We start from the raw sequence: 123,171 nt of genomic DNA on the forward strand, positions 1-123,171 counted from the left end.
AGACAATGGTTGCTTGCTCAGCTATGGCTATGGCTAAAAGCGTGGCAGAGATGGGTCATGAAAGCCCTACAAAGGAGAGTCACTGGGCTAAGTGGAAACGTGGTGGTATTATTGGTGCAGCTGCATTAACTGGAGGGACCTTGATGGCAATTACGGGAGGTACATGGTCTCTGAATTTCAGTATTCTATCATGTATAAGAACTACCAAAGATTCTAGGAAAATATGTTCTAGTTTAATGTTTTCTATTATTAGTAAGGAGATTTTATTTTTGTTTTCAGGATTAGCTGCACCAGCAATTGCTGCAGGTTTTGGCGCCTTAGCTCCAACATTGGGTACCATCATCCCCGTCATTGGTGCAAGCGGATTCGCTGCAGCTGCCAGTGCTGCCGGGACTGTTGCTGGATCCGTGGCTGTTGCTGCATCCTTTGGTGGTAAGATAATACATAAAAAGTTGGAAGTAATTACATCATATAGAGTGGAAGTGGGAGTTTAGATTTACTTAAACAAATTTCTATTCATTCTATTGTTAACCTTCGTCTTTGTTTTCCGTATTCCAACGTAATGACTATGGTAGCGATGCCAAACATCATTCCAGGGCTCCTGCTTGTTGTTATTCTGGCTAGTTCTATGCTGGAATTAAATTCATTATTCACATAACCTTATCAGACTGAAAATAATTAAAGGATTTTTAGGCAAGCTTGATGTTTTGAAAATAATCTATTGAGAACTATGCTAATACCTCTGTCTAAATATTGTTCCAACTCAGCTGCTGGAGCAGGACTTACAGGAACCAAAATGGCTAGGAGAATTGGGAGCATTGATGAGTTTGAATTTAAACCAATTGGAGAAAATCATAACAAAGGCGTGAGTATCTTGCTTGTTGCTTGGTGCATTTCGGATCTATATTAGACACATCTGTGCGATTTGTTTAATTCTTTCACAAATTCATATCACTTGTTTTCCGACATGGAAATTGATAACATCTACTTATTTCAGAGATTGGCAGTTGAGATAACTGTGTCAGGTTTTGCCTTCGATGAGAAAGATTTCATAAGGCCATGGGAAGGACTAAATAACAACTTGGAAAGGTACACCATGGTCTTAAACATACTCAATTAGGTTATCTCGAATGTGTGAGGATGTAGTTGAAGCATATTTTGGATTTTTACTCGGATCTTTTCTTGCTTGCCCTTTAACCTGACCCTACGGTGGCACTTAATTTAAAAACTATATATTTTAATATTGTTTTATTGGGATGAACGAGCTTATTTTCTTTCCTTTGCTAATGTTTAGGTATGCACTGCAGTGGGAATCTAAAAATATAATTGCAGTGAGCACTGCAATTCAGGATTGGCTTACTTCAAGTAATTTATCTTTGAATTCCTATGCTGTTGTGACTATTAGTCAATAAAAAATTCTTCCTGCCTAAATGATGATTTTCTTTTGCTTGATAATAGGACTTGCAATGGAGTTGATGACGCGTGGTGCAATGATGACTGTTTTGAGCTCTCTTTTAGTAGCACTGGCTTGGCCAGCTACCTTACTTTCGGCTACTGATTTCATAGACAGCAAGTGGACAATTGCCGTTGACAGGTTATGATTCCTTCGATTGAAGGAGCTACCTTCAGGTTCTAAACAAGTTTTGAGCGCCAGGTGTTTTTAGAAAATATAGTAGGCGTGCAAGTTGTTCATCAATCTGGTTTCTGAAATATTTAACGCTTCAAGTTTTTGCTCAAGTACATATTCTTTGTTGCTATTAGCCAATACTGAAATTTCTAGTTAGGACTGGAAACATTTGTGATGGAGCTAGTTACTAGTTGGTGGTAGTAGTTTATAAAGGAATGACGGCAAGATGGAAATGAGGAAAGTCTTCTGTTATTTCATGAGTGGAACCCCTCTTCGTAACTATAACCTGCAATATAAATCAAATAAAAAATCCAGCCAACACAATAAACAGAGCAACAATATGGTATCTGATTGCTAGCTTAATCCAAGAGTTAAAGAGAAAGAAGAAGAAAACACATAGATGCCTTGAGAGAGCTGCTGGTTCTCCCTCATCCTGATGGTTCCTCCAATTCTAGTACAAAAAATCACTACGCAAATCCCTTCACCTTATAACAACTTTCTCTGACTTCGGTACTCTTGCTTTCTCAACCTTTCGAACTGTCAGCTTCTCCCTTTCCCTTTTTACCCCTCCTGCAGTTATTTTTTACCTGTTGGGGCCTAACAATGCCCTCGGGGACTCTAGCACCTTGTTTTTCAGCGTGCCCCTTCCACTTGATAAGCCACTCCTCTTGGGTAGCACTAGGAGGCCAACCGATCCCAACACTTCACCGAGTCTCCCACCACTTGGAAAACTAACTCCCTCCATGGCTTATCAGCAAATTTCTTGGCCCGTTCTTGTGTTTGGCTCAAATGGTTCTTTAGGGCTTGTAATGTCTGATCTCTCTCAACAAACTGCACCCCCATAGGGGGGCTGCCGATCATAAACAATATGGAATGGGGTTGTATGAATGGAGTTGTGGTATGTCGTGTTATACTAGCATTCTGTCCATGGATACAATACATCTTGAGGTACCTGTTTACAAACTCGGATTGCCCATCTGATTGGGGATGAAAATTTGTCCTCCTCAGTTGGGTTCCTAAATGGTCGTACTTACGTAATCAATCAACCACGATCATAATCACATCATATTCTTGTGATTTCGACGGTCCCTTGTTGAAGTAGACTCTTAGGTAACACAACCTCTATTTTAGTCCTCTGGAAAATCCAACACTTCCTCCACATATCATTTAACTTTGGCCTTCATCCTTCACCTTAATATTTCACATGTCAAGCGTTTATAAGTACAAAAGAACCAAAGTGCTCCTCTAAGATTGAGTCATGAAACATATAAAGAATTGAGGGAAGGAGGCTTGAGGTCTTAGATATCACCAACCATCCTTTGTAGAGCAAGTTTCCCTGTTGCAAAGTTTATCGTATTTCTTTCAGAATCTTTGCAAACTCAAAGTTTACATGTTTGATCTCTTTCTGTACCTTGGCTAAATAAATGATGAAAAGAATAGAGAAGTTTGTTAGCTAAGCTATTTATGAATGTCTGGACAATGCATCAGCTACCTAATTCTCGAGTCCAGTTCGATGCACAATTCCAAAGTCATACCCAAGTGTTCCGTAACCCACTTTTTGAATTACGCCTGAATCTCTTTCTAGCTGAGCTGACCGTAATGCTTGTTGCTCAATTTTTACTTTGATAACACTGTTGCCATCAACTCTCATTCATAAACGGATTTAGTTTGGGCCCTCACTAACAATGTATGGCTAGAGAAAGCAACATGCCTCTCATCTTACAATTAACACAATCCCTAACCTCGTGCCTGAATCATTAGTCTTAATCACAAAAGGCAACTTGATGTCCGACGATGCTAACATAGGGATGTCACCATAGCTCTATTAAGTCTTTTGAAGGTTGCGATAACCTCATCCATCCACTGAAAGCCTTTTTTTTTTTTTTTTTTTTTTTTTTTTGCAGTAACTGGGTGAGAGGGGATGCCATTGATCCATAATTTTTGAAAAATCTGCAATAAAACGAAGTTAAACGTAGTATTTCTTCTGAATCACATACAAACTATTGTCCTTGAGAGTATTGAACACAACACGCAGATGCTTTTATGCAGTTCCCAATCTGGGCTATACACCAAGATGTCATAAAAAAATTGAGCAATCAATGGGGCCTAACAGATTGCTTTCATTGCCTTTCGTAACTACAGGGACTATCACAAAATTGTAGCAATAAGATTGCCTTATTTCATGAGTTTTAGTGCAGCATTGCAATAATTAGAAGATTGAGAACAATCTAATCAAATTCTAGTATAAAGAAAAGAAAAAGAACCGTATAGCTTGCTCCTACATGATCATGCAACTCTAGCATGAGTATCAGTCATGGGAGATGAGCTCTGCCCAGGATGGTGAAAGTGATAAAAGAGTAGACTAGTCTTATTCCCTTCATTTCTTAGTCTAGGCTATTTATCGAGATTACATGCATGCCAGAGTCTCCCATTCCTTTCAATTAACTGCTCTGTCTTCGTGTTATGGCCTAGCTTATTAACAGGTTTTGTGTCAGACACGTATGTATTTCCTTTCTTATATTCATCTAGAATCTGCTACATATATATGAGAAGCTTACTAGGATATCAGCTCATCGGATCTCACTGTTCTGACATTTTATTCTCACTCTAATATCTAAATTATGCTCGGACAATTTCTGAATTGTATTTTTCAAAGAAATCTTTTGCCTTTGATTTTCTGTATAGATCAGACAAAGCTGGTCGAATGCTGGCAGATGTGTTGTTGAAAGGTTTACAAGGGAACAGGTGCAACACTCTTACCTTAAAGTTAGAAGTTTGTTCTATTTTTCAGAAAATGATGATAGCTTCTCCCACGATAATTCTAGGCCTGTGACACTTGTGGGGTACTCACTGGGTGCACGTGTAATATTCAAGTGTCTCCAATATTTGGCTGAGACTGAAAAAAGCGGTAATCATCATTTCCCAATATTCTTCTCTTTTATGAATTATTTTACCATATTTAAATGTAATCAGCCGAGCTTGTGGAAAGAGTGGTTCTTCTTGGAGCACCCATATCAATTAAAGATCAGAACTGGGAAGCTGCTAGAAAGGTGACCATATGTTCTACACTACAAAGCACTTTCCTCAACTTGTTTTTTTCTATTCCTATGTGCAAGTATTTTACTAATAACTACACATTTCATATCCTTTAACTGCTACTGTTTCACAGATGGTAGCTGGAAGGTTTGTGAACGTATACTCCACAAATGATTGGATGCTTGGAATTGCCTTCCGTGCCAGGTACTGATAGAGAATTTGAAGCTGACTTGAATTCAAGTCAGCTTCTATCATCATATATTAGATCGGAGCATTTCTCAATGGGGTTTTATACAATTGTAAGGTAGTTTTTTTGGGGGGAAATAAATTCTGGAAAAGCAGTGAGTTTCAAAATAATATCAATTTAGTGTGAATTCTGTTTTAGACATCTTTAAAAGATGAGAAACCCCAACTCACCAGATTCTATATGTTCAAGAAAATATGATATGCAAGTTTCTCTCCTGTGCATTTGCGAAGCATTCCAACTCACTTTTGTTTCCTCTACAGTCTTCTTACTCAAGGGTTAGCTGGAATTCAACCTATCGACGTCCCTGGCATTGAGAATGTAATATAACTATCTATTCTAGTTTCCTCATTGTTCACCTGTTCTTTAGAATTTTCTGATGATCATAGAATCTATAGTTTATGTTTACATTTGGTAAAATTGCAAAATTTACATTAGAAATGGTTACATTGCGTCTTCTTACTTTCAGTTTTAAGTAATTCTCATCGATTGGTGCCGTTTTTGATCTTCAACTATTGAGCTACAAAGATAGGATTTAGATGCAATGATTTTCCAAGTTAGATAATTGTTCAGATTGAAAGTTCAGCTATGTATTAATGATCTTCTTTGTCTAGGGGAAATTTTGCATGTCCTTTTATATTTCCAGGACCCAAACTCCCAGTTCTTTTATAAAACTGCTGTTAGGGGACCGTAATGGTTATTCACTGGATTTGCAGGTTGATGTGACAGGTGTGATTGAAGGTCACTCCTCCTATCTATGGGCTACTCGCCAAATCTTGGAGCAGCTTGAACTGGAAACCTATTATCCAGTTTTTAGTAGTTCTGGTAAGCAATAGGGGGAGGTGATATGCATGTTCTATTCTGCGTTTGATGCTTTATAGGAGTGTTACTCTGTGTTCCCGGTGGTCGTAGTCGCTGCCGAGGTCTGTGTCGAGTTTCGCAGGATGATGGAAAGGCAGCTGCATTCTTAATGTTCTATGTCTGAAAAAACCAAATGGAAAAAATGAAGGTTGCTGATTGATTTGTGATGAAGAAAACTGTTTAAGAGTCATGTAACCATTGGTTACATTAGGAGCCAGGCTTGGTCCCCTTTTATTATCATTGTAAGAAAGGAAACTTTATAAGATGACAAATCACTCTTGACAAGATACTCTTTTCTATATAAAGACTATCTATGCCGTTGGTTCTGCCCGAACTAAAAAATGTTTCGATCTAATGGAAATATTGTTCTTATTTACATATTTATGATAGTTCTCATTTTGAATTGACGTAAGAATATATTTTTGATAGTTCTTGTTTCGCGTACTAAATTACTTTTTATATATTTATATAGTTATGATTAAATTACTTTTTATATATTTATATAGTTATGATTAAGAAATTATATTGAATGTATTCCTTATTGATTTTTCTTAAAGTCAAAATGGACGTATGAAAAGGTTTGTGACTTGTTTCATTGTCTAAATTCTTGAGTCATATTCCAAATATAGACCCGATTCTAAACAATTTGACTAATTTCAACTTTAGTTTGTTAGGTCAACTCGACCCACCTAAAAATAAAGTTGAGTTGAATTTTTTTGAAAACTTTAAAATTTAGGTTAGATTCAAAAGTTGACACTTTTAAGTCAACTTAACGAACCAAAAAACAGGGTTACAATCCGGTTACAATCCAACCCAATCATAATTGTAAGATTATTAAGAAGATTAAACATTGTTGGATGATGAAAGTCTCGGAACGATTGTGGAGTCATGTTCGTCTAACAAAGTTGTTAATTTTATTTTGAAATAAAATTTTAACGTTTCTATTCAAAACTAGCTATTTTTTAAAAATTTTAAAAATATATGAATATTTTTTAAATAAGGTACAAAATTTGGTGGGTATTTCTTTTTATTTTTATTTGAGCATATTAACATTTGATAAACTAAGAAGAAATTATTTTGCAATACCTAAGAAATTTAAATTTTCCATGTGAAAGGTGATTGGAAGCTTTGCGTCTTTGAACCGTCCGTTTTTTTGTTCATCACAGGAAAAAAGAAAAAGCTTAAGAATTTGAGGCGTCTTCTTCATTCCAATTCCTCCGAAATTGATCGACCCTCGAAGTTCTTTGTTTGCTCGCGAAGCTACCGCGGGATTTCCACGCCCTTGCTCCCTTTTGACTATTTGTTGCCTGTGATAATCTTCATCTTCATCTTTATTGGCTCTCTTCCCTACAAAAAAGGGGGTTTTCGCTCTATATTCTTTTTGTTTTTCCGTTTCGAACTTTGAAGATCTTGTTTCTTGCTTCGATCTTGTACCGTACAGAGGTCAGTTTAATGGCTAAATTCTTTCTTTCCTTACTTTTCTTTTTGTTCTTTGTGGATAAGGGGAAAAAATGGTCCAGCGAAATGGTAGTTATCTAGTTCTTTTGCTTGTGTTTTTTTGGGTCGTAGGTTTCGGAGTGAAATTGATGAACCTAGAAAGGGTTGATGATTGAGCGATTGTGTTATTAGGTTTTTTTTTTTTTTTTTTTTTTTTTTTTTTTTTTTTTTTGTAGTTTTGTTGGTTTCTTGAATTGGTGGGACTCTGTGGCAGGATTGTAATGAATGTTCCCCTGTTTTTTCAACTAAAATTTCTGAACTACGATGAAATTTCTAGGGTTTCGTGAATCGAGTTTTGTGAAAAAACGTTCGCAATGTTGCTGCAGAGTCGAATGGCCGCTGGTGCGGCTTGTAAACGGGTGGGGCAATCGTTAGCCAATTCAGGTTTGCAAAGGTTTGGAGTCCCGAAGGCGTCTTCGTTTGAAAGCGCAATTTCCGACCATTCTGCAAATAGTTCATTGGCGGCATCCATCTCCTTGATTTCTCGGTACAGACACTGTGAACGTAGGCAGATCTCTCAGCTTGCGAAATCTAACGGGAAGCGATTGTTTCTAGTCGACACTTTAGCCCTAGTAATTTCGCTTTCTTTATTCTTTGCTTTTTTTCTCGGTTTTGTTACAACGTTCTTCGATTTTTATCAATCGCTTGCAGTATAATCCACCATGGGGATGGAATGAGGAGTTAAGAATTTATGCACTCTCATGATATGATTCCTTTTCTTTCAGGTTAGGAAATTGGAGGGTCAAGGGGTGCCCTCAAATCAAGCTGAGGCAATAACAGCTGCCATTACTGAAGTGTTGAATGATAGCTTGGAAAACATATCTCATTCATTTGTTTCAAAGGGGGAGATGCAGAAAGTGAGTGTTTAAGTACTTTACTTTTACATGTTTTCTATTCAGCTAATGTCGGTGTAGTTCAATGATGACGAAAAGATAAAGTTTTTGGTGATACGAGCGTGTATAACATCTATCATTTTACCTTCTTTTGTATTGTTTGTGTCCTACCGACCTTTAAATGGATATCTTTATTATATGTTTGTAGGTTGAAATGATCCAGGATTCAAATTTGTCAAAATTCAAATCTGAAGTTCAAAGTTCACAGGTACCAAAATTTGTAGAGATTTGAATTTCACATCTTGCTGTATTTTGCAGACTTGCCCTATCCTAGTTTACTTTCTTGGTCTGGTTAGATGATGGTATCTATGTATAATACTCTCTAATTTGTTTGGTTTAGCAACAAACTAAAGATGGAAACCTTAAATAAAAATGAGTATTTAGTTTCCATTGGAGTCCTGTATCATAATATACTCAAGAATGTTGTTTCACTTCTTGAGCAGAATAGAAATATTCCAGACCGATGTGATGATCTACACTCCGAATTCCTGCTTTTTTGCAATACGTGAAATAATTAAGTTTGATTAGCGCTTGAACTACCATGAGTTGGTTCTGTAGTCAAAGCGACAATGATAAACTTATATGTTTTTTAGGTTACGGGATCAATTCTTAGTGGCAGTCTATTCAAGATGCCAAATGGCTTACTAATATCATGGGTCGTGACCAAATGTTGCGTGTTTCGGATAATGTGGGTGGGAGTACCAAGGCGTCTTGGGGCATGAGAGTTTTATACAGTATCTGACCAAATGTTGGATTGTTTGTTTATGTCTCTGACCATTGGATTGAACACATGGTATGTAGGGGCACCATTTTTCTTTATTGGGACATGAGACAGAAAAACTCCGTAATGATATCGAGAAGATGCGTAGTGAGTTGAGGTTTGTGTTCCGTACCTCAGTTTTTATGAAATGTATACTAGCTTCATATTTCGACATTAACTTGTTCTCTCTTGAATTAATCTTATTTGTGCAAAGACCTTTAACTATGGTGCAGGTATGAAATCGACAAAGTCACAGCTGGACAGCGATTGGATTTGAATCTCGAAAGAGGGTAAGTATACTTTTTCACGTAAAAGAAAGAGTACATTTTGGTTTGATTTGAGCTTTGCTTACAAATTCTATTGTTCACAAGTGCAGGAGGATACGGGATGAGCTAGCTAATCAGAATGCTGAAACAACTAACCTGACTAATAAACTCGACCGGGTAAGACCAACTGCCTGAAGAGAATTTTGGACAATTTTAGATAAAGTTTGGTGTTGACTGTGTGTGAATGAAATAATTTGTTTTTGAGCTAAGAACAAGTGATAAAAATACGTCAGTAAAACATCCTCTTAGTTTAGATAAGCAAATTAACATACAAATTATAGACTTAAAAAGACTTTTGAAGTCCTATTAACACTAGCCAAGTTACATCAGACTATCTTTTGAGCTGCCAATTCATTGAAACTTTGTTCTACTTGTTCTAGATAGAAAAACAATAGTCTTGGGCTGTGTTAGAAGAACAATTCTGTGAGTCTTTTCTGCTGTGTGAGTTGGGGTAGGCTGCAAAAAACCCGAGTGCAGCTCGGGATGCTCCCAAATATCGCTCTTTTGGGTTTTAACTCATCTTCCTAAAAATTTTCAGGAAATTCATGGTCTGAGGGCACAGCTGGAAGCTGCCAAATACGATGTAATAAAATACTGCATTGGAACCCTTGTTTCCATTTCTGCTGTTGGTCTAGCTGTGTTGCGCATCTTAATGTAAACAGTTCAAAATCATGAACTGGTTTAGGGGATTGATCAAGAATTTGACAAGATTATTGTGTACTTTCAGTTTTTTTTTTTTTTTTTTTTTTTTGTTCTTTAACCTTCTTTTAGAGAGGATTCTGGGAAGTTGAGCTATTTCCATGTTTTATTTGTTTTGTCATGGAAATGGACCTCGTTTTAGCCATTTGAATTGTTCTCATTTGAGAATATGATTATAGATAGTCATAATAAACATTGTTGTAATTTTATGCGATCAGGGGATGTTCATTCAACACATTAGTATCCTTGTTCTTGTGCCTTTTCTCTAATTTGTCTTACCATTTTGTAATTTGTCAAAATTTAAATCCCACGAATTCACATCAAATATACTATAAACCTCGTGAACTCGTTCAAACTAACTCTTAAAAGTCGAACACGGGCTTACTTACCAAAACAAACTTCAAATCTCACAAACTCACCCGAACACACATATAATCTCATGAACTCCTCCAAATCTCGTAAGTTAACCCAATTAAACCCTTAAAAGCTTAAGAATATACTCAACTTATTGAAGTTGTTTGATCGGTTGAACTCGACCTTAAACCCTAAACTATGGCCACATTTGAATAAGCTCACCGAATCGAACAATGCTTTAGATTCATTGGGATTAGGCATGGGTAGAGCTTCCACCTTCACTTTTAATGATGAGAATGATTCTAATGAATAGCCACCAAATCAACTTCAGTTTGAATTACAACCTAATCATACTTTAATCAAACTGAAACAGGGACAAGTCGACTTGCTCTCAGCACAGTGATTCAAAAACAAGTTCGAGCGCGTCTTGGTGGGAATGTAAATCTTTTATCTTAATCAATCGAATTATCCTCTTCATTATTTTAACTTTTGTACTCAAACTCAATATAAAAATAAAATAAGCGAACAAAAAAAAAAAACGCACGGTTAAACTAAAAAAAAGTAAAAATTAAATTAAATTAAAATCAATTAAACGATATGTGATAATTATCGAAATATTAACGATAATTGGGCCATCAATGTGGGCTTCCATCTAGCAGAGATTTATGGGCCTTCAATATGGGCCTCCATCTAGTAGAGATTCATGGGCCTTCAATGTGGGCTTCCATCTAGTAGAGACTTATGGGCCTTCAATGTGGGCCTCAATTAAAAAGTGAGAAGCCCAGACCCAATAAAGTGGCAGATTTTATTTATTTTTCATTTATCAGGGAAAAAAATTGATAATAATTTTATCTTAAAAAAATTCAAAATTTAAAGACGAGAAAATAACCATAAAAGTTGAAACTAGACATATTAATTAGACTTAAATATTAATTCTTCACATTTTTCATTTTTTTAATTTAAATATTTTGTTTTCACTAAAATTAAATATAAAAAAACTAATTTTTACCATTAGAAGTTGAGAATTTAATTTGAAGGTGTTAATGGATGGGTAATTTGGAACCTAATTGACTTCCCATTAATATTTAATTTCCCAATTGCCACTTACTTTAATTAATATAATTTAATTTTGTCTTTGCACTCTTCCAATTTGTCCGTCAATTTAAATTTACATAACTCAACTGGTAAAGATATATATCTCTAATAACAACGAGGTCAAACATTCAAATTTTAATTTTCGGTATTATTGAATTTTGACCTAAAACGGTCAATGATTCATGATGTGCACACTCTACCCAATGCGTGTAAAAGAAAGCCTTTACTTTATTATCAACAAAACCATTGACGATTTTAACATACCATAATTATGATTTTCTCCACTATTTGAGCAACTAAATATTCATTTATGATATCTTTCATAAAAACAACACAAACCCATAAAAACCCGAGAATTATTTTTGTATTTTATAAGGATTTGACTTATTTGAATTTTTTTTCAATAATTCCCGAACCTATTAGACACACATTTTAACTATTCCTCGCCACTAAAGTTAACAAAATTGTCATGGTCACTGTTGACTTCAACGACTGTTAGAACCTAGATCTTCCTTACGTTTATCGTCGTGGGTGTGAGAAACCCTTTTAACAATGACTAAAACATAAACTTTAACGAGATCGTATAGTTATAATAAACGGATGAAAATGAAAATTTTAAGGTTAAAGATTTTGAGGGATGATTTTACTAAATTGCCCTTGGAGGGATGGGAGTAATGAATGTTTTGTCCCATAAGGAAGAGGGAATCATTGGAGTTTGGTGGGTCGGCGACAAAAGCTGGGCCATTGTCATTTGTCATTGCCTTTCTACCACTTTTTTTCTTCACTTTCCTTCCAAGCCATGTCTTGTCCCCTCCACTCTTTTTCAACCCTTCCCCCCTCCACAAAAGGGTATTTTTGGAAATTCATCTTTCTTCCGTTAATGACTCGAACAACCTGAACATAGTACAATCCAACCTAACTTTATATTTCCACAATATGTTAAATTAATAACTAAAATCTCGTAAAACTTATCAAATATTCTTAATTTTCATAATAATTTTGAAAACAGAATAGAGTTGGATTAGGTTATAACCATATTTTCGAGTTAGCCAAAGTTCACTCGACAAAAAATAAAACAACTCACGAACCCATTTGCCAACCCAAATAAAAAAAAAAATCTAACCCAACTCGATTAAGTTTGACTAGTTTGAATTGGTCAAGTTATCAGGTCATATAAATACCCATACGAGTCATTTTTTAAATTACATTTATTAATTTTAATATATTTAACTAAACTTATTATTTAACTTTTTAAAATTCTTTTTATTTCCATACCACTTTTTTGCATTCCAATCAACCCAACAACCCAAAAGAGGAAAAAGAAAAAGAAAAAGAAAAAGAAAAAAGAAAAAAGAAAAAAAGAAAAGGGTAAATTAGGAATATGATAATTATTTATTAACTTTATTGTCAGCCGTAATTAGTCGGTGTTTTTGGGAGGCGGGTTTAGGGTTAATCACGCCATTTAAATTTAGAAATTAGAATACGACGAGCGGGAAAAATATTCCTCTCAACGGCCGCCGATTAATCGCCATGCACGTGACCTTCTTTCCTTTATTTATTTATTTATTTATTTATTTTCAATTACTTCACTCATTTATTAAATTGTAGCGTACGCGTATGCCTCTTTACTATAATAATTCTAATATTTAAAAATTTGCCTGACTCTCATACATTTTTTAATATTAAATTATTTACTAAAAATCTAACAATTTTTTTTTTTCGCTTTTTTTTTTTAATTATTTAAAAAAATACATCATTATTCGAACAATTCAGACAATACATCATTAATATCAGTTACTCGAGTTAATCTAACCGAACCTAATTTTTACGGTTTCAGTTGGATAGTCTGAATTAATTGAATTCTCGGATCATATGAATACTCGTGACATTACTGATATGAACTAGTAACCTTTTTGTTATGAATTGGAACGGAAGATATGTTACATTTTTTTAAATAATTTTTAAAAAATATTAAAATAATAATAATAAATAAATAAATAAATAAAGGGGCAGTTTTAGCATAGGGGGGCACGGACGCTTTCAGGCCTCATTCAATGCTCCTTACAGAACTCACCATCCATTTTTGTTCCCAAACAAACTCCATTTTCATCCTTCTCTCTCTCTCCTCTTCTCTGCAACCTGAGCTCTCTCTCTCTTCACCGGCTTATCGGACCATGGAATGTGTTGATGGAGCTCTCGAGATTCTTCAATTGAGCCCACAGCTCTGTTTTCGCGATAATGGCTGTTTTAATCACCAGAATCTTCCCACCTCCGATGATTTCTTTGTCGACCAACTCCTCGATTTCTCCAATGATGATCAATTTGTTCAAGACCAGACCCCCGACGAGGACGAACACGACCACGACGACTCTGTTTCTCTTTCCGGTCGAGAAATTCATCAGAACTCCATTGTTTCCGATCATCCTTCTTTACCCTCCGGCGAACTTACCGTTCCGGTGTTGTTTTTGTTTCCTTTCCCCTGTTTTTTGAACAGAGTTGCGGGGGTTGTTTTTTTAATTTCTGTAATATTGATGAAGGTTTTGCTGTTTTTAACAGGTGGATGATTTAGCAGACCTCGAATGGTTATCTCATTTCGTTGAGGATTCTTTCTCTGGATTCTCGGCTTCCTTCCCCTCCGCCGGAATTTCTTCCTTGGTGAAATCGTCAAAGGACTCCGCCGCCGTAGACAACCAACCGAGCAACGGTGGTTCCATTTCGCCGCCGGAGAACTGTTTCAAAACCCCCATTCCGGTTAAGGCTAGAACCAAACGGACGAGAACTGGCGGTCGAGTTTGGTGCCTCGCCTCACCGTCGTTGACCGAGTCATCCTCCAGTTCCACAACGTCGTCGTCCTCCTCCTCGTCGCCGGCTAGTCCCTGGCTTATACTTCCCGACCGTTTGGAACCGGAAATTCCAAAGAAGAAACCAAGGAGAAAATCGTTATCAGAAAAGCCCAAAAACAACGTCGGAGCTCAGCCTCCTCGGCGGTGCAGCCATTGCGGAGTCCAGAAAACCCCCCAATGGAGAACCGGCCCCCTCGGAGCCAAAACTGTCTGCAACGCTTGCGGCGTCCGATTCAAATCGGGTCGACTATTACCCGAATACCGACCCGCCTGTAGTCCAACTTTCTCCAGCGAATTGCACTCCAACCACCACCGGAAAGTCCTCGAGATGCGCCGTAAAAAGGAAATCGCCGCCCCGGCCGAGTTATTAACCTTAGAACAGAAATAGCATACCATAGTTGTAAGAGGAGGAAGAGAAGAGTAAAGTTTAGGTAAGGAACCGGATTTATCGAACCCGGTTCAATTAATCCGAGTTAGTATACATTTTCCCCCTCCTCGGTTCGCCGTAGGTTTGTAGCAATGTACGTACGTAACCGTCTAGAGAAAAAAAAAAAAAAAATTATTATGTATTTCTAAATTTGAATTTCTTTTATTATTAAAATTTTAGATTAAATCACATTTAACTGCAAAATGTATTTTTCACAATAAGTTCCGTATTTTATAACGTAATTTATTTTATTATAGAAGAATAATACACGTAATAAATAATAATATAATATTTAATTCGACAGTTACTTTAAAAAATAATAATAAATAAAATATTAAATTGTCGGAGGGAGAGGAATTTGGGTGAGTTTTAAACGGCTTTAGTGGCCGTTGGAAGGCGTAAAAATTATGAAGGACGAGGCGGGGCGACAAATGTAATTTAACATATTAATTAACTTTAATTTCTAATTATGGCGTAATAATTAGGTCTGTTTAAAACTGTTGGGCCGTTTTGGTTTCATAAAAAAGTCAAGGCCCATTAATTAATTTACTATTTTTAAAAAATATAGTAATTCAAGTAAAACGGATTTTGTGTAATTTTTGTAAAGAATAAAAATTAGAGAAATAAAAATAGGGGCCACGTGGTTTGGTGTGACGTGGAAAATATCAGAAAAGATCAAAGGTGAAAAGACTAAAATGCCCTTGAGTGAGTTTTGTAAATTATTACATGGCATTCATAAGTTGGTTTTATTCTTTTTATTTTTATTTTTGGAAATTATTCACATGCAGCAATTATGGGTGTGGATGGAGGTGGGAAATGGAATAATTATAGCAATAAATAAATAAAAATAAATAAAAAAGGAAAAAAAATGCATTTTTTATTTTTATTTTTTATTTTTCCAAAAGGCAAATTTTTGGGGGTTTCTTTTTACCTGAATTCGAGCTTATACTTATGCCTATCATTGTCATACCCCACTAATATTTCTTTTTAGGAAAATTAAATTAATTAATTAATTAAAAGAAATTAAAATTCCTTTTGTGCAGTGCCCATATTTTGCAAGAATATATTCAGTTTTATTTATTTATTTATTTATTTTTCCAAAAGGAAATATCCTTATAGACACCCGTACCAATAGCATGGTGCCCACGTGTAATGTGTATTTGGAATAACTTTTTTTTTTTAATTAAAAAATTAAAAAATATATTTTTCGATTTAAATTAAGAAGTTAAATTACAAGTTTAGTCTATATATATATATATATATTTTAATGAAGTAAATAAATTAGTCGGTTTCCTGAAAAGATAATATAAACGAGAAAGTATTCGAAACCCGGAAGGATTAATAGAGAAATGCGGTACTTGTGTGTTAAATTGGGATGGTTGCGTTCGAAAGAAGTGATCTTGGAATCGATTTTTAATGTAGAAAAGTAATTTGATTCAACGATAATTTGGTCCTTCCCCATATCCCTTCCAAAAATTATGCAAGAGGTTGTCCATATCTATCATGAATTACTTCCTTTATACCTTAACGAGATTCGAGTAACTGATGAACTCGGAGTACTTTCTAATTATATACACGTTTTTGGTTTGATATAGTAATTCTAGTTGTGTGGGTGATATAGTGTGAGATCTCAGATCGGTTGGAGAGAGAACGAAGTATTATTTATAAGGGTGTGAAAAGACACGTTTAAAACCTTGAGGGGAAGCTCTGAGAGAAAAGCCAAAAGTAGGCAATATTTGTTAGTGGTGGACTTGGACTGTTATAAATGGTTTTAGAACCTGAAATTAGGCGGTCTGCTAGTGAGGACATTGGACACCAAGGGGTTGATTGTGGGTGTCAGTGCTAGATGTCACAATCGTACTTTGATGGCAGCGGACTTGTGATTGTGCAGCACTCACTCCCTAACAACAAGTGAGTTAAGCCTATTCGTTCTTGCGTCGCTTACGGCCAAGCGATGTATGCTCGAGCCTCTGGCCCCGGTTCAAGAAGAATATTTTAGAAAACGGGGACAGAGAGTTTTGAAAGCAAGATTTGAGAAATTGGAAATTGTGTTATATGGGAATGTAAGTAAAAAGTCAACAACAACGGCTTACTACATATAACTATTAGGTAGGAAGAATTTGAAAACTAGTCATATCCCCTTATGCTACATTTTGGGGGATTTTAGCCCTTGCAAGTGTAGACACGATTTTGGTGAAAGATCATATACCCTCGTACTGACCCAATATGGAATGGTAAAAACCTATCTAGGATTAAAGCATGTAAAAGGGGTTTGGAACGAGCATGCAGCCATGGACAACACGTCCTAGACAAGCAAGACCAGGATATATGTCATGCGGTCATTGACAACACGCCTTGGACATGCATAACCATGATACTAGACACCAGGCAGTGTGCCAGCATGGACAATGGGCCCCAGGATCAGAATCAGACATCATACCATATGCCAACAAAGACGTTAGGCCCCAAAGGGAGTGAATTGTGAGATCCCATCTTGATTGGAGGGGATTTGTGGATTGTGAAATCTCATCTTAATTGGAGTGGGAAACGAAATATTTCTTATAAAGGTGTGGAAACTTATTCGGTTACACAAAGAACTGAGACAATATATTTTTGCAACTTGGGTCGATGAAAATTTTATTTTTGATGGGCGGTTATTTTTCTCTAATTTTGAAATTCTCGACATGAAATTATAACCTATGAGACGAGGTGGGCGGACCGATTGCGATGTGTGGTGGATTTCTAACCTAACTAGATGAGGTTAGGCATAAGGTAAGTGGGTTGGGCAATGGGTGGTCTAGTCCACCAAAAGATAGTAAAGGACAAGTCCGAGAGCCCACTCATTTCTACGGTAAACAACTTCGAGATTCAATTAAAATTTTGTAAAGTTCTAATATTAACATTTATAAGTCACAACACATCACTAACCCTTAAGATTATAACTGAGATTAATTGACTTCCTAAATATTCCACCTAATAAGGCCAAAATAGGTGGGGCAAATTGAGGCCCAATAAGCACAAAATGGATGTGACCCAAATTATGCCCAATAGGCTTCCTAATCTTCCATTTCTAATGTGATATTTATATAACAATTTGTGTGGAGCTCGAGCGCTCCAAACTCAAAATTTCGGATTGATTGGACTCGTGATCCGAACAAGTCAAATAGAATTCACAGCTCAACTCTCTATTTTTTAGTTAGATTAGGTCGTTGTGTACACATTACATTAATAATTAAATCTCATAAAACTCTAAGATCCCAACAAAACATTCCTTATAAGGGTATGAAAACTTCTTCCTATCAGTGGATAACAACGGGCTTGGACCGTTACAGTTACTATCTATCTTACAAGTAAGGTTTACAACAAAACATTCCTTATAAAGGTATGAAAACCTCTCCCTAGCAGCGGACAACAACGGGCTTGGACCATCTATCTTACAAGTAAGGTAGGATAGGGTTGAGTTGTAAATTAGCCGATGTGGGACTTTTATTTCTTAATCAAGGCTCGACTCCTTTTTCTTTTGAAGTTCTTTGTTCGATATTTGAAGATTTACCAATCTATTGGCATGACTAAGTTTAGGGCATAACTCTGATACCAAGTTAGAAATCACGAATTTACCAATCTATGGGAACGACTAAGTTTAGGGCATAACTTTGATACCAAGTTAGAAATCACGGATTTCTACAATGGTCTGATATTGTACACTTTGAGCATAAGCTCTCGTGGCGTATGAGGCTCGATTATAGTCTAGTTTTCGAGAAATAAATGAGTTTGGATATGAGGTGGCGTGAAGAAATAGAGAGATATCCATCAACGGTTAGGAAGGAAGTGAAACACACCCACATGCCGTCTAGAACACATATGTCAGAATCACATAATAAGAATAAAATAAAAAAATAAAAACTCCCAATTCCCAATCAATTATTTATCAACATTCATCATTACAAACTCTCCAATTAATCTTAATCCAAAAAAAAAACATGTCTAAATCAATCAACCTTAGCATCCTAAACAACACACTCTGTTTTTTTTTTTATGGGATTACCGGCCCGGCGCTCCGGCATTCGGCGGAGGATTTCTGCTCGCCTCCTTGGCAGAAGAACAAGAATGTCGGGCATCGGAACAGGCAGTTCCCGGCGAGTGTCACGGTGGCCGAGTCCGGTTTCATCAGCCGTAGCGGCTCTGGGATTGGACCGAATAGATAGTTTCCGCCCAATAATAGTCTTACTAACGGTGACATTCCGGGCTCTGGTTTGGCGGTTTTGAAGGCGTAGAGAACCGGAATCATTCCGGTGAAGTTGTTGTTCTCCAGTGACAAAGCAGAGAGCTTCGGCATTAACGCTAGGAACGGCGGCAGAAATCCAGTGATTTCGTTGTCGCTTAAATCGACGGCGATGAGACTACTCCGACCACCGCTGGAATTTGGTGTTTCCACGGCGGAGAATTGGTTGAAAGAGAGTGTAAGTTGTTCCAAAGACGGATGTTCAAACAGAGCCGCCGGAACAGAGCCACTGAATCGATTATGACTCAGATCCACAACTTGAAGATTACCCAAATCGCCAATACGACTCGGAATCATTCCTTCAAAGCTATTATTCCTCATCGATAATTGAACCAACGACGCCGGAAAACCCGCCGGAAGCTCCCCAGAAAACCCATTATCACTTCCATCCAAATAATACAAATTCTTCAAAACACCCAAATCAGGAAACGCACCGGTGAACCCATTAGACTGCAATTCCAGCCGCTTCAAACTAACAAGCCCCACAAAACTCGCCGGAACAGAGCCATTAAACCCATTTCCATTCAAATAAAGCTCCTCGAGCGCAGAGAAAGAGCCGATTGAGGGCGGAACCTCGCCGGAAAACGAGTTGGAAGAGAGAGTAAGTGAACGCAACCGAGTCAAATTGGAGAACGAGTCGGGAATCGGACCATAGAAGAAATTATTGGAGAAATCGAGCGATTGCAGATAAGGGAGGTTCCAGAAAACAGAGGAAATGGAGCCGGAGTAGCCAGCGTGGTCGAGGGTGAGGTCGGTGACACGGGAGACGCCGGAGACGACGTCGTCGCAGCGGAAACCGCAGGTGAACTTGTGGCCGAAGAGATTATCACATGGGTCGAGAGAGAAATCCCAGGATTCGAGACAGGAACCGGAGGGGATAGAGGTCGGGTCGAGAGCGTTCTTGAGCTGTTTGAGAACCTGGGTGTCTTCCCAGTGGGTCTTGGCTTGAAGGGGAAGGAGGAGCGCCATTAAAAGGGGAAAGAGGAGAAGAAGGAGAGAAGCCATTAACAGAGACAAAGAGAGAGAGAGGCAGGGGAAGATGGTGGTGATATGATTTGGGGGAGTGGGGGTTTTAAAACAGAGGAGGTGTCAGAGCAATCAACGATGGTATTGGAACTTTGTATTTAAAGTTTGGAAGTGATGTCGTGGGTTTTGGGGGAAACGAAAGGCACACACCCAAACGGGGGCCTTTTGCCAAAAAAAAAAAAAAAACTAAATCATGTCTTTTTTTTTTTCTTTTTTTTTTTTTTTTTTTTTTTTTTAAATAAAAATAATATATATATATATATATATTAAAAACTAAATATTTTTTAAATATATATTAAAAACTAAAGTATAAAATATATATATGTATTTTGAAAAGTGTTATTAATATTTTTTTAACTTTTTCAAAAAAATTAGAAAAGTACTTAGACCAATATAAATTAATGAAAATTTGAAAGTATTAAAATCTTTAATATTTATAAAAAAGTGAAAGAAATATTTTTATTCATAATATATGAACGAAAATTATTTATCTATAATTCATTGATCATCTCTAAACTTTTTAATTACGGTTCCATTTATTCATATAATAACTGTGTATATTTTTTTAATATTTTAAAATGAGCCGTATTTTTTAAGTTTTTAAAAATATTTAGAGGTGATTTTTAAAAAAAAATTATCAAAAAATAGAAAAGAAAATTATGTGCAAAACTAAAATATATATTTTTTTAATTATTTTTAAAGTATTTTTTATTTTTTATTTTTAAATTTAAGGATATTTTTTATAAAAAGTATTAATTGGGGATTTTTTTAATTATTTTTTTATATAAAAATTTGAAGTTTATAAAGATATATTTTTTTTTATTTTTTAATTTAAATGTATGATTGAAACTTTTTTAAAATATATATATTTTTAGACAAAATGTATACCTTTAGTATATATTAAAAAAATAAAATAAATATTTTTTTTAGGAAGATTTAAATACTATTTAATTAGTTAATAAACTATCAGACTGACTGGTGACATTTTTTTATTGGATGACGTGGTCACTTAAACGGCCAAAAAAGCCAAGTTGAATAGGATTGGATTCAATCCCTATATTTAATATTAAATATGCAATAATTCATCCTTAAATTTTATAATAATTTAATAATAATATTTATATTAAAACATTAAAATATTTAAAATATAAATATACTTGGACTTAAGTTCATTAATTTTTGAAGTTCATAAAAGAACTAAAAATATTTTTAAAATAAAGTTTATATTCCATTAATGAATTTTTAAAAATATATTTTGATATTTATTTTATTTAAAGTTCAACGTTCTCAAATATAGACTACTAATTAAGATGATTTGACGAGTTTTACATTTCTCTCATTATTATTACCCGTCCCTTTAATAAGTTAATCATTTTAACGAAATAACATCATAATTAAGAATATTATAAGATAACTTGTTAATAGATATAGGTGAAAAAAGTAGTCCCCAATAAGATGAATGTGATACATCAGTCTACGTGGTCCATGACAAAGACATGTCGGGCTTGAGTTTGATCATGTGATCCATGATTTATGGGACGTCATAAGAGTACATAATATAGGTAGTGTTATAAGTAATTTTAGATTAAATATTATCAAACTCAAAGGCGAGCATCCCATTACATACTGAGTGTAGTCCAAATGAGCAAGGACTAATCTTGATAAGGTTAGATAGTTTAGAGGTAATCAAGTTAAGGAAAAAATAGAAACCGACTTAAGGCAACATGGCGAGCCTGTTTAGGAGTTTGGCCCAAATTTGATCATACCCTCTGCCCAAATGAGCCCGAGGGGAAATATACCTTAGGTCAATGCCCAAGTTGTTGAGTCAAATTAAGGTCGAGGCTAACCCTAGCCTCAACATGGTTGGCCAACTTTGGAACAACCCAAATAGTTTTATTCTCATTGCTTACGCTAAACTCACCATATTAAGCTAATAATTAATATTTTTATCCACTAAATTATGCTCGGATTGACTTCAATGATATTAAGCCGACCTAGATTGTTATATTAATGCTTGGTTTGTAAGAGTAGTTGGTGTTGTGTTCTATCGGTTAGTACCTAATTTTAACCATTTTTTTAAAATTTTTCAAATCATAATTTTCTTGTTTGTTTCTTTTTTTTCCACCAAACAAAAGACTTTTTTTTTTCTTTTAATATATTCTTTTTTTAATTATTGTTAAATAAATTATTGTCCTTGGGTAGAACCACCAAAACTTTAATTTATTTAATCATGATTAAATATAGTTAGACTATTTTACAATTTTTTTTAATCTTTTTTTCCATTAAATTTGCATTTTAGTTTCGTTAAACTAGAGGTCCTTGCTATAAAAATAAATAAATAAATAAATAGCTCAAGCGTTATTTATTTATATATTCGGACCTTTTTTTTTAATTAATAAATAAATAGCTCAACCTTATCCTTATTGCTACAACCACCGAGTCTTCGTGAGCACCAACGGCGCGATGCGTTCATCTATGGTGAAACCACTCGGCAACTAGAGTTCCTTCCTCCAACATTTCAAATCTACCCGACCCACTAACATAATCGATTCATTCTCCATTGAAAACGCTAAGGATGCGAGCCCAGCTCTTGGTTCAAGTGATTTTTGGTGTGGTTTGGTTTTTGAAAAACTGAGACAGTTAAGGCGTTGACATTTTTCGTGTGCCTTACCTTATTTTTTTAAATTATTATGAAAAGCAAGAATATTTAACATTTATAATAGATGCTAGTGATGAGCGAACTGTTTGAATGTTTAATATTTAAATTTTATGAGATTTTAGTTATTAATGTAATACGTATATAACGGAGGCCTTAGTCCAAAAAGATTTTCTACATTTCGTTGGGTTGTCACACAAGGCCTTAGCTCAACAATTAATGTGGAAATGTGGAACCAAAAAAGTCAATCGATCCGAAAGGCCCAATTTTCCAAAATTTACCGCTCCAACAATTAGATTGAGTCTGAAAAATATTTGAACTCAACTCCAAACCATACATGAATTTAATGCAATAAACTAATTTTATCACGATCTATATAAAGAAATAATGTATTAGCAATATTTAGAATTATTTTCTATATTATTGATTGCACGCTCATTTATTATCATATCTACTATTATCGGGTCAATTGTTGTTATTAAGTCTATCTATTGTAGATAGTATGTTTTATTTGCTTTTGTGTGATATTAATAGATATTAATATAGACAATATTTGCCTTCTTACTGTGGGTATGGGATTATGCAAACATTTTCATGGTATAAGAGCTTTTTCTGTTTAGCAACCCTGATCCTTTTTTTTTCAATGGCTTCTGAATCCTCTATTGTTATTCCTCACCACCCCTAGTGACTTTGACGCTGCAGGGGCAGTCTCCATGGCTGCCGCAAGCGGAGCCGATTGATTACTCTTCGGCTCCACCCTTTTGACCTTTAAATCACCTTTCGTCATATTATGTACATACAACCTCACTTTCTCCAACACAATCAGTTTCCCCTTAGCCAACGTAGCTCTCTCATTCCCTTTCCAATCTTCCCTTCATCCTTCACTTAAACTCTAACCTAAACCTATCGACCTTCTGTAGAGATTTACCTTTGGAATCTGGGCGTTGCACTGGCGCTTCGCCAACCAAGTCGCCGCTTCCCTTCTCGTCAAAATTGGCTTCTTCGCCCACTGTGGCGACTCTACCGGCTTCAACATTGTCTTTGTCCCTTGCTCTAGGTTTTCCCTTCTACTTCTTGGGTTGACATATTCTCACTTGAGCCAAGGTAGCATCGTCGTTGAGCGACGATCCCTCTTCATGGGCTAGACATATTCTCACCGAAGCCAAGGCAGCATCGTCGCTGAGCGACGATCCCTCTTCATGGGCTAGACATATTCTCGCCGAAGCCAAGGCAGCATCGTCGCTGAGCGACGATCCCTCTTCATGGGTTAGACATATTCTCGCTGAAGCCAAGGCAGCATCATCGCTGAGCGACGATCCCTCTGTAGTTTTCGATGGCCAAGAAAGTGTTCCTCTACGCCTCCTCCAAACCAGGTTGTCGACATCTTCACGAAAAGTGTTTTTCGACCTCTCTTTAAATTTTTCAGATCCAAGCATCACGTTCGTTGAAATCCGACGCTCAACTTGCGCGGGTGTTAAGGATATTTAGTGTTAAATTATTGTTTACCGTATATATCATATTTGATATTATTTGCCCATTTATTGTTATTTCCATCTATTAGTTTTTCCATATCCTTGTCATTTATTTGATTATAAATAATATAACTTTCACGCCATTTAGGTGTGATAGATTATGCAAACATTCTCACAAACGTATACGTCATATATGACTTTATTTTCTACCCAAAATAATTATTAGGTTTATATATCGAGAAATTTTCTGTCAAAATTATTATCTGTTTTAGCTCATTACATATCGTCGTTAACCTCGTGATTTTAAAACACGACGGTTAGGAAGATGTTTCTACACTAAGAGTGTTTCGTTCCCTCTCCAACCGATATGGGATCTCTCAAACTATTGCCATTCGTCATCAGTATCGCCCACCGTCACCCATTTTTTTAGATCCTTTCATCAATGTTTTTTTTTTCTTTCTCCGTCTTCCTCCTTTCTCTATTCTTCCTAAACTTAAAATTTCTCGTCGATTCCAGTGTTAGGTATTGAAGAACGGTATTGATAACCCATGACGACGACGTGTTTGCTACCCATACTTAAGTATTGATGTAACTCATGAGATTATGATTAAAAACCTCCCAATATTGATCTCATGAAGTTAAAACATGATCTAACAGTCCAGCCCCACTGCAGATATTGTCCTTTTGGGCTCTTCTTTTCGAGCTTCCTCTCAAAGCTTTTAAAACGCGTATTTCAGGGTTACACAGCGGAACCAGTGCTTATCTAGATACTGTTCTATTGGGTTTTCTCTTTCGAGCTTCTCCCTTACGGGTTTGATAGGGAAAGGTTTCTACACACTTTTAAAACCATCCAAACCGGAAAAAAGAGGTTGGTAGTTGAAGGTGGCTTTTATGAAGGGCATGGAACATTAATTACTAACCCCAACAATTTCTGTAACATCATAAGCTTTGTCCACTTGGTAAAGCAATGTCATGACTCCAAAGTCATCCCAAAGATCAAAGATCAGATCAAAGCAAGTTCTTGAGTTGAAAATGGATACCCATTTGGAGGAGCTAAGGCAAAGCTTCAGAAATGGAAGAACAAGGAGCTTAGAATGGAGGAAAGAACAGCTGATTTCATTAATTCACTTCATTCAAGACAAAGAAAACGCCATTTTTGAAGCTCTCTTCCAAGATCTTGGGAAGCATCCTGTCGAAATTTATCGAGATGAGGTGAATTTTCAATCCAAATCACCAATTTGGCAATGTCTTTATATGGAAACAGAGCCTAATTTTACTTGTTCTTTAAGGTTGGAATCGTTCTAAAATCTGCAACCAACGCTCTGTCCTGTTTACACAAATGGATCGCTCCTAAAAAGGTTCGTTTTTTTCTTGTTCTTGTTCGTGTTCTTCGTGTTCTTGTTCGTGTTCTTATATGGTTGATTTATTGGGAGGTAGAAATACGTGCCATTACTGTTCTTCCCAGCAAAAGGGGAAGTTTTGCCTGAGCCATATGGTCTAGTCCTCATAATTTCATCATGGAATTTCCCCCTTTGTGAGTATATTCCTTCTTTACCTCAAATTAAACCGACCCATCATTTGTTCTTCTAATGCTTCTACTTGTCTTTGCAGCTTTGGCATTGGATCCGTTAATCGGAGCGATATCAGCAGGCAACACGGCGGTTCTAAAACCGTCGGAGTACGCTCCGGCGTGCTCGTCTCTTCTCGCTGCGACGCTTCCTCTTTACCTCGACGATAAAGCCATCAAGGTCGTGGAGGGTGGAGCTGATATCAGTGAACAGCTTCTGCAGCAGAAGTGGGATAAGATCTTCTTCACTGGTAGTCCAAGTGTAGCCAAGATTGTGATGTCTGAAGCTGCAAAGCATCTAACTCCTGTAACATTGGAGCTTGGGGGAAAGTGTCCTGCAATCTTTGATTACTCCTCTGTTCATTCCAATATGAAGGTTGTTTAATTTGGGAGCTGAAATGTGATGTCTTTAATGTATTGAAGTTCATGATGTTTTGTTTTTCGGTCTCCAATTCATAGGTAGCTGCTAAGAGAATCGTCGGAGGAAAATGGGGTCCGTGCTCGGGTCAGGCGTGTATCGGGATCGATTACTTGCTTGTCGAGGATAAGTTTGCTTCAGAATTGGTAAGAACAAGTTCACTCTCGGGCTCTTACTGTTTTTCTAGCTCATGTTTGTGATCTTTCTCTTTCAGATCGAGTCGTTAAAGCGAGTGTTGAAGAAATTTTACGGTGAAAACTCGAGAAATTCGACGAGTATAGCTCGGATTGTTAACGAGAAACATGTTGAAAGGATCAGTAATATGCTTAATGACCCTAAGGTTGTTGGTTGTATTGTCCATGGTGGTTTAATAGACAAACAAAAATGGTAAGCTAAGTTCTCGAGTGAGGATTTTTTTTTTTTTTTTTTGGTTGACCGTTCTATTGAATACTTGTTATTGATTTGTAGCTTCATTGAGCCGACAATATTGTTGAATCCTCCGATCGATGCTGATATCATGATCGAAGAAATCTTCGGTCCCGTGCTACCGATAATAACAGTAAGCAAAGCAATAGTATGCAACTTTCAATGATTTCACAGAACCATAAATTTTTCTGATCATCTATGTTCTTGAAATAGCTGGATAGAATTGAAGAAAGCATTGAGTTTATCAATACAAGACCGAAACCTCTAGCTATCTATGCCTTCACGGAAGACGAAACGCTAAAGAAACGGATTATATCCGAAACATCATCAGGAAGTGTCACGTTCAATGATACCATGGTTCAGGTATCGTTGTTCTACCTACTCTCTCAAAGCAAGCTTTGCACTAAGCTGAAGAAATGAGATGCATTTTCTCTTGCAGTTTGTATGTGATTCGCTACCATTTGGTGGTGTCGGCCAGAGCGGTTTCGGGAGTTACCATGGCAAGTATTCTTTTGATGCATTCAGCCATGACAAAGCAGTGTTGCAGAGAAGCTTTTTGATAGAACTCGAGCCACGATATCCGCCATGGAACGATTTCAAGCTCAAGTTCATTAGATTGGCATATCGATTCGACTATTTCAGGCTAGTACTACTCCTTTTGGGGTTAAAGAAGTAAAAATTTTAGATGTACTGTAATCGATATCTACTCATAAACTTGATATCATATCATGAACTGTAATCGATATCTACTCGTAAACTTGATATCATATCATGAACTATAATCGATATCTACTCGTAAACTTGATATCATATCACGAACAATAATAAATATCGGTTGATTTTATATCCCATTTTAGTTTACTTTGATTATTAAAAAGTTAATAGCAAGAAATAAAACAATTTCTTTTTTATATTTATTTATGGAAATTTATGAATTAATAAAAAATAATTAAAAATTTCATTTATGAGCCCTTTTTTTATAATGAAAATTATCTCAACATTGAATTGAAAGAGGACAAATAGGCAGTTGGTTGATAGGGATTTCATAAATACAATTTTAATTTTTCATGCTTAAATTTATTTATTAAATTTTATCATATTTTTATTTCGATAAATTAAATTAAATTATTTCGAGTTTCATAAACGCTAGTAATCATCTGGCTGTTCTATTTTGATCCTTAAACTTATTTAAATTTAAAAAATAAAATTACGGGTCGTTTGGATATCCATCCATCATCTAATGATTCACTAGAGCTTCTTTCCTCCTTTTTTTACCCGAGCTTTTCGACCAACCAATTTTAAGTTACGAAACTAGTTCGTTAAGAATTTTTTAGATCTTATTATTCCCTCTCGCTCTCTCTTTTTTAAAGAAATTCTGATATAAAAAAGAAGTTGGCTGCTCGGAAATCACTAAGAGCTACTTCAAGTAGAGTTAGTGAGCCCTACTCGCAATAAATTTAACGACCATACTCACAATAATATGATGTAGGACCTAAAGTCGAAGCTGAAGGATACCCTAGAATTCACGAGCATATCAAAGTTTACTTATAAATGAATCTGAAGAAATGATTCGAATAACTCAAATTTTTTGGGTTGAATTGAAAAATTTACTACCCGAACAATTATTTAAGAAGTCTAGAGGAATATAATTATGGGCTTAATAGCTAAGCCCAATAAGAAATAATATCTACCGAGAAAAAATGAAACCGATAACAATCAATAATTTATTTAACAAAAAAAAAAAACTCAAATTGATAACAAAATTTAAAAACACGTTAAATATGCATACGATTATAATCAAATTCAATACGATGATTCTTTTTTACCATTTACACATCCACGACCTGACGATAAGAGACCTCTCACGTAAGTAGAACAGTAACTCAACATGTCGTTTACCGACTTGGAACCCTTGAATTTATACTTTATCAATTTGAGTATAGCTCAATTAGTAAACGCATATTATCACCGACCCACCGAGATCGGTTCACAAAAAGTATAATTATTTTTCAAAGAGAAAAGAAATTTTTTTATTTTTTATTTTTTATTTTTTGTGGTTAAAAATAAGTGCACGTTTTTACATTGTATAGAGCAAAAATAATTAAAAAGTTTGTGTAGAAGAATAAATAGAAAAGGAAAAAGAAAATATATAATTATAATATATAAAATGTTTGAAGTCCATGTGCTTAAGGGCTAAGGTTCGAGACGTGGTGGGGGAGATAGAAGCTTGAAGCACACAAAAGAACACAAAGGAAAGAAAGAAAAATAAAAGGTTTGAGATTCCAAATTTGTATAATTGATCCAACAACATCACTTTGCTAACTTCATTTAATTTTTTTTAGGCACCATCGTCATCATCATCGGTATCTTCTCTATCCGACGAATATCTTTTTTTTTAAATTAAAAATCGGAGATTTAAAGCTCTAATCTTTTGATCGATGATACGATATATGAACCAATTGACCTGTTTTCGTAGGTTTTTATGGGCTAAATTATTGCCTATTTGTTCATTCGATGTGTCGGGTTATTGCTTATTTGTTCATTCGATGTGTCGGGTCAATATTTAAGTAGTGGTAAAGATGTTCTGAGCTGAAATGGTTTGAGTCGTGTTCTTAAATGATGGCTTCAAAATCTTCTAAATATGGATTGAGTTGGACTGATTAATTTTTTTATTATTTTAATACTAAAATTTCATAAAATTCAAATATTAAATATTTTAAATATTTATAACCATCTATATAATTGCACTCCAACTAAATAAATTTTTTTATTTTTTAAAAATACAACAAAAAAAAATAATAATAAATATTATTTTTCCTTGTAATTTTGTATTTTACCATTTAAAACCATATATATAATTATTTCTAGATGAAAACTTTAATGCAAAGGAAGGAGGATTCATTGCATCCACGTCAATTTAAGAAATATTGATAATATTCATTATTTCCTTAAAATGGTAAAAAAAAAAAGTTATTTAGATTATTTGGGTGTTCTTATCAAAATTATAATTATTTTGGGATCACTTTATAAATATTCTTTGGATCAATATTTTTTTTTCCCAAACTAAGTTATAGTATTCATAATTTGAAGATTAAATTACAAAAACTTCTATCTTTTGTATAAAAAAAATATTTTTATTCCTTAAAAAATTACGATATCACTTTCCATTGACATCGATTCATTAGAATTTTAAATGGTTGGTACAGTAATGACTTGAAACCTTTACGAAAGTTCATAAGTAAAATTACAACTTTGAAATAATTTAATTTATTTAAATTTTTTATATTTATAAGAGATAGTAAGATAATAATTTAATTGTTTATATCTATCTGAAGTTCTTTCGTATATAGACAGATCAAGCTAAATTTAATCGAAATCTATTCAAATCAACTCTTTTTTAGTTTTGATTTTCTACGTGGGAATCATTTCAATCGATGTCTGAAAATTAGCTTTATATAAAGTATTGCTTTTTAGAAAGATGGAAAGTGCTTTACGATCGATTAAAAGTAATCGTTTGATTGTACAGTAAAAAGAGATTTTGAAAATTCTATAAAATAAATAAAAAATAAAAAAAATAAAATAAAACTTTACATTACTTTGAAAAAAAGTTTTTAAATAGGACAGATGACTAAGTCAACTTGTGATTAATTATTTATTTATATATATATATATATATTATTTTATCTGTAATTAATTTTTTATTTTTTGGAATTAAAAATTATTTAAACATAAGGTAAAAAAGTATCCAAAAAGTGATAGATTCAGAACATTTTTTTTTTTTTTACAACAGTTAAAGAAGAAAGGTAAATATAACATTGGGAAAATTAAATTCTAAATAAAAAGAAGATAAATTACAATTTAGTCCCCACCCCATTTATATAATTTCAAAATTTTAAAAATTTTGAGTTATGTTCTTGAATTTGAATTGTAATTTCACTCCTCATGATTTGAGCTCAACTTCTTAACAGTTAACACCTCCACGCGGACGTGGCGACCAGAGGTCTCTCATGCCAGCACAGCACCAGCTCAGCATGCCGTTTGCCAACTTGGAACCCTCGGACCTGTACTTTGCCAAGTAAGCACTCCGCTTGAAAATCGGCAAACTGACTCAGCGCCACCGGCCTCATTCCGACCGAGTGGAACACCTCCCTCCACGGCGGCACCGCCATTCTCCCCGCTCCTTCGACCGCCGCCAAAATCTTCGGCCGAAGAACAAACGTCTCAATCCGCCGCACCCACTCGCCGTCGGCCCCTGCCGCATCCAGCGACTCGAGCATCATGGCGTAAAACTCCAGACTATCCAATAAATTCCTCTTGAACGACGCCTTGCCGGAATCCGACCACCCTTCGAAATCGACGAACACGACGATGCACGGAGACACTAATCGCACGTCGGCGAGAAAAGAGGCTATGCCATTAGAACTCCCGAGACGGCGGAAGATGGTCGGAGTTAACAGAATCGCCACCTTCTCCCCTTCCATGAATTTCACCGATTTGAACGACAACGTCTTGAAAGTCTGAAGCGGCACAAGATCAATATGAAATCGGAGCTTCAAATCTTGAGCAAACTGGCAGAGATTCTCTCTAGTCAACCGACTCTCCACCGCAAATTCCTCAAACACGACGGCGGTAATTCGAATCACCGGCGGAACGACGTTTCTGGATTCTGCTTTATCAGCTAACTCCTTCATAAAAGAGGCGTACTGCCCACCAAACCCGATGTCGAAATCAATTATATGAATGAAAGAGGAAGCGTTGAGAGCTTCGAGAAGGATTTGATTGGTGGTGAAGTGGGAAAACAGGGGAATCGGAGAAATTGCAGAGAAGGCCTTATGGGCCTTAATAGTATGGACGATGTCGGGCCAGGAAGAGGAGGAGTTATGGCGGTTGGCGGCGGCGGAGAGGAGAGATTGAAGAGCTTCTTTGAAGAAGAAGGCAGCCCGGTGAAGGGGTTTGGCGGAGGAGGCGGATTGAAGGCGGTGATTGAGCCGTTCTAATATGACATGAGCGAGATGGAAATCATTGGAATCGAAGCAATCGGCGGCGTCGACGAGATCTTCGAGGAAATGGAGAGATGGGTCGTTGGAATTGGGGGCGAAATCGAAGGTGTGGTGGAGCATAGCGGCGGAATGATTGGAATATGGTTCGGAGAGGAAGAAATCAGAGGGGAGGAGGTGGGCGGTTTGATCGAACGGCTGGGAGTGAAGGAATTCGGAAAATTGAGGAACATGATCGTGGGTATTATCGTCGGTGGTGGTGGTGGCGGCGGTGGTGTTCTTGAGAGCAGAATTGGAGTCATCGTTTACGCCCAAATCGCCCATGATGGATTCCCAGTCAAGGTTCTGGAGAGTGCGTTCATCCCAGTCCAGAGGATGGCTGTTGTTGTGACGATCGTCAGCGGAGGAGAGGGGGTTATCTGGCGCCACGGGGCTGGGGCTGCGGCGGAGATCGAGGACGGAGGTGGGTTCGTAACCGGGGGTGGCGGCGGTGGCGGTGGTGGTGGGGGGGCGGAAGGCGGTGGGGGAGGGGGAGGAGTCGAGCTTAGGATTTGGGGCAGGAGCAGAGGAGGGGGGTTTGGATGAGTGGTGATTGGAAACAGGAACTCTCATTCTAATTAACTAAGAACAAGAAGAAGAATTTGTTCTGTTTTTTTTTCTTTTTTTTCCGATGACTGAGTGAGTTTGTGAATGCCCTTTTATCTTCGAATTGCACGGATTCATTTGGATAAATTTATTAATTATTATTTTTAATTCTCACAAAAATATTTACCTTTTTTTTTATCCCTTAAATTAATAAAAATATTTTCTACTCTCTCTTAAAAATACAATTTTTTAATAATTTTTTTTTTTTTAGATTAAAATTTTAAAAATTAAAATAAATATCTTCCAACTTTTAAAATTTTTAATAACACATTTAAATTTTTTTAAACTTTATTGTCATACTTTAAAAATACTCATAATATTTTAAAATATTTACTTGATTAAATAATATATATATATATATATACTCACACAAACTTAAATCTTAAATAATGACATATAAAAATTGATTAGTTCAATTAATCTAAAAATAGAGTTATAACCTAATCTAACTTTACTCTACTGGTAAGATTACCGTAAATATTAAGAATATTTGACGTTTTTAATAGTAATGTGTTGATTCTGATAGCATGGTAAAAAAAATAACGAAAATTAAATTCTAGTAAAAAAAAAATATATGATTTTTACCTTTCAAAATTTTTAATAATACATTTAAATTTCTTTTTTAAAAAAATTAAAATATTGTGATAGAAAAATTGTTATCGTATTTAAAAAATACTCACAAATTTTTTAAGGTATAATTCTTTTTATTATATTCTTTGACACGAAACTTAAATAATGATATAGAAAAATTGATATTCTTAATCCATTAATCATTACAAAAAAAATAATACTTTTTTTTTTTTTCGAGAATTTCATCCATATAATTAAATTTTACTATTATAATTTTATTCGTGGCTGTTCACAAGTATCGTCTCGTAAGTTTAGAAGCACAATTATAATAGTTTAAAAGATATGAACCAAACCTAAAACGGTTCGATATCGATATTTGTTAAAAACTAAAAGTATGTGAATGAAGCTATTGAAGAATTTAAAAAGGAATCGAGAGGAGAAAAGGAAGGTCGGGATTGACATAGAAGAAGGACAAAGTAATATGGTAAGGAAGGGAGCATGATCGACACTACACATACGCCTGCCTCCCTCTTTCTTTTTCATCTCTTACACCCTTCTCTTTCAAGCCTAATCTTGCTTTTCTTTTATTCTCGGCTTATTCGGCTTTGCCCGAGCCGAAGCTAGCCGAAGCTGTTCCCCTATTCTTTTGTTCGTGTATGAACCATAGTCGAGTACGTGTCGAGCCTCGAAGCCGAGCAAGAGAGGTTAGAGAGAAACTTTTAGTTTAAGAAGAAAAAAAAACATTTTGGATTTTGGATTTTTTAGGCTACGTGAAAATTAAATATCATAGGATAATTTAGTCTAAAATTAAACTTTTAATTTTTTTATAAATATAATTTTATATGTAAGAAATTTAGGTAGGTGTGAACGTAAATGTTGGTGACCCGAACAATCCGAATAGAGTTCACAATCTAATTCAGCACTATTTTTTCGGGTTGGGTTGTGGGTTGTTCTTTTTTTTTTTTTAATTATTTAAAAAACTCTACTTATCCACCGTACATGTTATATTAATAATTAAAATCTCATAAGCTCAAATATTAAATATTTACACGTCACAATTCATGACTAACATCAATTACAAGCGTTAAGGGTTGAGTCGGGTTGAGTTGTAACCCTCCTCAACCCAAAATATGTCAAATTGCAAACCAAACCAAATTTTTAGTTTTTAAAAAATTCAATCCAACCTAAATCGAAAAGGTATAACCCAAACCTAACATTTATGGTATAGATTGATTAATTCGAGCTGGTCGAGTTATCGGATCATAACACCTCTAAATACAGGCAAATTGTAACTCAAATGTAGTTCTATCGTGAATTCAAAACACAATAAAGTTAGTTTTAAAAAAAAAAATTACAGTTTAAATTAAAAAAAAAAATGAATAATAAAGAATCAATATAATTATCTTAATTTTTAGAAATGGTTGTTTCTAAGAAATAAATAGAAAATACTTGAAGAAAGTTTGTAAAGATTATTTTAGTAAAAAAAGAGAGAATAAATTCCTAAAATTATCGAAGATAAGTTCGACATTTTAAGGGTCCATTGGCAGATAATAACTATATCACGTAACATCAACACGCAACCTAATGTTTTCTGATACATTATTATAAGTAACAAAATTCTCACTTCATTGCTTCCGGTGAGTATTAGCACTAAAATTAGTCTTATTATCAGCTCTAATTATCAAGTTAGAAACATTCTAAAACTAAGATATTTTATTGGGAGTAAGTCAAATACAAATAGTTTCTACTGGGAAAATTATTGATGTTCAACTAAGATTTATACGGCATAAAACTTACTAGTCAAAACTGGCTTGAGGTGCTCCGTCTCTGTAACCCTTATTACTAACGAGTTTAGAAAGCTCTTGAAGATTCGACCCACGAGATCCCTGGATGTTGTAGGCATTGGAGGGACTAAAAAATATCATTTAACACCTCGTGATCGTGGTATTAAATGAGTAATTGTCATAATCTACTTTCATGATAACATGACATGCAGAGTCATAAATATGCATGAAATCTCGTAACTGACTTACTAATGTATGTAATACGTGCATGCATGGACATCACATTCATCATAATTTTTGTTTTTTTTTCTCTAATTTATTTCAAAAACTATAAGATATTTTTTTATTAAATCTTAATTAAAACATATGTTATGGATCGAGGTAAAAAGTTTGAACTTTCTTACTCCACCTTTTTCACACTCAATAAAAAAATAGTTACGTACAAAAATAACCAACGTTAAATATTAATAAATTAAAAATATATGAAAAGAACCAACGTGGTTTTGCTTATATAAATTTTTTAAAATAAACACTTTTTCTATTGAGCACCTTTGACAAAAAAAAAAAAAAAAAAAAAAAAAAAAAAAAAAAAAAAAAAAAAAAAAAAAAAATCTAATTAAAAAATGTGTTTAGGGTTAAGTTGAATTAGTGACTTGAGCAACTCGATTAAAGTTTACCACCCAATCAACCTCTGTTTTTGGGTTGAGTTTTCCGGTCATTGTTGTTCTTCTTTTTAATTATTTAAAGATCCTACTTATCCACAAAACATATTATATTAATAAATAAAATATCATAAAGTTTAAATATTAAATATTTATAAGTCACAACACATTATCAATATTGGTTACAAATGTCAAATATTCTTAATCTTCATAATAATAGTACGGTAGGATTGAGTTGAGCTGTAACTCTATTTTCAGATTGGTTTGGTTAACGTGATCAAAAAGATGTCAATTCGCGAACTGACTCGAATTTTTTGTTTTTCAAATATTCAACTCGAACCCAAACCGAAAAAAAATCTAATTCATGGGTTGAATAGTCTAGGTTGGTCGAGTTCTCGAATCATATGAACACTCCTGATCTCAGTTAATTCTTGTCAAATCCTCCAATTTAGGTGATCATTTCAATGGCTAAATTAACAAAATTGCATTCATGCAAATACTATTTTCTCCTTGGTTGAGTAAAAATCGACCTGTAGAAATGTGAGATCCCACGTCGGTTGGAGGGGGAACTAAATATTCATTATGAGGATGATCGGAATAGGACAATATCTGGTAGCAGCGGGCTGAGCTATTACATAATGATATCAGAGCCAGTCAGTGAACAGTATGTGGCATGATCGGAATAGGACTAGAGCCTAAAAATTACTTTGGGTCAAAACAAACAATATCTATTAGAAATTACTTTGGGTCGAAGAAACCGAACGAAAATGAAAAGCAGCACAACTCTTAGCATTACTACAGCTATTTCAATCGATATGTAAAGATGAATTCGATATAACTTTTTGAGAAGGATGGAAGGTGCTTTAAGACTAATTAAAAGCACTTTTTTCATTTATTTTTATAATATATTTAAGATTTAAAAATTTCAAAAAAAAAAAAAAAAAACTTATACATTACTTTCAATTAAATAATATGTATTTTAAATAAAATAAAATAAATGTTTCACCAAAGTCATCTCAAGTTCACTCTAATTAATTAATTACATATTTAAATCAACAAATATATTAAACATAATTACTATTGTAACTGAATTGGTGATTAATTATTTTTAATATATATATATATATATATATATATATATATATATATATATATATATATTTAATTACTTCCTTTACAACTGTAATTAATTTATATTTTTTTAAAAGTCATATGCTCAGTTTTTCTTCTTAAAAAAACTAATCAAATTTATTTAAAAAGACATTTGATTTGGTGTAATATTCTTTCTTTTTTATTTATTTATTTATTTATTTATATATTATATAATTTACCATTTCAAATGGCCCCTAAAATTAAACCTTTATTTCCATGAGACATGATTGACGGGGAAAACCAGTAGAGATAACTTTTGAAATTAAAAAGTATTTAAGCCACACAATAATCAAATACATATTTTATTTTTATAAAAAAGGTTACTAAAATAATAATAAATACATAAATATAATGCTACAAAATTAAATTATAATTTTGTCTGAATTTTTGTGTATATTGGACAAATTTTAGTTGATTTAGTATAATGTGATTATTTGACAAACCATTAGAAAAAAGAAAAAAAAACAAAATAAAATTTTTAATGGAAGTTTGTTATCTTATCTTTAAAAAAAATTAATTAAATTTAATATGAAGTGACCTAAATAAAGCGATTTGGATTACAAACGTGATTTAATATATTGTTTTTTAAAAAGTATATTTGTACTGAATTATTTGGCCTTATCTAGTAGCCCACCGAGGGTTGTTGGGAGACGGGGAGTGGAGTTCCACAGTGGATTTATAAGGAATATTATCTCTATTGGTATGAGACTTTTTGGGAAAGCAAAAGCAAATCTACGAGACTTTATACTTAAAGTATACTATATCATACCATTGTAAAGGTTCGTGATTCTTAACACCATCATTTGTATGTAATATCAGGTTAAATTAGCTACAGTTTGTCCACCGTTTAATTAACTTAATTCAAGTTTTAGGACGTAATTAACGTTTTTTTTTTAACGCATCATCATTGAATTAAGTCATTTACGTGTTAAGTCAATCCATAGGTATATTGAAATTGGTCGGTGGATCTATTTACACCTAGCTTAGCATAATACTCGTTTTCGTCAACGATCTCTTTTTTTTTTTTTTTTTTTTAATTAATTCAAATTATTCCTTCTGCATATCTATATGGTTACTTTTTCCTGTTTGACAAGTTGAAATGAGACATTCTGGGATTGAGTGAAGGTATTTGATTTGTTTTTCTTTTTGGGGTTTTTGGTACCCACTTGTATAACTGACAGCCCCAATTGACACCCTCCACTTGCTACAACAATTTCTTTCCATACACAACAAATGGTAGATGGTCTCTACTCGACTCAACTTTTGTAGATCCACTTCGATGGTCTCTACTCGACTCAACTTTTGTAGATCCACTTCTCTTCTCCTTCACCTCGAATTCCTTTCGATCCTTTTGATTGTGCTCTTAAACAGGATGGAAGGATAGGAGATCCTGTGTGACCATTAAAATCGTCGATGTCACAAATAGAAATAAAAAAAACCAGGGGTAGGGTCGACGATCACTAATCCTATGAGTATCAATATAACTCATAAGTAATTTATATGTTTTTGGTTCCTTAATGTTTGAGGATCAAATTTCTATACCACACATTTGTTGTACTAAAAAAAAGCTGGACTTCGAATAACATCAAGCTGAAATGACAAAAAAACCGACCAAAATAAGATCATAAAGACAAACGATCGGGCAAAAAGTTGAAGGATACCATGGTGAGAACTCATTGTCCTTGAAGACTAAAACGAATAATAGATAGGACAGGATATTATTATCACATCAAAAAACAATGACTTAATCGAGTCTGTTCACTAGAAGCAAGAACATGAAGAGATTGCAGAAATCAGTGGACTGCTTCTGCTGTTTTCGTTACTCGAAAATCTCGAGTAATATCTATCGTTTGCCTAAATGCTGTTCCTAAAACAGGAGACGATGTGATAGGAGTTTGGAAACGCCGGGACCAAAGATTTTCAATCCTCATAATCACCATTGACACTAAAATACACTTGAATCAGGCTCAAGTGTAGAAACAGGAGTATCTGTGGAACTTGTTATATACGACACAACAACAGTGATATCATCCAGCTTACCACCATAGTAGCGATAACCAGCCTCTTGAGCAGCAGCAGAAAACGGGGTCTGCCGGTTCCTATCCAGGGCTCTTTTGCGTGCCAAAGCAGCTATATTTTGTGCAGTTACTCCGGGTTCCAACCCAGCTCTAACTGCATTAACTACAACAGCTGAAATCTCATTGCTGTATAGGTTGTCGAATAATCCATCCGTTCCAGCAACTATAATATCCCCCGGTGTGACGGGTATCATGAAAACCTGACCAGAAGGATCAAAGAAAAGATTCTTCAGTGCGTTACATAAACAGAGATAATGTATACCATCATTTAACCAAGGGGAAATAGTGGTCCATACGTCTATAATATCACAATTTTATTGCTCAAGGACTTCATGCCATTTTGAGTTTGAAAATTAGTAATATTGTTCAAAATGGGATAAACTGTTGGATCTAACGGTCTGTTCACATTCGTAATGAATTTCCATGACTCGGCCCCTCGCCTGGTCGCAGGAAGATGAGGATTATTTTACCTTTTTAAAGACTAAGTATAAGATAATCTCAGTTTAAAGTATCCTAGAACCTCCATCCCTCCTAAAGATATTGATGTTTTAAGCAACATAAAAGTGCAGAAAAAGAGAACTCAACAAAAAATTTAACAGACCTCTCCGGAGCTCGGTAAATCAGCACCATTGCCGCTCTCCAACTGATAAGGAAAATTGAAGCCATACTGCTGAGCGGGAGATCTGAAAATAGTGCTTCCATCTCTTATAACTATGAATCCACTATCCCCCAGATTAATAGCATGGAGTCCCTGTAGAGATATTAAAACAAAACTTTTCATTAATACATCTATTATAGTTCTTCATTGCATGTAAACCACGTATAGCTGTTCATGTTTCGGGGCCATCTGGGATTTAAAGTATAACACTAATTTTTTTTTATAAAAAACAAAAGAATGAAATAGGTGGAGTACTTCTGAAACTACAAAATTAAAGTGTAAACAAATTTCACTAAAAATATACTATGATAATTCCATCGTCCAAGAGAGTAAGAAGAGTTAACTTGAGTAATCCTAAGCATCAAGGCACAACAAAGGAGATACCTTCAAAATTGGATGATAGCATACTTTTGGTTTGCTAATTTTACACAAATTTGCAGTTAGAAGATATGGGATAAATCATGTCATTGACACACACAATTTATATGACTTCAAGTTGAATGAGGACATACTTCTGGAGTGACATTTATACACAATTTCATTTCACAGCATTAAGTAATTTATAGGCCAAAAGTAAAGCAAATTAATTTCAAACTTGGAAAGCGATCTTATGATAAATTCCTTGACCACATAATATTAGAAAGCATGGGACACGAATACCTTGGAAGTTATGGAACTTGCAGTAAAGGTTACCTTTTCAGAAAGAGAAATGATGCAGGCTGTTGAAGAACCCTTAGCTGTAGTGTCTGAGTGAGCTTTCTCTAACACCTTGGCAGGGTCAACAGAGTCTCCAGGCTGCTCCTGTATTGCACTTATTGAATTTGACATAAGTTCACGAGCAAACTCCCCAGCATCAATACCAACATCAGCCCAACCACCTACACCATCCGCAACACCAACCACGTGTTCATCCACACAAATAAAATGAGCATCCTCTCCTCCTGTCTCTTCTTTCGCTGGATGGGGAAGATAGCATGATCCTGAAAGCAGCTTCAAAGTTCTTTCACCTAATAAACCTCTAGAGATCAAAACAAGTCGTGTCAAGGTACATTAGTGTGGAAGATCAAATGGCTTCATAAGTAAAGGTTTACTATGCAGGACACAGGAGAAAGAATGATAACGAGATGGAAGAGGAAAAACAAAAGAAGAAAGAAGAAAACTCAACACCAATATCAATAATAGTCAAGAACAAAAAAAGTAGCACGTAAATAGGCAAAATCCTTTTTGTCACAGAATTGTTAGTTTCTTAAGACAATATTCAACTTTTGTTTAAAAAATGCTAATGAACTTAAAAGTAAATTTTAATCAGACAAAACAAGAAAATAAATTCCAATGACGACAATATAACATAAGATAGATAATGACGTAGTACAGAGGGGATACATGAACATGGGCTCAACAAACACTCTCAAGTATGCAATTCAACCATGGCTCATTAGGAGTAACGCTCTCCAGCATAAGACAGTAATTATCAGGGTATAGAACCATGACTAAGTCCACTGATGCATCAGAAAATGATATTACCAAGATAGTCCAAAGGATTTCAACATTACTAGCTAAATAGTCCTACTCGAACTATGACTACTAGATTGAAAGAAGATATACCAATATACAACTAAAAGGTCTTATAATATACATTAATCAAACTAAGAACAAAAATAGAAGACATACTTGCTTGACAAAATGGTTGAATTTGTGAACGGTTCATCACTAGAATTGCTGTCAAAAGCTGGAGAATTAGCAGTCCCAGCAACATAGCATGCATAAGATAAGGCATGAAGATTGGTTAACCCAACTTGCAGAAAGCAGGTGCCTTTCACATGCATTACATCAATTGAACTGCTCCGAGCGATTCGACAATTATTGGATGCTTGTTTCCTTCTCAAACTCATACGAGCATTCTGAAAATTCCTATGATTTCTATGGTTGAACACTCCCACAGGTGTTGCAAGCTCTAAAGCATTTCCACGGTTTGTGATTAAATTTTCAACAGAGACATCTCCAAAAACAGATTTAGCACAATAAGCAGCCATGGATTTTCTTTTGGACTGGAATCTTGGTGAAAAACTAAAGGTGTTTGATATCGCGAACGTGGAATATGGCAAGGAATGAGACAACCCGCAATCCTTGGTCAATAATTCCCCTCGTCCAAGCAGCAAATTGTTTATATAGCACAGACCACTTTGATGTCCAGCAGCTGTGGCTTTCTGAACACCAGAGTATATAATAGTATTAAGCCTCAAAACAGATCCTGTTGGCATCTTAGTCCTTTTTAGAAAATTCCTTTGATTCAGAAACTCTCTCAATCAACGTAGAACCTATAATACCATACAGATTGTAAAGTTTCATCACTCCGAATTCATCTACAACCAACCAAACTAACAAACTCTCAATCTGAGATTCGTCCACAGAATGCAGCTGAAACAAACCTGATTTGGAAAATAGAATCAATTAGTCATACCAAAAGCATACCTGCAACAAGTGAGATGAAGTGAGCTACGCAATATGGTTAATATTTGTAGGTTGACTGAAAAATTAATCCAATGCTAATCAGTATCAGCATCGCCATAAAACAACAACAAGAAATTATCCCTGGTGTAGCATATTATGTTCTTATCTAACGATTGACGCCACAAATTCATCAATTCGCTTGAATATGGTTTATAACAGTAAACAGAAAAACAATCAGAGATTTCAACTGTGACTATCTCCTGGGTATCTCTCGACCACAGCACACAATTTCGAGAAAGTGCATAAATTTACACCATGAAAATAGGAGGGAAAACAATGATCTAAAGAAAAAATGTACCGGTTTACGTAAACAATCGATGAGACAGCGAGTTAATGGTTGAAGTTAATATGAAGTGCGGGGCGAAGATGTAGGAAAATGCATCAACTGGAGGTTAGCAAAATTAGCGCCTAATAAGGAAAATCCGTCGCCTGAGAAGAAAATTCTGCACGTAATTGAACGAGAATAAACCCTAGGAACTCGAAATGGATGACGAGCGCCAATTCAAAACCTCCACCGGTTTTATGTGTAGGGTTCACATATAATTTCGAAAAATGAAATAAAATAAATAAATAAATAAATGCAATTGATGATTTTAAATTTAAATTAATACTTCATTTTCGTGCTCCTAAATTATTTTTTTAAGGCCAACTCGAGATATTTAATAATAATAATAATAATAATTTTGCAAAGGTTTTTTTTTTTTTTTTTAAACACAAATGACAATGATTGCATATTTATTTAGTGGGTGATACTTATGATGATGATTTAGAATTTACTACAATTATATATTTATTATTATAGTAAAGATTGTTTGACGGACACGACTCTCAACCATGGTATGATATCGTCCAGTTTAGATTCATTCCTAGTCGATGTGGGACTTTCATCATCCAACACCTCTCCTCGAACAAAATACGCCTCCCCTTAATCGAGGCTCGACTCCTTGTCTTCTCTTATACCATGTTAGACGAACACGACTCTCCACAATGGTATGATATTGTCCACTTTGAGCATAAGCTCTACCATGTTAATTCCTAGCCGATGTGGGACGTTCATCATATAATACCTCTCATCGAACAAAGTACGCCTCCCCTTAATCGAGGCTCGACTCCTTGTCTTCTGATACCATATTAAACGAACACAACTTTCCACAATGGTATGATATTGTCCACTTTGAACATAAGCTCTACCGTGTTAGACGAACACGACTCTCCACAATGGTATGATGTTGTCAACTTTGAGCATAAGCTCTCACGACTTTGCTTTAGGCTTTCCAAAAGGTCTCACGACAATGGAGATAGTATTTTTTTTATTATAAATCCATGATCATTCTATAAATTAGGGGAGGTGGAAAAAAATTATATAAATTTGAAAATATATAAACTTATTAAAAACTTGAAATGGTAGACTATGAGAGCTTAAATTGAAACCAAGAACAGATAAAATTCAATTCTGTAACAGATCTGATTTCGTAGTTGTTTTACAATCTGACGCCGCATTTGGCCCACCACTGCCACCGGCGCGGCGGAGGGTTGCCTTTTCCGTCCACTAATTATAAACTCCCCTGTTGTGCAGAAGAAGAGGAAGACGACAAACCAAATCCACGAAACACTGATGTGCTGGCCGCTGCAGCAGCACCCATTTGAGCGGCCTTCTGCAGGAGCCCAGTGGCGGACATGGCCGGTGGCGTTGGCGGCACGTATGGGCGACTTTCTTGGATTCCGGCTCCGAAAAGCGACCATTCGCTGTGGTTCGACAGGCATAGAGAAAGTGGTTCAAAAACCAACGGCGGTGTTATTTCGGCCTCCCGATCGGGTCGCGCCATGGCTCGTAATAAGTCGCAAAATCCGGGCTGCTGCGGTGGCTGTAAGCTCAGTGATGCGGCGGATGAAGCAAACAAGCTAGCCAATACTGTCGCGTTGCTGCTGCTGGAGGTGCTAGGTACGGTCGTTTTACCTGGTGCCTCTTCTAGCGGCGGCGGAGGATTTCCCGGCGAGGCTGAAATGGATTAAAAATGGAGTTTTAAACCAAAATGGTCACTGAATTTCTTTTCCAAAATAAAAAATCCCTTTCAATTATGAAAATATTATTTTTAAAAATGTTTTATGAAATTATTTATTATTATCTTTACCATTTATTTCATTTCATGTTAAAATATTTACATTCATTTTTTATCCACTAATTATCATACTAATTAATTTTTTTATTTATTTTAATGAAAAAACTTCAATAGTAAGTAAATTTAAATTAAAATTCATGATTTAAACCTAATTGTATTTACCTTTTTTCTGAATGGACGAGATTGAAGATATCGCTTCAGTGGATGATGGAGGAGCGACTGGGGCGGCGGCGGCGGCGGAAGTGGCGGAAAGAGAAGCAGCAGTAGGCGGCGGAGACGAACAACTCGGTGGCTGAACTTGGGGATCGGACTCCAAATTAGGAATCTCCGCCGTCGCCGGAGACAGAGTTACGGCGGCTTCCTTCGTCAACGCATCACAGAAAGCTCTGTGAGTGATGAAACTATCTCGTCTACAAAAGTACAAAAAAAAGAAAATCGAAATCGAAATTCAAAAGACCCATTAAAGGAATTGACCAAACAAACAAAACCCATAAATTAATTTTGAAATTTGACCTTGAAAACACAGTTTCACAGTCACATCTGTACTCTCTGGTGCCACAAATTTTGGAATGGGCTTTCCAATCCGACTTGACTGCGTATTTCTTGGAGCACCGGTCGCACTTCCACTTCTTCTCGCTGTGTTTCCGGCAGAAATGCTTCTTTATTCCGGTGAGATCGCCGAGGGCTCTCGACGGATGGTGGTGGACGCACGACGGCTCTGGGCAGACATACACTTTCTTTTTCACTTCTTTGCTCGTTCGTTGCCGGAGTTTCCATGGAAGATTATGACCTCGCCGGTGTAGTTGCAGATTCTGATCTCTTTGAAACCCTTTGTTGCAGATTTCACACACAAATCGATTTGTGGCCAAAAGGGTTTCCGGTGACAGAGCAATTACCTCTGCTTCCGGATCTGTTTCACAAAATCATTCAAATTTAAATGGAAAAAAAAAAAAAAAAAAAATCCAAATTTCACGACGAAATTAGCGGTTTTCACCTGGCATTCCTGGTAAATTACGCTTCTTTTTCACGGCGGATTTGGGCGGCGGAGGCTGATTTCCAGTGGAGGAGATACTGGCTTCACCGGAAGTTTCTAAATCCGTCGGCATCTCGAGTATCTGAAACGCCTTTTGCCGGCGGCGGGATTGTTTTTCTAGGTTTTTATCGATCTTTTCTGCCTCATCTACCAGTCAACCTTCTTTATTTCATACCCATAAACTCAAACCCCATTAAAATGAAAGGGGAAAAAAGATCAAATCTAATGGGAGACGGCGGAAGACGAAGGAGCCACTGATACCACGGCGGCCGGAAAACCAGTCTCCGGCGAGTAAACTCAAACTAAATGATCAAAAGGTCTTTGCAAGTTGTAAATGAAATATACCATCTGGGGTTCTCTAAAACTTATCTCCATAAACGTATAACTTATAATACAGAGCAAAACCAGAAGATCAGAGGTAGAAGACGATAAAAATGAAAATAAAAATAAAATAAAATATTAGTTTGTACTGAGAATATGGAGAAAGCTTGATTTGAAGTCCTTTGTGTTGACTTTTGGGTAAAAAAAGACAAAGAGAGAGACCAAATTTTCGAAAAAAACATAATTTAAATGCTAAATTGTCTAATCATAGGATAATGTTTTAATTATATACGGATTAAAAACACATTTTTTACCCTAAAAACTATTTAACTATTAAGTTTATTTTTATAATAATTTAATTTATGTAATAAAAAACAGTGTAACGTGGATCTTAGATCGAAGGAGAACAAATCATTGTTGTGGAAACCTCTCTCTAACAGGGGAAAGGAGATTTCGAAAGAGAGTTTTGAAAGCAAGATTTGAGAAATTGAAACAACAACGACGTACTGCATCTAACTATTGGGTAGGGAGAAGTTGACAACTAATCATATCCCCTATAGTACATTTCGGGGCATTTTAATCCTTACCGGTGTAGACATGATTTTGGTGAACGGTCATACACCCTCATACTGACCCAATATGAAATGGTAAAAACCTATCTAGGATGAAAGCATGTACAAAGGATTTGGAACGGGCATACAACTATAGACAACACGTCATGAATAAGCAAGATCGGGATATCTGTCATGCGGCCATTGACAACACGTCTTGGACATGCACAATCGTGACAAACACGTTTTAAAAACTTTAAACAGAAGCTTGAAAAGGTATAATTAGTAATAAAGTCTAAAAAGAACAATATCGGCTAGATAATATATGTCTATAAAATATGAAAATTAAATTATTTATGGTTGATTGATTAAATTCTTATAAATTAAATATTCCTCAACTATTTTTATATTATAGATTTTAATTTATTTATTTATTTATTTATTTAATAGATTATCAAATCCTACACGTAAATCTACAAAAGGGGAAAAAAAGAAGTTAAAAATGAAATTATTTAACTATAAATACATAATAAAATTTAGGAATTATCTGATAATTTAACCGAATTTAAAATTGTGATGTCGAAAGGTTAGCAAGGGTTATACGACACTGAGTTAGGTCTGAGGAATTACCGCGTAAGTTGCCGGTTGCCGGTACTTGGTTGTCGTTGTCGTTTAGTGCCGTGTCGTATTTTGATTTTGGAATTGTCCAAACGGACAGCTCACCGGTTTGGGACTCTGGACCGGCTGCTTTGCTTTTCTTTAACCTTTAAAAGTCAAACTGCTTTTGTATTGACTTGGGATTTTCGCCTACCCTACTTTTGTATGCACGCCTCTCTACTGTTTCCTGTACACTCGGCTGCATGGGATTGCTACCCCCATTTGAAGTGACTTTGTAATTATTCACTTTTAAAATAATAATAATTGATGTATTATTATTATTCGTTGAATTACATTCATATATTAAAATGTTTAATATTTTTGTTATTTTAAACGTATGTCTATTTTATTTTAATTATGGACTTTTAAATTTTTAAACTTATGAAATTTTTTAATAATGTGGACTCTAAAATGGTATATTTTAAAATTTTATTGTGCTCGACCTTAAGTCATAGAACAAATCAAGTACAGTGAGAGGTACACAGTGTGGAATAATCAAGCACGTGTCCATATAATTTTGCTAGTTTACCACCGCTATAATCAGATCTTAAAACTTTTGTATAAACTGAAATCTATAAACGAGACGTGAACACACTGATTTAAACGAAAATGTCACAGATAAAAGATAGAGGGCGAGTGACTCAAACGAAAAATACTACAAATTCACGCTTAAAGCTGCAACATATAATACTTTAAGTTCACTCGAAACATAAAATTCCTTTGTGTACAACATTTTCCAATTATCTTATGTGAGATCTCATATCGGTTAGAGAGACGAACAAATCATTCTTTATGAGCGTGTGGAAACCTCTCCCTACTAGATGCTTTTTAAAAATGTGAGACTAACGACGATATGTAACGGGCTAAAGTGACAAATATCTGTTAACAGTGAGCTTGGGTTGTTATAAATGGTATCAGATCTGTCATGGGATGGTGCGAGACATCAGTCGAAGTAGGGCTAGATCCTAGACACATTTTAAAAGAGGTTGATGATAATATGTAATGGGCCAAATAGAACAATATCTGCTAGCAGTGGGCTTGGGTTGTTACACCTTTAGATATTGTTATCGTTGGTCTGGTATAAAATAAGTGACGAGATTTAAAGTAAGACTAGTAACGTAATAAATATTAGATGGAACGATGGAACCAACATCTACTAATGGCACATGAGTACCATCATCAGTCACAATTATATAAAAACGAGGCGACAATGAAACGGAGGAGGACAAACGAAGAGACAAATGACGATAAGTCGCCTAAATCCAAAAACCATAAAGAAAAATATATACACGAGTTACAAGACGAAGAAACGCCTTTATTAAATGAGGCCGACATAACTTGAGATGGCATCCACGAGGTACTAGACGAAGAAAACCCTCTACAGAAAAAAACCCGATAAATTGTTGTTTGTAATTTTGAACTAATTTTTTAATGAAATTAAGTAAAAATACGTAAGAAATTAATCATTCATGTTTAGAATCGTAATTAAGTGGATGATTCTATATTTAAACGAGTATCACTTTTTGGGTGTCTTGGGACCCAATGTCTATCGATTGATATCTCCTCCTACACATATATAGCATGAATCAACGTGATTTCTTGTTGATCCTTCCTTTGCTAATATTGGAAAAGGATAAGAAGGCCAAATGCAAAGTGTTCCTTTAATTCAAATGAATTGCATTCAATTTTGAAAACGACACAAAGGGAAAAAGGAAATAATCTTTGATTTTGAGTGTTCTCGACGTGGGTCGGGTCTTGCTTTACTTCTCTTTTTTCCCCTCTCTCGTCCGACCGTTCAGTTCCAGAACCTCATACATGTTTAATGAAAAAACAGACTGGTTCTAACTACCCTTCAGAGCAAACAAAAGATCCTCGAATCATGTTGTATGCATAAACACGCCGTGTTGGAACTTTTTTTATTTTTTATTTTGATTCATATATTTATGAACAATTTGTTTTTAACTGTATAAAGGAAAAACTAACATAAATGTTAAAATTAATTTAATTTCTCGAAGATTTTACCGTTCTTTTTAGTTAAAATTAGTGAGAACGAACTAACGTAAAAAAATCAAAATTATAAAAAATACTTTTTAGTAAATAAAAAAATTAATGCTTATATATTTTTTAAATTTGAAATATATTATATTATGTTTTTAAATTATCTAACTTATATAATTTTAAATTGGGAATGTTTAAATCGTGTCCAATTTAATGTTTACCTAAAATAGTATGTCATAATTTGAAAAAGATATCTCAATAAATATATTATATTTTTTTATTCTAAAATTATTATTATTATTATTATTATTTACCATATTTGAAATAGAAAATTATCTCTATATCGATAACACATATTTCACGTCAGTTTAGTCGTAGATAAAAAAAAAATATATATATATATATAAATATTATAATTATATCTTATCTTTAATATATATATAGATGAATTTTTATAATAATGTTTTTAATTAATTCGAACGTAACAATTTACTTAATCTCTATATTTATTATAAGACGATTTAAATAATATTAGTCTGTAAATTTAAATACGATATGAATTTGAAAATTTATTTTATTAATAAAGTTAAAAAAATTAATATGTATGAAATAAATAAAAAAATTAAAAACAAATTTTATTGTTAATTTTTTAAGAAATACATTAAAAAAACTGAAATAAACCTAAAAGAGTTTAGGGAAAAATTAGGGGGTAGAAGACGAAGTTATTGTTCTTCGCCGGAGCAGTTGCTGGAGAATCTGATTGATTGCATAATAGAAGAAAAAACCCGACCTTCATCGGTTTTTTTCGAGTTCGAGAACTTCAACAGTTGCAGAAGCTTCTCGCTGTTCATTCACCCAGAGAGAGGAACGCGCCGAAACCTTCAGGATGGACCTGGACGACCTAGACGAACCGAGCCAGGTACCATCACGAACCTCCAGATTTGCACCGAAGACTTCTAAATTCAAGCCGAAGCCGAAATCGGAAGTAGTTCCGAAACCGGAGCCCCAACAGCCGACAACGAAGTTGGAACCTGAACCTCACGTTTCGAAGCCGGAAGTTGCAGAGCCAGATGCTCTAATTGGGGAGAAGAAGGAAGAAGGCGAAGAAGTTGAAGTAAAACCTAAAGTCGAAGCTTCACTTCCTAATGGAGTTGATAAAATGGATGTTGAAACTAAGTTGGAAGTTGAAGAGGAGACAATGGTGGAGGATGATGATCCAATGGAAGAAGATGCTTCTGAAGATATGGTGGTTCGTGAAATCGACGTTCTGTTTACTCCTTCTGTTGATATCAATACGAAAGTTAGTCTTCGTTTCTTGCTTATTCATACTATGTACCATTGTTTTTTTCCCTCTTTAAATTTAATTAGTTTTGAAATTTGAACTCGACTGTCATCTATTTCCAGTTATATGTGTTGCAATATCCTCTTAGACCACGCTGGAGGCCCTATGAATTTGAGGGGCGATGTGACGAGGTGAGCATTTTCTTTGATTCCTTTTTGTTCTTGAAGAATTTGAACCATACCCTTTTAATTTCAATAGGTAAGAGTTAAACCCACCACTGGGGAAGTGGAAGTTGATTTGAATGTGGATATTGAATCCAATAACTATGACAGTAAAGCCGATGCCAATTTGCAAATGAAGAAGCAGGTATCTTCTCTTATGGTTCTATTGATACTGGTAGTTCACTTTTATCAGATTTAACTTGAAAAAGAATGCTAGATTCGTAGGATTTTCCAAAAGGTGAAAAGCTGCAAGTTTTATTAAACCGAATTCGGCAACAGTTTCTAGCTGCATCTTAGTTCATTTCGTTCTTTCTTTCCCCCTGTCGTATTAGTCTCGAGTTTCATCTCACTTGATGAACTGTTTTTCTTATCACATGATGTACTACGTTTCATCTGGTAATAGAGTTATTTCTTTCGTGTACTATATACAAATGAGGATTGAGTTATTGGTGCTGTATTTTAGTGGATACCAACAAAAGCTTGTTTCTGGTTCAGACTTTGAAATCTTCATGGCAACCGCCTATGGCTACTTCCTATGCTGTTGGGCTGCTTATGGGTGATAAGGTTGTTTCCCTATCTCGCACCTTCTGAACTTTATTCTTTTCTTATCATTGATTGTAGTTGATGGGCCCTTTTTTTTTATTTGTTTTTCTGGTACTTGGTTCATCTTTTAATTTCGAAACAACAAAGGTTGACCAAGTGGTTAGTAAGAGTTAAAGGGCTTAGAGAATAGATTTGAGCTATGGCAGTCCTACCTAGAATTTAATATTCTATGAGTCTTATTGGTAACAAAATATAGTAGGATTTGGCACGTGTCATGTGAGAATAGATGAGGTGCGCAAATTGGCCTAGAACGGTACTTGAAAGTTACATAGCCATAACTCCATCAATAAACTAAACCACCCAAAGTAACAAAATTAATATTGTAAGAGGAATAGTTACAAAACACTTATACGCAGTACAATAAGAAGCCACATTTAGCTCAACAATATCAGTTTTATCTTCCAAGGGAGCTCGTTTGCTTAAAAAAATGTCCCCACAAAATTGGCTTGACCATATATATCCTTAAATTTTTTGTCTTCTCTTAAAACTATGATTGTAAAGGAGTTGGAAAAGATATAAATCTTGGGTTCTGTTGCCATTTTTTAGATAGGGAAACAACAAATATTTTGGTCCTGTTCCTGCTGCGAGGTTTTCTTTCAAATCCTTTTTTTGTTGTTTAGTGGACCCTTTCCTTTCCTTTCCCGTCCCAGCTGCCTCACTTTTTTTGTTGCTATGGAAGACTAAAATTTCCAAGAAGGTCAATTTTTTTTTGTTTGGCAAGTGCTTCACAGTAGAGTTTGCACATTAGATTGCATTATGAGGAAACATCCTTTAGTTAGGCTACTGTTTTATTCTTTGAAGAAAAGCAGCAGAAAGTATCGATCACCTCATTTGAAGTTGTCTGTTTGCTTCCTTGGCTGGGGACTATTTTTTTTATAAATATTTTTGGAGATTGTTTAGCTCGATCTATTGTGGAGGAGGTGATTCGATAACCACCCTTTGTGGAAATGGTTGTTTTCTTTTGTTGGCCAACTTTTGTACAATTGTATTAGAGTTTTTGGTGCTTAAGAGAAACAATAGAATTTTTAGAGGGCTTAGAGTTTTTGGGAGGGGTCTCTGGGCCTTGGTATATAAGAACTTTTGTAATTACTTTTTAAGTCTTATTTTGTTTCATTGGAGCTTTTTTTTAGTCGACTCCTCTTCTTTGTGGGTTGTTTTTGTGTATTTTCTTTTATTCTTTCTTTCTTACTCAATAATAGTTGTATTCTTTCATGATGCCTTACATTGATATCTATACCTTTGATGAACATCACACCATTTTTTGAGTCTAACGTTGTATTAAAAATGGAAAGTTATGCTTGGATGTGACTTGGGTCTGTTCCTATGATAGTATCCTGTGGGCTGAGAACACAAACTAAACTTTTATTTTGTATGGGTGAATTAAGAATGTTGCACCCTGCAGGATCTTATACTATTGCATCCGTAATTGATTGAATGGGAAACCTAAACTAAATTTTGTACTTTGTAAAATTGATTTTTTTTTTTTTCTTTTCTAACTAATTAGAATGAATGCAAGAATATTATAGGTTCCTATGTATTCCCCTAATTTATATTATGATGGTTGCCAATACATTTTTCAAATTCTAGCATAAGGACTTGTTTGTTTCTATTTCCTTTAAAAAATAAATAACTATTGCTAGTGTTTCCATGGGTTATATTGCAGCTACACCTGAATCCCGTACATACAGTAGTGCAACTTCGACCATCATTTGAACACCTTAATTCTGGTGGCCCAAAAAGGAAAATTAATGTTAGAGCCGATCCAAATGTTAAGTCAGAAGAGCATACAGATGTTAACTCTGCAGGTGGATCAAGGAAGCAGGTTATTTTCTATTTTTTCTATTCTATACTAAATTACTACTGAAATATTCTCAACACAGATTTTATATTTATTTTGGTTACTGTAAAGTTATCAGTCTTTTTCTTTATAGGAAACAATTTCATTTTATTGATAAAATAAAATCATGAAATGATGAAATCCCATCCATTGGATTATAAAAAACTATTCCAATGGGCCACAAGGGTAGATAAATTATACTACAAAGGGAGCTCAATTTACAGCATGAAAGAAATAGATAAGTAATTATGAGAGATGTGATTGGGGATCTCGTTCCTTGGCTGAGAAGATGCGAGAGTTATTCTATAACCAAACAGACAGACAAAAAAACTTGGATAAAGTTGAGCCATTTTCTTTCATGAAGGAATGCCCAGTGAATATGAGAGAAGGGAGGACCCAAATATCATAAGGAAAGGCAATCTGCCACCCAAATGCCTCTAGGTTGTGATCTCAAACAAATCTAGCCAGTTTGCTCCAAATGAAAAGGCAACTGTGTCATTCCTCTTCATTTTTGCACAATATGCAGCAGCTATGAGTGATGTCAATCCTAGGAGATATTCTTTGCAGCTTTTCGTGAGTATTGAGGCATGAATGACTAAGTTCTCATATAAAAAAACTTAACCTGTTTAGGATATTTTCCATTCCAAATGGAAAGGTAAAGATCTCTTTTAAACTGCATCAATACTCATGACAGATTACTGAGAATTTGCAATGGCTGGCTCTTTCCCCCTCTATGTTTAGTTTGTGTATGGAAAGAGAGGAGAGTATAGACCATCTTTTCTTCCATTATTTCCCTAAAAAGGCTGGAATTTTCTGTTTCGTACTTTTGGGCTTTATGCATGTCTCCCAAATCAGATTGATGACTAGTGGTTGAAGTGCTCAATGGTTGGAAGATGGAAAGAAAAGCTAGAATCCTTTGGGACTATGCTGTTAGGGCTTTCCTTTGGGTTTGTTGACGTGAAAGGAACAAAAGACTTTCAGAATATAAGTTTACTGATTTCATATCTTTTTGGGGCAACCTTCAACTTTTAGCCTCCGGTGGTGCACATTTACAATCAATTCTTTTTTAATTACCCAATTGCGTTTATTTTCAACATTTTTTTTCAATTAGCTCCTTGGGCGGGGGTTCTCTCTTCCCCTGCCCCTAAGTTGTTCTTCTACTGTTTTGTCTAATACATATGTTTCTTATAAAAAGAAGATAAAGATCTCTCTTACGATGCTTGCTGGCTGAGGATAAGAACTTGTCAGAGATATTGTAGAGAAAACCTTATCCTTTAGACATTATCCATGGGATGGGCATATTGCACTAGCAAATATATTTGGGTAGAAAGAGATACTTCAGCGCTATGCAATATTATTATGATCGTTGATCAAGAGCTCTTAAGTACCAATTCAAATGTGCGCTGCTGTAGGTAATATATATATATAGACATATATATTATTCTCCACATTTTACATCCCTTAGCAGCTGTTTAGCAATTTGAGCCCAGACATGGTAGTTTGTTGCTTCGCCAGTCAGAAGTAGCAGAAAGGGAGAAGGCTATTTGGCAGAGATAACCGTATTGGAGGACTATTTATTTATTTGCAGCATACCTTATTTCTTTGAATACCACGTTTCTTAACTTTTTTTTCATAAGCTAACTTGCTGACCCTATCATTATATTGCTTTAGTTCACATCTGAGGTTTCATATGTGTTCTGGTATTTATGGACTTCTCTCTTGTTTTCTTGAAACAGAAGAAGCAAACAGGACCTTCAACGGAACCTAAAACTGTAGATGAAGAGGTAACACCATTGAACTTGAGTGCTCAATTACTACTAGTGGGTTTAAGATAGTTTTTGAGAAAAGTATTTTTATTGAGTATTTTTCCTCTTGAACTTTTGGAAGAACCACTTAACTAAGTGATGCTTCTAGAAGCAGTTTAGTGCTATAAATGTTCTTAGGATTTTCAAAATCATTTTTTAAATGTGTTTGGATTAACAAAAAGCATTTCACCTCTACATAAGTCACCTCAACCTTAGCATAGAAGTGCCTTACTATTGAATCCATCATTTATAGTTGTCTAATTGTTTGGTTCACTTATTTTCTCTAGTGCTGGATTCCACTTAAGTACTATGGTCTCGAGAGTGATCTATCAACCAGACATCTGCGAAGCATGGTGGCACAAAAAAATTCCCCCATGCAATTTTCAATGAGCCCGTATGTGTTTTTTGCTCGTTGATGCATAAAATCTTTAATACGGTAAATTCATCGATTTAATAATATTTATTTTGAGCATTTGATTTGGTTCTACTTATTTCAGGCATGACTATGTGGACTCCTTGTGTCCTGGTGCGAGCTCAAGTCGCAATAAGCCCAAAGGTCCATCTAAAAGGTAAACACATTTGCACGCTCCGGCTGTTTAATATATGTTACTGAACATTTAACTAGTCAGGCAAGTAATCTGGGAGACTTCAAATATTTACTGATGTCTTAATCCTACTGATGGACATTTCAGGTTCTTACTTTCATTGTCTTTGGAGGAGCGGATTAAGAAATTGCTGACTGAGGTTTGTTTGTAAGATGAATACTTGTGATTTTTTTTCCTGATTGCCACAAGAAGATATCAGTGCATGTGCACATCTACTCTATCGTCTAACTTTTATTCAGTATTAGCTGGCTGTATATTCCATGTCCATTTATGCATTCATCAACCATTTGTTATTATCATGGGATCATATTTTCAAATTGTGCTCTGTCAATTAATCAAGGGATTTTTTTGGTCAAATATGGTTATTTATTTTTATAAGTTAGTATCATTTTTTTAGTATCTGGGTTTTTGGTCAAGATACGCCCACCTCGGCTAATCTCATAAGACAATTGCGTGACCCTACTACATTTAGTTGTCAATGAAACTCATTGTATATTAAATCTTAAGTAGGCGTTCACCATAGTTTGAAGTCATTTCTTCTATGTTTTTACATTTTTCATTGTTCCTATGACCACAATGTCAAACCATAGTGATTATTGTCATTGCTATATAAAAATAGATAATATAACTTTTATTAAGCAGCATTACCAGAAGCATATCACGAAAAAGGATTGTATTGAGCATATAAAAAAAGGTTGTCCAAAGTATGATGAACTAGACCAATCAATTTCAATTGCTTAAAGTGAACAGAGAGGACTGTCTAAAGCCTAAGGTTAAAATTAACCTCCACAGCTATAAAGCATCACATCCGCTAAATAAAATCCATCCCACATTTTCTTTTTGTTTTTTATTTTTTTATATGAAGTTAAAAGATATTGCAAATCCTTTACAAATTTGTAGTTGGGTGATATTTACCTCCTTGCCCTCTCGATCAAAGTATAGTTAGGAATTGAAAGGGGAAGTGGGGGGAGATGCTAATGACTTATAAGGAAGTGCATTATCTTTTTATCATAGTCTTTATATCATGCCGATTCATTGTTGATGACTTATTCCGTGTTTGTTTTGTGAATAATCTTTTTCCTTCTTTCCAATAGGGACCTCCGATTCGAAGATTTAGTGCACTTAAGCATTATGCCCCTGATTATGAACCAGACGAGTTTATCGAAGCTCTTCAGCAGTATGCTCAGTCGGTGCAGGGTCTCTGGGTTGCAAAAAGTTCATTTTTACTTCCGCAAGATGGCAGTGGACGTTGTGCTAGGGATTTTGTTCTTTCTTTGTTTAGCAAGAATCCAGTGGTCAGCTCTTCGCAGATAAATGTTCCAAAGTCTCTTCGGGACAAAGTGAAACATTTTTTGAATTGGTTTGGTGTTGAAAGACCTGCCTTTAAGGACTGGAGATTTAAGGAGAAAACAGATCGTTTATTTTTGAATAACTACGTGGATATTGTTCAGAAGCAAGAAAAGGTCTGGCGATCTGTGGAAGAAGGTATCACTAATTCTTTCCGGGGATCTGTGAAAAACATGTCCCATGCAAACGCTGCACCAGTAAAGCCTGAAATGGTTCCTAAACCTGAAAAACAAGTCATTCACGACAAAGCTTCAACTAAAAGCAGTAATGCAGCTCTTAACCGCAAAAGTACCATGTCGGATGAAACTCGAGAAGCTTTACCAAAAGCCCTTCAAAAGCTTTTTCAAACTCACAAGGTTTGCAGGTAGGGGCCGGTTTTCTTCTTGCTTGTGCTTATCATTATGAGAGTTTTCTTGGTTGGAAAGGACTGCTACTTTCTTGAATAGTATGGCGAGGAGTTTTGATGAGATTTAGGATATCATGGCCTTTTAACGTCTTTTTTTCATGCTCTTTCTATCATTTATTACCTTCAATAAATGATAGGTTTCTTTTATATGGGAAAACATGTATTCATCTGTTCGGTACGTGTCTATAAGCACTTGTATTGTTCCTTTGAGCTGTTTTTTGGGGAAGTCTTCATTTTGTAATAGCCTCGAGTTATCTATCATGTGACATCATAATCTATTCTTCCCGTGGTGTCATGGAGAAGATGAATCTTCATGTAGCAAAGCTGATGCGGTTGCCTTATTATTGTAGCTTTCAGTTGATATGTCAAGGTTTGCGTGATTTGGCCGTGTCCCAGTCTACTCTTCCAAAAGCTGATGCCAGAATGGCGGTGGCTGCTGCATATGGTGTTGATGCTCCTCCAGATGAATTAAAAAGAATCATCTGCCAAGTTGCTACTGAGATTCATGGTCTCTATGTCTTGACATCATCTTCAGAGCATCCAGAATATGATCCATTAAGGTTGCTGGTGAATTAAATTCATGGTCAAAGTCTTTTATGTGAAAAACGCTGTTTGCATTATTTTTCCATGTAAGAACACGATAAATTGGCATCTTTGTTCTTAACTTCATGCTGCACTATGCAGGAAAGTTGTCATTCAACTTTTACGTGGACGTGGACCTAAAGCAGTGCTTAAAAAAGCTGATGTTTTGGAAGCTTCCAAGCGTGAACTTGGGAGAGCAATCAATAGCAATGAATATAGCAAGGTAAGCCACCATGTTATTCAATCTCTCACTCATTTGAATTTCTTCCCGCATGGAAAGGGAACTTCTTTAATAGATTTTGGTTCTTATGCTACTGAAATATTCTGGTTGAGGATCTTTATTGTTCAGTGATTATTTTTCTTTTGACGTGAAACATTATTGTTCAGCTTGCAATCTCTTGCATTTTCTAAAAGCGCCGTCAATCACTGTTGATTTTATGCACTTTCTAGTGACGATCTTTTATCCCGGGATTGGCTCGTACAATCATTATGAATTAAATAAATGTTTCGGCCTTCTTCACTGGTGTCAAGATATATGATTCTGGTCTTACCCTGTTGCCTTTTGTGCAGGTTATGAACGAAATTTGCGTGTCCCATGGTTCTTCTTGGGCCTTGAAGAGTGGCGATGGAAATTCGAGATGACTAGGTTCCTCTCGTGACATTCCGAGCACAATTAAAGAGGTTCAAGGCAAAGCCAGCAACCAGATCTCCTCACTCTGCTGTACAACTTTCTTTACTCTTACTAGAAAGTATATCAAATTACCGAAAGCATAGAGAGAAAGAGAGAAGTTGTTGGTTTTCTTTGCTCTGATTGATAAAATATGCATTTTGCAGATAAATTGAATGCCATTTCCCGTGGCCCTCCATCATTTGATCCACATCCAAAATTTGACTCCATGTATTTTCTGCAACATTTAGATCTGATAAATGTGGTGCCTGTTTTCTCTATGTGATTACTGTACTTAATAGTTTATAATCCTCCATTTATCAATGATGCAAAAGGCCATCTGAGCTAATAAAATTTCAAATTATAGCAACTTTTAGAAAGAGTTAACAGTGTGAAACTGTTCATCTCGCTGTTTGATGCCAAATTACTCTACTTTCTCTATCATCAGGTACCAAATTCCAGCGCTGGGAACCTTCTTTGGCAGACTGAACACTCCTTAATGTCGTTGTGCAACACAAAAATTTTGAAATGTACAGACAAAGGTAAATACCATCCCTCTTACAATAAGATTCAGCAACAGCTTATGTAATGCAAACTTAAACCACTGCACAATATTAGGTGATCCTTTGAGTGTTGGCAATGAACTAAGAGCTTCCGGCGTTGTTCTCTGCTTTGGTGGTGTCTTTTATTAACTATAGTTTGAGGACGAATTTAGTACGCTTTATTAGATACTATTTTGATGATGATAATGGTGTTTGATCTGTTGTCACCAAATTCTTAGTACCTTGTTGAAGAACTAGGCTGATGTAGAGACATAATAAGTTCTCTCTTTTAGACCCAACCATGTAACACCCTAACGTTTACTTGAGTTTTTGGAGTCGAATGGATTTAATGAATATGAATTGTGTTCTATAGCTATTTTTGGATTATGCGATCCTAATAGAGCCCCTGGTGTCGGGTTTGGCTAGGTAATATAAGGGAAATGTATCATACTTCTTGGAATGATGGTTCGACCTCCTTGGTCTTGAGGGGTGGTGAGCAACATGGAACTCGATAATCAAAAGGGGCTTTTCAATAAAGGAAATCTAAGAAAAACATTCTACAATTTCACCCTCTAGCGAAGAAATGTTCTCTATCCGATAAAGTGAACATCCCAGCTCTCTAAGAGAGTTTAGTTTTGGAATTACAAAGTCTATTGAATACTATAAGGAAGACTCCACAAACAAAAGATGTTCTTAGCACGGATTCCCTCTAAAAATATATGTATATAAGCATCATCTTCAATTTTGAATGCAAATATTTTAAATTAATTACATTAGCAAAAATAAAATATGGATAAATATTGTGATTTTTTTTATTAAATTAAAAAATATATAACATAACAAATTATATTAAACAATTTTATAAAATATAAAGCATGTTCATAAATTAATAGTTGAATCTCAAACTTAACATTTAGTTATATTCATACAACTTCATGGTAAATTTGTAAGGTATTTATTTTTTAAAAATATTTAAAGGTGCTTTTGAAATTTAAAAAAAAAATTTAAGGGTAAAAGATATTTTTTTAGTATATTTTTAAAGTTAAAAGAATATTTTTGAAATTTTTTTCGTACCAAAATTTAAATATATATTTTTAGATTTTTTAAAATTTAATTGCGTTAAATAAAATACAAAATTTTAAGATGTTTTTATTAATTTAACTTAAAATTTAAAAGGCGAGAGATTATAAACGGAGTCTCAATTCAAGGTAAAACCCTCCCAGACTCGCACTTCCAGAGTCGGACTTAAAACCCTAGAAATGTCCTCCATCGCCACCCGCCACATCCGTCGTCTATCGACGGCAGCCACCGCCACCGCCACCGCAACCGCTGCTTCCAAGGCCACATCAACGACGTCCTCTTCAATATCCATTTCAAAAGCGAAATCTAAACTAAGAACAGAGTATGATCCAGATAAAGCTCTGAACATTTACTCTTCTGTTTCCAGTCACTACACTTCCCCTGTCTCCTCTCGCTATGCTCAGGAACTCACCATTCGGCGCCTTGCAAAGTCTCGTCGATTCGATGACATCGAATCCCTGATCGAATCCCATAAAAATGACCCGAAGATCACTCAGGAGCCCTTTTTGTCCACCTTGATTCGATCCTACGGTCGAGCTGGTATGTTCGAGCACGCTCTGAGGACTTATAATCAGATGGAAGATTTCGGCACTCCTCGATCGGTGATTTCCTTCAATGCGCTATTATGTGCATTTAACCATTCGAAGCAATTCGACAAAGTTCCTCAACTGTTCGATGAAATTCCGAAGAAATACAATTTCTCTCCCAATAAGATCTCGTACGGGATCCTGGTCAAATCCTATTGCGAATCCGGTTCCCCTGAGAAGGCCATGCAAATCGTAAGGGAGATGGAGGAAAACGATGTGGAGGTAACTGCGGTGACATTCACAACCATTTTAGATGCTCTGTACAAGAAGGGCGAGAGCGAAGAGGCAGAGAAAATCTGGAACAAGATGATATCAAAAGGGTGTGAACTCGATGTGGGTGCCTATAACGTTAGATTGATGCACGAGCACGGCGGCAAGCCAGAACACGTTGAAGCATTGATCGAGGAAATGGCTAATTCAGGTATGAAACCCGACACCATTAGCTATAATTACTTAATGACTTGTTATTGCAAGAATGGGATGATTGATGAAGCAAAGAAGGTGTATGATGATATGGAGATAAATGGGTGTAACAAGAACGCTGCAACTTTTAGAACATTTATGTATTACCTCTGTAGAAATGGGGATTATGAAAAAGGGTATATGGTTTTCAAGGAGAGTGTGAAGGTTCATAAGATTCCTGATGTTAACACAGTGAAGTATTTGGTGGAGGGGCTAATGGAGAAGAAGAAGATGAAAGAGGCCAAGGGTTTAATCAGGACCATAAGGAAGAAGTTCCCTCCTGATTCTTTGAAGGCCTGGAGAAAAGTTGAGGAGGCTCTTGGTTTGGCTTCTTCTTCTTCTTCTTCTTCTTCTTCTTCTTCTAAGGCTGATGATGAAACTGAAGAATAAGTGTTCAAGTTGAGCTACGTTGTTGTTGTTCTTGTTGAGTGTAATGCTTTCTTCTCTGACTTTTTTAGTCCCTAATTGAACAAGTTTTGTTCTGAAAGCTGCAGATTGCTATCAGTTGCTATTATGGCTTGCTATTAGAAGCCTAGATTATGAGTCATGGGGCTATATAGAGCTGTAAAAGCACCAATTTTTTTCAATAGAATCTTAGCCTTTCTTATAGTTTGTTTTCAAATGATAGGCATGACAAGAAATTGGCTGCTAGGTTCAATTGTTGACTAAGAAAACGAAGTAAACTTGGTTGGAGTGACATATGAATTATGAGATGGTTTAATATTTTGATGTGTTAGAAATGGATGGATGTATTGAGAAAAGAATTGACGTATCGATGGTGCCCTTTGAAGGGTTGTAAGTTGGTAGGCCGAAAACCGTCCCAAACTATCGAAACTAACCGACCGACCTTAGTTGGTCGGTTTTATGATGGGTTGGAGGTAAAAACTACTATTGATCGGTCGTTCCTCTAAAAAATGTAAAATTCGATAAACATGTATATTTATTAGGGGTGTATATGGTCCGAGTTGGGTTGGGTGGATTTTTTGGACCCACCGAAAAGTTCGACCGACCCAACATACGGCCCTACTAAACCTGTTAATGGAAGCCGACCGGTCGTTTTTCCTCCAAAACCGACTCGACCACCCAACATACAGCCCTGCTTTCAACTGCTTGTTCAATTTTATTCCTGATCGCTTTATTATCTTCAATTCAATCAGTCCCAACAAAAGGGTAAAATAAAAGGCTGATTTCAATTTTCAAGCTTAAATCTTCTGAAAAGAAACAGATTATTGGGACACAGTTACTTGGAAGAACAAAATGGCGACATGAGATGCCATATCTTTGCTTCAAACCTTCTTTTTGCCGGCAATTGATGGTCCAACGCTGTCGCCGGTGGCCGTAGCCTTGCTGCAGCGCGGCATCAGCCCACGTAGCGTGGCCGAAACTCCCAAACCCAAGAAAGGGAGATACAGTTTCAACAATACTCCAGATGCCCTCTGTGACCCTATCAATTCAGCTGCTATGGCCGCCTGAAAAAAGAACCAACAAAAGCTTATTCATTTACTTCCTTTCAAAGAGTCAAACTTTGAGTTTTTTTTTTTTTTTTTTTTTTTTTGGCTTTTGCTCGGGCTTTTGTTAGATATTTCGTCTCACTCCAACCGATATGGAATATCACAATCCACTGCTTTCGGGGCCTAGCGTTTTTTCTGACACTTGTTTTTCTCTCCAATCGATGTGAGATCATATATCAATTGGAGAGGAGAACGAAACATTTTTTTATAAAGATATGCAAACCTCCCCCAAACAAAACAAACGTGTTTTAAAAACTTTAGGGAAACCCAAAAGGGAAAGTCCAAAGAGGACAATATTTGCCAATGATTGGTTTGGGTAATTACAAATGGTATTAGAGCCGACACTGGGCGGTGTACTAGCAAAGACGCTAGGCTTCGAATAGGGTGGATTGTGAGATCTCACATTGATTGGAGAAAGAACGAAGTGTTTGGGTAATTACAAATGGTATTAGAGCCAGACACTGGACGGTGTACTAGTGAAGACGCTAGGCCTCGAACGGGGTGGATTGTGCGGGGTGGATTGTGAGATCTCACATTGATTGGAGAAAGAACGAGGAAAAAGTCAAAGAGAATAATATCTGATAGCGGGAGGCTTAGATAATTACAAATGGTATCAGAGCCAGTGTGTTAACGATGCTACAAGGCTTTGAAGGGGTAAATTGTGAGATCTCACATCAATTGAAGAAGAGAATAAATCATTTTTTTATAAGAGTGTGGAAAACTCTCCCTAACAAACACGTTTTAAAATTTTTGAGGGGAAGCCCAAAAGTGAAAGCCGAAAGAGATTGATCAATTATAAATGATATTAGAGCGAGACACAGGGAGGTGTGGTAGCAAGGACGCTGGGTCTCAAAAGGGGTGGATTGTGAGATCCCACATCAATCGGAGAGGAGAACGAATCATTCTTTATATTGGTGTGGAAACCTCTTCTTAACCGACACGTTTTAAAAACTTTGAGAGAAAACTCGAAAGGAAAAGTCAACGAGGACCCAGTTGCGCCCGTGAACTAGAATACCATATTAAAGCTTTGAACAACAATCAGATGATCTTAGGAGAAAAGTAGAATACCATAGCAGAGAAAAGGGAGACGCCATAGATCAAACAGGTGGTGTGCAGCCATGACTTCGCAGCCCAGATGGCGTAGACGTTGAAAACGGTGAGCGGCCATTGAAGGAGAAGCTCCAGCCAAAGCAGGCCGACGAAAAAGGGAGGCGTCTCCGCCATCAGATAGTCTCCCGACAGCCGAATGTACATCTCCTTGAAATCAATAAGAACATCGGGGAAAAGGGCTCCGGGGAGTAATAACTGGGCTCCGATGAGCGGCGGCGCCATGGCATGTACAAAGAACGACACAAATAGAACTGAATCGAAGAGCTTCAGAAGAACCCCCATCTTCTTCTCCGCCGGGAAGGGACAGTGGCAGAGACGTTGACTTCTCGCTTACTTATTTCTTTCATCGGAATTTAATTATATTATAATATAGATTAAAAAATATATTTTTTTTTTGTATAATTTATAAATAATTAATAAAGTAACAATTAATTTTTAGTATTTTATTGTGAAACGTGACATATTAAACAATAAACGTGACACGTAAACAATGGATTCGCTCGTTGGACTGGATGAGTCACCTTTAAAAATAGATAATAAATTCTTAAACCTTTCAATTTTGTTTCGTACACATGTGGAGGATTATTAAAAGGAGTAGTCGTAAATCATGAGTTTATAAATAAGAAACATTATCTAGATGTCCATTCAAAGTGGACAATATTATGCAATTGCCGAGAGGGTCGTGGTTCTTAACAATATATGCACTTAATTTTTTTAAATGTGTTGTTAACATATATATTCAAATATTCAGTAACAATATCATACCATTTTGAATATACAGATTGATTTATTAGACACAAAATAAAAAAATTTAAAAATTGAAAGATCTATTAGACACAAAATTAAAGGATGCCGACCCTTATTTAAGAATAATTCGATATAAAATTTTAAAAAGTTTTTATTATTAGTATCGTTAAATTTAATATAAACGATTTAATAACTTTTAATTTTTTTTTATGAAGGTTAAAAATATTTCTACAAATTTTGTGAATTTTTATACATAAATAAAAGTTTTTAAAGTTTATTTATATTTGTAAACACTTATATTTTTTGAAAAATTTACCAACAGTAAATTTAGAATCTAAAATCAATATTTTTTTAGTACAATAAATATGAAATATATTAATCTAAATTTATTATTATTATTATTATTATTTTTTGTGTGTGTGTAATTAACTCGGTAGGTGTACAAGGCGAACTAGACCAGCACTTGAGGTATTTTTGTAATTAATTCCTTTTTCAGGGTCCAAAACGTCTCTCCATTTCCCGCCTAAAACCCTGAACAAAGAAAAAACAAGACATTCTTTAAGAACCAGTATAACAGCACGCGGAGCTTTTCTGCAAACTTCACGACGATCCATTTTCCATGGTCGCTTCCCTGTAAAAATTTCTTCATTTCTCGGTGAATCTCAACTGCAGAACTTAAGTTTCTTCGATTTGCTACCGTGCATTTGGTTCGTTCTGCTTCCGGATTTTCGTCTTTGTATTTGTTGAGCGGTAGGAATTTCAGTACACAAGATTAATCAACTCGGCGCACGGTTTATAGCTTCTTAGGAAGATCACTTGGTTATTTGTGTTTTCAAGTGGTTTTGCTCTGATTTTTGGCTTAATCCGGTCTTTGTTCACTGTTTGATACTCATTTTAGGGCTGGAAATGGCTCTCGAGGAGAAACCAAGAGCTGATAATTCTGCAGAGTCACCGACCTCGGTTCTGGAAGACGAGGTTTTTTCACTTTCTTCACTCCAGCTTCTGACTCTTTTTTTGTGCTCTTGATTCTTTTGATACGGCAAAAGACATTGTCTGGAAATTTTAGCAGGAAAAAAGGAGTCGATTTCGTGTTTTTACCTGCTTTCGAGAAGAACTTTTAAATGGTGCTTAATGAAAAGGATTATTCCGTCCTTGAAATTATTATTTATTAGTAAAAGAAGAACGAAGAACTTTCTGGAAATAATTATCTTAATGTGTAATGATTAATCTATCGTTTTTCTTTTAGAACGCTCCTAAACAGCCGCATATTTTCCTTACTCTCCTTTTTGCTTTCTTTTTATTCAATCATATTCTGTCGTAACGCTGAAATAGAAGATTTTTCATGTTTCCCTGAAAAGATTTTCCCTGGGTCCAACACTTATTAACTCGTCGGCACTTGAAAACAAATTTGTTTGGATATTCAGTAATGTTTGCGGTGAAATTCATTGAAAAATGGTGGAGATACCTCCAACTTCTTGACAATGTTGAATTAAATGGAAGGAAACATGTAGTCTATTTTAAGATTCCATATGGACCTCTAACACTTGCGTGTTTGTTTTCTTGTGCATTCTTTTGCCATCATGTTCAAATGAGCTATGTTTGCATGTCAGTAGGGAATATATCAAATAGTTTATTCGATTCCTACTGAACTGGTATCCGTTTTTTCTAATGCTGCGCCAAATTGTCTTGTGACTTTTTCACCCCTTTTGCATGAAGGATATATGTAATGGGGAAAATGAGATCAAGTTGGAGGAAAAGATAATTTTGGAAGCAAAAAATGGGGATTCCAGTCTTATATCAAAAGAAATGGCAGAGGAGGAACAGAAATTGCTGGAAGCTCGGGTTAAGGATGAGGAGGCCGAGAAACTTGAGGATTCAAAAGAATCTGCAAAGTTGAATGACAATCAGTTTACCAAATTGGACGAACTTCTCACTCAAACACAGTTGTACTCAGAATTTTTGCTGGAGAAAATGGATGACATCACATTTGTATGTCTATGTGCTGTATAATTTACAGATTTTAAAGTTATGCGCCTTTCTGTCTCTCGTTGAGATTGTTTTCAACTTTTTGCTAGAATGGAGTGGAGGAAGAGAATAAATCTGTTGAGAAAAGTAATGTTCGTGGTTCAAAGAGGAAAGCTGCTCCACGTTATAATAATGTAAGAATTATGTGCTTCTCACGTCCTAACATCTTGGGGTACTGTTTTAAATCCTTTTTATATTTGAAACTTTAACCTCAAGTAATGTGTTATTAATTGCACTTAATCTTGAATATCCTTTATTACTGCAAACTATTGGTATATTTTAAATAAATTCTAACCTGGGACAAAAATGTTTCTAGAGGAAGGCAAAAAGAGCTGTTGCAGCTATGCTGACTAGATCAAAAGAAGGTGAGCGTGACGAAGATGAGAACTTGACCGAGGAAGAAAGAATCGAGAAGGAGCAGAGTGAACTTGTACCTCTGTTGACTGGTGGCAAATTGAAGTCCTACCAACTCAAAGGTGTCAAATGGTTAATCTCATTATGGCAGAATGGGCTGAATGGAATCCTTGCAGATCAAATGGGGCTTGGTAAGACAATTCAAACCATTGGCTTCCTTGCACATCTGAAAGGGAAGGGACTGGATGGACCTTACTTAGTAATTGCTCCTCTTTCCACACTTTCAAATTGGATAAATGAAATATCGAGGTAGTCTCTCGTGTTAACTTGGTCTTAACATTTTTTAATAAAAATTGTTTAGTCACCTTATTTTCTCCATTTGTTTTTATGTCTCCTTATATAGATTTGTGCCCACAGTGAATGCTATTATTTATCATGGTAACAAAAAACAAAGGGAAGAGATTCGAAGAAAGTCCATGCCTAAAGCAATTGGACCTAACTTCCCCATAGTGGTTACTTCTTATGAGATTGCAATGAGTGATGCTAAAAAAGTTTTGAGGCATTACAATTGGAAATATCTTGTCGTTGATGAGGTCAGCCATTTAGACTATGCTTCTACTGTGTCTCTTGTAAAAAATATAGTTCATGAATTTTAGACATTCTTAGTCTTTAAAACATATTTTTCTTGTAGGGGCATAGGCTGAAAAACTCAAAATGCAAATTGCTGAAGGAATTGAAGTACATAACTGTTGAAAATAAACTGCTTCTTACTGGGACACCACTGCAGAATAATTTGGCTGAGCTTTGGTCGTTGTTGAACTTTATTTTACCAGATATTTTTTCGTCCAATGAAGAATTTGAGTCATGGTCAGTATGCGTTTTTATCTTTAGATGGATGCTTATAATCTTAAGATTTGTTTTTTCCATTTGTGAACATGGTGGTGAATTTATAGCCTCTGGAAGTACTGCAATTTGTTAAATAAATAATACCACATATTTTGAGACTGTAGTTGCAGGGGGTCAATCAATTATTATTACCATATTCAAGACTGATTTGCTCCTAATAATTTGTTCAGGTTTGATCTCTCTGGAAAGAGTCATGCTGAAGAACAAGAAGAAACACAAGAGAATAGAAAGGCCCAGGTTGGTAATTCTTTGATGTTTTTTTTTTCCAACCCCGTATGTTGTTATTTGTTGCATAAGTTTGTCATATATAGATATTTGAAACCTGCAGGTGGTAGCAAAACTGCATGCAATACTGAGACCATTTCTACTTCGGAGAATGAAATCCGATGTTGAGCTAATGCTCCCTCGGAAGAAAGAAATTATATTGTATGCAACCATGACCGAGTGTCAGAAGAACTTTCAGGAACATTTAATTAACAAGACGTTGGAAAGTCATCTCTCCGAGAAGGGATCAGGTGGTTTAACATTGAGTTTTAGTATATAGATGCCATGTGCTTGTCGTTGTAACTACCAAGTATGTTGCAGTATATTTTCTTTGTTTTTCTGCTCTTATCATTTGGTATATGGCTGAGGGATGATGGTTTCTCTTGGTTGCCAGTTGGCATTTAAGTTGCTAAGTAGCCAGGGGATTTACGGATAGCGTTTCCAACTCCTTTAAGTTTTGCACTATACTCGTTTAAATTTTATTCGTTAAATAAAACACTTCAATGTCACGACTAATATGCAAAATGAATGAATCTATTTTAAATTCATTAAAGAATCCAATCTAACTAATAATATATTTCAGAAGTTTTTATACTTCACTTTAGATATGAAAAATCATTTATCCTACAATATTTTAGGATTTCTCTTTAATATTATTATTTTAGAGTTTTTTTTTTTGCATATCTATATTGGTTTGGCTCAGCTTAGGCATAAAGAAAGAGAAAAATCAAACCAAGCTGCCTTAGTGCGGTTGAATGGTCAGTTTGGTTTGGTTTCGTATACTTCTAGTTGACATAAATGAGTGTTTAAATCTTCTAATGCCGTGGGCTTAGGTTTCAGGTGCATGCTTGTTCTGGTTGTATTTCATTTAAGCTTTTGTAATATGTTCATTAAATGTTGCTTGGTTAAAACTGTTGTATGTGCACTTGGATCATCTTGTGCATGATTTGTTTAGGCTGCTGATTTGATGGTAGGCTTCATTATATTCGTTATATTCCATTCCATTTTATGTTCTGCTAATTGTGGTAATTTTGTGAAAATGTAGGCCATGTTTTGAAAGGAAAGCTTAATAATTTGATGGTCCAGCTTCGGAAAAATTGCAACCATCCTGACCTCCTGGAATCAGTTTTTGATGAATCATGTATCTTTCTCTCATTCTTCAATCTTTCATGGTAAAAATGTATTATACAATTTCACTTAATCCCTTGTTTTTTCCTGACAGATACATATCCTCCTGTAGAGCAGATAGTAGAGCAGTGTGGCAAATTTCGCTTACTGGATAGATTGTTGACACGACTGTTAGCACGCAAGCATAAAGTAAATTGATTTGTAATCTTGTTCAGTTGTTCTTCTCAGTTTTGCCTAACTAACTTCATTGCCTACGTTGCATTTCTTTTAGGTCCTTATCTTCTCTCAATGGACTAAGATTTTGGATATCATGGACTACTATTTTAGTGAGAAGGGATTTGAAGTTTGCAGAATAGATGGTAATGTGAAACTAGATGAAAGGAAAAGACAGGTATGAGCTTTTGAATGAACTATCTGAATACTTTAAAGCCTGTTGTGTTGTGTGCTGTTGCTCCTGTTTTCCCCTTCGTTCCTGCTTTCTTACATTGTATGTGCCAAAATGTTGCAGTATGGTGTTAATATCAGTAATTGTTGCACCAAAGAACTATGTTCAATTTATCTGTTATGTGTAAAGCTACGTTACTAATGGAAAATATACGTGCATGATGCATATACATATTCCTTTGACAAATATCATTATAGAATCTGGTATATCGAAGAAGATGAAACTACGAGGAGAGTTTTGATAGAATTTAAGCAAGATAGAATTCATGGATAATCACAAACGCTTTTGTAACTTCTATTGGAACTGGCATTGGATTCTGATGATCTGAGGTTGCTGTCAATGTAATTATAAGCTACTAATGAAGACTAAAGTTGACGAGCATCATCATATTATGGAACTTCATTCCGGTGACTTATAAGCTGCAACCATATGGTCCTCTTAACTGCCATATGCAGCTGGAAACTTGCTCTTGGCTATTATAGTCCTAATGTTCTGATGGACACATTTGGAAAGTGTGAGATTCCACGTCGGTTGGGAGGGGAAGGAAACATTTTTTTATAAGGGTGTGGAAACTTCTCCCTGACAAATGCGTTTCAAAAACCTTGAGGGGAAGCCCGAAAGGAAAAGCCCAAAGAGGACAATATCGGCTAGCGGCGGGCTTGGGCTATTACAAATGGTGTCAGAGCCAGACACTGAGCGACGTGTCAGCAAGGAGGCTGAGATCCGAAGGGGGGGGGGGGGGGGTGGAAACGAGGCAGTGTGCCAGTAAGGACGCTAGGGTGGGTAGATTAGGGGTCCCACATCGATTAGAGAAGGGAACGAGTGTTAGCGAGGACGTTGGGCTCCGAAGGGGAGTGAATTGTGAGATCCCACATCAGTTGGGGAGAAGAACAAAGCATCTTTATGAGGGTGTGGAAACCTCTCCCTCGCAGACACGTTTTAAAAAATTTGAGGGGAAGTCCAAAAGAAAAACCTCAAAAAGGACCGTATCTGTTGGAAGTTGGCTCGAAAGGTTGTCTCAATCTTTTTGTGAAGCAGATAAATATATTAGTCTGTTAGGGGGAGGGGTAGGGGAGTATAATGGCAACCATATTTGGTGCGGGGAGTTAGTCATCTGTAACATATAGAGACTAGAGTTCTAATTCTATGGGGTAGGGTAAAGCAGAAAAAATAGCCAATAATTTATAGAGGATTTATGCAGAAGAAAACAAAAGGAAAAATACTTTGAAGGAAAAACAAAATTGTGAACCTCACCACGGAGCAGAAATGTATGCCCTAGTGACGCCACCTCGCCTGATCCTGGCAAGATTCCTTAGGTGCTGATGAGTGTTTCCTAGTCTAGGTGCATGCCAAGGCCTTCCACTTGGCTCATATTTGTCCTAGAAATGTCCAAAATTCTCAGTATTGCCTTCGTGCTTTGTGCTACTACTTTAGTAGGTTTTGTTGGGATCTTGAGAAACGTTTAGTTGAGACTGAAATAATTACTTGCATGTTATATGTAATAATAAATTGAATTTCCCTTTACATGCCACAGCTGGACTAGAAATGTTGTAAATATTTCCTTTATGAAAGTGTTGTAATTGACAAATTTAATTTTTCTACATGTAGATCCAGGAGTTCAATGATGTTAACAGCAACTACAGGATATTCATTCTAAGCACCCGAGCTGGTGGTCTGGGTATCAACCTTACTGCAGCAGATACCTGTATACTCTATGACAGCGATTGGGTATTTTTCTTGACACTCCATTTATTTTTCAGTTTCTGTATTAATATTGACTCACCATATTGCGTATATACACCAGAACCCACAAATGGATTTGCAGGCCATGGATAGATGTCACAGGATTGGTCAAACGAAACCCGTACACGTTTACAGACTTGCAACAGCTCAGTCTGTAGAGGTAACTTGCTGGTGGTCTTAATCTTTTGGTGTGTTCATATTCATGATGCTATTCATCAGTACTCTGATGAATTGTCTTAACAGGGCCGCATTCTGAATAGGGCATTTAGTAAGTTGAAGCTTGAGCATGTTGTCATCGAGAAGGGGCAATTTCACCAGGAACGAACTAAACCCAACTCTGGAGCTATTATAGAGGTTAGTTGACCGTGTTTCAATCCATTTCTACTTTCTTTTCACTCTCTACTGTGAAGAAAATGGATCTTTTGCATTGGTGATTTGCCGTGTGACCAACATTTCTTGTGGCTGCAATGAAAATTTCCATTGTTTCTTGTCCCGTTTTGTGTAAAAATTTTCAGGAAGAGGATCTGCTGGCACTACTAAGGAAGGAAGATTCTGCTGAAGATAAGATGATACAAACAGACATTAGCGATGCTGATTTGGAGCGTATTTTAGACCGCTCCGACCTGCTTCCCCCGTCTGGTTCAGACGACGAGAAATCGAAAGTTTCTGGTGATTTATACCCCCTCAAAGGGCCTGGTTGGGAGGTGGTGATACCAACTTCAACAGGAGGGGTACTCTCTACACTCAACGCTTAACTGTTAACAGTAGTTTTGAAGGTGGTGTTGCGGTTTGGGACACGGGGAAATGTATGTAGTTGGGGGATTCTGTTGCATGCAATTTTTGGTCTTTTTGAGTTTCTGAGCATGCAAAATTATGATTAGGGCAGCATGTTTTGTTTGAGGTTGGGAGATACACTCTGTGAAAGGCTGTCTTCAGAGGAGAGTTTCTAGGGCGTTTGGCCATAGAAACTTGCTTGATCTTTTTGGGACGAATTAAGAAAATATGAATTCCCTTTCTATCATTGCATACATTAGTGGCTGGACGAACTAAAAATACGAACCTAAACTTGCATGTTCTTCGATTGGTAAGCTTTCATGGTTTTGCTTTTTGTTTTCCTAAAGACCTCCCTCGTAACAATCTTCCTCTCGAACAAAGTACACCATAGAACCTCCTTTGAAGGCCTATGTAGCTCTCGAACATCCTCATCTTAATTGAGGCTCGATTCATTTCTCTTAAGCCCTCGAACAAATTTCACCATTTTGTTCGAAACTGAAGTCGCTTTCGACTACACCTTATTGATGTAGCTAAGTTAAAGTATGACTTTGATACCTAGAAACCATGGACCTCCACGATGGTTTGATATTGTCCAGTTGCATAAACTCTTGTGGCTTTGTTTTTTGTTTTTCAAAAGGTCTCATATCACTGGAGTTGTATTATTCAATTCCTCAACATTTATGTCTTGATCCTGTCTTCGTCTTTTTATTCTATTGAGCTAAATTTAAATTTTATTTTAAGATAAAGTTATGATCGATAAATTAAATTTTAAAAAAAAAAATTAAAGGACTAAAATGTGCTTAGATATGCTAATGAATTGAAAATAAATTGATGATCTAGGAATATATTGCATTCGCTACAGAAATTGAGCAAATTAAAATAATTCACCCGTCTTCATTTAATGAAGTCACGAAGTCTTCCATCTTCTAAGATATAGCGAAGCGACTACTCGTTCGTACTTGAAGCACCTTCGATGGGATAGAATAATACACTCTTTTTTGTTTTTTTTTTCTTTTAAAGAAATATGATAAAGATATTTCTTCCATTTTAAAAGGAAGATAACGCCTAACTCAAATAGGTTCAGAAACAAATAAAAAACAAAAACCAAAATATTTATAAATAATTTGTTTTTCGGCCGATACAAATTATATTTAAAATACTTTAATTTTATTAATTAATGTTTAAATCCACGTCAGCCAGTGGACGAAAGGCCCACGTAACCGGCATGTAAGGAGATGCTTACGTAAATTAATTTGGACCATTAACTGTTTGACTCACCTGCCGTTCACCTTTTTCTTCGTGACGGCCACTTAGACCATGCCACGTAGTTTCACTCGCTCCGCGACGCGTTAATATCGAATCTACCACTTATAATGCCATGCTTTAGCGTTAAAACAACTGGTGGGTTTATCACTACAATAACTTTATTTAAATTTATCTCAAAATTTCTACGATTTATAAATAATAATAATTATTATTATTTGAATTTCTAAAATAATCCTTTTAATTTTAATTAATATCCTTACAAATTTAAGAGTATTATTGAATTTTTTAAAAAATTTGAGATATTTTTTAAGATAAAATGTAAAATTGAGAGATATTTTTATTAATTTTATTTATTTAATATCTATAAATAATCAACCATTATCCAAATTAATATTTGAATTACTAAATTAAATTGGTTATTAATTTCGGGCTTACACGGAGGCATTATTAGTGATAAGTAGCGCAGTTTGTTCTCTCACATTCGCCAATAACCTGAGACTCGTTCCCTGGAAAAACAAACCCCATTCCAAACCCCCACTTTCCGGCCTCCAGCGAGCTTCAAGAGCGGGGGAACCGCCGTCTTTTCTTCCATTTCTTTCACTCAGGCGATTGCAAAGGATTGGACGGAGGTGCTGAAGCAAGATGTGGCGCTGTGTTTCTCGTGGCCTTCGCGCTTCTTCTTCTTCCTTTTCCAGGAAATCGTCGCCTAATGATCACCTCAGATCTCACTTTTCTAGATTCTTCTCCGATTCGGTATGACCTTCCTTCATATGTCTTGGTTATTGAATATGAGCTTCGACTTTTGTCTGGATCTTTGATTTTAGTATGTTTTCCTGTTTCTCGCGGTTTATCATCTTCTTTTTCCTTTTATCGAGGATGGCGTGTGGAATGGATAAACAGACTATGATTTATTATTCTCTCGTTGTTTCTTTTTTTTTTTTTAATGCCACCTTCCTGGATTGTTAGTGATCTGTGTATTTTAATCTTGTGTTGATTTGGCTAATTGCTTGCATGAGAGAATGAAATGAAATTCTGTTTTGCATTGGTCCCATTGATTGTGCTGATCGTAGCTAGCTCCCTCAAATTTCTTTCCTAGGGCTCCAGTATTTGTGTAAAACTTCTCATAAAGATGGTGACTGCTAATAGGTCTTTATTAATATTTAATTATTTCTTCTCTGGCTGATGGCAGACGGCAGGTCGCTCGTCATATACTGTGGTTGATCACACATACGATGCGGTTGTGGTAGGAGCCGGTGGTGCAGGGCTTCGAGCTGCTATAGGATTGTCAGAACATGGATTTAATACTGCCTGCATTACTAAGCTTTTCCCAACTCGATCTCACACTGTTGCAGCTCAGGTACGGGGTATTCGGACTTATGGTAATGCTGTCTGTGATGTCTCACAAATTGGTAACTTACCATATGGCGTCAATTCTCTTTTGTCTTCAAATTTAGGTTAAAGTGTCTTATTTCTGAGACTCGAATTCTGATAGAAAAGATCTGTAGTCAAAGGCTCATTCTCTAAACTAACCCAAATTCTGTCATTTTATGAGAAACTAATTTCAACGAAGTTGAAAAACTTACTGTAAGTCTCTTTGGGGTTCTAAATGCAATAACAGTGTTTTTTATGGATGCAAAAGGCTCAGTGGAAGGCACTCTCATCCTTCGCAACAATTCCTTCACGTTTAAAGAAGTGATTGAAAGTTCTTTCTATTTTCTCTTCAACCAGTCTTTGGCGGATGATTTTATTCTTTCTTTATTTTTTTCTGGCTATCAAACGTTTATGGCGGATCTAAGGCCTCTTGTAAACCTTTCTTCCAATAAAATCAAGGAGAGATCCAAGCGTTCTTGTTTTCAACCCAAATTCTGTCCATTTAGCAGGAAGGGACCACTTTCTTTACTTTTAAGTCGCCTAACAAGTAATAATAAAAAGGCCTAGACACTACTAGAGAGAAACAAAGAATCTAGCAATGCGATGCTAGATTGGCTAGCATATTTAGAACTGGTTGGAGGTATTGCTTAATGAAGTAGATTTATTGAAGCAATACCTAACATATTGCTTAATGAATGAGGTATTGCTTAATGGATTGTTCTATTGGTTTATTGAATTAGATTTTCTTTGACTTGAACATATTGCTTAATGAATTGTTCTATTGGTTTATAGGGAGGTATTAATGCTGCACTGGGGAACATGACTGAGGATGATTGGAGGTGGCACATGTACGACACTGTCAAGGGGAGCGATTGGCTAGGTATATATTTAGAACTTTGGATAATTCAAAAATATTGTCATGCAATGCGATGCTGACATTGTGCTTAGAAATAAGCACACAAACACACATCAAAATGCTCGTGGCTTCTTACTTGCCAATACAAAGCTAGTAGCAAAATTTGTTTATATGGTGCACTTTTATGTGCTTACCTTGCGTATATTTGCTGATCCTTAATGATTTAGAACTTGTAGGTGTGCAAAAACAAATCTATTCTATATAAACATTATAGACTTACAATATTTGTACATTCAAATCCTTGACCTGTATGGTTTTCATTTTCTAGGTGATCAGGATGCCATTCAATACATGTGTAGAGAAGCACCAAAAGCAGTTATTGAGCTTGAGAATTATGGGCTTCCATTTTCTCGTACTGAAGAGGGAAAAATATATCAACGTGCATTTGGTGGTCAGAGCCTCGACTTTGGAAAGGGTAATAATTCATATTATATGTTCTCATTTCCATGTTGGTCTCCCCTTTAACATTGAGATTCTCATGTCTTCAATTTTTTACTTTTTACATTGTCGTCTTTGTAGGTGGACAGGCATATCGTTGTGCATGTGCTGCTGACCGAACGGGGCATGCTTTATTGCATACTCTCTATGGCCAGGCTATGAAGCATAACACACAATTTTTTGTGGAATATTTTGCTTTGGATCTTTTAATGAATAGTGATGGTATATAAACTCCACTTTCCTGGAATTTTACGTAATATTATAGATCTTTCCACCCATGTTTGATGGTCACCCTTACCACTGATATTGGCATTTCAGGTAGCTGCCAGGGAGTGATAGCATTAAATACAGAGGATGGTACACTACATCGGTTCCAAGCTGCATCAACAATTTTAGCTACTGGGGTACTGTATGCCATGATGATTGTTATCACAATGTATGAACTGATAAATTATGTAAATATAACTCTCTGCTTTTTCAGGGTTATGGCAGAGCATATTTCTCTGCAACCTCTGCTCATACCTGTACTGGAGATGGAAATGCCATGGTTGCACGTGCTGGGCTTCCACTTGAGGTTCGTATTTTTTCCTTTTCTAGTATGGTGGTGGAAGGTTTTGGATAATTTCTCATTCCCTTTTTGGACCTTTTCTTTCCCTTTCTTGCACAGGATTTGGAGTTTGTGCAGTTTCATCCAACAGGAATATATGGTGCTGGATGCCTTATTACTGAAGGTCTGAACCGGAAGTTTGAATAATAATTTTCCTATTGGGTTTTTCCCCCTCACTCTACGTGGACATAATACTAATTTAAATGAAATTCTTTTGTTCTGTAAAAAATTAGGATCTCGTGGTGAAGGAGGCATTCTTAGGAACAGTGAAGGTGAGCGCTTTATGGAACGATATGCCCCAACAGCAAAGGATCTTGCATCAAGGGACGTTGTCTCAAGATCCATGACGATGGAAATTCGGGAGGGTCGTGGTGTAGGTATGAAGCTTTTATCTCTTATAGTATTAAATAGATGCATCCATGTACTTTCTCCCAGCTAATAAGGCGCGGTTATGTTGATAAGGGCATCTGAACAAAATAACTGTTAGGGAGTATACTAATTTGTTCTTTTTCCCTATTTACTATCTTTCTTTGGTTACTGAATGGATAACTCTTAACAGGACCACTGAAGGACCACATCTATCTTCATTTAAATCACTTACCCCCTGAGGTACTGAAGGAGAGACTTCCGGGTATCTCAGAAACTGCTGCCATTTTTGCTGGCGTTGATGTTACCAAAGAGCCCATTCCAGTGTTACCTACAGTGCATTATAATATGGGTGGAATTCCAACTAATCATCATGGAGAGGTATGCATGAAAATGTAACTCTTATTATATTCATTTTTTCTAACTGAGTATCCTCTCATAAAATGTTTGAGAGTAAAAAATTTGGGAGTTAAAAAAATAGCCAGGAAGATTCGCCCTCTAATGTTTCTGTAGAATTCAAAATGTCCTCTCTTTTTTCTGCCTTCTCTAACGTCATTTGTAAATTTGTTGTTTATCAGGTAGTTACAATCAAGGGCAATGATCCAGATGCTGTAATTCCAGGATTGATGGCTGCTGGGGAGGCAGCTTGTGCCTCAGTTCACGGTGCCAATAGGCTTGGTGCAAATTCCCTTTTGGACATTGTTGTCTTTGGACGAGCTTGTGCAAATAGGGTAGCAGAGATCAGTAAACCAGGCAAGATGCTTATCTATTTATTTTTAACTGGGAAATGAATGATGAACCCACAACCCGATTCAACCAATAATAATAAATCGATAATGTTGAATGATTATATTTGGGCAATTTACAGGGGCAAAGCAAAAGCCGTTGGAAAATGATGCTGGTGAGAAGACAATTGCATGGCTAGACAAATTAAGGAACGCAAATGGTTCACTTCCCACCTCAAATATTCGGTTGAACATGCAACGAATTATGCAAAACAATGCTGCTGTCTTCCGAACTCAGGAGACCTTGGAAGAAGGTAGCCAAATCGAAAAGAGAGAATTTTAGTTTTGAACTTCTATACAATCTACAACTCTGCCTTCATTTCGTTTCATCTTTTGTTTTCATTCTGCTTCTGTAGGTTGCAAATTAATTGACAAGACATGGGAGAGTTTCCATGATGTGAAGGTCAAGGACAGGAGTTTAATATGGTAATAATAGGATCATGGTGTTTTCTGTCTTTATTTGTTTTAAATATGATTACAATTATCAAGTGTTAGTACTGAATTCTTTGAAGGGTTGATTTAAGGTCTTTATTCGTTGAACAGGAACACTGATTTGATTGAGACAATTGAATTGGAAAATCTTTTGATCAATGCCTCTATTACCATGCACTCTGCTGAAGCCAGGAAAGAGAGCAGAGGAGCACATGCTCGTGAAGATTTCACAGTTAGTTTTATTTACTTCTATTAGTAGTGACTCAACACTTCCCTATGACTTCAATATAGTAATTTTGTATACTCTGGTTATGCAGACAAGAGATGATGTGAACTGGATGAAGCACACATTGGGGTAACTCTCGTGTCTGATACTTGAAAAGAAAAAAAACTGCCCCGTTTTTATTATTCTTAGTCAGTCACCTTTTCACATCTTGGGACTCCTGATCCATCATTGACCCATGGCTCAACTAGATTAACAGAAATAAATCTCTATTACTAGTTCGCCCATGATTTCAATTGATTAACTTCATGCTGTATGTTTATTAATATGATTGAATTTGCAGATTCTGGGAGAATGAGAAGGTCAGGCTGGACTATAGGCCAGTGCACATGAACACATTGGACGATGAGATGGAAACAATCCCTCCCAAGGCCCGTGTATACTGATGACTTATTCAACCATAATAGATGGAAGAAGACTGCAATAAATCACTATAGGTAAGCCATGTGGATGGTAATTATTTAAAGTTGTGTACTATCTGCAACTTAAGCAGGTCGGTCGTTTTTATGCTTACAAGTAAATTATTTCATTGAGCTTAAGCATAAATTCGATCTGCAGGCCTAGATGCCTTGTCTTTTTATATTGTCTTTTCTTTGCCATGGCCTACCAGTTGATATGACTGTTTTGAAAGGAGATGGACGTTTATGAGGTACAAACATGTATCCAATTCAAGTAGGAGATTTCAAATTTTTTTTACTCAATAAAGTGTTTTGAGGTGAACTTTTCTGAGTTTTTCCTAGTCGAGTTGGCTCCTTATTCTTGAACTTTTTCATTAATGTTGACTGCATAGTTGCAAGCATACCAATAAGATCTTAGTTTGTTTTGAAGTATCAATCGATCCTAGTTCCTCCCAAATCATCATTCCTAGTCATAATTGCCTCAACCAAAATGTCAAACGCCAATAGTTTTCAGTACCACTGTTTCTGCTAAGTTGTTGGGGTGTCTTGTTTATCGTGTTTTTCTTCTACTACAATGATGAGGAAACTTTCATTTGATTGAATTGATGAATTTAGAAGGAAAAGAAAAGGTTGTAGTGTGGTTTATTTGATCTTATGTAGGGACACTTTCTCCCACTTTGGCTTATAGTGTAGTACTATATTCCAAAAAAGTACTTGTTGCTTTTCCTGTAGCATTTCCATTGAAGATTTGACCTGAAATACCAACCCTTCCACTATTAGTGCTTCTAATTTAATAAGAACCCTTCATTCATATGAGTTGTAGATTTTTATGTTTAACCACACCTCCGGTATAAGCATTCTCAAATTTGTGTTGTTTGGATTTGGTGTGATACTCATATACCCCTACCAAAAGTTGGTATATACGGCGAGTTGTTACTCTCTCTCTCTCTTGCTTGCATATATGTCTCTTTCAAAATCTCTTTGCCCTCGTTTTCTAAAACGTTCTTAAACCGAGGCTAGAGGCTCGAGCATACACGCTTGGCCGTAGGCAACGTAAGAATAAATTGGCTTGGCTCACTTGTCGTTGGAAAGTGAGTGCCGCACAATCGCAAGTCCACTGCCATTAAGAGTGCGATTATGAGCCAATTTGCCATGATCTATAGTTGTGTGGATGATCTTTGTTGAATATCTATAAACCGCATGTTTGAGAGTAATTTTGATGGTATGAAACCCTATTTCAATGTGTATAATCAATCATTATGAGTGATTGAAAGCATGTTTTAAAGTGATTTTAATGTGATTTTAATCATTAAAGCTCTTACCCTTCTTAGAACAATAGTTTTAAGTTTGGTATGCTTGGTCCATAGGGAACTTCGAACTCAAAATCTTGAAAGTAAAGAAAACCAACTTGTATACTACTTACTAAGACTCAATTTTTTTTCTTTTTTTGACAAAAAATAAATGAACCCGACCTATCTAGTTTGATATTCGTTCAATCTCTGCCCTAAAAACATGAAAGGAAAGGGAAAAGAAAAAAAAGGTAAAGTGAAAAGAGCACAAAGTAGGGTCGTCTTCGTAGATTAAATATAACAAAGTAAAGAGTTGATTGCTTTGATTTTTTGTCTAATCAAACCGCTCTTCTTTTCTTTAACCATTCTTTCTAATATTATTTTGATTAGTTTATTAAGGCTCTAATTGGAATCCAATCTCTCTAAACTCAATCATTTAGCAAACAGTTATCATAACCAATTGGGCCTTTTTTTCTTTATTCAAACTTTTCATTTTTGTAATTACTTCATCAACCTTACAAAATCTTGCAATTAAACTAACTCCCTTAGTTGCAACTTCAATTGTAATGATCGTTGTTACGCTGATTTTTTTAGTCAGTCACTGATCTCTCTTGCTTGTTATTTCTCCCTACCCAATTATATACTGTAAGCCGTTGTTATTTTTCTTTTGTTTGCTTATATAACGTCTCTTTCGAAAATCTCTCCTTCTCTTAAAATCGAGGCCAGAAGTTCGAGCAGCTTGGCCGTAGGCGACGCAAGAACGAATTGGCTTAGCTCACTTGTCGTTGGTAGGTGAGTGCCGCACAATCGCAAGTCCGCTACCATTAAAAGTGCGATCGTGACAAGTGCTTAACTAAAAGATCAAGTTGACTCTGGTGAGTGGGAGCGCGTGGATTTAGGGTTCACTTTGTTTTTGAACCCATCAAAGTGCGACTATGGGGGAGTGTCCTCCGCCGTTGCTTTTTGGAGATGTCCCATTTCTGCTTGTCGAGAATCACTCCTGCGGGCCCCCACTCAAATTGGCCCTTTTCCCATCCTTCCGGGCCCATCATCGGGCCCAGTCGGCCCATTGACCGCCCATAAAGGACCCCCCCCCCCCCCCTTCGCCCTTTCCTCTTCTTCTCCCCCAACCAAAACTTTTTCTTTCCAACTTTACAACTATTTCTTCCCCTGTTTTTTTACTTAAAATTTCAAACTTTTTTCACAACTAAGGATAGAGATCGGAACTCGCGACCCGTTAAAGGGAAGAAGAAAAAGATGTCACTAACGACTATCGATTGAACTATATTCAAGTTTATCGATCACCTTTCTTTAATACCTCTAGCATAAATAAAAAATATTGTAAGAAAATTATGAGAAATAACGAGAGAATACCATCATCAATAAAAAGTTGGTAGCATTACGTGTTGGTAGGATTGTGTCGTAAACTTAGCTAGGTACATCATATTTTTACCGTAAAAATTACAAATGAAGATGAATTCCGAAGTTGTGGGTAAGATTTAATTATCTTCATATAGCTAAGAGAAGTTGAAATAGAATTCCTTTGAAACAAAAGAGTTTTTAACCAGTGAAACCATATCCGTAGTGAGGTTGGAGGCCATTCATCTCTTCAACTCTCACATCCAAGGATTACAAATGGAGAAGAACCACACACAAAAAAAAAAATAATAATAATACAAAATAATAATTATTGTACGGTAAAAAATAATTATATTTATTTTAAAATTAGTTATAATTAATTCAGTTTAGAGAATCTTTTAACTAACTTAGTTACTGCAAGTTTAGTTGAGGACAGTTAAATAAGTTGATAACAAAATTTATAACAAATTAAGTATACTTGCGAATTATCTGAACTATTGGATTATACGAACACTCTTAATGGTTCACGGGTAAAGCAAAAAAATTATTATACAAAATAAAAAATATGAAAATAATGGTAAATGTTTGAATTTTTTTTAAAAAGATAATAATCAAAAGAGAGTGAAAAAAAGCGGAAGGTGGACGTTCATGAGTTAGTGTTGTCATATCGACCAATGAGGGCCCGCCATCATATCACTGCCACGTAACCAGCCGCACACACAGCTTGCCCTGACAGGGACTTTACTCCATTTTTCTTTTTTTCTTTTTTCACTTTTTTTTTTCTTTAATAAAAACCAATTTTCAAAATAAATAAACGAAAAAAAGAATGTAGTAAGCTTATAATTTTCAAAATAAAAACCAATTTAAAAGGCCTAGAAGTCGATGGAATCAAATTAAAAGAGGTAGAATCGACCGAGAGATCGTTAAGAATGAACCTAGCGAGAGTAATGTTCACTTTGGCCTTACCCTTTTCGTCTCTAGTTGAGGTGAGCTTTTGAACGTTTAGCCTCTCATTTTGTTTGGTTGCAAGTGAAATTGTAACAAAGAACGTGGTTTACCTAAAATGTTATTTAAAATTGAAAGGATAATTACCCAAATTGTTGTTTTTTTGGATTTTTGGATTTTTGGAAAAAAATAAAAAGCAAATTTGGGGACTCAAAAAGGACCCAAAATCTCCCTCCTCTTAAAAATTTGTTATGAACGGGGAAAGTCGGGTCCCCTCCTCTGCCACCTTCAACGGACTTCACTGACTTCAATCAGCTACACACACACACACACACAGACACAGACACACACACACACACACACCTTCTGCCCCTTCATTTATTTCTCCTCTCTCTCTCCTTCTCTGATCCAGAGACTCTGCTTTGCTTTCTCCCACTTTCCACTTCTCTCTCATCGTCTTTCTTCTTCCGGTAATGTGATTCCCTCATTTCTCTCTGGTTTTGGGAGCCAAGGGCTTTTTGTTTTTGTTTCTGTTTCTGTTTCTGTTTCAGATTAATGGCGTATATGTGCGCAGACAGTGGCAATTTAATGGCAATTGCACAACAAGTAATCAAGCAAAAACAACAGCAGGACCAACAGCAACATCACCTTTCTCCTCTTCTTCCTTGGACTAGTTCCAATCCTTCCCCAACAATGGCTTCTTCTTCTTCTTCTTCTCCTACTTTCACCTTTGGGATTTCAGGTTCCGCCTTCTCCGACCCGTTTCAGGTCGCCGGAGCCGCTGATTCTACCGACCAGCCTTTTCATTTCTCGAATTTGGAGCACCCTTCCACCACCGGGTTTAGATTCTTCACTAATTTTGGCGGTGGTGGTGGTGGTGGAGAGTTTGAATCTGATGAATGGATGGACAGTTTAGTCGGCGGTAGAGATTCCACGGATAGCTCCGATCTTCCGAATGGTTGTGATGGTTATGGTGAGTTTGGTCTCTATGGTGCGGATCCCTTTAATGGCTCTCCGCCGTCTCTGTTCTACCGAGAACTTCTCCCGGAAGGTTCGTACAAGACGAATAGTGTTCTGCCCCCGTTGCCTTCATCTCCACCACCAGTTAAGTATGCTAAAGTAGCTAATTCAATGGCGGGGAGTCTGCAGAAGAATAACGTCGTCGAAAGCTCGTCTAGTGCGCCGGAAATCGACTCCTCTTCGCCGCCGCTTCTGAAAGTCTTGCTCGATTGTGCGCGGCTTTGCTACTCTGAACCTGACCGAGCAGTAAAAAATCTTAATCGGATCAGTAAATCGTTACGAGAACATGGAGATCCTGTTGAACGAGTTGCGTTTCACTTCGGTGAGGCTCTTCGGAGCAGATTATCTCCGACGGCAATGAAGAACTGCTTGGTTACAACTGATAGCGACGCTAATTCCGAAGATTTCTTGCTCTCTTACAAAGCTTTGAACGATGCCTGTCCTTACTCGAAGTTCGCACATCTCACGGCCAACCAAGCGATTCTGGAAGCTACACAGACAGCCAGTAAAATACACATTGTCGACTTCGGAATCGTTCAGGGCGTTCAATGGGCTGCGCTTCTGCAGGCTTTAGCCACGCGAGCCACCGGAAAGCCTATCAAAGTTCGTATCTCCGGAATACCCGCACCATCTCTCGGAGATTCACCGGCGGCTTCTCTGTGCGCCACTGGCAACAGACTCTCCGAGTTTGCAAAGCTTCTGGAACTGAATTTTGAGTTCGAACCGATTCTAACGCCGATTGAGGACCTAAACGAATCGAGCTTCCGCGTTCAATCGGATGAGGTGTTGGCCGTGAATTTCATGCTTCAATTGTACAATCTCCTCGACGAGGTTCCGACTGTAGTTCATAATGCTCTCTTATTAGCGAAATCGCTGAGCCCTAAAATATTGACTCTCGGCGAGTACGAGGCGAGCTTGAACAGAGTCGAATTCTACAATCGCTTCAAGAACGCATTAAAATTCTACTCCGCCATTTTCGAATCGCTAGAGCCAAACTTGCCGCGAGACTCTCCAGAAAGACACCAGTTAGAGAAACAGTTACTCGGCCGTCGAATCGCTGGCGTAGTTGGATCTGAAGAAGAATCAGGAAGCAAGAGAAGAAGAGTACGCATGGAAGCCAAAGAACAATGGAAGAATTTGCTGGAAAGCTCCGGATTCAAACCTGTAGCACTCAGCCATTACGCCATTAGTCAAGCGAAAATACTTTTATGGAACTACAATTACAGTTCTCTTTACACACTGATCGAATCGACGCCAGAGTTTCTGTCTCTGGCATGGAACGACGTTCCTCTCTTAACTGTATCTTCTTGGCGTTGATCGATCGGCTTCTTTCCTTTCTTCTTCGTTGTTGATGATAACCAGTTTCGATCAGCCAGGTCTTTTTCACTGGTATGGTATGGGACTGAAAACGAAAGCGAAAACAAATATCAAATTGCAGTATGGATGACGCCATTGCCAGAAATTTCAAAAGCTCTTGTGTTCAAAATCTGAAAAGGAAAACAGTGGCTCTTTAGTCTTTGATTCAAACCCTAATTTGTCGCAGGCAGAAGGATCATTCAGTGGGCGCCATTGCCGACCTTTGGAGAAACCCATTTTCGGTTCTGAGATTTCGTTCTTATTTCTTTGTAACTCCCTCTCTAAGTTTCGGAGTTAATTAGGGCAATATTGTAATTAAAAAAAAAAAAAAAACAGTGAAATATGGCCGAATTATAATTTCTTTTTTTTCCCTTTTTTTTACGTTTTTGTTTTAAATATAACCACTTTTAATTTTAAAGTTATATTTTATATTATTTTAATTATGTAATTTTTTATAAAAATATTTTCTCATAAATAAATAATTTTCAAATGTTTCAATAATACCTTTAAGTTTTAAAAATAAATTAAAAAAACTCTTAACCATTTGATTTTTTCTTATAGTATTTTAAAAATACATTTTGAACTTTTCATAATACCATCGTAGCATCGACACCTAGCATATAATAAAAAATTAATTTAATCAAACATATAACATTCAAACTGCAACTTCCTCGACTGTCTTTAGTTCAATGGCAATATTATAATATTATAATTTTCGTTTGTTGTCTTCCTCGACTGTCTTTAGTTCAATGGCAATATTATAATATTATAATTTTCGTTTGTTGTCGTGAATTAAGAAGTTGTTTCTTTTTTCATGCGAAATTTTAATATATTTTATTTAAGATTTTATTAAATACTTATAAACGTCCGATAAATAAAAAATATTTTAAATTAATTTTTTATTGAAAATGATGGTTTATATGTCAATTTAAATATAACTAAATTAGTCACGACATTAATTTTTGAGGTGTTGTGTTTTATAAATCCAACCTAATTTTTTTTTAAGTTGGGTTGTTATCAATCCCACCGACCCGAAATTTAGATCCTAAAAAAATTTATCAATCCAACCTAACTCTGACCATGTACACCTCCGAGCAAACCTATTTTAAGAAATAAAATGAATAAAATATTTTTAAAAACCTTTTTTTTAGGTAATGTGTTGATGGGCTTGGTTAAGAAAGCAAGTTAATTGGGCCAAATAAGGAGTGGGCTTAGCAAGCCGAAATCACACCAAGCCCACCTCTTAAACCAACACGAATATGAACCTAATTCATTTTACTTACAAACTTATATTTTACATGAAGCGTTCGATCTCAAATAAGAATTATGACAAAATTTAAACGCAAATTTAAGTACTGTCTTGATATTATTACATCATTAAAATAATTTTAATTTGTTTTCAACGCAATATTTTAATATAGAAGATATATAGACATAATTGTCCTTAAGAATATACTCAAACAGTTTAGACATATACATTTGTCACACACACATCGATGAATTTGAGACCAGTTTTTTTAATTAATTTACGAGACATGAAAATTTAGTAAATTTAATTATTCAATCATTTAAGCATCGATCCATTTGGTCGAACCTAATTTAGCTCGACATCATTTAAAATGGGTCGAGCAATTGAACTTAATTTAGCTCGACATCACTTGCCATAGATCCAACAAAACTTAATTAGTTAAAATTTAAATTTGATTAATATTGAAAAGGTGGACTAAAAATAAATTAATGTCAAATTTAGACAATATTAAAAAAAAAAAAGGTTAAACTACTATTTTGACATTCTAAAAACATAACATTAATGTCTATTAGTATTTTATTTATAAATATTGGAAGCATATTTATTTAAAAAAGGTTCTAAAATTTTGACATTCTTTTTAATTTAAAAAAAGGTTATAAAATTTGGCTTCAATTTTTGGGTGTGTTCAAATTTTAAAACATATTCCACGTCATTATTAATTCTAAAACCTTTTTTTTTTCAATGAAATAAAATAAAATAAAATAAAAGGCTAAACGCCCGCCACACAGTATACCCCAACCTAGTCGGTGGTCAGATTTTGAATAATTCAAAATAAATACACAAATATTTTTCAAAAATATTGAATTTTAAATATAATTTTCTTATTTAATTATATATAAAATATTATTTTTCAAATAGCGTGTTATATTTGGTAGCTCCTTTGCTTGACAACGAGGTCATTAGCTGTGCAATTTCTCAACCAATAGTTTATCGCCTTTATTCCACCGCCTTACCGATTATTAATTCAACCACGTAACTTAACATTGGCCGTCAGATCGTTTTAGCCCCACCAAAATCCTAGCCGTCCATTTCATCCTCATCCTCTTTAAAAGGATAATAGCCTCCCTTATTTCTCCATCTGCCTCCATTGCAATTTCTACTTTTTCCTGTTTCTTTTATTTTTATTTTCGCAGATCTAGGCTAATCTTCTACTCTGTTGCGGTTCTGGAGGTCCTAGATCGATAGATCTGGTGTAGATCTGCACATTGATTGTGGTTTCTTGGCGATTCGGTCTTCGGTTTCGGAGTTTTATTGTTTATTTTGATTCTGTCGAGTTCAACTTCAGATCTGAGTTATTATCTTCCATGTTCATGTTCTGAATGCGATTCTTGGATTGTTGTGTTGTCGTAGATCGACAGATCTGGGGTAGACCTACGAATTCATTGCGGTCTCTTGGCGATTCGGTCTTCGGTGACGGATTTTGGTTGTTTATTTAGATTCTAGCAGGTTCGACATCCGATCTAATTTATCCTCATATCGGTTTATGTTCTGACGGGGTTCTTGGACTTCCGTATCGTTGTTTCTTTTGTTGTCGTGTGCTATTTGCATGTTTACAACGATGGAAGGATTGCCGTTCACGCACGCGCCAATAGAGGGTTTGGTTCTTGATTCCGTTAATTTTCTTTATTATTACTATGCAACGAAAGGCGTTTCGCTGTCATCGAACAGGTTTAGAGTCACATAAGGTACTGGATGTTGGTTGAGGCAATATACTAGGCGTCTCTGTTGGATTTGTGTCGGCCAGATCGGTTAATCTGGGTATTTCTACAACTTCATTTCGATCTCTTGACGATTCGGTCCTCGGTGACGGATTTTAGTTGTTTATTAAATTCGACCAGGTTCGACATCCGTTCTAATTTAACCTCATATCGGTTTATGTACTGACGGGGAATCGTGGACTTCTATATTGTTGTTTCTTTTGTTGTTCTGTGCTATTTGCATGTCTACAACGATGGAGAAGTTACCGTTCCCGTACGCGCCAATTCAGGGTTTGGTTCTTGATTCCGTTAATTTTCTTTATTATTACTATGCAACGAATGGCGTTTTGCTGCCATCGAGCAGGTTTAAGTCGCATAAGGTACTGGATGTTGGTTGAGGCAATATACTAGGCGTCTCTGTTGGGTTTGTGTCGGCTAGATCGGTTAATCTTGGTAGATCTACAACTTCGTTTCGATATCTTGACAATTCCGTCTTCGGTGACGGATTTTAGTTTATTAAATTCGAGCAGGTTCGACATCTGTTCTAATTTATCCTATCGGTTTATGTACTGACGGGGAATCGTGGACTTCTATATTGTTGTTTCTTTTATTGTTCTGTGCTATTTGCATGTCTACAACGATGGAGAGGTTACCGTGATGGAGAGGTTACCGGTTCCGTACGCGCCAATACAGGGTTTGGTCCTTAATTCCGTTAATTTTCTTTATTATCACTATGCAACGAAAGGTGTTTCGCTCTAATCGAACAGGTATGGAATTGAAGACGGTACTAGATGTTGGTTGAGGCAATATCAGTTGGTTTCTCTGTTCGATTTGTGTTGGCGAGGTCGTTAGATCTGGGTGACGGATTCTGGTTTTGTAGTAAAATTCGAGCAGGTTCGACATCCGTTCTGATCTATCCTCATATCGGTTTATTCTCTGACGGGGATTCGTGTCTTCTATATTGTTGTTTCTTTTGTTCTTGTGTGCTATTTTCATATATTCAACGATGGGAGGGAGAGGTCATCGGTCATGTGCTTGCCAATACAGAGTTTGGTTCTTGATTCCGTTAATTTTCTTTATTATTACTATGCAACGAAGTTGTTTCGATTTAATCGAACAGGTATGGAGTCGTTGACGGTACTGGTTGCTGGCATGAGGCAGTATCACTTGGCGTATCTCTTGGATTCGTTTCTGCTCTGCTGGTTAATACAGATCGAGATGAGTTCGACATCCATTTCGTCAGTGTGATGTAGCTGAGCTGTCGATGAGTATTCGATGGAAGCTGTATCTTGTATGAAAATAATGAAAGCATCCGAGAAGTAGATGAGTGTTTGTGGATGTAAAAGATATCGGGATTAGACCTCTTTTTTCGAGGAGGTCGAATCCAGGTAGCTCTTTGTCATCCGGCCTTTGCCATGACAGGTGCGCTTGCATGGCAGGTCATACATAATAAAAAAATAGTATATTTTGGTTCCGAGGGGAGATCGCACGGGGATTGCCCGGGGTCTCTTCCCCTCTCTGGTCTGTTTTCCTCTTGCTCTCTTTCTCTGCGTTCGTTTCTGCTACTTCAACCGACAGAAACTACTCCGTTCATAGCGTTTGGCCTGGTCGAACTCCCGACATGCAAGGTACTCGACTTTACATTTGAGGTTCGTAAAAAATGGTAATTATTATTACATTTGAGCATTAAAACTACGATTACGAGGGAAGATTCGAAACAAATTCTTTTATAAATAGTAATGCAACCTTTTTGGGGATTTTCTAATGACAGTTTTCGCAGTAGGAGGGATTTCACCAAACTACCATCACTTTATGCTAAGGTAAAGTAATTATTAGGTGGTAATAAATGGTATTTAAATTTTAAAATTGTTCATTCACTCTTGCCTGTGTTCACCTATTTATCGATTAACAATCGACGCGTGCGTCCATCTTCTGTTGGAATATTAAACATAACGTTTTTTTTAATATGCTTTATTAGTCATTATTGGTACCAGTTTTTTCTTCCATATCGTTAAACTATTGATAGTGGGAACCGTTCTATCCCTTATTAATTATTTTAATTGTTGTTGGGTCACATCGACCAACCTGTTTAAGGTATTAGTATCAAGTCTGTTGCTTTTTGGGACTTTGAACTTTGTAGTTCTTCGGTAGTGTTCTGGGTTGTTTGATTATTAGTAGATAGGGTCCAAATTGATGTATATGGCGTTCCTAGAAGTTCGATGCATCAGCTGCAATTGGCGTCCGACGAAATCAACTTCTCCGAGACGAGGTGGGTTTGACAGTATCAAGATAGGCCTCGGCTCTGCTACAACATGAAGCCTGTTACAATCTTTCTGGTATAATGAATTACATATGCTGTTAACTTCGAAAATTAAGTTCCATTTTGCCCATGTTTTTGTCAGTTAAATTCCGTCTTCGTCATATTCGTCCATTCATCGTTATAGCAAGTCTGAAGGTGTTGTGATAGTACTGGTTGTGTCTTTAAATTTACTACAGATGGTGTTCCGATCTTTCATTTTTCTTTAGTTTTTATTTTCCATTTGATGTGTTGTAGTTATGTCTGTGAAGTATTTCTTATTGGAGCCTCTTCGCGTGTTTGTTCGTGAATAAAGAAAACTATATAATCATGTGGGTTTATTTGGTCTCTCCATATAAATTTTACTTGTGAAAATAGAATATTTTTTAGAATATCATTACTATACGTGGTACGTATTCCTTTCCTTGTAGGTTGACCGTGATTGAATTGTCTTTCATGTCTTGGCTTTCTTAAGCAACTGTTTCAAAATGTGAAGTTAGAATTGTACGCCTTGTAGTTTATTTTTGCTCTGTAAATTTTTTAAATGCCGACTTATTATTTTTTTGTAATCATTTTGTTGTCTAAAATGTTAATTGTACACCATTTTACTTTCCAAATTCATATTTCACAGAAGACGTTTTATCTTAAATCTTTTATTTTCAGATATTGCCTGTCCACGATTAATGTAGGTCAAAAAGATTCATTTCAATTTAAACGGATTATAACTAGATTTTTTGCGATAGTAATGCGTGAAGAAATTCCAATTTCTGTTGGATCGTGTTAAATTATTGAAGTTTGCCTAAACATATTTTGGTCGTAGTTTTTCAGTTTAGAAATCAGTAACTTGGACGTGTATTAAAATTTTGTTTATTTGGTAACCTGTTTGAAATAATAGTAAATTCTTTTCTGTTAAGAAGTATAATTGTGAAATTTGTTATATGTTGTGGCATATAGATCTGTAAGCTCAAATCGGTAGAGCGCTGCAAATTCTGCGAGGAATTTGAGAGGTTGGTGGTTCGAATCCATCCGGATCTGAGAGAACACTGATTCAGTATTATTAATTAGTAGGAGAGTTTCTGTATTAAACCATACCGAATGAACAGTCGGACATGGTTCTTATGGGCTCGAACCTGGGCCAAGTGTTTCAGCTGGTAAAAAATGATGATATTGAATTAGCCCAACTGTGGGGGTGGTCCCCCAATCCAACAACTCTGTATCGAAGTTTGTTCAGACTGTTCTGGGTCTCTCTAGAATTAGCTTCTTTTTCTTAAACCTTCGAGAATAATTCTTGGGTTTATCCCTTTTTTTTTTTTTTTTTTTTTTGTTAGTTTGGGATTAATTCTGCACTGTAAATTAATTATATAAACTTATCTTTCGGAATATATCATATGCTTCCTTCTGTCAAGCCCCATTTTGTAATATTATCTTTTTAAAATTTTAAATTTGAATTAAATCATTTAAAATTTATCACTATATTAGAAAAAGGTGACATTATATTTAACCGACCTTTAATGCCGTATAATATAAGCTATATCAATAGTCAAAAAGTTGGAAAATTCTTAACTTTTTATTTATTTATTTATTTATTTATTCCAAATGCCGTGTTCTGTTTGATCTTTTCCTCCGTGAAGTCACGACGAAACCGCCCAAAACGCCAAAAGTAATTATCGCATTTATTCCATCCCATGAGCGATAATAATTCATCCACGTTATTCTATCTCAGCCGTCCACTTCTCCAACCAACTCCCTCATCTTCGCCGTCCATCTCGTTCCCTCTCTCCATAAAAGGGTCAAGAAGTTCCCTGCTTCCCTAATCCATACGAGGGTTTCAGAAGGCTTCCTGTTCCGTCCTCTTTTTCATTTTTCCATTTCTCGGTCTTAGATCTGTTGTGTTCTTATTGTTCTCTGGTTCTGGAGGGCTAAGAATGGATCTTTGGACTTCTGAAGCCGTGTATTTGCTCGCTGATTATTGTTTCCTACGATTTTCGGTGGCGGATTGTGGCTAATGATTCCGATTCTGTAAGGTATGACTTCAGATCTGGATCATTTTCTTTTTGCTCGTTCTTGGCTTGAAGACGGTGTTCGATCTGTTGTCTTGATTTTAATTTTCGCCTACTCTTTTAGTTTATTAAGTTGCAGATCTAGGTTTTAGTCTTCTTGTTGTTGATAATTTGTTTCGGAGGATGGCCTTCTAATTAAACTGAGCAGGTGTGACGAAGATGATGTCAGATCTAGGATCTGTACCGTTCTGATTCCCTTGTGGAGCAGCTACTGCGTGTCTTCGCCGGTGCAGGTTTTAGCAGTCGTATTAATAGGTGGTTCTTTGCAGCTGTTGAGGCGGTTCATAAGCCTGGTGTATGAGAAGTGTACGCACCGTTTGATGGAATCTGTACTTTGTATATATTACCGAAATCGCTGGAAAGGAGTGGATGAGTGTTGCTCTTGGATGTAAAAGGAATCGGAGTTCATCTTCCTATTTGTGGAGGGTGAATCCTGATATGTCTTTGTCATCCGACCTTTGCCATGACAGGTGCGCTTGCATGGCAGGTCATCGAAAAAAAAAATAAAATAGTGATGTTTTGGTTTTGAGGAGAGACCGCACGGGGTTTGCCCGGGGTTTCTTCCTCTCTGGCTTGTGTTTTCCTCCCCTTCTCTCTTTCTATCAGTTCGTTTCTACATCTGCAACCGCCATCAACTGCGTCTCGGATCTCACGCCGTTTTAGCCAAGGTATTCCTCTTGCACATAACTATCATAAAAAGGAAAATAGACTAACAAATTTGCATGACCTACCGTACAAATCTTCATCCAAATAGTATTACTTTTCATGTATTTAAGTAGTTATTGAAATTGTTTACAGGGTTTCTCGTGTTTTTCAAATGGTCAGCTGGTTTTTTTAAATCAATCCTTAACACGTGGGTTTCGATCATTTTCGTTAATTCATGGCAACAATTTTTGGTTTAGTTTGGTACAATTGGCAATGACTGTTTTGTTTTTACTGTTTTTAACATTATTTTTATAGACTAAAAGTTGATTTTATGGAGGAATTTATTTGAGTGATTTGAATATCATCGAAACCAATTTATTGGAGTGATTTGAACGGCGTAGATACCAATTTCTGTGAACCCTTTCAAACTTTCTCAAATATGTCGGAAGTGTTTTTACTATCCATCTTGATCACTCTAGCATGATCCTCCTGGTGAGTTCGTTAATAAGCGTATGAAAGAGTTCTAGTATACAACACATGTATTATTCATATTAATTGACAATAGTTGTTCTTTGTTCCTACTTATTACCGTTAATCGCGACTAATTACATTGCAACATGATTCAATGCTTGTTCTCTTTGTCAATTTAATTATAGCCAGGCTTGCAATTTGCCATCTATTCTCATTGTCAATTTAATTTCAGCTTCCTTGTTTATCTCTATGTTTTAACTCGATTCATTCCAAGATGTTCTATGTTTATTAAGAGACTTATATACTTATATTTCGCATTAGTGGAACTATGAATGTAATATATATCTGTATTTGCAAGCTTCACGTATGGGGATGTATTGAACTCTGGTGGAGATCTTTATGTTCCTCCAGTTTTTTAGTTGGTGTCCTGTAATTTATATTGGTAGTTTTATCTTTCCTAGTAGTTGATAATTTGAACTGGAGGATTCGGTCTCTCATAGAACGATTTGCGAAGGATGATGCTGAATATGAAGGTACCTGGCAATGGACTGTGCATGATGACCTGATCGTGGTTGGAATGCAATTCTTGAAGGACTATCCTACACGGCCCCAACTTGTTTACGATGAATTCAAGGTTTAATGAACTGCTCACCTTTAATTTCTGAATTTGCCTTTTCAGTTTTCATATATAAGTTTTTGTTCTTCATTTCCAATAAGGTTCCCGAGTAAACTCGTGTTTCTTGAGATGTTTATATATCTTTGTAGTACTTGGTTCTGTAATAGTAGTAAAGTTCTAATTTTCAATTGAAATCATAGAACAATTAAGTAGCACTATGGTTCTTTCCTAGTCCTGTTTGTTCAGTTATCTAATCTTTGATCGTAGTTCATGTTAGTTCTTTGTTAATTACAAGATTCCTCATCTCTTTCCTGTTTCATGTTTCATTTTAAGATTTTGTTACTATTTTACAGGTTTGGTGCGTAGTGCTTGTAGTCTGAATTAAAGTGTTTGATTATTAATCATGGCTTCAAATAATTTATAATTATTTTAATTACTCTTTTGTAAAGAAAATAATTAGTAGCGACCCATGTGTTATCATGTGTAAGTAATTGTACGGAAGTATCATCGATATGAACTATTTGGGTCGAACTATTTTCCTTTCCGTTAGATTTTCTTATTAGTGGGTTTGAATTCAGTATGTGTATGTATTGATCTGTAAGCTCAAAAATGGGAGAGCGCTCAATTTCCTGGATGGGTTTTGAGAGGGTGATGGTTCGAATCCATCCAGATCATTATCTTTTTTTAATTCATTTTTTTGTTCTTTTAATTATTAGAGGAAAAAAAATCTAAATTTAACTAATAAAGATTTCTCATAAAAATTTGGTTGCTTTATTCTCGCTTTCATTCATAATGTACCTATTTATATTTACATGAGCAAAAAAAAAAAAAAAAATAATAATAATAATAATAAAAATATATATATATATATTTATTTATTTTATTTATAAAAAAAAAACTTGAGTGATAGTGTTTCTTTGGGTTCCTTACACAAAAACCAACAAGTGGGCCCCACTGTTGAACCCGTATATAAACCCCCCAAACGCATGCCCTCAGCCTTTTTCTTCTCACTTCCGCTGACGAAGAAATCGTGGCCTCCATTGATCTCTGGTGGCGTGCCACCGTCTCTTCCTGTTCGGTTCGCTCTCACCGTCTCTGCAACTCGTTCTTTTTCCGTAACAAGAACAACGCCCGCTTACTACCTTTGTCAGGAAGAAGAATCAAAGCATTCAACCAATGGATTCTCTGGTTAGTATTTTGAATTTATTTACGGAAAAAATGCAGAAATTTTCGATTCATGAGATTTCAATTTGAGAATTCCATTTCTTCGCTTCTTTTCATCCCTATTAATCTCACGAACGCGCAATGCTTTAAGGATTCTTTAAACAGTAGCATCATGGTTTTATTTAATCTACTCTGATCATTATCGGTAATGGTGTTCTTCTTAATATCTAAACCTCCAGATTCTAATATCAATCCTCACTCAAATACTCGCATGTTGTTATCAAAATCAATACGAAATTACTGTTTGATCTTACAGTTAGGTCAGGCAATAAGATTTAAGAAAGAGTTTGATCATCATCAGGCTTGCACATTCACTCACTACTTAATTATCCGCTGCCTAGTTTTCCAATGTTTCGATTCTTTTATATCCAATGATTTGATATCAACATTTCTGAATTGTGGAACTGTGAATGAAAGTATTCATCTGTATTTTCAAGCTGCTAGGCTAGTTTATGGCGATGCATAGTACTTTTACTGAAAGTTTTTCAAGTTTTTCCAGTATTGTAATTTCTTAATTTGGATGGATAGTGGACGTTGATCATGGCCGGAAATGGAATCTGAAAGATCTCACTGTTGGATGATGGAAGTCCCACATCGACTAATTTAGGGAATGATCATGGGTTTATAAGTGAGGAATACTAACTCCATTGGTTTGAGGCCTTTTGGGGAAGCCCAAAGCAAAGCCATGAGGGCTTATGCTCAAAGTGGACAATATCATACCATTGTGGAGAGTCGTGTTCGTCTAACATGGTATCAGAGCCATGCCCTAAACTTAGTCGTGCCAATAGATTGATAAATCCTCAAATCCTCAAATATCGAACAAAGAACTCCTAAAGAAAAGGAGCCAAGCCCCTCCTCGAAGGCAGTCAAAAATGACTAAGACTCCAAAGGAGTCGAGCCTCGATTAAGGGAAGGCGCACTTTGTTCGAGGGGAGGTGTTGGATGATGGAAGTCCCACATCGACTAATTTAGGGAATGATCATGGGTTTATAAGTGAGGAATACTAACTCCATTGGTTTGAGGCCTTTTGGGGAAGCCCAAAGCAAAGCCATGAGAGCTTATGCTCAAAGTGGACAATATCATACCATTGTGGAGAGTCGTGTTCGTCTAACACTCACAACTCGGTTCTAACCTGTCTATGATGACTTCAAGGTTTGAAGTACTCCTCAACTGAATTTACAGCATTTCTCTTGCGATCTTCATAGAAACGTAATTATGCAACTGTGTGGTACTAGCTCTGTTTGGTAGGGATGCATGCCTTTCTACTTAGTTTCACCATGATCCGTTCTTTGTTATTACCAAAATTGTTTGTTTATGGTCATCTGATCTTGTTCGATCAAAGTTTCAGGCAAGATCTACCCCTATACTATTATATCTTTGTAAGATCCAACATCTATTAGAGAGGAGAAACGAGTATCAGTGAGGATATTGGGCTTGGAAGCGGAGTAAATTGTGAGATCTCATATCGATTAGAGAGGGGAATGAGTGCTAGCAAGGACGCTGGACTCCGTAGGGGAGTGGATTGTGAAATCCCGCATCGATTGGAGAGGGGAACGAGTGCCAGCAAACATGCTGGGGTTCGAAGGAGAGTGGATTGTGAGATCCCATATCGATTGGAGAGGATAACGAAATCGATTGGAGAGGGAAATAAGTGTCGACGAGGACTATGGGTCCTGAGGAAGGGTCAAGTTGGTAATTTTTCTTACATCTCCCCCGGGAGCCCAGGTATCATATACGCCTCCAAAATAAAGAGCTTTGAATACTAGAAGAAAAGCACCTATACTTAACAAAATTAAGTGAATACCCAAAATGGTAGTGCATGATAAATATCACACATAACCGAAGAATGGAAAAGATTCTTCAAGGGTTTCGAGTCCCAGAAGTGCATGATAAATACCGCCAAAACCCAATATTGCAGAGGAAATTAAGTGAAGTACTCCAGACACAAAGTACGGAAAGATGTCTATAACTTCCCCACCAGGACTTACGCCCCAACCTAGAGTAGACGAAATCGATTAGAGAGGGAAATGAGTGTCAACAAAAACTATGGGTCATGAGAAGGGTAGAGTGTAAAATCACACATCGATTGAAAAAGAGAATGAAATATTCATTTATAAGAGTATGAAAATCTATTGATATATGAAGGAATAATTTATAGCCATGAAAACCTGAGCTATCATAAGAGTATGAAAATCTATTCATTTATAAGAGTATGAAAACCTGAGCTATCATAGCCATGAAAGAAAAGACAAGATGAAGGAATAATTGACCATAAAACAATAAATATAATTAAAATTAAAATAATTTGTACGTAACCCATTATAAAAGAATCTTTTATTACACGTGGATTATTCCAAGAATTCGAATAAAATAATATAACCCCCTAGAAAATGTGCCATGTCAACCGTAGAAAAAGTCTTCCGATTCAAAAGCATCTTTTTAACGGTCAATTATTTAATGCCGTCCCTTCCACTCGTTCTTTTCACATTCTTCAAGAAATAGATTATTATTATTATTTATTATTAAAATTGATTTAATTATATGCTATTTTTTTAAATTTATTTTGACTGGTCGTGGTCTACAAGAGCCAGCCAAAAGAGAAGAAGCATTTCTTTTTCTTCTTTTATTTCTTAAATATTCTTTCCGTTGATCCATTTTTATGAAACTAATAATTAACTTTAATTTTTTTTGTCAACAATTTACACTCTAAATTAAATTAGTATATAATAATTTAATTTTAATAAATTGATAATTGTAACAATTTAATTCATATCATAAAAATTATTATTAATAATTGTCCACGTTGAGTCATTGACCAAGATTTAGCTCCCACTCGTTTAACTATCAAAACTAATATTATGTATGTATTTGTATATTTTAACTGAGTAATTTTAGGAGTATTTTTAATATTCAATATTTTAGTTTATATTTGTAAAAATGCTGTAAATTATCACACTGATCCTAGGTTGGAACAAGTTGATAGCATCCCCTTTTTACGTCTCCATGTCTCTCCCGTGTGGCGACATAGGGGCGAAAAAAGGAAAGAGAGGGATGGGGTTTCTCTCGCTTTTGGCATAGCGGGCTCTAGCGGGAGGCCCGCACGATGGGCTGTTAGCTCAGTGGTAGAGCGCCCCCCCTGATAATTGTGTCATTGTGCTTGGGTTGTGAGGGCTCTCAGCCACATGGATAGTTCAATGTGCTCGTGCTCCCTTGATAATGATTAACTTTTCCTTCCATTAAGTTTTTTCAGATACTATTGAAAAAGGTAGCCTCACATGGATAATTAGGAAGTAAGAAGTATTATCTCCATTGATATAAGGTGTTTTGGAAAAACTAAAAAGTAAAATCACGAGAAATTTGTGATTTCTAACAAATTTATTACAAATTTTAACTAAATTTTAAGTTGAAAAAAGTGTGATACAAATTTTTAAGTTAGAACTCAAGCATGTTAGACTTCTCAGTGAAGTTGAAATTGGTATTAGGTAAACAAAGTAAAAAATTTGTGGACCCAATCAATCCACGAGGAAAAAGAGACATTTTACCGTCGTGTGGTTCAGTAAAAAAAAAAAAAAATATATATATATATATATATATATATATATATATATATTATTTAAGATGATAAAAATTATTTTGGGTAAAAAAGAGGAAAAGAAAAGAAAGCCCAACAGAAGTCTTAGCGTGATGGTGATTTTGGGTTCTAACAATTAGCTAGTGGACCCCACTTTAAAACTCCTATATAAACCTCCAAACGCCAACTGCACATTTTCTTCTCCGCACTTTCGCTGACGAGGAAATCGTGGCCTCCATTGATTTCTGGTGGCACAGCTACGGTTTCTTCACGTGTAGCTTCTCTCTCACCGTCTCTGCAACGCGTTCTTTTTCCGTAACAAGAACAACGACCTTATACCACCTTTGTAAGGAAGAAGAATCAAAGCATTCAACCAATGGATTCGATTTATTAGTATTTTAATTGATCTTTGTTTTTGCTGAAGGAGTTTCCGCTTTTGGTTTCTTAGCCCTCTACTTGCTTCAGGTGCGTTTTCTGTAAATTCTCTCCTACTATTCTGTTGTGGTTTTGGAATCTTGCGATTTCTTCTTTCCGCTCTACTTGTGCGTGTGTTTTGGAGTAGATCTGATTGTTACCGAGTTTTGCGTGGATGATTATTGTTTTATCGGTTTTGACTCTCGATCACTTTAGCTTGTCCTGGATTGGATTCTCTAATTACTGTCTTTTTCTGGACTTTTCCGGTTTTATCGGTTTGTTTGTTTTTCAATCCCCTGTTACGGTCAACGGAGTCGATTTTGTTGTATGGATTTCGGACATTTGTGTAAGACTCTGTTTCTGTGATTCTAGATTCGTTTCCGATGGAGTTGAAGGATTAGGATCGATCTCGTTGATTATGTTCTTCAGATGGTTAAATTTTCATTTAGTATTGCTTGATTCAAATAGGGAATGCCTATCGATTTATTTATACATACCGGTAGTTAATTTTGCGGTCTTGCAGTATGTTGTTGTTTAGGATACCATTCCCTCCATTTATGGATTGGATTATCTGTTGTCTGTTGCCTGTTGCCTGTTCTGAGTCCTGAACAGACTGGCATAAAACTGTGCGACTTAAAATTGGATTAAGAGATCTTGAAGATACAAACAGCGGCCGATATTGCTACCGATTAGGAATTTTAGGAAAAACAGTCGTGGAAGCCTTCACAATGTAGATTCAAAAATCCGCAGGCTCCAAATGATTTTCCTGTAACTTCTCACCATTTTTTTCTTTTTTCAATTGTATTGCTACAATTGTTTGGGGAAAACCTTTGTTTTCTTTTGTAATTTGAAGTATAGAAATATTCGAGTCGTGGGCTTTTAATTTGACAATGTCCAATCCTTCACGTTTTATTTTTGTCCCTATTAATATTACTAATGAAGAATGCTTTAAGGACTCTTTAAATAATAGCATCATGGTTTTATTTAATCTAATCCGATCATTGTGGGTAATGGTGTTCTTAATATCTAAAGCTCCAGATTCTGATATCAATCCTCACTCAAATAGCCACAGAAGTTTAATTAATGGCTTTATTTGTAGGTTTTTCTTGCTGCACATTGTGCTCCATTGCTGATTGATATGTTTCGTTCAAAGAAGCATTCTCAAAGTCATAATCACCGTGATAATGATTCTACACAAGAAGACGGGAAGGTAACAATCCAGTTAATTCTTATCAACAATAGCTTTCATGTTGTTAGATTGAACGGTTGGATAAAAATCATACCGTGATTGTTTTTGTTCCTTTCTCGCATCTCTGGAAACTTATCTAAATATATTGAAGCCAAAGTATAGATTGGGTGTTATTATTTTCAGGGGAAATTAAAGTTCTGAAGTCTTGGGGTCAGGTAAATTAGTATCCTTGCGTTGAAATATCATTTCCCATCTCAAATTTAATTTTCTTAACATCTTTATAGCTCCTGACCAGATTCCACCGTCCCCATCCAAACTAAAAATTTTCATGAATTATAGATAATTATGTACTTTTATCAATTTTATCGTTCATGTCCGTTCTTCTTATGGCGAGTTAACGCATCAAGTTTTCAGATATAAGAGCTGTTTTCATTCGCACAAGTTTGTGCAGTCCTTGACTCAGATACTATAAGACGAAAAGAACTTTAAGAACAGGATTAGAAATATATGAATACTTAAGGGTGAAATAATTTAATTCTGTTTTATGAAGAAAGGCGTAACTAACTATTTTTCCCGTACAGATCAATGAACTAAGGGCTGCTCTTGGGCCTCTGTCTAGTCGAAGTTCAAAGTATTGCACCGATGCATGTCTGAGGAGATATTTGATAGCTCGAAACTGGAATGTTGAGAAGGCAAGGAAAATGCTAGAAGAGACGCTCAAGTGGAGGGCAGCTTACAAGCCCGAAGAAATCCGTTGGGTAAGTTGAATTATACAACTTTGTATCCCTCAAACATCTAACAAAAAATTTAGTTTTCTAAATTTTATTCTTTGCACTTTGATTCCCGATGACCTTGCTATGAATGTTGTGGATTTTTTTTTTTTTTTGCTCTTTTAGTTCATTTTTATTGTCATATTTTTCTCTATGAAGTGCATTGTTGCATTCCATGGAATTTTAAGAAGCATTTTTCTGATACAGCATGAAGTAGCATTTGAAGGCGAGACTGGAAAAGTGTCGAGAGCAAATTTTTGCGATCGACAGGGAAGATCTGTGCTCATAATGAGACCTGGAATGCAGGTATATTTGCTGGTCCCCACTTTTCCTTATAATTTTTAATGTCATCATGAACTCTTATTTTCTCATAATAACTATTCAAAATTCAGTTTTTTTTTTTTTAAAAAAAATAAAATAAAACAAACCATGTTAAATCACAATATGTTTATTTTTTTAACATACCAATAAAAAAATCGTGTATAAAAGTTCGAATAGAAAAAACAAAAAAAAAAACTCTAAGGTACTTTTCAACCTAAATGTAATTCAACTAGTTGAAATATTTATAGCCGTATTTAAATCTTTTTCTCCTGTGGTAAATTGAAAAAAGGAATAAACAAGAGACACTTGAATTAAAAAAAATAAAGTATAGAAGTGGTCCAATTTGTTAGATGAACACGACTCTTCATATGATTTTGTCCAATTTGAGCATAAGTTCTAGTAACTTTGTTTTTGACTTCCCAAGAGACCTCACCCCGACGAGATAGTATTATTTGAATATAAACATCATTCCCTCTGTGACTTTCATTCAATTGATATTTATAAGTGCTGATCTTTTTGTTTTGTTTTTTTGGCATTTCACTTTCTGACTATTTCCAGTACCCACTTTTAAATAATTTCAGAACACAACTCCATCAGAAGTTAGCGTGCGGCATCTAGTCTATCTTCTAGAGAATGCGATTCTGAACCTTGTTGAGGGTCAAGAACAAATGTGTTGGTTAATAGATTTCACCGGATTTACAATGAAAACCAATGTCTCCGTCAAAATAGCCTCCGATGTTATCAATATCTTGCAGAACCATTACCCCGAGAGACTCGCCGTTGCATTCCTCTACAATCCACCCAAGATTTTTCAAGCCTTCTGGAAGGTATGCTCTGCTCTTTAATTCCATTCACTTATATATCACATTTCTTTTCCAAATTCATCAATATTAGCCATCCTTTTCCAATTTTTTATAGGCCATCAAGTATTTCTTAGATCCAAAGACATCTCAAAAGGTAAAGTTTGTAAATCCCAAAGACAAAGGAAGCGTGGAGCTGATGAAATCATACTTCGACATGGAAAACCTTCCCAGTGTTTTTGGAGGTAAAGCCACACTCGAGTATGATCACCAGCAGTTCTCTCAGATGATGGCCCAAGACGAGCTTAAAGCTGCACAAGTGTGGGGCCTTGATGAGAAGGCCCACCATATCACAAATGGGCCTTCTTCTGGCCCAGAAGTCGCACCAGAGCCCATTACTGCAACAAACTAACTAACTGGTATGTCTCATGCCTCCCCTTTACAGCATTTTGAAACTAAAATAATAATGCGAAGGAGCTAGTAGCCATCCATAGGTAATAGTTTCTGTTTCTGCTAACTAAACCTATGAGACTGAAGGAACCTTTTGTAGTTTTATGTTAACTTAGGAGGTCAACAAAGCCCAATAATTTAGCAGGCCTCTCTTTAAAAGAAAAAAGAAACTCATAACTTGTTTACTTGTTCCATCTATTTATTTATAATACATTATAGAGAGAGGAACCTTATCTTTAATGTTTTAGGTGCATTGCATTACAAACCCACTTGGTATAATGAATTTAGGTATATTCAAGTCTCAGATTCCACCTTCCAACTTAGGATTGTCCAAAAATTAATAAGAAAATGCCCAATAACCGTCGATATTACTAAAAAAAACTAGCAGAAAAAGTATCATAACCTAATATTTTGAAAATCCAAACAACCCAAGTGGATGACGAACAAAAATTAATAATTTAATTATTACCATCTTTAATAAAAAAATTCAAGGACGTTGGGGGTGAAAGAAGGTAAATGTTTAACCTTCCATTAAAAAAAAAAAAATTGCAATGATTATATTTATCTATTATTTGAATTTTTAGAACACTTGGAATAAGTTAGAATTTTGTTCCTTTTTTTATAAAAAAAAAAGAAAAATTCAGATACAAATTAATTTTATATAAAAAAAAAGTCTTGGTTCAACAATTAAATTGCAGATATATACTTCACGTTATTCTTTGTTTTTATGTATTAAAGATATATTTAATTGTTAAGACAAAAATTAATGATACTATTAAATAAAATTCAATAATGTTTCACGTTAAATTTAATATATTATATTAATTTTGAAAAAAAATGTTGAATAAATTGAGACTTAATAAAAATAAAATAAAATTTTACTACAGAATATTTATTTTTTAAAATTTAAAAATATCGATATTAAGACATAAAGCGTGTTAAAATTTAGTCTAGTTAAACATAATAATCTACAATACTTTTTAAAATTTAAACCTATTAGACACACGAATCTCTTTTTAACTGTCTCCAATGAGTACTTAAACTAGATAATTAGTTTTCTTTTTCCCTATAAAATGTATTTAAAGAGCAAATTAATCCTAATACGATACTTTGACTACTTATCTTGTAGGTTATGATATGAATATCAATTGCTCAAAATAGTTGATAACACAGTCATATACCAAAGCTCATTATTTTCCTATTTATATCTTAAAAATATCATCCCCTTAGCTTAGAATAATATCCTCAAACATATCACTCACTCAAAAGTCTTTTAAAAAGAGTAAAATTATTAAGTAAATTGAAGTTGGTTAAACCTAAACTCACATAGCAAGCGAGATTTCCTTCACCCACTTTAAGTTATACAAACTCAACCTGCAAATTCAAAATTCTTATCAAGTAATGTGCACATAAAAAGAAATCTCCAATTTTTAAAAATTAGAAATAGTATTGAATACTCGGACTCAAAGAATAACCTGGCAGCCAGAAATAACTCTATTCTCATAATAGACGGAGAAATAGCAAATAAATTTAGAAGAATCTAAACACATCCACTTCCCCATTTCATGTAAAGCTGATTGGTTTGAATCAAAATTGAAGTACCCAATAGTGTGTTGAACTTCTTTTTTTTTTTTTTTTTTTTTCAGCCAATTAAGAATTTCATTACCGGAGAGGGAGAATAATAATAAAAAAATATATATATATATCAAATACACATTCTAATTTTTATTTCAACTATTGCATCAATTTCATCATCTATCTATCTATATATATATATATATATATATATATATATATATATATATATATATATAATAGATACATATAGATATATATGGATATATTTATGATTGAAATCATTTTTTATATATGGATCTTTGTATAGAGATCTATAGATATCTATATAACAGATATAGAAATGGATATAGATGGATATATATGGATATATTTATAACTGAAATCATTTTTTTATATGGATATTTATATATAGATATATAGATACCTATATGATAGGTATAAAAAAAAAAAATAGGAGCATCATTGAAATAACTGAAATCATTTTTTATATATGGATATTTATATATAGATCTATAGATATCTATATATATTATATAGATATATATCGATATAGAGATCTATATAACTAGATAGCTATATATAGATCTATGTATCTATATGTATCTATATGTATCCATATGTTTCTATATGTTTCTATATTTACTGACCAATTTTGAAATTTAAAAGTAAAAGAGTAGAACTTTAAGTCTGAGATTTTAAGGGGTAGTTTATATACTTTAACCTCTATTTTGTAACATTAGGGAACTACCTTTTTTCTTATCATCTGTACGATGATATTTGATTTATTCAGAACTCACTAGAATCCAGGCATTCATCTACAAGCTGACGCAGATTTGGATTCTCCAAAGCAGCTGCAACTCTCTCTTTGTCATTTAGCTGCTTATTAACTGTTCTTTCACCGCCAAAAACAAAGAACAAAACAGAACAAATTTAAAGATCAGAAAACACAATGCACGAGACTGTCAGCGGTAACTAGAAGTAGAAAACTAAGGATATAACAACACTGAACCAACCTAATTTACCAAACTGAACTCACTCAAATAGAGTGAACTCACTCAAATAGAGTGAATTCAGTTCCGTTATGACGCAATATCTACCACTCAAAAGTGTGCATAGATATGAAAATATTATTACTCAACGAAAGAAGAATAAGAAAAAGAATTGGGATCGAATGTTCATTGATATTCACAACCCTTAAATAGGATACAAGATACTAAATAATATCTCCCAAGAAAATATAAACTAACTAAATCCTGATAATAAAATAAAATGAATTTGATTACGATATCTAAAATATATTTCCTAACTAATATATTCTGGAAGATTATGAATATCATATATTCCATAACTAATTCAAACTAGAAATAAGTTAGCACTAAATTCTGACACGTTATGCACAATTATTTGATTATAATAGAATAGAACCAAACTAATGGTGATTCAACCAATGTCGAATATTAATACCCTTCATTAGAAATATTCGTTATCAAATATTTAAGGTTCTAACAAGTTCAATCTTTGATGTCATGGTCTTTTCTCCAATGGGTATCTAGATCTAATAACACCTTAGAATGTTTTAATATCACCTGACTCTTCATTTGCGTGGGATCCTGGAGACACTTTGATGTCAACCTGCAAATTCTATAATAAGCAAACATACTGGATGATCTAAACTCGAGCAAGATTCAAATTGTTCAAGTTGATTTCATGATTATATCAGATCAGCTAATAAGATAATAAAGTAATTCAGCCTTTTGCCATCATATATATTCAAACATGAAATTAAATGAACATTGAACAAAAGTCTTGTACAGGGATTCATTTGAATTGAATAGATGATTGTCTCTTGTTATTACAACAGAATTCACAAATAAGTCCTATAAATTCTAGTTATCTGCACAAACTAAACTACAGAGGTTGTATTTTTAATGTGTATACGTGTGTTTTTTGAAATTGAGATGATAAATTTAAAATAAAAGAGAAAGAAACCTTTTCTATTTTTCGTTTTTCTTATATTGTCAATAAAAAATGATTAATTATTTTAGGTATAACTTACATGAAAAGCAAGACCAAGATACCTTTCCAAATAAGTTTTAAAAGTAAAAACAATAAATAAAAATTTAAACAGGACTGTGGGATTTTTTTTTTAAAAAAATTTAAATTGTTATTCTTTTTTTTTTTTTTTTTTTAATTCTGCTCTTTATGTGCTTTCATCAATAATTTGGTTTCTTGAATAATAAGTTCTTCCACAGTTTCGTTAGACGGCTACCTAATATGCATAATCCATCAAGTTTATCAAACAGGCACCAAAAGAACATATCTAAAAGTTACATCCAAACGGTACTGGCAAGTGAGATGGAACACAAGCGCACTATTATCATGACCATTTATTTCAAAAGCCAACAAACTTCTTCAAACTCGAATTCATATCCATACATAAAACACAAATGTCATCAGTATCTGGTGATTGCATCAAGTAGAGAGTATAACTGAAAATGAAGAAGCAGTACTCCAAAGCTTTAAGTCTATTGATAAGGAAAGGAATGTGATCTGACCTTGTAATGTGGGGGGAAGAAATGTTTAAGTTTCACTCTCAGACAGAGGCCAATCACAGTCGCCATACTACAATGCTGGATAGTCGGAGTGAAAGTAATCCTGTGAGATAAACATTAATTCAGCAAACGATTTAGGAATTTGAAGCTGAAGGCATTTCAATCAAACTTCCCTAGACTAGGAGTCTTTGGCAATGAGTTTGTTAAATCAATATGACTAGAAATCAATAATCTCAAATTGCCTCTCAAAATCAAAGAGGCAGAGAAGTAATGGAACTATTTCGGTTCTGCTTACAGGATACGCCCTAGCTTCTCATCAACGGTGATCGATTCCTCTGAAAGAACACTAAGCTGCTCTAACGAATACGGATGCTCCGGATCTCTAATATCCCTCACGAAATGTGCCAAAATTCGAGTCAAGGACAAGAAATTTTCAAATTGACTATCAAATAACAGATTCCAAAAGAAACGAGAAAACTCAATTTTCACAAAATCAGCCAAAAAATCACTCGTTCGGCCACAAAGAAAGCGCCAGAAAATTTAAAAACAAAAAACAAAAAAAAGAATCCTCTAAAAATAGACTAAAACAACACCTAATAACTTCCTAATCAGAATTGAGCTCGAGAATCACAGTGAAAATAGACCTGAAGAGAAAATGAAAGGAGAACTAAAAATTCGGTCAAAACACGATCAATTAAGAAAAGGATATCATAGATTTCGAGAGGATCAACGGCGTTGTCACCGTGAAAGTCCTCGGAGCGAGCGATCCGCTCCTTCTTAGCGTGAACCACCGGGTTCGCATTGATAAGCCCCAGCGTCATCCTTCTTCTTCTTCTTCTTCTTCTTCTTTATTCTTCTGTCGATGACTCTGAACTTATATAACAGGTCAGTGGGTCTAAAATGGTTTAAACTTCAAGCATATCGGTCACCGCTAAAAATAGCGTCACGGTCCAGTAAGAGAGAAACACGTATGGTGGCTAATTGAAATCTTGGTTAAATTAATGGGTGACAGAACTGTATGTCACTGTCCAGAAAAGGTTCTAATTTCGCCGCCCGAATGTTTCCCGCTAATTGTGTACCCGTGAGTCCGCGATTTTTACCTTTTTCCCATGTTTGTCCTTAATGACTGCCCTACTCACACACATTCTTTAATTATTCATTTAAATTTGACTAAAATAATAAAAAAAATACAAACTTACTAATTTATTTCAAAAATAATCTTTAATTTTTTTAAAAAAAATCTCCAAAAATACATTTTAATTAGAAAATTTTTATATTGTTCTAAAAAATATCAATAAAAATTTTAAAATAGCACTTTATAAAAAAAAAATTACAAAAAATATTTCAACAATATATGAACGAAAATTATATATCAACATTTTATATTGAACGAAAATTATATATCAACATTTTATATTGAACGAAAATTGTATGTTAACATTTTATAGATTATCTCCAAACTACAATGTTTATGAATATTTTTTGAGTTAGATATAATATTTGAGTCCGGGGTTTTAAGTTGATTTAAAAAGAAATTAAACAAAAAATAATAATATAATAATAATAATTAGTGATGAGAATTTAAATGGGTTGTTTATAAAAGTTTAGAATTTAAGTGGATACAATTATTATGAAAATTAAGGGTATTTGAACATAGAATTTTAGACAAAGTTTAATTGGATACAATTATTATGTTTTCTTCAAAGTAATAAATAAATAAATAAAATGCAATAATCACACTAAGTAACGAAAAATAGAGACACCAAAATGAATGAGAGCCTATACAATTATCATTGCTACGTACACAAGATATGAGCTCTAAAGGTATAGATAGATCAAGACGAAACTATGCTTAAAAAATTGTGAATTAAATTGACCCTAAGAAGAAGAAACAGAGGAGTGTTCACCGTGCCACTCATTGGATATAATCTTTCACTAAGATATCTTTAATCAGAAGCAAACAGAGATCTTTAATCAGAAGCAAACAGAGATCCTCTTCCAGTATTTCCCACAATCAGGCAGACCATGTTGCTAAAAGTTAAGGGAGCGTCTAGCACTTACCTTGAAGATCAGAACAGACTATTGAGTTTCAAAGAAGCCCTCTTCTTCTCTTGTAGTCGCTAACCGTGAGTGTCAGTGCATGCCGCCTACCATCATTCTCAGGGACTTGACGCCCAACTGTGGCTTCTATCCTTTGTTTCCTTGCTAAGAACCCGGCCTGAGCTCCCAGAGCGCCGCCAAATTTCTGAAGCACAGTCAATGATATAGGTAGCTCGAAGTTGTGCAGCAAGTTTGATTCTGTTCCTCCATCTACCGGAGCGTTAGTATCGACCAACTTTCCAGCACCAGCAGCAGCTTCCAAAGCTGCTGCGGTAGCTGCCACGCCAGCTTCTCCAGATCCTGTTCCAGTACTCTCTAATGCAGGAGTTATATTGTCATTGTTTCCAGCTGCCTCGGCAGCCCCATCGACTTGACCAGCGTTTGAAACATAATAATTCCTCGACCTCGTCCATCTCCTAGAGAAGGGATCATAACCAGCCTCACCGGCTTTCAAATCTTTCGTGGGTCTTAGTTCGGATGCATTCTTGAAGTTTTCCACCCTATTCTTCCTGTTCATCTCAGATAACCTAATAGCCTTGGCATCTTTCATTTGTGACCTCCTGGATGCGTCTAATTGGCGCAGTTTTGCTTTGATCCTCTCCACCTCGGCTTCATTGTTTTTGCTTAGTGCTACGTCCATCTGATTCCGCAGTCGGTCCTTCTCAGCTGCAATATTTAATGGCCTTGATGAGGCAGATTTTTTCTCCTGCAACATCTGCTTCACTGTGGCTGCTGAATACACAAAGTTGTTGGCTTTCTGTATAGCTTCCTTCTTTTCCAAGATATCCTGCTTGCTCAGCATCCGACCGCCCGTTCGCTCTACTTCCTTCACCCACTGTTTATATTCATCCTCGAGTGGACCAGAGTCCGAAACCATAGCCATTTGCCATCTGGCAGCAGAACTTTCATTTCCCCAAATAACATTAAGATATTTATGCGTGATTTTGTTCTCGAGTTTATACTGACGATCGGGTTCTGTTGCATCAACATTGCGCACCAAGCAGAGCCTGTAGATAGGCCCGGATCTTGATCTCCCGATTCCGACTCTCACAAAGCATCCAACTATCAACTCCTCAAAGAATGGCTCCATTAACCATTTTGCAAGCTTTGATCTACGAATAGTAATTTCCTTGATATCATCAAATGTTGGCCCATTTGAACCAGGCATGGTTCTTTCATCGTCACTGTCAATCATTCCACCATCTCCTGTAGATCCTTCATCGTCACTTTGAAACCTACTTTCACTTTCACTTTGGCTTGAGCTACTCAAACTAGGAGCAGTGAAGGGCTTTCGCTTTGTTGGTGAGAACCTTCGATTATTTGCGTTTCCTCTAGATGTATCTCTCAATTTGCGGTGAGCCTCGGGGTCCTGCTGCTTCAACCTTTTTGCACGCAATTCATTTAAAGCATCATCCTTTGCAGCTGCTCTATCAGCAGATCGGGCTGACGATCTAATACGAGATGATGGGAGAGGAGGATTTTCTTTCCGAGACGGGGCAGCCTTCCCTTTATCCATCTTAGATCTCAAGCTTTCATATAAATGCTTATCATTCTTCTTCGATGCTCTGTCTGAAAGAATCATCTCCCTTTGAAGTTCAGACATACCAGCAAGCTTGCGCCTGTCATCGTCATCTTTATAAAGATCATCCCCAACATCAGATTCATCACTGCTGTCACCCTCATGTTCTGAACCAACATCTTCGTCTTCCCCTTCTTCTGGGCTGCCCACATCATCATCCCTCTCATTAGGATCTAACCTCTTCTTCAGAGGAACCTGAGATCCAGATGGCTTCCTGCTCGCATAACCACGTTCATCATCTGAGTCATCATCCCTCGAGTCACTTCCAGCATCAGAATATGAACCTTCGCGCTGTCTTCGTGATGGTGGATGAGAGTGTCGATTTCTCCCTGATGACTTAGTTCTTCCTGCAGCCTCAAGAAGTAAATTTTCTAGATCTGCCATGTTTTGAAGCCTCTGGCACCAGAATCTGTGATTCCTAGACTTGCCCTCCCGTCCTGAAAAGTAGCAAAACTGTTTATAAAACCTTGATGTTGATCTGTAGTAGTTTTTAGTGCCCAAAATCCATAGTCAGAACCAAGGATATCAGAGAATACCATAAACATAATCAATACTACAGCCATTACGAATCTAAAAACCTCATCGGTTACAATAATGATAACATCAGCAGAAACCATATTCGCACGAAGTATAGCAACAAAAACCACAATACCAAACAAGAGAGATATCAAAAAGTTTAAAATTACATCAGAGTACAGTAGACCCTAAACACACGCAGAAAGATCAAAATCAATGTTCGCACAAATCAAACCAAACTTAGGGCAGGTCACGAATTAAACTTTAAGAAATAGCCAATAATGGGAGCTATAAAACTGCCGTGAATATCTTCCAGGACTCCAGCGGAATCAAACCAAGAACAAATCTCTAAATGGAAATCAAGAACACCTTAATACAGAAATCAATGGAACACCATCGACGGCTATACGACAGCCATGAGCGACCGAAGGAAAGTGCGATCAAGGCGAGGAGGCAATTGAACCATAAGATACTGCGAAAGGATGAGAGAAAATCCAGAGATCCAACAAAATACTAGAGATTTCGAATTACCTCGAAGGAGCACTTGACCTTAAACCGTTGATATCTGAAGAGAGAGAGCTTGATTGACCGAGAACAGAGAACGATTGCAAATCATACGTGAAACGCAGATAATGGAGATGAATTGAACGAAGGATTGCTGTAATCTGACATTGACCTAAGCACAGCGGAGATCGTAGGAGGGTTTTCAAGACGAACCCGTTCACCGTGAAATCTCAGAAATCTATTTGCTAGACCGGTTCAGGGGACGATGGGCATATAATATAATATATATATATATATATATATTATTTATTTATGGAGTTTCTAAGATTTTTCTTTCATTTTAAAATATATTTTTAAAACTATATTTTGTTTTTAAAAAAGATTAAAAGATAATTTCTATAATTCAATATAATTCTTATTAAAAAAATAAAAAATATCTTAATAAATTAACTATTCTTTCAAAAATTTCAATATTATATTCTTATAAAATGAAGTAAAAATGTGAGAAATTAAGTATGAACGAAGACTATATTCAATTAAAAAAAAATCTTTTTAACTCTCTTATTCATTCTTTATTTAAATGAAAATTTTTCATAAATAAAATCTCTAATTATTTCGAATATTTAACTGAATATTCAGATATAAATAAGAATTTTTTCATAAATAAAATCTTTAATAATTCAGATAGTTCATATATGTTTTATAGGAGATTTGTTTTATAATTAGTCTATTTTTTGTTTTGATAGAGAAAAAAATCACTTTAGTAATAAAAAAAATGAAATTCTACCGAGTGTTATTTATTTATTTATTTAAAAAGGTTATTTTTATTTATTGTTTTATAATAAAATTTCAACCTAATTTTTAAAAATTTGAAATTGATTTTCCACTAAAATTTTAATAAACATTTATAAATTAAAAAAATTACAAAATAACTAATTAAAAACCCTAAATTTACCGTTTTATTAGTTGACCTAATCGTCCTCTCCTTGATCTAACTTTGGTGATCTAATTTCCAATTTCATGGGAATTTGTCACTTAGTTGGTGAGCTAATTCTTCAAGATAATATCAATGGCGACCAAATTATCCTAAATCTCCAACCTATATATCACCATCTTACAAAAGCTTCAAAATCATCTCCTCTAATTGAACAAAAAAAAAAATGGCTTCTTCCAAGTTCTTGATCATTGCTTTCATGGCTACTTTGGCTCTTTCGAGCATCGACATCGGTCAAGCTGCTCGCCATCTTTTGCAAATTACTCCACCCCGGTTGCCAAACTTGCCAACGGTTCCAACAGGGATACCATCATTGCCTACTCTTCCAAATTTACCGCAACCCACATTGCCTAAGGTTAATCTCCCTCCATTTCCGAGCGTCCCAGTGAACATCCCGAGCGGGGTAGCGTTGCCTCCGCTCCCGAGCTTTCCATCAATTCCTACCATTCCGACTTCATTCCCTTCCATCCCATTTTTATCTCCTCCTCCTGCAACTTCTTCTTCCCCCTAAGCTTGGTTGGTTGTTTGCAGCTATATTATAACCATAATTATTGTGTGTTTTGAATATTCATGTATTTTATCATATTGTTCCATATCATTTGTATGTGTACTTTTATTTTACATCTATAATATGCTTATTTTTATATTATATTCATATAAATGACATTTTTATTTTTTTTATGTTTGATCAATTTCACCGAGATATAATGAAAGTATTAATTCAATGATTATGTCAACATAAAACTCATAAATACGTGGAAATATTAACAAAATGTAAATAAATGGACAAAAAATTAATATCATTTACCTATTAATATTTAACAAGTTTATTTTGAATTCGATCCATTTATCTCCTTATTTTTTAAATAATCCTCGGTGTTAATACACATTTAAATAGGCTTTTCTTTTTTTGTAACCCTAAAATATTAGTTTTTTTTTTTTTTTTTTTTTTTTTTTTTTTTTTTTTTTTTTTTTTTACGATTGTATCCTTGGATGAAAGTCCCACATTAGCTAATTTAGGAAATGATCATGGGGTTATAATCAAATAATGCTAAGACTCCAAAAGAGAAGAAGTCAAGACTCGATTAAGGGGAGGTGTACTTTGTTCGGGGGTGTTAGATGAAGGTCCCATATCGACTAATTTATGGAATGATCATGAGTTTAGAGGACTGAAAATCTTCCGTCTCACCAGTTTGCTATGAAAATAAATACGTCTCATTTGTTTCGTCTTGAAAGCAGAATCAAATTCAATCAAATAGCTGGAGCTCGAGTAGAAAGTATTGATTCATTTATCAAGGGCAGAGATCTACCCTTGATCTACCCATGATCAGCGTTGGATAGCCAAGTGCGGAGTCGATTGAGGTGATGTTTTTTGGGAAGCCCAAAACAAAGTACTCAATATTCATAATATTATGGAGAGTCGTGTTGATTTAGAGGTTAAAAAAATTAATTTTAAAAGTATTATTAGAAATTTTAAAAGTTTAGGTAGCTGAGGAAATTTTTAATGCGTGAGCTAAACCCCTTTAATTGAAAGGGGCTTTGATCGAACTCGGGTGGATTTGATTTGTTGGGAACTGCAGTCGAAGATGTTCTAATTGAGAAGACGAGATGGTGCACAGTGCTTACGATTCCTTCGAGCTACTCAAGGATAATCCCTCCAAAATCGAATCCATCGAGTCTTACGGCTCCAAGCTTTTAATCGGTTGTTCTGATGGATCTCTCCGCATTTACTCCCCGAAATCCTCCGGTTCCGACCGATCTCCGACGTCTGATTTCCACTCCATGTCGATGGAGCTGCAAAAGGAACCATATGTACTGGAGAAGAACGTCACAGGATTCTCCCGGCGGTCTTTGGTGTCAATGAAGGTCATTGATTCCAGGGAGCTCCTTTTGACTCTCTCCGAGTCAATCGCGTTTCACAAACTTCCCAATTTGGAAACTCTTGCTGTAATTACCAAGGCCAAGGGTGCCAATGTGTACTCTTGGGATGATCGACGAGGATTCTTGTGCTTCGCCAGGCAGAAGAGGGTCTGTATTTTCAGACACGACGGTAATTATCTATGCAATCAGTGCTCCTTTTTTTTTTTCAGCCAGTTCCTAGACTCCGAATTTGAATTTAGGAAATTAGCAGTTCATCGTTTAATATTTCAGCTTGAATTGGATTTCGTGGAATAGATTTAACCTCTCACAGTTTCCAGTTATGGAGTCTCAGTTCTTGCTCTTTTACGCTTGTTCAATTATTCGACAGTTTGAAGGAACATTTGCCAATAATTTCAATATAAAAGTTACGCATCTTCGAGATATAACTCTAATTTGTGGCAAGGAAGTTAAGTTGTTCTTTGGCATTGTAGGGGGACGAGGATTCGTAGAGGTTAAAGAATTTGGTGTCCCTGACACAGTGAAGTCAATGTCTTGGTGTGGAGAAAATATTTGTTTGGGAATTAGAAGAGAATACGTGATATTAAATGCTACCAGCGGCGCATTGACTAATGTATTTCCTTCTGGGAGGTTAGCCCCACCTCTGGTAGTATCACTACCTTCTGGAGAACTTCTTCTGGGAAAGGTATGCATATTTCCTGTAATTTACACTTTGGAAAAAGCTAATACAGAGTTTAAGAATTAAATCGCTGGTAACCATAGAATGGAAGGGATCAGTTTAAGAGATGAAACATGAACCTCGGTACGCTCTTAGAAGTACGGCTTTGAACTTGATACTCTGAACTTCGAAAAGCCCCAGAATTATGGGCTTTTCTCGACTCCTTAAGGCTATATTGTTGTGTCAACCCCTCACATATGAAGTAGAACAAGTAATCTTAGAAAACTTCTCGGTTTAGTTAGTTTGCTGAGGACAAGTTTGCTAATATGTGGAAGAGAAGAGGAGACAAATTATGTATAATGCCATTATCACTGCCTACTGCGTAAGCAACTGATGGAGGTGCATTTGGAATGGAACTGAAATGGGCCAAAAGTACGTTCTTTTGTCGGAGATTTTACCAAACACATGAATTTACGAGGGGGCGGAGAGCCTCAACCCAAATCAAGCTAGATTATAAAAAACTCCTACACAAAGTAAGCGTTTAAACCATAATTACTATTTTCTAACAGGATGTCGTAACACACCAAGTAAGAGTAGCAATGGCGATGTTAAGGCTTCTCTTCATTCTTTTTAAGATAAGAGATTTCTTTTCATTCTTACATATTATTCTATTGCATCCTAATCAAATATTAAACAAAAAGTTCAAATTAGTTGCAGTTTGTAGGGTTTTTTCTGTCCAGCTTGATAGGGTAGTAATTTGAGTTGATTAATGCTTCTTGGGAGGGCAATTTACCATTACAAGTATGGACAATCTAGAGGGGCAGGATAAAAGGAGAAGGCTTTTGGATTCGTCATCATTTTGCATATAAACCAGCCGATTGGTTGGGTGTCTATCGCAACATACCATATCAACTAAATAACACATACTAATAGGATTGCAATGTGTTTGAAAGATGGCCTATGGCAGGAGAATGGAGGATCCTGCAGTTGAGGTTGGGAGTATGGAAGTTCTATTTTTCACGACTTTGTACTGACAAAGCTGTATTTCATACATAATATGTTTATATTTTTTACAGAAAACAATTAGAATGAGAGGTAGAGTGAAATTTGCAGAAGTTTTTGAATTTGGATGTCTTAAGTATACTGCAGCACTGCACTGACTGATAGTTGTGTACACAATTATTTATGCACGAGTATGCACTTTTTCTAGTAAACAGGTGGGCTTGTTTGCTGGTATGTTCATTATAGTCCAGCAGTTGGATCATTTTCAAACCTGAAAATAAAAACAATACTGAATAACATAGTAGTCGTTTTCTTTAGATATATAAGGAATAAACACCTTTTGTCTCACTTTTAGGATAACATTGGCGTTTTCGTGGACCAAAATGGGAAGCTTCTTCAAGAAGGTCGGATTTGTTGGTCAGAGGCACCTTCTGTCGTTGTCATACAGAAGCCCTATGCCATTGCTTTGTTGCCAAGATATATTGAGGTATCCTTAATCCACTGTAAACAATTTCAAACACTTCGTCACTGAAATCTTTACATTTTCTTCCGTTCTTTAAACTTGCAGATTCGGTCTCTCTGGTCTCCATATGCATTGATACAAACCATTGTCCTTCGAAATGGTCGGCATCTTATTGACAGTAATCATGCTCTGGTTGTTGGTTTAGAAAATTCTGCCTATGGCCTCTTCCCTGTTCCCCTTGGTGCACAGGTGATCCTCAGCCCATTACAAGATTGTGTTAATTATGGGCGGTTGTAGTTTGGGATGTCTGTGTTTTGTTGTCGATTATCAAAAGGGAAATATGTACAAAATTAGATCGTTTTATGTTTTGAGTATGATAGTTATAGTTTCAGATATATTGTGCATTATTAAATAGAGATGATTCGGTTTATATGCACCAAAATCTGGATATAGCACGAACATCTTTCTCTGAGGTTTACATGTAAGAAACTGTCTTTTGGGTTGCAGATTGTACAACTAACAGCGTCTGGTAACTTTGAGGAAGCGTTGGCTTTATGCAAGTTGCTTCCACCTGAAGATTCAAGCCTTCGATCTGCAAAGGAGAGTTCCATCCATATCAGGTGGGTAATCCTTCTAAGAAACCTACTGCTGTGGTTTTTATTCTTGATTTTTTTTTTTTTTTTTTGGGGGGGGGGGGAGGGGCTTGGGGAACCATATAAAATTTTGTTTCAGATTTGAAAAGTACATAGAATTTAGTTGAAACTCCCCGAAATCCTTGAGTTTACAGAAGGACCTCAAATTGGAACAACCAATAAAGAATCACAGTTACCAATTATAGTGCCAAGTAGAAGCAAAAAGTTCAGCTGTTTCTCCAATTTTCTCCCAATCTCTATTCTCTGTATTTATCATTAAATTTCTCTGATTTCTACCTAACCAAATGTCTCAAAGCATAGCCTTGACTACAATGGTCCATGGAAACTTTGGGTCTCCACAGATGGACCGATTGACCTAGTGGTCAATAAGGATCGTTATAAATAATAAATGGTTCAGATTGAATAAGTTCAAGTCATGGTAGCCACTCACCTAGGATTAAATTTCTTCTAACCTGCAGCAGGCAGCTGCCATCTTCCTCCCAGCATTTGCTCACAGCAAAGTTCTTTGATATCGTGTTACTTGACTTTTATGCTATATAAGTTTGGAACATGTTGCATTGCCTTATCGCAGTTAATATTTATGTTCTTCTAGGAGAACTTTGCAAGACCTTTCAATGTTCTATCCAATAACTCCTGTTGGAAATCATTCAAATATGTTGTCTTATATTTCAGATATGCTCACAATCTTTTTGATAATGGGAGCTATGAGGAGGCGATGGAACATTTTTTGGCATCTCAAGTGGATGTAACCTATGTGCTTCCCTTTTATCCTTCAATTGCCCTTCCGAAGACTACTTTGATTACTGAAACAGAGAAATTGATGGATATGACTTTGGATGATCCTCATCTTTCCGGAGGTTCTTCAAGTTTTTCAGATGAAATGGAGTCACCTCCACACCAACTACTGGAATCTGATGGGAACGCGTCATTGGAATCAAAAAAAGTTAACCATAATACTCTCATGGCTCTAATTAAGTTCTTGCAGAAGAAAAGGCACAATATTATCGAAAAAGCCACTGCTGAAGGGACAGAAGAGGTAGTTTTAGATGCTGTTGGAGACCGGTATAAGAAATCTTATAAGGTGAAGTCCTGCTATATTTGTTTCTTTTTGTATGTCGTGTTTTGTCTGTTTATTTATTTTTTCTGACAGTGACACCATGTTCTGGGTATGAGTTTTGATCGTGAAAGATTCCATTTTCTTACTCCTGTAAAGTGATCAAGATTCCTGTAAATTATCTTTGGTCTGCAGGGACGAGGGAATATCCCCATCAGCTCTGGTGCCAGGGAGATGGCAGCAATACTGGATACTGCGCTACTTCAAGCTCTGCTTTGTACTGGACAATCATTTGCGGCTTTGGAATTATTAAAAGGCCTGAATTACTGTGACGTCAAAATATGTGAAGAGATCCTTCAGAAAAATAAACATTATTCCGCACTGTTAGAGCTGTACCGATGCAATTCCATGCATCGTGAAGCTCTAAAACTTTTGCATCAATTAGTAGAAGAATCAAAAACCAGTGAGTCTCAAACTGAACTTACCCAAAAGTTCAAACCCGAAATGATCATTGACTATCTTAAGGTAAGTTTTCACAACCGCTTAAAGAAGACAGCTTAAGATGGACTTTTGTGTGTTCAATGCATGATATCCATATTTTGATCTTGCTCTAGTCTCAGAAGCTCTAGAATTTAATAATTCTATAGTTTTGACACAATTTTCATGCAGACAATTTGTGGAACTGATCCCATGCTGGTCTTGGAATTCTCGATGACCGTTCTTGAAAGCTGTCCCACGCAAACTATTGAGCTCTTTCTTTCAGGAAATATTCCTGCAGATTTGGTCAATTCCTATTTGAAGCAACATGCTCCTAACTTGCAGGCCACATATTTGGAACTTATGCTCGCAATGAACGAGAGTTCGATTTCTGGAAATCTCCAAAATGAAATGGTAAACACATATAGAGGCATAGAGCTGCTTACTGTTGATTGAAACCGATCATGGTAGCCTTTCATTAATTCCAAATGATAATGATCGTCAAAATTACTTCGTGCAGCTTCAAATATATCTTTCAGAAGTTCTCGACTGGTATGCCGATTTAAGTGCTCAACATAAATGGGATGAAAAAACTTACTCCCCCACAAGAAAGAAGTTGTTGTCTGCTTTGGAGACAATCTCAGGGTATCATCCAGAGATTCTATTAAAACGTCTTCCTCCCGATGCATTATCTGAAGAACGAGCAATTTTATTGGGGAAGATGAACCAGCATGAGCTTGCCTTATCTCTCTATGTTCACAAGGTACCTATAACTGGTTGAACCCGATTTGAAACGTACACTTTCTCTTTGTTTCATTTAGCAACAGTTGCAAATTCTGTTATCTACGATATGTTTTATACGAATTCAAAACAATGAGGTAATTTTCTTCGTTTCTTCTAGATCCACGCTCCTGAGTTGGCACTGTCCTATTGCGATCGGGTTTATGAATCTGTAGCTAACCAGCAATCAACAAAATCTTCTGGCAATATATACCTTACTCTTCTACAAATATACCTCAACCCCCGCAGAACAACAAAATATTTTGAGAAGAGAATTACTAACTTAACATCCCTTCAAAATATGGGTACTCCAAAACTTGGGTCAGGTCCTTCATCCAGAGTTAAAGGAAGCCGTGCATCTAAGAAAATTGCTGCAATAGAAGGTGCAGAAGACGCGAAAATTAGCCTTAGTAACACTGAGAGTAGCAGGAGTGACGGCGACACAGATGAAATTGGTGAAGAAGGAAGCTCTTCAATTATGCTTGATGAAGCTATGGATCTGTTGAGCCAAAGGTGGGACAGAATTAATGGAGCGCAGGCACTCAAACTTCTACCGAAGGAGACAAAGTTACAGGTACTCATTCTATCATTAGACATCTTAAAAAAATATTAAATAGAAAAAGTCTTAGGGCTCTAATGAACTTTTAAAATTTTTTATTTTCGAATTCACAAAAGGGCGAGGGAATCAAACTTAAATTACATGTTTTATGTTAGTTTAGCTATGCTTACGTTGACAATAATAATAGTAAACTTATAAATTGAAAATTTTCATATATTAATTTATATACCGAGTTTAGAAGGGGTTTAAATGTAAGTCGACGGTTTATTTCCTCGAAGCCTTCTTTCAATATAAAGACTATAGATATAGATTGTTAGTTGACATTATTTTAAAAAACTTCATACAAAATTTTTGATAATCTGAATTAATTGAATAGTAAGTTTGTAATTGATTGAAACTAAAAAGAAGGTCGAAGAGAGATCCAAATTTTCTCTCCTTGAATTTCTTCTTTAATCCTAAATGCAGAACTTGCTTCAATTTCTTGGACCGCTTTTAAGGAAATCCAGTGAGGCGTACAGGAACTCTTCAGTGATAAAGAGTTTGCGGCAAAGTGAAAACTTGCAGGTATGCACCAAAGAATTGTCATTGCACATCACAATTCTCATCCCATATTGGGTGTCTTGATTTCATTATTTGTATGTGTCCTTGCATTGTTTGATTGACTTGTTACTCTTCAAATCGCATGGTAATTCGTTGAACTCGATCTTGTATCATAACGCGGTAGATGCTTTTATTTAGAGATCAAAAAGAATTCTATTGGAAATTAACCTCAACTTCTCAAATGAGCACAAACTACTCTTCCCCCACCAATTATTCGTCTCAATTGCCCTTAATTCTAAGCTCCAGGTATCTTCGTCGTACTTCTACCTTTTGATTCCAGTTCGTCGCTGTTTTAGCTTGTATCCCTCAAATTTGAACCTCTAACCTTTTGGTCGAGCATACAACGCCTAAAACATTGAATCCAGCTGCCTGCACTTATGTTTCCTAGGAAGGTACCTTGTGCAAATCCTCCGCCTCTTCCAACCCCAGTCTGTTGCTGGTTTTCTCAAACTTGTTCACCTTTCCTGACTTCTTTCTTCAACCAAATCATTCTTCTGTTCCATGTTGACTACTCGATCACGCCTTCCTTTCCCCGGCTGGTTCAGTGATGATGATCTGCCTACAATAACGAATTTGAAACCATGCCCTCAATGATCATCCATGTACGAGTCTATTACTCATTTACACTAAAACCACAACTATGTGACACGAAATTATTGTGAGCATCAGCCAAGCTAAATCGAGATTCTTCCTCACAACTCGTAGCTTGTTGTGCTTTCTGAGTTCTCTTCATCCTCACACAAGTGAGACTGAATAAAGAATCCGGGGTTTCTAACATAATATCATATTGTTTCATTATTGTCTCATATCCGATCCATTCTTACGATGCTTCATATGAAACTATAATATCATATATGGTAATTTTGATGTGGAATGAAATTGTATGGAACAGGTGAGAGACGAACTCTACAACCAAAGGAAATCTTCAACAAAAATAACCAGTGATAGCATGTGCTCCCTTTGCAAGAAGAAAATAGGGACGAGCGTCTTCGCAGTCTATCCAAACGGGAAAACGCTCGTGCACTTCGTCTGCTTTAGAGACTCACAGAACATGAAGGCTGTGTCCAAGGGTTCACCCATAAGGAGGCGTACATGATCTGATCTCAATGTATGGCTTCCCCTTTTAGCTATCAAACCCAAAAAAATGGAGTCTCGGCTATTCATGACAAGGGAACTACCGCTGGTGTGTGGAATACTTGGAAAGTGGCATGGAGAGTGCTTATTTGTGCTATTCATGGGATTGGCTTTTTGGGTGTATTTATTTCTTTTCAATTGGGTGAAATGTGAGGTTTGTATTTATATGAGGCTTTATGATTTCTGCCTATTGTATGTATATCTATTTTGTTGTAAAATATTTGAAGTACAGCATGAATGAAAGAGTAAAATATTTGTTTTAGTAGATATCGTGGTTACGTATCGTTGTCAACTTCACGATTTAAAACGTCTCTTAGAGAGATATTTTCATACTTTTACAAGAATGTTTAGTTCCCTTTTCCAACCAATGTGGGGTCTCACAATCCACTCCCTTAGGTGTCTAGTGTTCTCGTTGGCACACCGTCTGGTGTCTCGTTTTGATACTATTTGTAACAGTTTAAACACATCGCTAGTAGATATTGTCCGCTTTAGCTCGTTACGTATTGTCGTCAGTTTCACGATTTTAAAACGTGTTTCATACCCTTATAAGGAATGATTCATTTCCCTCTCCAATCTATATGGGATCTCACACGTCTAGTCTATAAGGAATGATTCATTTCCCTCTCCAATCCATATGGGATCTCACACGTCTAGTCTATAAGGAATGATTCGTTTCCTTCTCCGATCCATATGGGATCTCACACGTCTAGTCTAAAATCCGTCAAATTGCAAGTAAACAATGGTAGAGGCACATGTTGGTTTATTTTTGTTCTGCAAAGGCCATCCGTCAAATTGCAAGTAAACAATGGTAGAGGCACATGTTGGTTTATTTTTGTTCTGCAAAGGCCATCGATTACATAAAAGAAAGCTTCTTTCCCTTGACGGAAAAGATTCTTTCTGCCAGTCCCAATGGTAGAAAAAATGCCAATAATTCCTTGGTATTGCTACATTCCATTTCTTATCTAAAAGGTCAACTTTCACGAAAGCAACTTGATAACCCACATGATTCGTTGATTCCCGCTCTTACTCATAATCACAACTTATAATAATGTATTTCTATGAAAAAAAAACAACTCGAGTTTACGAGGGGTTACATCTTATTCACTTGGCTAATCCTGAGCCATAAACTTTTCAACTCATGACTTATTTTATTCGAACCATGAATTGTTTGGTTAAATCTAACTCAAGTTACTTTAACTTTAACTTTGGTTAATTTTTATCTAAGCTCAGCTCGAAAGTCCTTAAACGATATTTTTCGATACTATAAGACAAATGACATTTTAACTGTCAATAAAATTTTTGATTAATTTATTAGTCTTTTAATATTTTTTTACTAAACCACAATGAATTCTCGATTAATTTATTTTTTATATTTAAAAGTGAATTAATCCATCACTTAGATTTTTTTTTTTTTTTAAAGTTAGGTTTGACAAAGGACTACACTCGACGTAACATTAAAAGAGAGGGTTGTTGACGGCAAGGCAAGAAAACACCCGACTTTCACGTCTCATTCTTTCTACGTCTTCATCGTTTCAACTCACTTATCTAGATGAGAGCAAGTGATTGAGTTATACTTTTCAAACTTGCGATGTGACCAATTTGAGGTGGGCCTCGATGTTCTTCTTCTTTTATGGATACACAGTGATCTTTCACAATGTCCATCTATCACATTGTCGATTTGATCGAAACTTATCCTTAATCGCAACTCCTTTCAATTTGATTAACTTTTCAACACTCATGTCGTTTTGTGCTCTATTATGAATTCAACGTAGGAAGATAATTTTTCGTTATCCATATATCGAAAAAGTCTTATATCTTTAAATCTAACTATGACAACCAATGTTGATGCATCTTTATATCCCTCGATCACGAGGGCTTCGATGTTAAATTTGTAAGCTTTCTTTCTTCTATTGCTCGTCTTCCTCTATTTTCTCTATTTATTTAAAATGAATTACGACGCTTCATTTATTTCTTTAAAAAAATGATATTGGTTCAATATATATATATATACACACACATATATAAATATATATATATATATATATATATATTTTGGAAGTTTAACAAGTTGGCAAGCATAGTCTTTTCTGTCTAGTCCAGTAGCCCTGTCGTGAGCACGTTCTTTGTTTTATTTTTTTTTTGTCCCC

General features: G+C 35.6%; 18 protein-coding genes, 2 long non-coding RNA genes and 1 pseudogene across 46 annotated transcripts in view; 14 read left to right on the forward strand and 7 right to left on the reverse strand.

Annotated features, from left to right (window-relative positions):
• The window catches only part of LOC111810130 (transmembrane and coiled-coil domain-containing protein STS1), a 9,253-nt gene extending 3,105 nt beyond the window's left edge, over positions 1-6,148 (forward strand). Inside the window, exons 4-15 of one of the 2 annotated variants that reach the window (XM_023696711.2) lie at positions 1-159; positions 280-432; positions 768-865; positions 998-1,089; positions 1,295-1,365; positions 1,459-1,594; positions 4,313-4,372; positions 4,453-4,535; positions 4,601-4,677; positions 4,797-4,867; positions 5,171-5,228; positions 5,624-6,148. The exon at positions 1-159 is cut by the window's left edge and continues 10 nt beyond it. In XM_023696711.2, coding sequence (XP_023552479.1) covers positions 1-159; positions 280-432; positions 768-865; positions 998-1,089; positions 1,295-1,365; positions 1,459-1,594; positions 4,313-4,372; positions 4,453-4,535; positions 4,601-4,677; positions 4,797-4,867; positions 5,171-5,228; positions 5,624-5,743 — 1,178 coding nt within the window. In that variant the 3' untranslated portion in view covers positions 5,744-6,148. Of the gene's footprint in view, positions 160-279; positions 433-767; positions 866-997; positions 1,090-1,294; positions 1,366-1,458; positions 1,595-4,312; positions 4,373-4,452; positions 4,536-4,600; positions 4,678-4,796; positions 4,868-5,170; positions 5,229-5,623 lie in introns of those variants that run through there. The other variant, XR_002817367.2, reaches the window with a different exon arrangement.
• A 705-nt stretch (positions 6,149-6,853) lies between these two features.
• Positions 6,854-10,188, forward strand: LOC111809615 (protein FMP32, mitochondrial). Of its 2 annotated transcripts, none has more exons than XM_023695960.2 (8): positions 6,854-7,211; positions 7,592-7,837; positions 7,991-8,122; positions 8,307-8,366; positions 8,960-9,036; positions 9,152-9,208; positions 9,295-9,361; positions 9,783-10,188. In XM_023695960.2, exons 2-8 carry the CDS (start codon positions 7,598-7,600, stop codon positions 9,900-9,902), a joined length of 753 nt encoding a protein of 250 aa, XP_023551728.1. In that variant the 5' UTR covers positions 6,854-7,211; positions 7,592-7,597; the 3' UTR covers positions 9,903-10,188. The 2 variants fall into 2 exon arrangements, with proteins under 2 accessions (XP_023551728.1, XP_023551727.1); XM_023695959.2 differs by having other exon boundaries at positions 6,855-7,211; positions 7,543-7,837.
• A 3,341-nt stretch (positions 10,189-13,529) lies between these two features.
• LOC111809651 (GATA transcription factor 5) lies at positions 13,530-14,851 on the forward strand. Its single transcript, XM_023696028.2, has 2 exons — positions 13,530-13,848; positions 13,949-14,851. The coding sequence occupies exons 1-2, from the start codon at positions 13,567-13,569 to the stop codon at positions 14,621-14,623; spliced, it is 957 nt and encodes a 318-aa protein (XP_023551796.2). The 5' UTR covers positions 13,530-13,566; the 3' UTR covers positions 14,624-14,851.
• A 3,700-nt stretch (positions 14,852-18,551) lies between these two features.
• Positions 18,552-20,047, reverse strand: LOC111809637 (uncharacterized). The gene has a single exon (XM_023696012.2). It carries the CDS (start codon positions 19,947-19,949, stop codon positions 18,696-18,698), a length of 1,254 nt encoding a protein of 417 aa, XP_023551780.2. The 5' UTR covers positions 19,950-20,047; the 3' UTR covers positions 18,552-18,695.
• A 5,018-nt stretch (positions 20,048-25,065) lies between these two features.
• On the forward strand, positions 25,066-27,355 carry ALDH3F1 (aldehyde dehydrogenase 3F1). Its single transcript, XM_023696311.2, has 9 exons — positions 25,066-25,310; positions 25,388-25,456; positions 25,536-25,632; positions 25,710-26,041; positions 26,125-26,229; positions 26,298-26,470; positions 26,552-26,642; positions 26,723-26,872; positions 26,949-27,355. Exons 1-9 carry the CDS (start codon positions 25,071-25,073, stop codon positions 27,183-27,185), a joined length of 1,494 nt encoding a protein of 497 aa, XP_023552079.2. The 5' UTR covers positions 25,066-25,070; the 3' UTR covers positions 27,186-27,355.
• Positions 27,356-30,299: 2,944 nt separating this feature from the next.
• Positions 30,300-32,182, reverse strand: LOC111810016 (scarecrow-like protein 15). Its single transcript, XM_023696547.2, has one exon. The coding sequence runs from the start codon at positions 32,116-32,118 to the stop codon at positions 30,478-30,480; it is 1,641 nt and encodes a 546-aa protein (XP_023552315.2). The 5' UTR covers positions 32,119-32,182; the 3' UTR covers positions 30,300-30,477.
• A 5,827-nt stretch (positions 32,183-38,009) lies between these two features.
• LOC111810017 (putative protein phosphatase 2C 80) lies at positions 38,010-42,102 on the reverse strand. 3 transcript variants are annotated; one of them, XM_023696551.2, is made up of 6 exons: positions 41,865-42,102; positions 41,485-41,527; positions 40,727-41,373; positions 39,749-40,073; positions 38,999-39,148; positions 38,010-38,597 (listed from the first exon to the last, which is right to left on the reverse strand). In XM_023696551.2, the coding sequence occupies exons 3-6, from the start codon at positions 41,314-41,316 to the stop codon at positions 38,265-38,267; spliced, it is 1,398 nt and encodes a 465-aa protein (XP_023552319.2). In that variant the 5' UTR covers positions 41,317-41,373; positions 41,485-41,527; positions 41,865-42,102; the 3' UTR covers positions 38,010-38,264. The 3 variants fall into 3 exon arrangements, with proteins under 3 accessions (XP_023552319.2, XP_023552317.2, XP_023552318.2); XM_023696549.2 differs by lacking the exon at positions 41,485-41,527 and having other exon boundaries at positions 40,727-41,484; XM_023696550.2 differs by having other exon boundaries at positions 40,727-41,527.
• Positions 42,103-42,985: 883 nt separating this feature from the next.
• On the reverse strand, positions 42,986-45,242 carry LOC111810584 (zinc finger protein ENHYDROUS). The gene is made up of 4 exons (XM_023697313.2): positions 44,681-45,242; positions 44,200-44,596; positions 43,849-44,096; positions 42,986-43,565 (listed from the first exon to the last, which is right to left on the reverse strand). Exons 1-4 carry the CDS (start codon positions 44,790-44,792, stop codon positions 43,120-43,122), a joined length of 1,203 nt encoding a protein of 400 aa, XP_023553081.2. The 5' UTR covers positions 44,793-45,242; the 3' UTR covers positions 42,986-43,119.
• Positions 45,243-48,914: 3,672 nt separating this feature from the next.
• Positions 48,915-58,497, forward strand: LOC111810049 (SIN-like family protein). 11 transcript variants are annotated; one of them, XM_087117494.1, is made up of 16 exons: positions 48,916-49,546; positions 49,651-49,719; positions 49,787-49,894; positions 50,245-50,313; positions 52,016-52,174; positions 53,926-53,973; positions 54,282-54,388; positions 54,492-54,563; positions 54,687-54,738; positions 55,694-56,310; positions 56,703-56,912; positions 57,037-57,157; positions 57,505-57,683; positions 57,769-57,866; positions 58,050-58,143; positions 58,220-58,497. In XM_087117494.1, the coding sequence occupies exons 1-13, from the start codon at positions 49,133-49,135 to the stop codon at positions 57,574-57,576; spliced, it is 2,118 nt and encodes a 705-aa protein (XP_086973620.1). In that variant the 5' UTR covers positions 48,916-49,132; the 3' UTR covers positions 57,577-57,683; positions 57,769-57,866; positions 58,050-58,143; positions 58,220-58,497. The 11 variants fall into 11 exon arrangements, with proteins under 11 accessions (XP_023552359.2, XP_086973620.1, XP_086973619.1 ...); XM_087117493.1 differs by having other exon boundaries at positions 57,769-57,832; XM_023696589.2 differs by having other exon boundaries at positions 57,505-57,655.
• Positions 58,498-59,338: 841 nt separating this feature from the next.
• Positions 59,339-60,879, forward strand: LOC111810643 (small ribosomal subunit protein mL103 (rPPR7)). The gene has a single exon (XM_023697384.2). The coding sequence runs from the start codon at positions 59,403-59,405 to the stop codon at positions 60,660-60,662; it is 1,260 nt and encodes a 419-aa protein (XP_023553152.2). The 5' UTR covers positions 59,339-59,402; the 3' UTR covers positions 60,663-60,879.
• Positions 60,880-61,369: 490 nt separating this feature from the next.
• LOC111810644 (uncharacterized) lies at positions 61,370-63,249 on the reverse strand. Its single transcript, XM_023697385.2, has 2 exons — positions 62,852-63,249; positions 61,370-61,741 (listed from the first exon to the last, which is right to left on the reverse strand). The coding sequence occupies exons 1-2, from the start codon at positions 63,173-63,175 to the stop codon at positions 61,559-61,561; spliced, it is 507 nt and encodes a 168-aa protein (XP_023553153.2). The 5' UTR covers positions 63,176-63,249; the 3' UTR covers positions 61,370-61,558.
• A 948-nt stretch (positions 63,250-64,197) lies between these two features.
• On the forward strand, positions 64,198-71,533 carry CHR1 (chromatin remodeling 1). Of its 2 annotated transcripts, none has more exons than XM_023697723.2 (16): positions 64,198-64,390; positions 64,539-64,615; positions 65,357-65,629; positions 65,716-65,799; positions 65,982-66,328; positions 66,423-66,612; positions 66,711-66,886; positions 67,096-67,162; positions 67,254-67,440; positions 68,235-68,330; positions 68,412-68,506; positions 68,589-68,708; positions 70,371-70,490; positions 70,567-70,665; positions 70,749-70,859; positions 71,021-71,533. In XM_023697723.2, exons 2-16 carry the CDS (start codon positions 64,547-64,549, stop codon positions 71,258-71,260), a joined length of 2,274 nt encoding a protein of 757 aa, XP_023553491.2. In that variant the 5' UTR covers positions 64,198-64,390; positions 64,539-64,546; the 3' UTR covers positions 71,261-71,533. The 2 variants fall into 2 exon arrangements, with proteins under 2 accessions (XP_023553491.2, XP_023553492.2); XM_023697724.2 differs by having other exon boundaries at positions 64,201-64,347.
• A 1,478-nt stretch (positions 71,534-73,011) lies between these two features.
• Positions 73,012-78,472, forward strand: SDH1-1 (succinate dehydrogenase 1-1). Its single transcript, XM_023696707.2, has 16 exons — positions 73,012-73,298; positions 73,735-73,902; positions 74,709-74,796; positions 75,101-75,247; positions 75,352-75,492; positions 75,589-75,674; positions 75,752-75,844; positions 75,938-76,001; positions 76,111-76,254; positions 76,437-76,624; positions 76,822-76,996; positions 77,112-77,282; positions 77,385-77,454; positions 77,572-77,692; positions 77,778-77,815; positions 78,027-78,472. The coding sequence occupies exons 1-16, from the start codon at positions 73,188-73,190 to the stop codon at positions 78,127-78,129; spliced, it is 1,908 nt and encodes a 635-aa protein (XP_023552475.1). The 5' UTR covers positions 73,012-73,187; the 3' UTR covers positions 78,130-78,472.
• A 3,625-nt stretch (positions 78,473-82,097) lies between these two features.
• On the forward strand, positions 82,098-84,477 carry LOC111809695 (SCARECROW-LIKE protein 7 pseudogene; annotated as a pseudogene).
• Positions 84,478-86,309: 1,832 nt separating this feature from the next.
• LOC147789392 (uncharacterized) lies at positions 86,310-90,817 on the forward strand. 2 transcript variants are annotated; one of them, XR_015411730.1, is made up of 2 exons: positions 86,310-89,452; positions 90,367-90,817. It is a non-coding gene; the product is annotated as an uncharacterized LOC147789392 (long non-coding RNA). The 2 variants fall into 2 exon arrangements; XR_015411731.1 differs by lacking the exon at positions 90,367-90,817 and adding an exon at positions 89,844-90,061.
• A 91-nt stretch (positions 90,818-90,908) lies between these two features.
• On the forward strand, positions 90,909-93,435 carry LOC111810047 (uncharacterized). 3 transcript variants are annotated; one of them, XR_015411734.1, is made up of 3 exons: positions 91,209-91,436; positions 91,621-92,140; positions 93,053-93,435. It is a non-coding gene; the product is annotated as an uncharacterized LOC111810047 (long non-coding RNA). The 3 variants fall into 3 exon arrangements; XR_015411733.1 differs by having other exon boundaries at positions 93,089-93,435; XR_015411732.1 differs by lacking the exon at positions 93,053-93,435 and having other exon boundaries at positions 90,909-91,436; positions 91,621-93,006.
• A 674-nt stretch (positions 93,436-94,109) lies between these two features.
• Positions 94,110-102,183, forward strand: LOC111810697 (uncharacterized). Of its 4 annotated transcripts, XM_023697450.2 has the most exons (8): positions 94,110-94,392; positions 94,957-94,994; positions 95,542-95,580; positions 99,513-99,623; positions 100,184-100,360; positions 100,580-100,678; positions 101,275-101,520; positions 101,612-102,183. In XM_023697450.2, the coding sequence occupies exons 4-8, from the start codon at positions 99,552-99,554 to the stop codon at positions 101,903-101,905; spliced, it is 888 nt and encodes a 295-aa protein (XP_023553218.1). In that variant the 5' UTR covers positions 94,110-94,392; positions 94,957-94,994; positions 95,542-95,580; positions 99,513-99,551; the 3' UTR covers positions 101,906-102,183. The 4 variants fall into 4 exon arrangements, with proteins under 4 accessions (XP_023553218.1, XP_023553217.1, XP_086973673.1 ...); XM_023697449.2 differs by lacking the exons at positions 94,110-94,392; positions 94,957-94,994; positions 95,542-95,580 and adding exons at positions 98,182-98,345; positions 98,424-98,464; XM_087117547.1 differs by lacking the exons at positions 94,110-94,392; positions 94,957-94,994; positions 95,542-95,580 and adding exons at positions 98,182-98,345; positions 98,448-98,464.
• Positions 102,184-103,121: 938 nt separating this feature from the next.
• Positions 103,122-106,941, reverse strand: LOC111809761 (protein AE7-like 1). Of its 5 annotated transcripts, none has more exons than XR_015411637.1 (6): positions 106,781-106,941; positions 106,369-106,472; positions 106,077-106,176; positions 105,108-105,153; positions 104,270-104,413; positions 103,122-103,317 (listed from the first exon to the last, which is right to left on the reverse strand). XR_015411637.1 is itself a non-coding variant. In XM_087117230.1 (6 exons), exons 1-5 carry the CDS (start codon positions 106,892-106,894, stop codon positions 104,308-104,310), a joined length of 465 nt encoding a protein of 154 aa, XP_086973356.1. In that variant the 5' UTR covers positions 106,895-106,941; the 3' UTR covers positions 103,122-103,317; positions 104,270-104,307. The 5 variants fall into 5 exon arrangements, 3 of the variants coding, with proteins under 3 accessions (XP_086973356.1, XP_086973355.1, XP_086973357.1); XR_015411636.1 differs by having other exon boundaries at positions 105,108-105,162; XM_087117230.1 differs by having other exon boundaries at positions 104,270-104,408.
• Positions 106,942-107,831: 890 nt separating this feature from the next.
• On the reverse strand, positions 107,832-111,033 carry LOC111810388 (protein RTF1 homolog). 2 transcript variants are annotated; one of them, XM_023697094.2, is made up of 2 exons: positions 110,800-111,033; positions 107,832-110,189 (listed from the first exon to the last, which is right to left on the reverse strand). In XM_023697094.2, exon 2 carries the CDS (start codon positions 110,134-110,136, stop codon positions 108,163-108,165), a length of 1,974 nt encoding a protein of 657 aa, XP_023552862.1. In that variant the 5' UTR covers positions 110,137-110,189; positions 110,800-111,033; the 3' UTR covers positions 107,832-108,162. The 2 variants fall into 2 exon arrangements, with proteins under 2 accessions (XP_023552862.1, XP_086973322.1); XM_087117196.1 differs by lacking the exon at positions 110,800-111,033 and adding an exon at positions 110,638-110,782.
• Positions 111,034-111,924: 891 nt separating this feature from the next.
• Positions 111,925-112,447, forward strand: LOC111810410 (uncharacterized). The gene has a single exon (XM_023697116.2). The coding sequence runs from the start codon at positions 111,933-111,935 to the stop codon at positions 112,275-112,277; it is 345 nt and encodes a 114-aa protein (XP_023552884.2). The 5' UTR covers positions 111,925-111,932; the 3' UTR covers positions 112,278-112,447.
• Positions 112,448-113,283: 836 nt separating this feature from the next.
• LOC111809679 (vacuolar sorting protein 39) lies at positions 113,284-121,291 on the forward strand. Its single transcript, XM_023696060.2, has 12 exons — positions 113,284-113,816; positions 114,118-114,329; positions 115,660-115,791; positions 115,873-116,016; positions 116,275-116,387; positions 117,093-117,501; positions 117,670-117,999; positions 118,144-118,365; positions 118,472-118,714; positions 118,853-119,305; positions 119,756-119,854; positions 120,783-121,291. The coding sequence occupies exons 1-12, from the start codon at positions 113,375-113,377 to the stop codon at positions 120,984-120,986; spliced, it is 3,003 nt and encodes a 1,000-aa protein (XP_023551828.2). The 5' UTR covers positions 113,284-113,374; the 3' UTR covers positions 120,987-121,291.
• The last annotated feature ends 1,880 nt before the right edge of the window (positions 121,292-123,171 follow it).

The sequence above is a fragment of the Cucurbita pepo genome, chromosome 14 (genome assembly GCF_057944985.1).
Source record: "Cucurbita pepo subsp. pepo isolate OVF chromosome 14, ASM5794498v1, whole genome shotgun sequence".
Lineage (NCBI taxonomy): Eukaryota > Viridiplantae > Streptophyta > Magnoliopsida > Cucurbitales > Cucurbitaceae > Cucurbita > Cucurbita pepo.

What these genes read in the sequence shown, in the direction of transcription:
- LOC111810410 (XM_023697116.2), top strand. Translation starts at nt 111,933, where the DNA reads ATGGCTTCTTCCAAGTTCTTGATCATTGCTTTCATGGCTACTTTGGCT.
- LOC111810388 (XM_023697094.2), bottom strand. Translation starts at nt 110,136, where the DNA reads ATGGCAGATCTAGAAAATTTACTTCTTGAGGCTGCAGGAAGAACTAAG.
- LOC111810697 (XM_023697450.2), top strand. Translation starts at nt 99,552, where the DNA reads ATGTTTCGTTCAAAGAAGCATTCTCAAAGTCATAATCACCGTGATAAT. An exon ending in CTACACAAGAAGACGGGAAG is followed by an intron (nt 99,624 to 100,183) that starts GTAACAATCCAG and finishes TTTCCCGTACAG; the next exon opens with ATCAATGAACTAAGGGCTGC. An exon ending in TAATGAGACCTGGAATGCAG is followed by an intron (nt 100,679 to 101,274) that starts GTATATTTGCTG and finishes AAATAATTTCAG; the next exon opens with AACACAACTCCATCAGAAGT.
- LOC111809651 (XM_023696028.2), top strand. Translation starts at nt 13,567, where the DNA reads ATGGAATGTGTTGATGGAGCTCTCGAGATTCTTCAATTGAGCCCACAG. An exon ending in CCGGCGAACTTACCGTTCCG is followed by an intron (nt 13,849 to 13,948) that starts GTGTTGTTTTTG and finishes TGTTTTTAACAG; the next exon opens with GTGGATGATTTAGCAGACCT.
- LOC111810584 (XM_023697313.2), bottom strand. Translation starts at nt 44,792, where the DNA reads ATGCCGACGGATTTAGAAACTTCCGGTGAAGCCAGTATCTCCTCCACT. An exon ending in TAATTTACCAGGAATGCCAG is followed by an intron (nt 44,597 to 44,680) that starts GTGAAAACCGCT and finishes TTTGTGAAACAG; the next exon opens with ATCCGGAAGCAGAGGTAATT. An exon ending in TGTGAAACTGTGTTTTCAAG is followed by an intron (nt 44,097 to 44,199) that starts GTCAAATTTCAA and finishes GTACTTTTGTAG; the next exon opens with ACGAGATAGTTTCATCACTC.
- LOC111810644 (XM_023697385.2), bottom strand. Translation starts at nt 63,175, where the DNA reads ATGGGGGTTCTTCTGAAGCTCTTCGATTCAGTTCTATTTGTGTCGTTC. An exon ending in TCTCCCTTTTCTCTGCTATG is followed by an intron (nt 61,742 to 62,851) that starts GTATTCTACTTT and finishes TTCTTTTTTCAG; the next exon opens with GCGGCCATAGCAGCTGAATT.
- LOC111810643 (XM_023697384.2), top strand. Translation starts at nt 59,403, where the DNA reads ATGTCCTCCATCGCCACCCGCCACATCCGTCGTCTATCGACGGCAGCC.
- LOC111809679 (XM_023696060.2), top strand. Translation starts at nt 113,375, where the DNA reads ATGGTGCACAGTGCTTACGATTCCTTCGAGCTACTCAAGGATAATCCC. An exon ending in CTGTTCCCCTTGGTGCACAG is followed by an intron (nt 116,017 to 116,274) that starts GTGATCCTCAGC and finishes TTTGGGTTGCAG; the next exon opens with ATTGTACAACTAACAGCGTC. An exon ending in CGAAGGAGACAAAGTTACAG is followed by an intron (nt 119,306 to 119,755) that starts GTACTCATTCTA and finishes TCCTAAATGCAG; the next exon opens with AACTTGCTTCAATTTCTTGG.
- LOC111810049 (XM_087117490.1), top strand. Translation starts at nt 49,133, where the DNA reads ATGGACCTGGACGACCTAGACGAACCGAGCCAGGTACCATCACGAACC. An exon ending in TTGAGGGGCGATGTGACGAG is followed by an intron (nt 49,720 to 49,786) that starts GTGAGCATTTTC and finishes TAATTTCAATAG; the next exon opens with GTAAGAGTTAAACCCACCAC. An exon ending in ATGCAATTTTCAATGAGCCC is followed by an intron (nt 54,389 to 54,491) that starts GTATGTGTTTTT and finishes TACTTATTTCAG; the next exon opens with GCATGACTATGTGGACTCCT.
- LOC111810017 (XM_023696549.2), bottom strand. Translation starts at nt 41,316, where the DNA reads ATGCCAACAGGATCTGTTTTGAGGCTTAATACTATTATATACTCTGGT. An exon ending in TCAACCATTTTGTCAAGCAA is followed by an intron (nt 40,074 to 40,726) that starts GTATGTCTTCTA and finishes TTTGATCTCTAG; the next exon opens with AGGTTTATTAGGTGAAAGAA. An exon ending in TCATTTCTCTTTCTGAAAAG is followed by an intron (nt 39,149 to 39,748) that starts GTAACCTTTACT and finishes ATATCTCTACAG; the next exon opens with GGACTCCATGCTATTAATCT.
- LOC111810016 (XM_023696547.2), bottom strand. Translation starts at nt 32,118, where the DNA reads ATGAGAGTTCCTGTTTCCAATCACCACTCATCCAAACCCCCCTCCTCT.
- LOC111809761 (XM_087117229.1), bottom strand. Translation starts at nt 106,894, where the DNA reads ATGACGCTGGGGCTTATCAATGCGAACCCGGTGGTTCACGCTAAGAAG. An exon ending in GAGAAGCTAGGGCGTATCCT is followed by an intron (nt 106,177 to 106,368) that starts GTAAGCAGAACC and finishes TTTATCTCACAG; the next exon opens with GATTACTTTCACTCCGACTA. An exon ending in TCTTCCCCCCACATTACAAG is followed by an intron (nt 105,163 to 106,076) that starts GTCAGATCACAT and finishes TGCTTATTATAG; the next exon opens with AATTTGCAGGTTGACATCAA.
- LOC111809637 (XM_023696012.2), bottom strand. Translation starts at nt 19,949, where the DNA reads ATGGCTTCTCTCCTTCTTCTCCTCTTTCCCCTTTTAATGGCGCTCCTC.
- CHR1 (XM_023697723.2), top strand. Translation starts at nt 64,547, where the DNA reads ATGGCTCTCGAGGAGAAACCAAGAGCTGATAATTCTGCAGAGTCACCG. An exon ending in TAGATGAAAGGAAAAGACAG is followed by an intron (nt 68,709 to 70,370) that starts GTATGAGCTTTT and finishes TTCTACATGTAG; the next exon opens with ATCCAGGAGTTCAATGATGT. An exon ending in TACTCTATGACAGCGATTGG is followed by an intron (nt 70,491 to 70,566) that starts GTATTTTTCTTG and finishes TATATACACCAG; the next exon opens with AACCCACAAATGGATTTGCA.
- ALDH3F1 (XM_023696311.2), top strand. Translation starts at nt 25,071, where the DNA reads ATGACTCCAAAGTCATCCCAAAGATCAAAGATCAGATCAAAGCAAGTT. An exon ending in CTGTTCATTCCAATATGAAG is followed by an intron (nt 26,042 to 26,124) that starts GTTGTTTAATTT and finishes TCCAATTCATAG; the next exon opens with GTAGCTGCTAAGAGAATCGT. An exon ending in CCGTGCTACCGATAATAACA is followed by an intron (nt 26,643 to 26,722) that starts GTAAGCAAAGCA and finishes TTCTTGAAATAG; the next exon opens with CTGGATAGAATTGAAGAAAG.
- SDH1-1 (XM_023696707.2), top strand. Translation starts at nt 73,188, where the DNA reads ATGTGGCGCTGTGTTTCTCGTGGCCTTCGCGCTTCTTCTTCTTCCTTT. An exon ending in AGCAGAGATCAGTAAACCAG is followed by an intron (nt 76,997 to 77,111) that starts GCAAGATGCTTA and finishes GGCAATTTACAG; the next exon opens with GGGCAAAGCAAAAGCCGTTG. An exon ending in AAGGACAGGAGTTTAATATG is followed by an intron (nt 77,455 to 77,571) that starts GTAATAATAGGA and finishes TTCGTTGAACAG; the next exon opens with GAACACTGATTTGATTGAGA.
- LOC111809615 (XM_023695959.2), top strand. Translation starts at nt 7,580, where the DNA reads ATGTTGCTGCAGAGTCGAATGGCCGCTGGTGCGGCTTGTAAACGGGTG. An exon ending in CTGAAGTTCAAAGTTCACAG is followed by an intron (nt 8,367 to 8,959) that starts GTACCAAAATTT and finishes CATGGTATGTAG; the next exon opens with GGGCACCATTTTTCTTTATT. An exon ending in AAGATGCGTAGTGAGTTGAG is followed by an intron (nt 9,037 to 9,151) that starts GTTTGTGTTCCG and finishes ACTATGGTGCAG; the next exon opens with GTATGAAATCGACAAAGTCA.